At 38.1% G+C, this 144,179-nt stretch overlaps 4 protein-coding genes across 14 annotated transcripts in view; 1 reads left to right on the forward strand and 3 right to left on the reverse strand.

The window, feature by feature from the left end:
* Positions 1 to 8,986: 8,986 nt before the first annotated feature.
* Positions 8,987 to 49,480, forward strand: FAM83A (family with sequence similarity 83 member A). The gene is made up of 4 exons (XM_074201575.1): positions 8,987 to 10,468; positions 22,535 to 22,702; positions 25,174 to 25,298; positions 35,531 to 49,480. Exons 1-4 carry the CDS (start codon positions 9,992 to 9,994, stop codon positions 36,090 to 36,092), a joined length of 1,332 nt encoding a protein of 443 aa, XP_074057676.1. The 5' UTR covers positions 8,987 to 9,991; the 3' UTR covers positions 36,093 to 49,480.
* CXH8orf76 (chromosome X C8orf76 homolog) lies at positions 41,473 to 66,568 on the reverse strand. 2 transcript variants are annotated; one of them, XM_074201577.1, is made up of 6 exons: positions 66,404 to 66,568; positions 64,676 to 64,771; positions 60,759 to 60,902; positions 55,404 to 55,681; positions 53,995 to 54,127; positions 41,473 to 48,290 (listed from the first exon to the last, which is right to left on the reverse strand). In XM_074201577.1, the coding sequence occupies exons 1-6, from the start codon at positions 66,527 to 66,529 to the stop codon at positions 48,093 to 48,095; spliced, it is 975 nt and encodes a 324-aa protein (XP_074057678.1). In that variant the 5' UTR covers positions 66,530 to 66,568; the 3' UTR covers positions 41,473 to 48,092. The 2 variants fall into 2 exon arrangements, with proteins under 2 accessions (XP_074057678.1, XP_074057677.1); XM_074201576.1 differs by having other exon boundaries at positions 43,393 to 48,290; positions 55,404 to 55,891; positions 66,404 to 66,567.
* Positions 66,569 to 77,931: 11,363 nt separating this feature from the next.
* Positions 77,932 to 104,950, reverse strand: ZHX1 (zinc fingers and homeoboxes 1). Of its 8 annotated transcripts, none has more exons than XR_012471631.1 (5): positions 104,605 to 104,950; positions 99,567 to 99,683; positions 82,245 to 85,148; positions 81,745 to 81,813; positions 77,932 to 79,529 (listed from the first exon to the last, which is right to left on the reverse strand). XR_012471631.1 is itself a non-coding variant. In XM_074201571.1 (5 exons), exon 4 carries the CDS (start codon positions 84,942 to 84,944, stop codon positions 82,248 to 82,250), a length of 2,697 nt encoding a protein of 898 aa, XP_074057672.1. In that variant the 5' UTR covers positions 84,945 to 85,148; positions 88,526 to 88,612; positions 99,567 to 99,683; positions 104,605 to 104,949; the 3' UTR covers positions 77,932 to 79,550; positions 82,245 to 82,247. The 8 variants fall into 8 exon arrangements, 6 of the variants coding, with proteins under 6 accessions (XP_074057672.1, XP_074057675.1, XP_074057671.1 ...); XR_012471630.1 differs by having other exon boundaries at positions 77,932 to 79,550; XM_074201571.1 differs by lacking the exon at positions 81,745 to 81,813 and adding an exon at positions 88,526 to 88,612 and having other exon boundaries at positions 77,932 to 79,550; positions 104,605 to 104,949.
* Positions 104,951 to 130,261: 25,311 nt separating this feature from the next.
* The window catches only part of ATAD2 (ATPase family AAA domain containing 2), an 83,697-nt gene continuing 69,779 nt past the window's right edge, over positions 130,262 to 144,179 (reverse strand). For all 3 annotated transcript variants that reach the window (XM_074201582.1, XM_074201581.1, XM_074201583.1), the window contains exons 25-28: positions 141,223 to 141,630; positions 137,101 to 137,234; positions 134,074 to 134,202; positions 130,262 to 131,734 (exon numbers count right to left, since the gene is read on the reverse strand). In XM_074201582.1, the coding sequence (XP_074057683.1) occupies positions 131,690 to 131,734; positions 134,074 to 134,202; positions 137,101 to 137,234; positions 141,223 to 141,630 (716 nt within the window). In that variant the 3' untranslated portion in view covers positions 130,262 to 131,689. The remainder of the gene's footprint in view (positions 131,735 to 134,073; positions 134,203 to 137,100; positions 137,235 to 141,222; positions 141,631 to 144,179) is intronic.

Raw genomic sequence — 144,179 nt, forward strand, 5'->3', positions numbered from 1 at the left:
GGACAATTATACTGCATTGACTTCTTCATAAAGCTTTTATTAGAATTGTGAAATTACATAAATCAACATTAGATAGAAGGATGAGGCAGCTAAGTGGTGCAGTGGCTAGAGTCAGGGAGATTCATCTTCATTCTTATGTTTGCCTCAGTTTTCTCATCTGTAAAATGAACCGAAGAGGAAAATGACAAGTCATTCTAATATCTTTGCCAAGAAAACCCCAAATGGAATCATAAAGAGTCAGACATGACTGAACAACAACATGAAGGATGGGGACTTAACTTGTGATTTTACTGACAAAGAAATCTCCCTCTACAAATGTGGGTTGACAGCTTCTCAGCAATTCATCTTCTTAGAATGTTACCTAGAATGCTGAGAGATATACCTAGGATCACATTGCTAGTATGTGTCTGAGGTTGGATTTGAATTAAGGTTGTCCTGGCTTTGGGGCCAGCTTTCTTCTCTGTCTCAACTATAGTATGCCATCTCTCCTTTAATGTAGGTAGAATACTATATAAACTATAATAATAATAATATATAAATATTAAAAAACCATACATTATCATAGATAGGAATTTGACTTCAAAGTCAGGAAGATGAATTCAAATCTCACACCTACCACATACTAGCCATGAATCTCTGGGCACAGTGCACCTGATAAGTCTGTAAGATTTTAAGTTTCAGAGAGAGGGTCAAACTATTTTAGTTAAAGATGTTTCACTTTTGGAGTTTCTTACACAGATGAAATCACAGATTGGGTAAAGCGTGCATAGTGTGTATGTGTGTGTGAATGTCATCTACTCTGAAAGGAAGGCTTTAGATATATGGAAAGGAATTGAATCCAAAGGGATGTAAGTGGGCACAGAAAATTACTTGAACAAAATCATTAAGGCAAGAGTAATTAGGGTATGTTGGGGGGGACAGTTAGGAGTGTGGGGTGGGGAATAATAGAGGAGAATGTTGGAGGTTGCCTCCCACAGGCCTAGGGGGAACACTCCTCTCCCATATTAGCTCCTGACATTCCATCCTCTCTCCTGACACTTTGCCCTGAAGACTTCCCCACCCTACAGTTCCTGAATCTGTGGGAACTTGCACAGAATACTAAATGATGGCACTGTTTTTTTTTTTTCAGACTTAACGTTCTGCAATACTTTCAAAAGGGTCTCTCAAGGGATTGTGAAACCCTAAATTTCAGGTAATTCGTCTCACAGTTCAGGGAGATTAAACTATGAGATGAAAGAAAAGACTTAGTGTAATTAATGTAACACCATAGCAGAGTCAACAGACAACTCCACATATATAGTCCTGAGTGCCAAATTTGGGAGTGGGGGAGACCCTTCTGTCTTCGCTGCTTTTATTTCCTCCCTGACCTATGGAGTAGCCAGCATTACCACAATCAGGATGGCAGAACAGTTGATTAGTGGAGTAAGAAGACTGTGGCTGCCAATATTGCTAATGAAGGCATCAACCTTTTATCTTCCTCATCTGTGCTTCTAAAAATCCATGTTTTCCATCAATGTATAGCTTAAATCCCACTTCCTATAGGAGGGTTTTTCTGTCTCCTTAGTTATTATTGTAATGTGGTAAAAACTAGTGAGCTGTTCCCCATCTGATTTCAGTCCAAGCATTCATGTGGAAACTTTCAGGGAGCCAGTTTTCGTCCATTATGAGTTGGGGTGGTTCCTATATGATAATGAAAAGGCTTCTAATTGGTTGTGGAGCTGTGGTCAGAAACTATTAAAGACACAAAAGAGGCAATTTACTCATCTCTCATTGTCCTTTGAAGAACTGACAGAGCAGGACTATGAAGATGAACAGGTCATATGGAGGGTACCCTTCCTCCTATATCGTCACTTGAGGACATGACTACTCCTATTTCTTCTTTCTTCCTCCTCCTCTTCTTTCATCATCATCATCATCTTCTTCTTTCTCCTCCTCCTCCTCCTCCTCCTCCTCCTATCTTCCGTTTTCTAGTACAGGTGTAAATTATTGAGTTCAGAAGATATAGAGATGCCTTACAGGGTTAGACTAGTGGCCAGGTGTGATAGAAATAGCCACAAATTTCAGGAGGTGAATGAGCAGCCATTTTAAAATGGACGTGCCTGGGCAGTGATCTAATGAACACAATAAAGTCCAGAAAAATGTCAGTCTTCAGCTAAGTGGCCTACTATAGGAGCAACTAACCTGGTGTCAATGTGGCAGTCAAGTAACCACCCTGACCTAGTCCCACAACAGACTAACTCATCTGGCTGAGATACTAAACCCTACAAAGAGCAAACCCAGTTGAGTCTCCTATCCAGTGGAGAGGCTGTACCCTGTGGAGTCAGCCCGGCTGAGCAGTAGAGCATTATCTATCATGAAAGCCATTCTCCATATGGAATTTCACGAAGACTACATAAAGGAAGAAAAGGACCTATGGGGTCAGAAGTCAGGAAGTAACCCTTTGCCTATGTATTCTCTATATATATTCCTCACTATTATATTTTGAATTTTAATCCAATCTCCCCAGGGACACAATACATCACCACCATCACATCTGGAGGAATATTTTGTATCAATCATTCTTACTATACCTTCTCAATAAATCTCTTTTCTAAAAGTTATTACAGTCTAGTTGACTAATTGGTAATAAGGAACACACCAATGGGGGTTCATGAATACATATACATACATACATGCAAACATATACATATAAATTACTACCAATGAGAGTTGGGAATAATGAGGGGAGTTGAACCCAGGAGTATCATTACATTTGTGTTCTTTGTTTCTTGAAATCACTTCGTCTACATAATGGAGTTGATCTGAGAACCCTCTGATTTTTTTTGGAACTAGTGGACCACTTATGAAGCTGGACATATACTTTGTGCTCCTTGATGAGATGACACAACTCTTCAATCAGTGGTTCCTGTGATTGGGGTATGTACATGAATGACCACTGAGATTAGAAGAGTTTGCCCTCTGTTGTTTTTAAGAATTTCTAAGGAGAAATAGTTCTCTTCTTTTTCTCTTCATTGGACTCTATGATCTCCCCCAAGTACACTACATGTAGATGACAGCAGGAAGATGCACTAGCCTTTTCTGTTTCTTCCTTGAGTATAGTTCTGTGACCAGAGATCATCAACTCTGTAAACTATATTTTACCCTTAACAATGAGTCTCAATTGACCATTAGGAGATTTCTGTAACAGGACTGCTCTTCATGGGAGGAAGAAATACTACCAGTGATTCACGGTAGTGTTTCACAGAGTCATAGAATTGGGAGGGATTTTAGCTACTCTCTAATCTAACAATCCATCTCTAATAAAAAGGAATCTTCATTACCTCTGCCTCAAGAATAGACATCCTGTATTTACTTGAAGACCTCTAAGGAAAGGGAACCTGTTGCCTCTTCAATAACTCCTTCCACTTTTGGACAGTTCTAATTGAGAGAAAATTTTTCTGATATCAAGCCTATATTTGACTCTTAGTGACTTCCACCCATTGCTCATCCTTTTGTTCACTGGGACCAAACAAAACAAGTATAATCTCTTATGACATCCCTTCAAATACTTGAGCACAATTATCCTACTTCTCCTCCTCCCCCCTCACTGAATCTTCTCTTTTCTAGGCTAAGCATTATCTTCATATGTTATAGACTCAAAGCCCTGCACCATCCTAGTTTTCCTCCTATGGGCAGTTTGCAAATTATTAAGGAGCCTTTTTTAAAAATTCCTTTTTATAAATTTTGAGTTCCCTTTCTCCTCTCCAACCTTTCCCTATTCCATATCCATGACTATTTTATACATATATGTGTGTGTGTGTGTGTGTGTGTGTGTGTGTGTGTGTAAAACATGTTTCCATATTTGAAATGCTGCCAAAAAAAGGCAAAAAAAATAAAGTGTAAAAATATTCCTTAAACTTCAGAGTTCATCAGTTCTCTCTCTGGAGGTGGATAGCATGTTTTTTTTCCATAAATCCTCTGGAATAGTCTTAGATTATTGTATTGATAAGAGTAGCTGTCTTTAACAGTTGATTAAATTACAATGTTGCTGTTACTGTGTACAGTGTTCTGCTTTTGCTCATTTTACTTTGCATCAATTCATATGTCTCCCCAGATTTTTCTGAAATGTCCTCTTCATAATTTCTTGCAAACACAGTAGTATTTGATCACAATGATATACCACAGCTTTTTCAGCATTTTCCAATTGATGAACATCCCCTCAATTTCTAATTCTTTGTATTAATGTCTTCCTTAATTCATGGTGCTCTAAACTAAGTATCATATTCTAGGTGAGGTCTGTTGAGGGGAAAGTGCTATGGGAGTGTATTATTACCTCCCTATTTCCAGGAGCTTTGATTCTATTAATGCAGCCCAAGATTGCATTAGTTTTTTTTGGTTGCCACATCACTTTGTTGACTCATATTGAATTGACAGTGCACAAAAATTAAAAGTTGTTTTTCATATAACTTGCTTTCTATCCGCACCTCTCCCATCTTATATTTGTGAAAATTTTTTTTATACCGAAGTACAAGATTTTTTTTTTTAGGTTTTTGCAAGGCAAACGGGGTTAAGTGGCTTGCCCAAGGCCACACAGCTAGGTAATTATTGTCTGAGACCGGATTTGAACCCAGGTACTCCTGACTCCAGGGCTGGTGCTCTATCCAATGCACCACCTAGCCGCCCCCCAAAGTACAAGATTTTACATTTATTCCTCTTGGATTCCTCTTGAATTCCTATTAGATTCAATGCAGTACTCTAGTCTGTCAAGATTCTTTTGGATCCTTAATAATCTTCCACAATGTCACTTTAATATAAAAATATTAAACAACATAAAGCCACAAACCATGCCTTGACTAACCAGGAAATTTGAACCTTATGACTTTCTTGGCAGGTTCACCAAAGTGAAAGCAAAATATTTTGGCAGTCTCACAAAGGACCTTTATTTTTTGAAGATAGGATTTTATATATATATATATATATATATATATATATATATATATGTATATATGTATATATGTATATATGTATGTATATATATACACACACACACACAAAACTATGAGAATTTTTATGTTTATATTTTTCATGAACACCTTTGAGTTCTTTGGTATTCTAAATGTTTCCTGTGGCAGAAGAAATTGTTGGCTGTACAATTATTGATATTTATAATGTACATTACGTTTGTAGGTATAGATAATACATTTTATTAGGGTGTGTACCCAAGAAATTTTTTTTAAGGTTTAGCTTTTATTGAATAATCAGAAACAATGTTATTTTTATTCATCAAACTAAAGAAATAGAAAGCTAAGGGTTGTTTTTTTTGGCAAGGCAATGGAGTTAAGTGACTTGCCCAAGGTCACACAGTTGGGTAATTATTAAGTGTCTGAGCTTTGATTTGAACTCAGGGCCTTCTGACTCCAGGGCTGCTGCTCTATTCATTGTGCCACCTAACTTCCCTCAAAAGTTAAGTTTTAAAAAAATTTTAACACCTAAAAATACTAACAAAAAATAAGACATAAAATATCAAATATTTTGACACACTATGGTTTTCCTAGGTGCCCCTGGCATTCCCTGTAAAACATACTTAAGATTTGATACCTTTTTCTACAAGGGACCAGATATAGTTCACTTTTGTATTAGATCTTGTCTTGGCATGAGCCATCATTAAGCTTTTTTGGAGTTCCCACTCTGAAGTGGGGGCAATGATCCACTTCCTTTGGTGGATCTGGTACAAAACTAGTCCTCTTGGAGTTCCTTGTGGGAGTTTCTTGGTCTATGAGTGACATTTGTGTTTTGTTTTTGTGTACATGTTGACTTGAAGTAGAGTGTAAATTCCTAGAGGGCAGAGATTGTTTCACTGGTTTTTGTTTATGTTTTTGTTTTTGCATTCCTAGTACCTAGCATAATATCAAGTATACATCAGCTGATAAACTTTTATTAAATGTCTACTATGTGCCTGTTACTATGCTAGGTGCTCAGGCTAAGAAGAGAAAATAAATGTGTCCTTGCCCTCAAAGAGCTTACCTTCTATTGTGGGAAACATGTACACAAATATGTATAACATATATATTAGAGAGTAGAATACTAGAACCCACATTTATCTTTGATATTTAATGTCTTTCCTTTGGTAGTTTCATTCACTTCCATGCATGCTTTACCTTTAAGGAAAAATACCAAATCTATTAACTCCACCAACAGCCTTTCCCAAATTTCTAACAGCTTACTGAATATTCCCATGTTAGCATTTCAATTTCAACATATCCAATCCAAAACAGAATTCCTTAGCTATTCTCCAAAATCTTCCCTTTTCCCAATTTATGTTTTATGTGTTGACAGTGTCACAATTCTCTCAAGCTACTTGGGCTCATGATTCAAGAAATCTTTGAGTTTTTCACTCATCTTTCATAACTATCTAAGCAGTCCTATTGACTCTTTCAGGTGATGCATCTTGCATCTGTTCCTTCCTCTTGATCAGGTCTTCCTGTGGTCATTGACTCCAAAGTAGATCTTGCAATCTATCCCCTTTCCAATACATTCTTCCCACCCATAGACTCATCCTAATGCACCACATTGATCTCATTACTTCTCTACTCAAAGAACTTTAGTGACTCCTGATTGCATATAAAATATAAACTCCTGTTTAAAGATATCTACAATCTGTTTCCATCTACTCTTCTAACCTGATCTCATAGTGCTGTTCCTCATATACACTATGTTCTGGTCAAAACAGATTCTTTCCCCCTCGATCTTATTCTGCCTTCTTGTCATTCAGTCATGTATGACTGATTCCATTTTGCGTTTTCTTGGCCAAAGATATTGAAGTGGTTTGCCATTTCCTTCAACTCATTTTACAGGTGAGGAAATTGAGGCAAACAGAACTAAGTGACTGCCCAGGGTCACACAACTAATGTTTTAGGCCTGATTTGTATTCATGAACATGTCTCCCTGACTTCAAGCCCAGCACTCTAGCCATCATACCATCTAGCATCCCCATTTTGCCATCTACCATTACTTTGTTAATGTGGTTCTCCTATGCCTAGATATATTTTTATGGTCATCTCACTGTCCTTTGTATTGATATTACTCTTTCCTATTATGCTATTTGTGCATATAGTTTTCCTCTCTAGTAGAATGTAAGCTACAGGAGGGTAGGGTTTGTATTGACTCAACAAATGAATTTCTAAGTTGGCTGATATTATAAACCTAGCACATTATAGTTGACTGGGAATGAGGGAGAGGTTAGATTTCTGTACGGTAGAACCCAGGTGATTTTCCCTTTCTCTCTGCATCCTGTGTTGTGTTATTGAGGGAATATGATATTCTAGGCTATGCTGAGAACTTTCAGAGGTATTTGGCACATTGAATATAAAAAGGTTGAGTGATGATTTTATATTACAAGATCAACAAATGCATCTGACACCTTCTGAGCTTTTCCTTTTCCCTTAGTCATTCTTATGTCACAGGTCATTGGGAAATGTGACATTTCTATGGGGCACTTAACCTCACAACAGGCACCAAGCTGTTGAATCCTCTGTGCCTGAACTATTTCCAAGATGCTTAGGGGTGTGTACATATTGTGGGGGGAGATTTCCCTCCAGAGTCAGCTCTAGGCTGTTCTGCTTCTCCCTACTTTAATGTATTGGACAGCATCAGTTGTATCATGTTTGTGTTTTCTTCCATAGTGATGTGTTTTGCAGAGAATTTATATTTTATACAAGCATACTTCATCTAATGTAATTCTTTGTTTTGACAGAAACATGGTAATATCTGAAACAACATTAAAGGGGGGCAATTATAAGAATGCTAAAAATGAGAGGTTTATTTAGAGGCAGCTAGGTGGTACCCTGGCAGGGAAGCTAGGTGGTGCAGTGGATAGAGCACTCACTGGTCTTGGGAGTCAGGATGGGAATTTGAATTCAGCCTCAGACACTTGCCACTTACACTTATTAGTTGTGTGGTCTTGGACAAATCCCTTAACCCTGACTGCCCCACATCCAGGGCAATTTCCAGTCATCTTGATCCATATCTGGCCACTGGACCCAGATGAGTCTGGAGAAGAAAGTGAGGCTGGTGACTTAGCACAGCTCCCCTCACTCAAATCTACTTCATGAGCTTGTCATGGCATCACCTTCCTTGATGGCGCAGTCTTCAAGAATGAAGGACAAACATCAGATGGAACCCTCCCACAGAGTGCTGGAGTCATAAAGACCCAAGTTCAAATCTGGACTTAGACACTGACTCTTGGCAAGTCACTTCATCCCTTTTCAGTTTCCTCATCTGTAAAATGGGCTGGAGAAGGAAATAGCAAAACACTCCAGTATCTTTGCCTAAAAAAAAAAAAAATCACCAAAACCCCCCAAAAAACCAAATAGAGTCAACAAATAATCAGACATGGCTGAAAACTTAACAAAACATATCAATGTCAGTTATAAACTATAATAGGGGATTGATGGGAAATAGACCAAGCTAGCCAATCTTCTCCAGCAAAACTAAGCCAATTGGAACAGGAAAGGCTATAGCTCCAGAAATTTTGTCTAGTCCAATTCCAATATGGAGAATGAGGATATTTTATTCCCCTCCCTTCTCTTCTTTGGTCTAGATATCCTGGCCTTCTGTTTTTGACACATGATACTGTTTCCCACTTCTGTACCTTTGGATCAGCTGTCCCCATCCTTGCTCTTACCTCTGTCTCAAAGAATTCCTTACTTTCTTCAAGATGCAATTGAGTAGCCCCTTTCTTCTAAAGTCTTCCCTGATCCCCCAGCTGCTTGCATTCACCGTAACTACCTTGTGATTATCATATATTTGTTCTGTACTGATTTATTCTGAATATATTTATTTACAGAGGTGGGTGTCCCAAAACTCCTGGTTCAGTTTTAAGCTTTAACAAGGTTTACTGGCTTAAGTCTGCACCAAGACTTTTGGGATACCCTGTGTATACAAGTTTTCTTCCTCTCTTCCTTCCCCCTTTAAAAATATACACATATACAAACACACACATATGTATACATACATACATACATACATATATATATATATATATATATATATATATTCCTTAAGAGTAGGGATTGTTTTTTATTATTTTTATCTTTGTTTCAATGACACTGATCCCAGTCCTTGGCACCGGATCCCAGTCCTTGGCACATAATGGATGCTTAAGGCTTGTTGATCGATTTGTCTATGAGTCTGATTTCCTTATTAGGGTGTAAGCAAGAGCAAGGATGAAGCTTTAACATTATACCTTCCCCTGAACATTAGAATCTGGGAAGCAGAAAGCCTCTTAGAGATGAGCCAGTCCAAACCCAGGTGAGAAAACAGAGACTTTATCCAAGGCCACACCTAGTAAACTGGCAAAGTTAGGATTTGAACCATGGATTCCAACTACAAATCCAGTGTCCTTTCCATTCTGTGGGTTGCCTCCCAGGGCTCTCAACATAAGGGGCACTTAATAACATCTACTGACTGTCTAGTGAATCAGGGTCATTCAGGGGTCCATTAAAACTTTGACAGTTGGTCTCTGGCCTTAGAGATCTTCAGGTATATTGTTCAACAGAGTTTGAAAATAGGACTTTCAGCAACTTTGGAGGAATGATGGGAAGAGAGGAAATCATTTCATTACCAAGTCAGGGAAATTTAGATTCACCCATTTTGCCCGTTGGGTAGGGTGTATGCCCTTTTTTGCTGATAAGTCCCTTGGCTCTGGAGCTCTGTTTGAATCTATTGCTAAATTCACTTCCTGGAGCTGTGGGTGAGCGGTTTGGGTGTCAGTACACTCACCTCCAAGCCTGGGTGCTTGTTTGCTCCAAAGCGCGTGTGCGTGCGCACACACACACACACACACAAACACTCTCTTTTTCAGCCCCTCCTTTTCTTCCTTTTCTCCTGCCTGGTCCTGCCTGGTCCCCTGAGGGAGCTCCAGAACTCTTTGCATGGCACCAGGTTGGAGAGCTTCAGTCTTCTTTATCAAATCTACAGCCTTTTCCAGAAAAGTCTCCTCTGGGTTAGAAGAATGCACAGGTCAAGACCTCTGGGCAAGATCAAAAAACGCCTTCAAGAGGTCAAGAACCAATGGAGCCGACTGCCCAAAGCTGATTTCAGTCACAATGAAAGTGCCAGGCTGGCCATGGATGCCCTTCTGGATGGGGGCCCGGAGGCTTACCAGGATACTTTGAGCAAAGAAGGGGAAGTGGACTTCCTGTCCTCTGGGGAAGCTCAATATGTTCAGGAAAATGCCAAGGAGCCCTATTATGTCAAGGAACCCCCTCTGGAGGGAGAACTGGTTAAGGGCAATGACACGGGCTCTCTCCAGTCTGGTACCTATTTTCCAATGTTGTCCGAGGGCAGTGAGCCAGCCCTGCTGCAGAGCTGGAGGGAGAACGAGAAACCTTACCTGAAGGACAAGTCCACCGCCACCGTGTACTTCCAGACAGACAAGCACAACAACATCAGGGATCTCATCCGCCGCTGCATCAGCAAGACCAGTCAGGTAGAGGGGTGAGGTCTGGGTCTCCTTGGCCCAAGAAGGGCAGACCATTGTTTGTTCTGGAATATGTGTCTGGATGGGAAGGGGGGGATGCAGGGACAGGTAAGGAGTTGGGGCTTAGAACAGGGGTCTGGGGACACACCACAATGAACCTTGCTGATCCCTGTGGTCTCAGCTTGGTCTCTTGAATGTGGCTTCTCATGATAGGGAGCTCCTTGAGGGCAGGATCTGTTTCATTTTCATTTTATTTTTTTAACCTCCTGGGCCAGTCACATTTGTTTAACTGATCTTGATTATCCCAGGGGCCTCCTTTTGCTTAGTGGAGCAGCAGGAAAAGAATCTCTCTACAAACATCAACTCAAGTCCATGTGGTACTTTTGATGCTGATAAACTACATACTTTATAACATTTGGACCTTCACCATAGCCCTGTGAGCATACTCCACTAAAGACTGGAAGGGACTTTGGAAGTAAAGTAGCCCAGGTGGCCCTAAGTGCTGGGGGAAGTGACTTGCCCAAGGTCATGCAGAGAGTGACAGAGGCAGGAGGTTAACCCAGTTTCTCTGATCCCAAATCCAATGTTCTTTTCATTGTACACCAGGAAGCCAAGGCTCTCTGATTTATACTTCATGGAATTTGAAACTGGGGAGGACCTTAGAGATCATTATCACAAATCCCCCATTTTACAGATGAGGAAACTAAGTCCCAGAGAAGTTAAAGTCATATACCTAGCAAGTTGCAGAACCTGCACTTAAACCCAGGACAACACTCTAGAGACTCAGATTAGAAAAATTATCAACAATTATATCACCTTCAACTGAGCCAGCCCACAGCCTGCTGGGCTATGGTAAACAGAAAGCGGGTTCAAATCTCGACTCTGTCACAGACTGGCTGGGTGACCCTGAGCAATTCACTTAACTTCCCTGGTCCTGAGTTTCCCTATCTGTAGACTGGAGAGATTAATGATAGCACCTGCTTCCCAGCCCTGTTGTGAGAATCAACTGAGATAATATTAAAGTGTCTTGCAAATCCTAAAGTGCTATATAAAACCTGTTATTATTCAAATTTGAACAAGTCACTTTACTTTCCTAGTCTCAGTTTCCTTCAAAATAAGGATAATAATATTTGTAATATTTCTAATATCTTAAAGGGTCCTTATGAGGATGAAGAGACAATTAAAAGTCCTTTGTTCAACTTACAGAAACATTAGCTCTTATTTTCATATATAGGTGAGCAAGTGTGCAATCACATATACACATACAAATAAACACATATGTACTATACATATACATATGCAGGGCCCTTTGAAGACCAAAAAGACTACTACTCTGATGACTGAATTTCAGGCATCACGTCACGGGGTGGGGGAAATGACTGGAGAAAATAGTCATCACTCTCAAATCGCAGGACACTGGCTGGGGCCAGTTGGGCACCTTTCCCAGTGTCCCAGCCCTACCCATGGAGACAGTGAAGTCAAAGACTATAAGCTCCTTGAGGGCAGAGACCATCTTTTGTCTCTTTTTATATCCCCAGAGTAAGCTTAGCACAGGGTCTGACAGATACATGGTAGGAGTTTAATAAAGGTTTACTGATGGTTGTCCTACCACATAAATCTATATTGAATATGATTCTGGAGAGAGTGCAAAGAACAATCGTTTCCCTGTGCATGTCCATTCATGAAATATATTTGTCCTCAGGGAAGATGGGTCAGTCTGCATCTCTTCTTTGCCTTTCCCTCTTCTCTTTGTCCTTTATCTCAGCTAAAATTGGTATGCAAATTGATTTTAGAGCTGGAAGGAGCCTTAGAAATCATCTGGTCTGACACCCCCCCCCCCCATTTTAAATGATTGAATGCAGGAAAAGGACATGCTACTTTTATCTTAGACCTTAATTTTTTAAATTTTTTTATTTTTTAATTTTTCTCTTCAATTACATGCATCAGTATTCATCTTTTAGCAAATCTTAGAGTTCCACATTTTTCTATCACTCTCTCTTCTGCCCCCCATTCCCCAGTGGCAGCAACCAATCTGATATAGGTTTACACAGCTTGTTGCAAATTGGTTTCATTGCTGAGGTCAGTCTCAGATCTGAGCTCTCAGGGCAAATATTTGAAATGCTAAGATCCTTCAGTTTCCTCATCTGTAAAATAGGGTTAATACTGATAATAGCTGAGTCGGATGGTTGCTGCAAGCTTAAATGAGATCAAGACAGGCTTTGCAAACCTTGAAGTGCTATGTAAAAGTCAAGTTATTGGAAAAGTTGGCTTAGTGGATCTGGGTGGGACAGGGTAATGGAGGGTGGCTCTTTGGCTTGTCAAGTCATCACCATTTATCCTGACTGTGTTTTCTGTTTCTGTGACCACTTTATTTAGTACTGACAGATGAGCACATAAAGAATGATGCCCTTGGGAGAATTGGATCTGGGAGGCAAGAGTCTGACTCGAGCTTTGACCTCTGACTCCATCACTAACTTTCTTGTATGACCTCAACCTAGTGCTTTAATCCTTCTGGGACTCAGTTTCCTCATCTGTAAAATGTGGACTAAAACTCTTGTGGCATTGTGGGTGGTGATGAGAGATGTACCTTTGGGAGATCCAGGCTCAGTAAGAGGATTTAGCCAGCGGGATTTGGAGGCCGAGAACTTGGCTTAGAATACTGACTCTGCTAATTAATAATCTCACTTGAAGGCTTGCCGGTCATTTTACAGAGACACAATTTGATGGCAACCCCTGTCAAAATTCCAGGCAAGGCCATCTTTTCAGGGAGCTTTCCTACAAGCCCCCAACCTTCAAATCCTAATCTCTTCCTCCATCTACTGTACTCAGCCTGTATCTTGTTTGTGCCTATCTATATAAATGTATTAAGCCTCTATGGTAGGGATGATTTTTGTTCTAATCTCCAGCTTTTTGTTTAGTCATTTTCAGTCATGCCCAGCTCTTCATGACCCTATTGGGGTTTTCTTGACAAAGGCACTGGAGTGATTTGGAACCCATTTTACATATAAGGAAACCAAGGCAAACCCAGTTAAACAACTTGCCCAGGGTCTAAGGTTTGATTTGAATTCTGTAAGATGTGCCAGGCCTGGCAATCTATTTACCATGGTGTCACTTAACTACCTCATCCCCAGCTCTTAGTTTTTGATAAGTGCTTATTGATCCATTATTACAGTATTATTATCCCCATTTTACAGATGAGAAAACAGGTTCCTAGAAATTAAATAGCTTGCCTGCAGAGGGTGCACAGCTAATATCTCAGAATTTGAACCCATGCTTTCCTTACTCTACTACACTACCCTAGACAAGTCTCTTTAAATTATCTAGGTGTTAGTCTCTTGGTCTGTAGGATGAAAAGATTAGAGTAGAAGAGTTTCTGTTCTGGCCTATCACTGGTTGACTTCCGTTCTGTGAATCAGGGGCAGACAAGAAGGGCTAGGAACAAGGTGACTTTATCAATGCAAGGAACTTCCAGGGGAGGAAATTCCCTTTACCAATATACCTTCTCTGTAACTCACAACCTTAGAGAACTGCCTAGATCACCTGCTCTGAAGTTCACAGTCTAAGGGAAGCAGTGGGGTGACAGGTAAACAAGAGACATGAAAATAAATTGGGGATAATCTTGGAGGGAAAGTGCTAGCATTAAAGATGATCAGAAAAGGCTTCTCTTAGAAGAGAAGATGTTAGCTGGGATGTGAAGGAAGACAGGGAAACCAAAAGGAAGAAGGGGATCAGCCCATAAAATGCCAGAGCAAGGAGATAGAGTGGCTCTTGCCCCAGATCACAGCATCAGAGGCCAGATTTGATCCCAGGTCTTCCTGACTCCCAAGATGACTACACTCTACTATGGCCCCAATTATAAAATGGTTTAGAAATGCATCATCCTTGTAGTTCGTGTTCTTCTCCATGTGCTGGCATCATGGTATCAGCACCAATCACTCATAAATCCCTTAATCCAGATCTTAAAACAGCCCTTCCTCTCTAACCCCCTTCCAATTTTCTGCCATCTGGGAAGACCTCTGAAGAGGCCTCTGTGGAAAGCAGGGCCTCTTCCCCACATTAGGGCCTTTCTCTGACCCAAGGTCTGGTGGCAATTGCTTCTGTGATTTTTCCCTAGTCCATGATAATGTTACCCCCCAGCACGGACCCTTCCTGTTTTTCCAGTCTTCTTATACATTCCCCCATCTCCTGGCCTACACTTACTCTGGAACACAAGAGACACTGGTTGGCCTCCTTCCTATTCTTCCATAGTTGTGCCCTCCTCATTCTTAGATCTTGGCTTCCCTGGCTCTCTGCCAGCCTCAGTTAAAGCCCCTCCTTCCATAGTTAGCCTTTCTCAGTCTGCCTTCATCTTAATGCCTTCCCTTTGAGATTACCCCCAATTCATCCTATAGGTTTCTTACTTCTACAAACTAGTACAAGTTAAGTTCTTAGACCAGGAGCTCCTAGACAACTGGATTATGTCTAGTCATCTTCTTTATATCCCTAGCTATTAGCAGAATGCTGGCTCACATTAGGTGCTTAATAAATGTTTGTTGACTAGACAGGAAACAAGACCTCTAGTAACAGGGAGGATAGAATCACAGGGCACAGTTATGAGCAGAAAAATGTCCTGAAACCAGCCTTTTCCTCTCATAGTCACTAGAATTATTGAAGTGGCACTAGTCAGTGCCAGCTGCCCGAAGGCAGCTCAGCCAGCAGGGTTTCAAAATGCTTCAAAGTAAATTAATGGATTCCTAGGAAAAATCTGTTAAGCCTCTAAGGAAGGACTGAAACTTTGCCATCCACACTGATGACCACCCCAATGCCTTCATAGGGGCTGGTTCCCAGACTGCTCCTGAGGCAAAGCCCGTGGGGAAATTCCTGGGAAGTAAAAAGAATACACACACACACACACACACACACACACACACACACACACACACACACACACACACACCCTGAACCTCCTCCCTGGTCTGAATTCCGGCTGATTCAAGGGTCAAGGGATATGACCCTCACCCCTATTCTATAGATGAGAAAACTGAGGCATAGGAAGATGAAACAATTCATTGCACTGCCAATTAAATATACAGATCTAGGTTAGGCCTTCATCACCTTGCATGGGTGGCCAAAAACTTCCATTTGGCCTCCTGGGTCTCTCCCTTCTCTGTTTTATCCTTTATGAAACCGGCAAAATGTGCCTTTGACCATACCCTTCCCTTATTTAGTAGATTCCAAGGTTCCCTATTATCGATAGAATCAAAAATTCCTCTGTGTAACTTTTCCCCTTAAAAATATTTGTATTTATTTTATTAAAATATTTCACATTCACATGTAAAAATTAACATTCATTTTTTAAAAATTTGAGTTCCAAATTTTTTCCTCCCTCTACACTCCCTCACCACCACCACCACCACCACTTCAGTCAAGTAATATATCGATTATACACATGAAATCATACTATTTATATTTCCTTATTCTCCAAGTTGCTGCTAGGTAATGCAGTGGATAAGAGTACCAGGGATGGAATCAGGAAGATTCAAGTTCAAATCCAACCTCAGACACTTACTTAGGAACTATATGACCCTGGGCAAGTCACTTTAACTCAACCAGAATTGTTTCTTTTCCAAGAAAACCACAATAGGGTCACGAAGAGCTGAATATTTCTGAATAACAAAAGAAAACACATGCTATGGTAGTTTTTCATTTCCTTCACAATTTGCCCCCCCCTTACTCTTTTCAATTTTATTTTACAGGATGTTCCAAAAGTCTTGATACTGTTTTAATTTTTAATGACTAAGTTTTAATTTTTTAATTTTTTTAATTTTTTAATTTTTAAGATTTTTAGGACACCCAGAACCACAGAGTTGAAAAGGATTTGACAACATCTAGTCTGACCTATTCCAGAAGAAAAATTTCCCCTTCAACACCCCCAACAAGTGGTCATTCAGTCTTCCCTTGAATAGTTCTATCACTTCTGGATAGCACCATAAGTTAGGAAGCTTTTTTCCCCTCCCGAACATCAAGCCTAAATTCATCTCTTCTCAACTTCAGCCTATCACTCTTACTTCTTGTTTATAGGATCAAACAGAACAAGGCTAGTTATTTTGTTTTCTAAAAAGTGACATTGAAAAGTCCCTTTTCTATCATCATGTATTTCTTGAATACCTACTAGGGGCCAAGTGCTAGAAATACAAATACAGAAACAAACAAAAAAGGTCTCAAGGACCTATTTTAATAGAACACAAAAAGGAAGTTAAATAGGGGAAGGGGACAAGAGGAAAAAGTACAAAGAGCTGTGTAAGGTGGCCAAGTACCAAGAATGAAGGATGCTATCATGGGCTCTTCCTCACAATGGAGTTCCTGGAATAACTCACCAATGGGAAAATGGGACCATAGGGATGGAGGAAGAAGGCAAGTCGTAGTGGTGATTTCTCTGAGTCCTGATATCGCATTTCTGTCCCATCTTTCGGTGCCCCTTATATTCATCCATAGACTGTTTCTTGGTGTCAGTCTACCAATGTATTCTTGCCTGTGACTGGTTGTCATTTCCCACAAAGTGAGTTCTTCACCTTTGCCCCTCCCTCCCTGTACATACAGTCTGTCCTCTACTGTAGGTCCCCATCCTCTGACATTTTTTCCCACTTTTGATACTGACATCTACAGAAACATCAGAGTAGTTCCAGTAAAAATGATGCCCCAGGCTTGGCTAGGTGGCGCAGTGGATAGAGCACCAGCCCTGGAGTCAAGAGGACCTGAGTTCAAATCTGACCTCAGACACTTAATAATTACCTAGCTGTGAGGCCTTGGGTAAGCCAATTAACCCCATTGCCTAGCAAAAACCTAAAAAAATAAAAAAAACGATGCCCAAAACAATAAGAAATTTGAAGGGTAAGCAAGAGAAAAGGGGAAAATGAGAAAGGGAAGGAGTAAAAGAAGAGCTGCAGGAGGGACTGGAGAAGGTAAGGAATGGTAGAGAGGTATCAGCAACTGCCCCAAGAGATATTTGAGAAATGTCTTTCAGACTTAAACCAAGCTGACTACTTCTGGTCCCTCCAAAAGCAGTCAATGAATCCATTTCCAACATAAAGAAATCAAATTCAGTCATGAGGAGCTTTCAGTTTGGGGTCCACTATGTCCCATAATGGTGGTTTTGTGGTTCGTTAACTGGCAATAAACTGTCACCCAGTCTTCTCCAGTTATGTCAACCCTTCATTGTAGAATTTTCCACAATAGCAAGTATAATGTTAAGGTTTTGAAAAATTGCTTTTTACAAATCTTATCTCATTTGATCCTTACATAACTTTGAGAAATATGTGCTATTGTATAAAATCATTTTTTCCAATTTACTGATAAAGCAACTCAAGTTAAATGACCAGAGACACAGGTTGTGTCTGAGGCTCAGTTTAAACTTGAGTCTTCTAGACTCCAGGCTCTATGCTCTCTCCATGCAGCACTGTAGTGTGATCTCTTTTCCTGTACAGAATTAAAACTTCTTTCTCCTCCATTCATTAGTTATATCACTAACTTGTTTAATTTTGAATTAGCCGGTCTTCCACTAGGTGTCTTCTGTATTTGTTCCTGGGATTATTGGTGTTTCCAATAACCTCTGTGCCATCACTGGGGGATTATTCACACTTATCCTTGAGTAATATTTAAATCACCATTATTTCAATTGAATGGAATCAATAAGCATATGTAAAACATATAATTTTTTGAAAAATGCTTTTATATACATCAACAGAAAGCACAGCATAGTGATCCTTGAAGTCAAAAGACTAGAATTTGATTAAGAGCATTTTTAAATCTCTCAGGTTCACAAAGCTCTTATACATATATTATCTCATTTGATCCTCACCAACTCTAGGAAAAAATAGTTTAACCTCTTATTTTGCAAATGAGGAAACTCAGGTAGCCCAGAGTCAAGTTAAATATCTGAGCTAGGAGTATTTGAGCTCAGGTCTGATTGGAACCCAACTCCCTCCCAAGCTACCTCAGATATTACCTGGTAATTGGGGCAGCTAGGTGGTACCAAGGATAGTGCACCAACCCTAGATTCAGGATGAACCCCAAGTTCAAATTTAACCTCAGACATTTGACACTTACTAGGTGTGTGACCTGGGGCATTGCCTTGCATCCAAAGCCATCCAAGACCAAGTTATTCTGCTCCATATCTGGCTACTGGAGTCAGATGGCTCTGGAGAAGAAAGTGAAGAGGGTGACAGCACAGCCCCCCCCCCCCCCCCCATCCAGTTCATGTGCTTGTCCCGGCATCACCTCCCTGATGTCATGGTCCTCTTTGAGAACAAGGACAATCATCATCATCAACTTTAGCCAATTCATTTCTTCATTTCCTTTCAACAAAAGAGAAATAATAGAACTTGTATACCCTACTTCCCCAGACTGCTGTGAAACATTTAATGGAAACTAAGAAGCACTCTAAATAAGAGTACCATTTTTAGGTGGCTAGGGTATGTGCTGGACCTGGAGTCAAGCAGACCCAAGTTCATCTACTGTGATATTAGATGTGTTACCTTATCTCAGCCTCAGTTTCCTCATCTGTAAAATAGGGATAAATCATAGCCCCTCCCTCCAGGGTTGTTGTGAGGATCACATGAGAGGATATTCGCACAGAGCTTTGCAAATCTTAGAGCAATATAAAAGCTAACTATGTAGTTTTCCAGTAATCCTCCCATGGATCCAGGGAAAGCAGATTATCCCTTTTTATAGATAGAGAAGTTAGAAGAACCACCCAACATCATACAATTAATAGCAGAGCTAAGACCAGAATTCAATTTGGTTCAATTCAACAGGCTTTTAAGGCCCTATGTTGTCAGACTGATGCCCCCCACGCACCCATACAGACCCCCACCTGCCTCAGCCTAACCTTAACGGGAAGCACCCACACAGTAGGTAAATACAGAGGTCAGTCAATCCATCAAAAGAGCTCACAATCTGAGCCTTTCCCCATCTCAATACCTTTAGCCCCCCCCCCCAAAGTCATTTTTCTGAAGCCTGGGTCTAGCCAGGTCAGTCTGTCATTCAATACACTCCCCACCCTGGTCACTGAACAGTGGCTCCCTTCCTAGCGCCTCCAGAATCAAGTATGACAATCGTCTGGCACTCAAAGTCCTTCACCACCTAGCCTAGCCGCCTCCTCCCTTTCCAGACTTCCTCCACCTTCCCTCCCCATACTTATTCTTTCCCATCCAGTGACACAGACCTCCAAGGCTTTTCCATGTACAAGACCCTCCCCATCTGAAGACTTAGGATATCTTCTCTGGCTGTCCTCCATGATTGGACCACTCTCCTTCCTTCTGACTGCTAGACCCCCCACCACCACCACTACCACCCCCCAACTTCCTTCAAGTCCCGACTAAATCCCACCTTCCTCAGGAAGCTTTCCCCAACTCCCCTGAATTCCAGTGCCTTCCCTGTTAATTATTTCCAAGTTATTCTGCATAGCTTAGTGTGTGTATGTATGCATATATATGTGTGTGTGTACATATGTATATGTCTGCATGTTGTCTCCTCCATTAGATTATAAGCCACTTGTGGGCAGGGGCCATCTTTTTGTATCCCTAGCCTTAGCACAGTGCTTCCTGACTGATGGTCTGGCTCTGAACAACAGAGAGGCAGGGGGTTGTTACAGGAAAAGTAGAGCTCTTGGGAGTTATGTACCCATTGTGTGACCCTAGGCAAGTGACTTAGTTTTTCTGGGCTTCAGTTTCCCCATCTGTAAAACAGAAATAGTTAATAATGTTAAGAATAATAATAATGGGGTGGCTAGGTGGCGCAGTAGATAAAGCACTGGCCCTGGAGTCAGGAGTACCTGGGTTCAAATCTGGTCTCAGACACTTAATAATGACCTAGCTGTGTGGTCTTGGGCAGGCCACTTAACCCCATTGCCTTGCAAAAACCTTAAAAAAAAAAAGAATAATAATAATAACTGCTCTATCTCCCAGAATTGTGTGAGAATGATTCATATGCACACGTTTACATTTTGGTAAACTTTGTTGCATCCATTGAAGAGCAAAGCCTTGGAGGGCCTCCCAAGAGGCTCAGAGAACTGAAGCACCTGCCTACAGCCACCCAGCCAGTTCCTAGCAAAGTTAAGACCAAGAGGTACCCAAGGCTTCCAACTCCCCTTTCTAGGCTCTCCCTTCACTTAAGGCTCCTGTTTCTGTCTTGACCTTTAGAGGCTTGCAGCTCTCCCTCCCTCTGTACCAGGAGGTACAGATTAGAGCTGGAAAGACCTCTAGTCTGGCCTCCTCATTTTACAGATGGGTAAATTGAAATCAAGTGACTTCAAAGAATCACACACTTCCTAGGTAACTAAAGCAGAATGAGAACCCAGATCTTTTTTGACTCCAAGTCAAGTACTCCATCCATCTACTTCTCTACACATTTTAGGGCCTAAACCCCTTAGAAAAGAGTCAGGTCCAAGAAGAGGAGGATTAGAGGAGTCACTGGAAATAGGACGCTCAATTTCCATCACCAAGTTAGGACTATTCCATCTCTATCATCTCACTGACCACAAGTCCAAAGGCCTTAAAGGGGTTAGGGATTCAAACAACCCCTTTGTATTCTCAGCTCTGCGGGCTAATAGAACTGGGTCAGGAAATATTTTTTTACAGACCAAAACAATCCTGTCTGGTTCCAATTTGGGACCATTTTTGTCTCTGGGCTCTTTTCTTCATTCATTCCTTCCCTCCCTTCATATCATAACCAAGACCCACATGGTCATCCAGTCCAGCTCCCCTCCAGTTGAGAAAAATGGATTGCCCAAACAGGCAGTTCCTCATCAGGAATGTGGCTGTGGCTGGGGATGAGGAATGGTCTAGGGAAGGCAAGGAGGCTCTCTGGGCTTTGTAAGCCTTCAGACGCGTTGTAAATGTGAGCTACCATTAGTTCTTTATTTCTCACCTTGAAATCTACCTTGAGTTATACTTAATTGGGACCAATGGAGGAAAATCCTAATAACCTGGAACCACAATCTGGATGGGCCCATGGCAGGTGGTGGTTCTGTGGCTCCATTCTCTGGGACACTCCACCTGTTTGTCATGATTCTATCAGGACCCTAACAGGTCTAGAGTCCTGATTGATTCAGATACTGGTCCTGCTACAGCCATTATTTCAGCCTGCTGTTCTCTGAGCAAAGCCCAGCTTGATTTAGAAGGCCCTACTATTTTTCCAAGAGAAAGTCACTTTCTTCATCCAGTATTCTCCTGGAAGCCCCTCCCCTCCTCCTTCTTCCCTCACTTTCCCATTCTGCCCTCCCTCTTTCCCTTTCCTTCCTCCCTTCCCTTCTTCCCCTTCCCTTCCTTCCTTCCTCCTTTTCCCTTCCTTTGCTCTTCCTTCCCTCCTTCCCTTTCTCCCTTTTCCTTCCTTCTTCCCTCTTTTGCCCTTTTTCCCTTTTCCTTCCTTCTTCCCTCTTTTGCCCTTTCTCCCTCCTTTCTTCCTTCCTTCTTTCCTCCCCTCATTTGTTTTCTGTCAATTATACGATTGTCATCCATAAAATGAAAGGTCCCTGCTAGTTCTATATTTACAGTCCTCTTATCCTATCTATCCCCTAGGTATATGGGCAGCTAGATAGCTAAGTGGGTAGAGTACCAACTCTGAAGTCAAGACGACCTGAATTCAGATTTGACCTCAGACTTCCTAGCTGTGTGACCTTGGGCAAATCACTTTAACCTGACTGCCTCAAATCTAACTGTCCTGTTCCACATCTGGCCACTGAACCCAAATGACTCCAGAGGAGAAAGCTGAGGCTGGTAACTTAGCACAGCCCCCCCCACTCAAACCCAATTCATGTGCATGGCATAACCTCCCTGATGGCATGGCCTTGAGAGGGAAGGACAAATATTTCCCCAGATATTGTTAGCTTGGGTAGTTTGCACATAAGAGCTGCTTAATAATTGACTGCAGAATTAAATTAAGTTGAATGTTGCTGTTGGGGAGAGGAATCTCTTCTGTCCTCCCTGCCTTGGGACCCCCAACTAGACTAGGCCTAGCCAGAACCAGCTCAGAAGTATATTAAGACAACCGATCTACCCCAAGATCTCTAGTGAGTGGTTTTTGTCTGCCCTGGCCCAGGTCCTGGTCATCCTGATGGATGTGTTCACAGATACAGAGATCTTCTGTGATGTACTGGAGGCTGCTAACAAGCGGGACGTGCTTGTCTATGTGATCCTTGATCATTGTGGTGTGAAGTTCTTTCGGGAGATGTGTGACAAGGCCGAAATCTTGGACAGTCACATGAAGGTAGGAATAGCCTCAAAGTGGGATATGCTTCTCTATGTGATCCTTGATCACTGTGGTGTGGAGCTCTTTTGGGACATGTGTGACAAGGCCGAAATCTTGGATAGTCACATAAAGGTAACAATGGCCTCGAAGGAGGCTTGTTGGCTCTGAACCTTCAAACCTCTGTCCCCTGTAAGGGAAGATTCCAGGGTCAGACATAGGTTCCCCCAAAAAACTTAAGGAAAAAACAGGACAAGTAGCCCCCACCCAGATAGTCATGCATTGAAGGTTCCCCTCCCTGAATAAAACAGGTCCTCTCTTGTTGAAGATTGATTTTTTTCAGGAGCACTGACCCTGAAGTCAGGAGGATATCTGAGTTCAAATTTGATAATAAGACACTTCTTAAATGGGCAAGTCAATTAACCCTGGTTGCCTTTCAAAGAAAAAAGATTTTTTTTTCCTAGGTTTTTGCAAGGCAAATGGGGTTAAGTGGCTTGCCCAAGGCCACACAGCTAGGTAATTATTAAGTGTCTGAGGTCGGATTTGAACTCAGGTCCTCCTGACTCCAGGGCTGGTGCTCTATCCACTGCTCCACCTAGTCACCCCCCCCAAAAAAAAAAAAAGTTTTTTGCAGTCAAAAGGGAACCCTTCTACATTTTTTTCTTAAAGGTTTCTAATTCAAATTTACACTTTTGTTAGAAACAGCCTGCACACAGGTGAATAACAAATATATTTCTTGACTGGCCACAAATGCTGTCAGTGAAAATACATTTTGAATATTTAGAGGAGTCCTTAAAAGGGGAATAAACAAAAATACCCCCTCTTCTTCAAGGGAACCTGTTTGGTAAAATGTCTCAAAGGTCAAGTGAGTTCTGGTATACCAATTTTCTTGATAAGGAAATGGTTATCCAGCCAGCCAACCAATCATTCATTCACCAAGCTTTTATAAAGGTATAAAGGAATCATGATCCCTACACCCAACATATAGGCAATGGAATTGGAACAATTTCCTCAAAATGTCTCTTCCCTATACCCCAAACTCTTGATTTAATATCAGTTATTTAGAAGCCATGAAGAGCATTAGAGGAATGTTATTATACATACAATGTTATATTTGGAAGAACTTGGACATAAACTGAGGTCTCCTGACTCCTCCAGTAGGGCTCTTTCTATCACACCAAGTTTCTTTGAAACCTTAATTCTATTAATTGCATAAAAGGACTTTTGAAAACAAAATAAAAACATCCCAGCAGGGTCTTTAGTAATAATTTAGTCCAACTCCCCCTACTTTGAGGTCTAAAGCCATGTAATTTCTTGCTTGAGGTCACATTATTTGTTATTATTTAGAGGTAGCTACTTCCTTAATCTTTCTAGTATTTCAGTGACAATGCAAGGAAATAGCAAGTGATTACAGATGGACAGTGGTCACATTCAAGACCTGGAATTGTCTGCATTTTTAAAACATTCTTTCTGGAGGCACAGCTAAAAGCAGAGTCCTAGATTATATCCAGGCCATTCTTCCCCACTACACATGGAACAGTTTGGTTCTTAGGTTCAGGACACAGCCTTTTCAATGTTAACACTAGTCCTAGACTAGTCACAGGAATAATAGATAGTATTTTTAAGCACTTTAGGGATTGCAAAAGTACTTTTCAACTATTATTTCATTTGATCCTTGCAACATCCTTGGGAGGTAGGTTATATGTGACCTGTCCAGAATAATACAGCTAATAAGTATCTAAAGCAGTATTTGAACTCAGCTCTATGCTGACTCCAAGACTGGTGTTCTATTCACATGATCCCTGATGCATTTTAAGTTCATTCCTGTTCATTTAAAATTTGAATTTTTATTAAAGTTAGAAGGGATATTTGAAAATGTCCAGTCCAACCTCCTTGGAAAAGTCCCAGAACCTCCAAGTTGGAAGCCACCACTCCCTACACATCCTCCCCTCAAGCGATCTACTAAATATCTTCTGGGGATGGTGGACTCACCATCTTAGGAGACAACCTAATTTACCTTTGGATAGCTTTGACATAGAACCTAAATCGAATTCTATCCATTGTTCAGTTCAAATTTAATTCCTTTGCCTATATTTAAATTCTTGAAAATAGCTGTCATGTGCTTCCCATGTCTCCTTGGGCTAAAATTTATCCTGAAACTTCTTCTCCATGCTAAATATCTCCAATTCCTTCATTCAAACCTTACTGGGGGCCCTTCCTGGTTGTTCTCTGGACATTCTCCAGCTGACTAATGTTCTTTCTAAGATGTCATAACTAAAGTTGAACACTAAAAGAAACTGAGGCCTCAGGAAGTGAAGCTATTTGCCAAAATTCAAATAAGCAATGAAAAGGAGAGCTTGTATTCAGACCCATTCCCTCTAATTTCATATCTAGTGTGCTTTCCACTACATCATTTGATTGCTTTAAGATTTTGAGTTTTCCGTTAAGAATGAAGGGATTATTCAATTATATCCTGAAATTGCTTCTAACAGAACATTTCGGTACGAAGCGTAGAAGGAGAAACCTACTGTGCCAAATCAGGCAAGAAGTTCTCAGGTCAAATCCAGGAAAAGTTCATCATCTCCGATTGGAGATATGTCCTCACTGGATCCTACAGGTGAGACCTATTACACCTAGCATTCTCATCTTCTGTTGGGGGGGGGGGGCAGTTCAGTGGAGCCAATTACAGGCCCATTCACACACTGAGCCAGGGGACCAGAGGCAGAAGTGAAGGGAAAGTTGTGGACAGGGAACAGAAAGTAAGGCAGCTTGACTGGGACAGGCAGTACATGAAGGAGAGCTTATCTGGAACCAGATCGTAAATGCCAAATAGAAGAATCCATATTTGATCATAGGGGCAATATAGGGAGTCACTGGAGCTCCTAGAGCAGGGAGTGTCATGGAAAGACCATGGCTTTAGGAATATCAATTTGGCAACTTCATAGAGGTTGGATGAAAGTACCATTAGGGGACTATTGCAATAGTCCAGGTGAGGGACTGAAATAGGGTGGAAGCATGCCTCTCTCCTTCTAGTTTTCAAAAATCTCCTTATTTATAGTTTTCTACAAATATGCCCAGATTTTCCCCTTTACTTGATTCTCCTCAAACTCCTGGACAAAAGACTCAGTCAAACTCTTGGACAAAACTTTCTATACTCTGGGAAGGACTGTCTCACTTTCTACTCTTTTCTATCAAATCCTTACAATATCAGCTTTCCAACTCCACCATCCAACTAAAACATCCCCACTTAAGGGTTCTCTAGTATGTTTTGTTTATTAGTCCTCCTCCTTTTTGATCTCCCTGCAATACTTGTCTCTGTTGGCAACCTCATTCTTCATTCTCATTTCATGCTTTGAGTGAAAGAGAAAATAAATCTGAGTCATGGTCACTTCTGAAGGTCAACTCCACCCCTTGGCCAGTTGCTCATAATTATAACTGATTCATCCAAAGTGAAGTATATAGTAAGCATTCACTATGGCCCGTTTTATGGAAATAAAAAAACAACCATAAGACCTAAGTGCTTGCCTTCAAGGAAGTATCTATCTAGTGACCCATCATGGCACATTCAGGACATAACTAAAGAGAAAAATGTTACAAAGAAATCCAGCATCAGATTGAAAGATTCAGACTGGAATTTTAGTGAACTATCATTATGGATGCTGAAAAGGATTTGAAGAAATGAGAGACCAACTGAGATCTCCCGGCCTGTAACAACTTGGCTTGATTAGAGATGTTCCACCTTTCCTCTTAAATCCTTTTATTTGCCCCACCTGTAAACCATCTTGAGATGGGATTAGTGATAAGGAGATCCCACAGGGAACAGACACATCAGGGCTTTACAGTAGATGCCAGTGCTCAGTTTCTCTGAACTAGACCCATGCATTAGACTGTACTAGGATCAAGATGGTGGGAGGAAGGCCTCAAACAGCCCTGAGGGTAGTGCAGCTTAGACCAGATGGGCTGCCAAGTCCCTAAATATGCCAGGGAGATGAAGAAACAACATCGCAAGCAGGGCCAGCCTCTACAAGTAGTGTCTGTTGTTAGAAATCAAATGACAATCTTTTTCATGTGTTTTGCATAGAAAAGATGGAAATATGCCACATCCCATGTTGAAAAAAACACAAACCTAGTCAGGAAGCTGGTCAACCAGTATTTCCTGGGCACCATCTATGAGGCCAGATCTATGGTGGGCTTGGTAGGGGGATAGAGCAGTTACATAAAAATAGATACTCCCAGGCTATAATCTGGCTGGACAAAGAAATTTCTCACAAATGAAACATGCAAATGACATACAGTGTATAAAAGTACTAAACTGGGTGGGTGGACTGGGAAATGTGGAAGGAGTGCTTGTCTGTTGTTCAGCTGTGTAACTCTTGGTGACACTATTTGAGATTTTCTTGGCAGAGCAGTGAGTGCCATTTCCTTCTCCAGCTCATTTGACAGATGAAGAAACTATGGCAAACAGACTTAGGTGACTTGCCCAGGATCACATAGCTACTGAGTGTCTGAAACTGAACTTGAACTCAAGATGAGTCCTCCTAACTCCAGGCCCAATTATTCTCTCCACTGCCCCACCTAACTGCCCCCTACAACCCTGGGGAAGGGGGAAGGGAGAGGGAAGTATTATTATTCCCTTTTTGCAGATGAGGAAACTGAGCTGCAGTGACTGTTTAGTCATCCTGCTGGTACTGCTAAGTAGTATCTGAGGGCACATCTGAACTTGGGAGCCACCTAAGTGCCACCTAGCTAACTAAGGCCACCATTTTGCTCAAGGTTAGCCCTGAATTAAAGAAATAAAACCACAGAAAATTGAAAAGGTGAAGTGGAGACATCAAGAAATACCAGGAGACTGAGGAACGAAGAACAGCTTCTGCTCATCAGTCCTCTACCCCACCCCCAGACACCTTATTCCAACTGCCATACAAACAGTTGGAATTGGAATTTGAAATTCTGTTAGCTGGAATTCTCTGGTTTGAAGCCGCTACTTGTGAGCCTGGGCCAGAGTCCTTGCTGCTCAGTGACCAGAGGGAACCCATTTTGCCATTTCAAGCATTTTAGCTCACAGAAATCTAAAAGGCATTTTTGCCCTGGCTTTATCTTCCCTTTATTCACATCATCTCTAGTACACTTTAAGGGGAAATAGAATCCACATGTTTCCTAATTTATAGGCACTTCATTCATTCCAAGTGCAGGTTGGGAAGCACTCTTACCAAAGGGCCCTCCTGTGGTGACCTAGCTGCCTTTTTTCTGCCTATTGTTCATTTAGAGGATATCAAGAAATATGTAACAAGTAAATGAAGCATCATCTTCAAGGGTGGCAGCTTCAGATTGTCTGCAAACCAGGAGCTTTGCACTCCACCCACACTTGATCCAAGTATTTCATGGGCCTATATTTCTCAAAAAGATTGAAGGGAATGGGCCTGCCTCTTGATATTGTGAGATTGTACCCAGGCAGCTCTAAATAGCAAGTTTTGAAACGAGCTTAAGAGCCGAAAGAAACGTGGGACAAATAAAACTTTTCTCTCAGCAGATTCCCTTTCCAAATCCTTATTTCTATACAAATGTTTTCCTCTTAGGACTCCAAGCTTCCCTCTTGGCTAAAGAGGAGAGAGGGAGTCTGGGTCTAGCTGGAAAAATTTGACATTTATTGTGACTTAGGAAAGAAATAATCAAGTGATCCTTCCCTCTCTCCTCTCCTCCTCCCATCCTTAGGAATTCTCACATCCCCAAAACTTGACATGAGGATCACATTTAGAATTCTTTTTCCTTCACTAGACCAAAGTTGCTGAATTCTTTTTTTAAATTTTTCTTTCCCTGTCCAATATTTCTTAATACCAGAGCTTTGCCTCAAAGTTAGCAATTAGGCAAATGCTTTCAAGCAACTTTTGTAAGTCCCCAAGACATAATGGCTATTGCACGAAAGTCTAGGATGAAGTGATTCTAATGGAAAGAAATAGAAATTCCCAAACCCAGTCCACCAAGATGGGGCCAGAGGTTCCCCCTGAGGCCTGGGAACACTAAGATTTGGAAAGACACTAATGAACTGATTGTGGAGATAAAAGACTAACAAATTCCCACTATCATCAGGCATAATGAAAGGCAGTGATCTGAGGTGATTTCAGCTTGAAGGAGCCAAGCTGAGCCCAGCTGCAAACCCAGTTTCATATGAATTTATGATTTTTCTCCTCTTCATTGCCTTTGGGCCTCCCTCTCCTCCCCTCCCCTTTCTTTCCCTCCCACTGAGAGCTGTTTATAAAAGACTTAGGGCCAAGGGATTGTTTCATGGAAATTCAAGTTGGGTCCACTCTGAGATGTGCAAGGGGCTGCCAGATCTGCTTCTCACACAGTGGAGTCTTTTTAGGCTTTGCTTTTGTGTGGGCTCCACTCAAGTGGAAACACATTTCAGGCTGATTTCTGCCACCTCCTCACATCCAACACTTTGTAAGTGACAGATCTCAAACCTGTGGATGAGTTGGGGGAATGTCCAGCCCAAGCTTGTGAAGACATCCCCAGGAGGAATGGATGGATAAGCAAGCAACAGTCTGTCCCAATGGTGAGGAAGGTCGTTAAGTAGAGTTTAGAGTTTGCTCAGGCATGAAACACTCCAAGGTCACCCACTGCACCCAGGGCCATCACCAGTTGTCCTGACTTTTGTCTTACCAATATGCTTCAATGACTCTGGAAGAAAGAATGGTTGAAAGAGGGTAAGGTTGACAACTTTGTGCAACTTTACCTCATTTAAATCCAATTCACTCTCAAGTCAAGGTGCTGCTTCTGGGAAGGAGAATCTTGGATTCTCTTAATATTAAACAGCAAAATGTCCATTTTCCTCCCTCCCCACAAGGACTTTTCCTTTGAGCCCGCAAATGACCTTTGTTCCAAAGAGACAACAAAGAAGAATCTTTGTTTTTGTTGATTTGCTCTTGAAACTCACCATAGAAAGATCCAGGAAGATCTTTGGAAGAGTAAGCCCAGGTTTGAAAAGGAGAAGCATGTTTGATTCTGTTAGTCTGCTGATTATCATCAAGTATCATTGCTAGGTTACAATCCTTAACAGCAATAATAACAATAGCTACTTGGAATAAGACAATTTAACTGGCAAACATTATTAGCCACAAAATAGTCCACTGGCTTCACGCATTAGGGGGAAACCAGAGTTGTTCCAGTAGCAATTTTATTTTAGATTCATAAACCACTACTATTTCAAGAGATTTGATTCCAGTCTAGCCATGGGCAAATAATTTTTCATTAACAGGAGCCTTCCCTATCTTTAGCTTTAGGATGATCTTCACAAAATCTGTTACATCTTAAAACATCTAAACTGAGTCAGTAGCTAATGGAAAGACTTAGGAGTTGGAAAGACCTGAATTCAAATCTCACTTGTTACTTCTTAGCAGAGTGACACTGGCCAAAGCAGCTGATTTCTGTTTTCTTCTTTGTAAAATGAGGATTATAATAGTCCTACACATATGTTGTGAGAATCAAATGAGATCATATGTGTAAAATTCCTTTAAGTAATCCATATATGCCACCTCATATTAGTGTTATTAGATAGCAGATGGTGAAGTAAATACAGAATTTAGAATTAGGAAGACTCAAGTTCAGGTCTGAGACTGTTTCTTCCTTTGTAAAATGGGTATAATATTTTTTTGAAGGTAAAATGAGATATTTCTAGAGTCTTTTGCAAACCTTTAAAGCCCTATATAAATATTAGCAATTATTATTAGAAAATGCCTATAATGAAGCATTTACTTAAAAAGTAAAAATCACAGACATGATCATTTAGCAAGTCAAGTCAATCCCAATATCCACTCTCTGTTCTCCTTTCCCATCCCCCCCACAATTAAAAATGCTTAGATTCTGATTTAGTACACCCACCCTACAGACCCATGAAGTTGCAAATAAAAGACTAGACTTCAAGATTTTGGCAAGAATAATTTCTTTTTAGCTAGACAAAGGAGAATGGGATAAAAGCATCTTTGCCTAAGGAGGGATGAAGATGATAGGGATTTTTTGGAAGTGGAATGAAAGCCACTTGAAATCTAATTTTTAAATCATGATTAAGGACTCTTTCAATAAGTTAACTCCTTTCAATAGATTCCTAAAGAACTTAGGCACATAATTAATATCACAGATATTATTATCCATTAGTCTATCTCTGACAGTGGCAGCCAAAGATGATTCCTTTCTAAACCAGGTAGGAGCTTCAAAGGTTGGAGATGACCCCTGTCCACACACAAGTTTTATTAAAAGGTCTTAGAATTAACTTCAAATGAACTATGGAGATGTGCCATAATCTTCCTTGTAGCATAGGGATTGTGTCATCTTCCTTGCATATTGTAGGGATTGAATATTTGCTTTTGGCAAGATACTAGCTGTCTAAGCTGTAGTGTTTCCTCAATTTTTCAAGAGAGAATATTTAGGACATTCTCCCAAGCTACACACACACACACACACACACACACACACACACACACACACACACACACACACACTTATATATACATATATACACACATGGAATGGTTTGATAGATCAGACATCAGAGGCATCTGTCCTGACTTGTTACATGGAATAACCTAATCTACTCTGGCAAGCTTTAGACACACCTTCAATAATATAGTGTGGGTCAAGAGTTGAATGTTCCAAATGGCCTAGGAAGACTAAATTTAAAATACAGGAAAGAATATTAGAATTCTAGTGTTGTTTCATTTTGTATAACTTTCTATTATAGACAACCTTCATATTCCTTTTCACATATTTAGAATTAACATTAAAGGTCAATCTCTTCATTTTATTTTTTTTATATATTTTAAATTTAACAAAAACAACCAAACTGTCCTGCTTGCCTTGTCCCCCCTCTAAACTTTATTCTGTCATTTTCTGGGAATCTTTTTTGGCAAGGCAATGGAGTTAAGTGACTTGTCCAAAGTCACACAGCTAAGTAAGTATTAAGTGTGTGAGACCAAATTTGAACTCAGGTCCTTCCCATTCCAGGGCTGGTGCTCTATCCACTGTGTTGTTTGTTGTTGTTTTTTTTTTTTTTGCAAGGCAAACGGGGTTAAGTGGCTTGCCCAAGGCCACACAGCTAGGTAATCATTAAGTGTCTGAGGCCAGATTTGAACTCAGGTACTCCTGACTCCAGGGCTGGTGCTCTATCTACTGCACCACTTAGCCACCTAGCCCAGTATTTTCTTAAAGTTTGATTCATATTCTTAATTTTCTTCTTGGAGTGGGGGAGGAGAAGGAGGGAGTATCTTTATCACTACCCACAAATCCCTGCCATCCAAGCAGAAGACTGTGACAATTAGGCAAAATAAATAGACACAGAGGCTGTATCTGAAAACCTGTCTTATTCTCTAGTCTCTCCCCTTTCTGCCAAGCTGGGAAACATGCTGCCTCATTAGCCTCCTGAAGCCTTAACTAGTCCTCACCTTGATCAGAGTTCTGAAGTATTGTGCAGTTTTTGCTTCACTATCATAGACATACACTGTTCTGCTTCTACTGACTTTGATCTCCTCTTGTGTTTCTTTGAGAACAGTTCCTTTTATCATTACTTATGCCATAAAACTATTTTATTACATTCCTATGCCAAAATTTGTTCAGCTATTCCAGTCTTTTCACTTTATACATGAGGAAATTGAGGCTTGAATGATTTGTCCATTGTCAGTGGTGAAGATCGTAAGCAGAAATGTAGATGCTCTGCTTCCACAGTGTACCACCCCGGCTCTGCCAGGAAATAGCTAGTCAGTCATCCTCAGGAGCATGCTTTGTGGATTTCTAGGAGATACTAAATAGAAACAGCGAATGATAAGAGAGTGGTTTAAATTTTGCTTTAAAAGTGCTTTACCTATCTTATATGATTTGTACAGAAGTCCTTATGAACTAAGTGGTATTACTACCTGAGAGAGGATATGTGATCTGCCCAGATTGTACAGCAGGATCTGAACTCAGTTCTTCCTGACTGCAAGCCCACATCTCAATAGTAGCTTCAGTCTAAGGATCAGTACTGAACTTGGAGCCTGCTCCCCTCTTTTCTTTCATCTCACCTGACAGAAGAGGAGAGTGGGGTTCAAAACTGTTGTGATAGTGATGGTAACAAACTGTTAATAGTAATAATGTAAGTTTACTTCACTTGACCCAGTAAGAAGGCTCATATCCATCTTTCCCTGGCAAGCAGGCTGAGGGAAAGGAAAGAAAGGAAGGAGAAAGGGAAGAAAGAGCCTTAAGGGTAAGACAGGAAGGAGGGAGGAAGAGAGGAAGAGAAAAAAGGAAGAGGGAAGAAGAGAAATAAGAGAGGAAAGGAAGAAAAGAAGGAAGGAAAGAAGAAAAGGAGGGAGGGATGAAGGAAGCAAGCAAGCTGTTACTTTTGCTAGCCCCTACAGGTTAAGTTCAAGAGGTCAGATAATAAAATCATAAAAAAGTACTCTTGGCTAAGGCACCTCTGTGTGGATTTAAGTACAGACTTTTAAAAAATACTGCCACAGAAGTCTATAGCATTTAAATGACCCAGTAAATGCTTATATTTGTTCCTTTCTTTTGATTATTATTTTATCTTTTTCAATTAAATTCAAGGATAGTTTTCAACATTTATCTTTTTGTTAGCTTTTGAGTTCTACATTTTTCTACCATCCTCCTTTTCCCTCCATCACCTCATGACAGTGAGTATCTGATATAGATTGTACATGTACAATCATGTTTAACATATTTCCATATTAGTCACATTAAATGAAAGAATGAAAATAAAAGGAGAAAAACAGTTAGAAAGAAAAAACAAAAAAAACAAGTTTTAAAAAAGTAAAAATAGTATTCTTTGATCTGCATTTAGACTGCATAATTTTTTCTCTGGATGTAAATGGAAATTTCCATCATGACTTTCAGAACTGCCCTTGATAACTGAAGGAGCTAAGTTCATAATAGTTGACCATGTCCCAGTGTTGTTATTAATATGTACAATGTTCTCCTGGTTCTGCTCACTTCATTCAGCATCAGTTCTTGTAAGTCTTTCCTGGTTTTTCTGAAGTCTGCCTATTCATGAGTTCTTACAGAACCCAATAGTATTTCATCAGATTCATAAACTACAATTTGTTCAGCTATTCTCCAATTGATGGGCATCCCCTCAATTTCCAATTCTTTGCCACTACAAAAAAAGTGCTATATTTTGTACATGTGGGTCTTTCCCCCCCCTTTTTTTTAATGATCTCTTTGGGATACAGGCCTTGTATGTCTGGATCAAAGAGTCTGGACAGTTTTATTGCTGTTTGGGTATAATTCCAATTGCTCTTTAGAATGGTTAGATCAGTTCACAACTAGTGCCCCAATTTTCCCACATTCTCTCCAACATTATTTTCCTTATCATTTTAGCAATCTGATAGGTGTGAGGTGGTACTTCAGAGTTGTTTTAATTTGCATTTCTCTAATCAATGATGATTTGGGGCATTTTCTAATCAAGCATTTTTTCATATGGCTAGAGATCATTTTAATTTCTTCATCAGTAAACTGCCTGTTCATATCCTTTGATTAAATCAAATAAATTATATGCTTAAAATTTGACTCAGTTCTCTATAGAAATGAGTCCTTTATCAGAAACACTGTGAAAATTATTTCCCAGCTTTCTGCATTCCTTCATTAATCTTGGTTGCATTGGTTTTATTTGTGCAAAACCTTTTTAATTTAATGTAATCAAAATGATCTATTTTGCATTTTATAATGTTCTTGATCTCTTATTTGATTATAAACTATTCTCCTAACTGGGTTTGGTATCCCCCCTTATGTCTAAATCATATACCCATTTTAACTTTATCTTGGTATAGGGTAAGATAGGCCTAGCTTTTGCCATACTATTTTGCAGTTTTCCCAGAAGTTTTTGTTAGTGAATTCTTATCCAAGAAGTTGGAGCCTCTATCAAACAGAGCTTACTATAATCATTTCCTGCTGTCTCTTTTGTACCTACTCTATTCCACTGATCCACCATTCTATTTCTTAGCCAGTATCAAATAGGTTTAATGACTGCTGCTTTAAAACAGAGTTTTAGATTTGGTATAGCCAGGTTACCTTTGCATTGTTTTTTTCCCCCATTATTTCCCTTGATATTAAGTGGCTTGCCCAAGACCACATGGCTAGGTAATTATTAAGCATCTGAGGCTGGATTTGAACACAGGTACTCCTGACTCCAGGGCCAGTGCAATCCACTGTGCCACCTAGCTGCCTCTTTCCTTGCTATTCTTGATCCTGTTCCCTTAAGCGTAAGCACAAATATGCCAACTTCTAATTGAGATCCTTCCTTTTTTTCCCTACAAGTCTAGGGATGTTATAACTCTTTTCACTTTGGAGGTCAAGAACCTTTCTTCCATAGACATTTTCCAACCTCCCATGGAGAATGAAGAACTGCATTATGGACACCCTTTCTTCCTCTCTCCCAGTCCTGTACTTTAAGCATTTTTATTGTCTCTTTTTTAAATCTTGAACTGCCCCTGCCAGGTGACAAGGCTATGACTGGTATTTTACAAATCAGAGGGGTAAAAACATTAAGTATCTCTAGGGGGTAAAAAGACTGAGTCCAGAACCCCACTTGACTCTTCTTGCCCAAGGCTGCAGTCAAGGTGCACAAGCGTGGGTAGTCTTGGGCTGAAGACCAAGAAACCAGAGAAGATGTGGCCAACATTTTTCTCTGATACCATAAGTGCTACAATTAGAATGATTGTCGGGGGCTACTAGCTCTTGTGTATGGTGGGAAGGGTACTTCAGAGAAGGGGTGATTCCCAATACCCAAGTGTGCAAGTGTCCTACCACTCTGGGCTCCCAGGTTATCTCACTTGCTCTTTTTGGTCTCTCTTGCTTACCTTCTAGTTTCTCATGGCTCTGTGGCCAAGTCCACCGAAACTTCCTCTCCAAGTTCACAGGCCAGGCTGTAGAACTGTTTGAGGAGGAATTCCGCCACCTGTACTACTCCTCTACACCTGTGATGGGCCAGAGATCTCCTGGGCTGGTTAGGCCCCTCCAGCTGAAGGGAGGGTCCAAGTTCCCTCAGGACAGCTTCACTGGCGGCAGCAGCCCATCTAGTGACCACACAGCCTCAGACCCCTTCAGCAATCCATCTTCTGGTAGTAATCCTCACCACCCCTTGTCCCATGCTGTGCATTCAGGGCCAAGTAGCCCCTCTACTCCAACTGCCCCACTTACCAGAGTCCATTCCTTCAACAATGGAAGGAATTACATCCCCTGGGCACCTCTATCACCCCAGGCCAGCTACCAGATGAGGCATTATACTACCGACTACCCTGTGGGCCTCTACAGCAAGCTCAATGTCTACAATGGGCCTGGGAGGTTTCGGTTGGAGGAGATGGGTCTAGGGGCCAGGCTGGCTCCTGGGTGGAGGCCCTTTTCCAAGCTTCACCTGGTGTCTGAATAGTTCCTTGAATACTACCCAGGGTAGGGATTGAGTCTTCTGTACTTTTGATAGGACATACTTTTGGCCCTAAAATCCCAGGAACTGGACCCCGCCTAAAAGGCTAATGGCCTTCAGTGGAGAGATTAACTTAGGAAAAAAAATTCCTGAAGACATTTAATGACACTCGGACAAACTCACCTCCAATCCCTTATACTGGCTTGGCCTCTGGTCCCTGGTTTCACTTGATATCCCAACTCAGGTTTACTAAGCATATTCTAGGCTTCAGTTTGATTGAACAAACACTTATTGAACACCTTAGAACTGAACTCACCACAAAGGTTGCAAAAAACAGTGAAAAACCACCTCTGACCTCCAGGGCTTATGTTTCCTGGGAGATTTTTTTGTGATTTGTGGATGGGAGGTTCTGATAATGTTTATCCTTCATTACTGAAGACCATGACATCAGGGAGGGGATGCCATGACAAGTATGTGAATTGGATTTGAGCGAGGGGATGCCATGCTTAGTCACCAGCCTCACTTTTTCCCTCAAAAGTTGAATTTGAGTGATGGGTGGTGTACTAAGTCACCGGTCACACATTCTCCACTGGCGCCATCTGTGTCCAGTGGCCAGATACAAATGGGGATGACTGAATGTGGCCCTGGATGTGAGACAATCAGTGTTCAGTGACTTGCCCAAGATCACACAGTTAGTGTCAGGTGTCTGAGGCCAGATTTGAACTCCTATCCTCCTGACTCCAATGTCTCAATCTCATCCAATGACTCAATGTCTTGATAATGGTGATATTATTCTCCTGTCCCCAGCTGCCCTAAGATTGACCAATCCAGAGCAGTCAGAAAAAAAAATTCATCCCTGGAAATCAAAGCAGCATGCCCACCTACTGCTATCACGAAATGGGAATTCAAGAGCATGATTCTGGAGTACCCCTGAGAAACTAGGTCACAGACAAGATAATTTAGGGACCAGGTACTGGAAATTGTATTCCTAAATTATCTTCTCCAGCAATCCTTGGATAATTTCAGGTATTAACCCTGGCAAAGCAACATGTGATCTAGGTTTCCCTAGAGGTCAGGAGAGTGCAAAGTTGATTTGGCTCAAAAGATACAACAGCTTTGGAGGGATTAATTCAGGGATAGAATGGTACTGGGGATCTGAGGTATCCGGGACCCTATTATACTACTACGATTCTATATAGATAATTCTAAAATGAGAACTATGAGGTGGAGGGATAGGGGGATATCGCTACATGTGAACAGCTGTAGAAGTGAGCATATATCCACATCCTTCAGCAATGGCTGGTGAACTGACCATGTAGAAACATCACTTCTGGATGCTCAGAAGCAACTCCTTGGAAATGACTTCCTTGCTTGCCAACCCTGCTCCAAGCTCCAATTACCTCAACCCAATTTGTCTTGATCAGATTCCTCTAAGCCAGATCCCACAACTCAGAGCCTTTCACCAAAGTGAAAAGGCCTTTCATTAGAGAAACTTGGGACATGATTCTCTTGAGCCATAACTTATCAATGTTCCTGTCTCCATTTCAGTGAAGGCTGATGAATATCCTGACTCTTTTATTTTTGCCCTTTCTTCTCTTTTCTAACAATAAGTCATCCAAATGCTTCAGAAGTGGTTATTCTGTCAGTCAGGACTCCTTAACAGTTTTCCTTCATTAAGGAAGATTCAATGGCTAAGGTTATAGGTATAGCAGGAATTACTGGGGTACAAAAAACCAAAAGCATGAATATAACTTGAATATAAAAATAGATGTTCAATACAATCAACTTTACTGAGTTTAGCTCCTTTCTTACTGTTTGCCTTCTACCTCCCTTAGGCCCTAAACATTCACTTTAATTCCCCAATCTTGGTTCTAGGTTATTTTTACCTTATGAAAATCTAGTATCCATCTGCTATTGACTCAGGCTTCCGGCTTCCCCTCCAGGCACCCACAGACTATCTCAATATTACTGAACTTAGTAGGGCTAAATTCCTGAGGACTACATAAACTTAGGACCTTAACCCGGTGGTAATTATTGATGGACAGTAGAAAGTCTTATGTTACCAAGCCCACATACAGCTTCCTTATTCTTAATTTGCTTGTGTTAGGACTGTCACATATAGAGCAGACATGAGTCACATACAGAGGCTCTCTCTATTTTCCCTTGATATCCTAGAAGCTGTTTGACACTGACACAGAGAAGCTGTCACTCACTTTCACAGCTTCCTTTTGAAAAACATGTGTCAGAAAAACTGCAAGGAATAGCTGTAAATAATTCAGACATGCAAATTTAGGCATCGATATGAATTTGTCTATCTACAAGACATGCTTAAGAAGACTTTCTAAGAATGCCTTTCTCAGGTGAGAATATGCAACAGAACAATGGTAAACCATGGCCTATATCTTGAAGGGAAATGGGGAGAAAAATTCTCCATAGTCCCTTTCTTAATTAGGAGGGGAAGGAATCTATGGGCTTCTATACAGAACATAGAAGTAGTCACCAGAGTTAAAAGAGCTCATGACTTTTTTTTAGACTGCCTAATGAATGAATGCTCAAAACATTTAAGTTATTATGGGATGTTTTAACTCACACAAAGGAAGGTTTGGCTAATGGTGATACCCAGAGGCAGAAACACAGGGCCAGGTGCTACAAGGAAAGGATATAATTAGGAAAGCCTTCGGCAGCTCCAAATTGGAGTCGTGACTAACAACACCCCTAAAATATGCCAATATCCAGTACCTATAAAGTAGGGCATAGAAGGGATATCACCAAGATGTTTGGGTTTTCCAGGGAGTGGAAATAATCCCTTGGGTGCATTTAATTGGTCTTCCCTTTTTCTACTGTAATGAGAAAAGTGCTGCTGGGCACTGAATAGTATGGAGCCACTGAATGGTTCTGTTTCCAGAATGTGTTTGCATGCTTTCATTTCAATTTTAAATTATAATAAAACAGGCCAGGAAGTGAATTGCTGAGTCTGGGTCTCACTCCATAAACATTGCTTCGCCGCTTCTTGGGTTGTGTTGACATGGCAGAGGGAATGGAAAAAAAAATTAGGTTCATAAAGGTTCTTCAACATACTTATCTAGCCCTGGCATCCCTTTCCCATGCATCTGCACTATCAGAGACATGTTCATGAAAGGATCTCTTAATTTTAATTTATAATCCAGCTTCACACATACCTGACCCTCATCTTTGGTCAGTAATATCTTTCATCATTCCCTTGGCTTTAAGTGACTTGTTATTATCTGCCTCTGCCTCTGTGATTGAAGATAAACTCTAGATATTACAGAGTTTTTTGGACCTTGTTTCATTTTATCCTGCTTTGATATTGTAAATTCATGCAATATGTCTTTGTAGTATTCAAAGAGCACTGTAAAAAATCCTGTGGTCAACCAGGTAGGGGATGAGGAAGGAAAACTAGTAGATCAACATGAAAGTCATTACTACCTGGTGCCCACTGTCTTTCTCCCCCAGTTGAAACCATATTTGATAATAGACCTCTGAGTAGCCTCCAAGGAATTTAACAGACCCTAGTCCCTCATGATAAAGATGGAGGAGCAGAGTCACCAGACATTCCACTATTTTGTGAGTGGTTTTGCATAAATTCTTGGAATTTCCCAGGACTGAAATCACCTTGGGGTGTAGTGTCAGCAATCTTAACTCCACAGTTGTGTAGTAGGTTTGACTGGTCACTACTGAACAGAAAAAGGAAATTATTTTAGCAATCCTTAAAGAGGGTCAAAGAAAGTCTATGGAATTGGAAAAGTATGAAAAGTATGCACTTCAAATTTTTTAGGTTCCTGAGTCTACCTGTCACCCTTTGGCTATGAAAAAGGCTCCCTGCTAATTGCAGTTGCAATTTAAAAATGGAGTGAGCTTTTTTGAAGGAAGTGGGTTCCCCTTAATGGAAGTCTTCAAGCAAAGGCTGGATGTTCACTTGTCAAAGTTATAGAAAAGATTCTTTGAGGGTATGGATTAGGCCAGATAGCCTGTGAGAACCCTAACTCTGAAATTCTATGTCAAACATAACTATGCATAAGCCCAATTTGTGAGCTACATTATGTAGATGAATGAAAGAGGGTCGGAGTCTCAATTCAATCTTTGTGGTCTGTGACTTGGGCCTGGAAGCCTCATCTTTCCTCCCTGGATTTCCAATTGAGCTGTTCTTATTTAAGGAAAATCAGGGAATCCACTCTAATTCTTTGTGAAATTCACTAGGCTTCTGGTATAAAAAGTTTGTCCTGGTGCATTGGAGTTGGGGAGATTTAAAGGATTAAAAAAAAAAGAGGTTGGCATTTTGTGTCTGCTTAAAGCACCATATTTTTGTTCAACTAAGAAAAGGCTAGGTCTAAGGAGATGCCAGAGGACAAAAAATCAGGGATGGAGCAACAAGAGATAAATACAAAGGTAGACAAAACCTCCAACCTGGGGACAGGAAAGGGAGACTAGGACATTCCAGTGGTGCAGCTTGATGATGCAGGCTGTTCAATGACATAACTGGGTGCCAGGCATTTTATATATCTCACTCTAGGAGATCTGATTGATTTCCCATCTCTGATGTCACAGGCAGAGAGGTAGTAGGTATTGTGAAGGAACACATGCTTCCAGAGTGGGATTTTCTAGGCATAGAAGATTCCAAAAAAGGTTAGAGATGTTTCCAGTGATAGGTAGTAGGAAGGTAGTGATAGTGTCTACAGCAGCTAGAGCTTGCTACAAGGCAGGTTACACTGCTCAAAAGAAATAGTTTTACAGGAGCTACCAAACCAGAATGGCAGAGCTTCACACATCAAGGAAACTGCTTGCTGACTATACTCTGGTCAGCCTGTTCACATTCTGAACAAGCTTTCTGAAAACCCTATACTTTTTCCAATACAAATGAGGCACTAGACTAGACATATGTCTTGTATATCTACTGAAAAACCTCCTAATGAGTCTTCTGAGTTGGCAGGATGCCAACAAGAGTACATTTCTGATGGCTATTCCTCAAGAATGGGATCTATAAAAAAGTGAGTTTCAGAGGCTTTTTTCTCACCATTTTAAATGCCAATGTCTTCTTAAGAGGGCTAGAGAGTATACAAAGAATATGTTGAATGGGAAGGCAAATAGTAAAAGGGACACCTAATTGGGAGCATAACACATAGGAATAATTCACAACCTAATCCTTTTCTTCATTCAATCCCTACCTTTCCATAACTAAGGATATAAATGAAAAATATGGAGAGGGTTCAGAGGGCTTCAGGAAAAGAATGGGTACAGTTGACAGCTGCTATGCACCTCAATTATCTGAGAGTGGAATAGTGGAGAGAGTGGGGTGGGAGGGCACTATGATAGCAATATCATCAAATGCACTTACAAGGGCACCTGGACCAAACTTAAAATGCCTCTCCCTGTCAATCCTCCTATTTATAGAGGCTGCTGTAAGTATACAGTAGTCTGTTAAAGAGCAGTTAAAGAGCCCTGGCAGATCACCCCATAGGACTGTCTGGGCACTGCACTTTAAGGCTTCCACTGAAAAGAGGCAACCAAAAGAGTTAAGGTGAAGTCTCGAAACCACACCATACAAGACTCAATGAAAAGAATGGGAGATATTTAAGCAAAAACTTAGAAGCCATCTGAGCTTTCCTTTGGAAAAGAGACTAGATTTATTCTGCTCGTTCCCAGATAACAGAAGTGGGACAGTGGGTAGAAGCTGCAAGGAAACAAATTTGGGTTAAAAATTAAAGAAATCCTAACAATGGTGGCTTGTCCAAACATTAATAGGCATCTTGGGCAGACAGGATGAGACTAGAGGTCTTCAGGGAGAGAAGCTGAATAATTGCTTGTCAGAGATATTGGAGAAGTTAGTTATGCTTCGGGTGGCATTGAAGTGGCTCTCTTTTGATGCTATGAAGCAAACAGAGCTGGAGTGACTGTCTTCCTTCTAGGAAATGTTTTAGGGAGCAGTCCTGGGTAAATTGAGTAAAACTTGTCCAGAGAAAGTTTCAGTGGACCTGAGAGTCCACTCTTCCCAGTCTCTAGACCATTGGAGTGAACCCTAGTACCAAGGGAAAAAGGGTACATTCTATCAGGACTATTAGGAGCCAACATGAAATTAGGGAGAGGGATCTGCTTTGAAGGTGGTTTCTTTAACTCCTGTGTATGAACCTGGGGGTTAGAAAACCACATCATATGTAGGTTTCAGAAAAAGAGGCCCTCTTGTCTGGAGCTTCTTTCATGCCGTCGAACACCCTAAGACACAGACTTGAGAGAGAGCTTTCCAGTGGGCAAAGAGGTGGATAATTTGTTCCCTCAGGAAGCAAGTGCCATCATCTCAAGGGAGCATCTAAATGAGCCTAGGCAAGAGAAGGGAAAGGGGGACCAGCATCAAGGACCTTCTGGGAACTAAATAGAGCTGTACTAAGCTGACCTTCAATGAGGATAAGCCAACAGCAGCATCTCCAAAAGCAGCCAGTGTTGCAATGACTAAGCAACCTGACTCAGAGCAAAACTGAGGGCAGGTTTCTGGGGAAAGGGTTGCTCATTGGTGAGTATTGGTATTTTCTGTGGGCTTTCACAAGATAGGTTTCTCTATTAACCTCTAAATGTGTTACTATTTGAAGTCTTATGAACCTAGGTACTTGTAAGAAAAGTCAGCAACTCTACTTCAGAGGGAGTAACTGAGAAGTCTTCAAAGTTTACTCAGGTCTTTCAGATAGGGAAGAGAGCCTCTGACCCATGACTAAGACCTGGTTGGAAGGAAAAAAATCAGGGACTGTTTGCCTAAAGGTGAAAGTTATGAAAAAAGACCTCATGACACTAGTTTTTCACCTAAAGGACAGGACCACCACTTGTTCAATTCTGCAGAACAGGAAAATGTTTAAACTAACATATGAGCTTTAATTTAGATATAAGAATTTTCAAAAGTGAGGAATACTGAACACTAATATTTGTTATTCAAGTTTGATAATCTCCTTTTTTGGAAGTCTTTCAAAAGATAATCAGTTCTCTTCTGCTTGAGAAAGCTTAACATAGCTCTTAACACAGGAGAGGGTCTAGATGACTTAATATTTCTTTTGGTCTTATGGTCCTCTTCCTCAGGTCAAAACTTCCCTTAGGTTTATTAGGTTTATTCAGGTGCTCAGAATGAGCCCGGAAAGAAAGTATTGACTTGGGTGTTCAAATAACAGTCTGAGCCTTTTTCCTTACAAATGGTTTTAAGCTACTAGCTGAGGAAATTAGTCAGTGGTCTAGTACACTGAATTTATACTGCTTTAAAGGCAAAATAGATAAATTTAGTATGTAGCCTGAAATAAACCCCTACCACCCTACCCTCTCAAGTTCCCTCAGCAGTATATCACATTCAAAATCACTGAAGAATCATTTCATTGGAGCACTAATGTCAACCCAAGAGGGAAAAAATGTGGCTCATAGACAGTAGAGGAACATTCCCTTTTCCTCCCAACCCAAGAGACATGGGCTTACATGTCTTCAACTGGTGGTTATGAAGATTTCCATACTCCTCAGATCACAGGTGGAATCCAGAAGGGGAAGCATCCTGATCATAGTGGGTATCTAATATTTATTACTAATATCCTATTTTATTGATTGGTTCAAGGGACAGAAATATGGCTGGGTCTTACAGAGAAGATCTTGGACCATCATAAAAGTTGAACTGGAGTTTGGTTCAAGAGGAATGGGTGGGGAACTAAAGGCAAATGGTTTTTATTTCTTGGCATGCATGCCTACCAAAGTTTTCAGGTCTACAAATAAGGTTGCAAATTCAAGCTGGCCTAAATTCGGGTCCTGTTAAAAGAAAACCTCCACTTGAACATGTCTTCTCTTTTTTCTCTTATTATTACTCTTCTTTCCTGGACTCATATTTCATTATCATCCTTGACTCTTATCTGATGCATCACAAAGATTACCAGATTTTAGAGAATTTAGTTTGAATCCTAGCTTAGCCTCTTATTACCTGTGTGACCTCAGCCAAGTCACTTCCTGCTCTTGGCTGGTTTCCTCATCTGGAATATGAGGGGGATAGTTAGATAAGATGCCTTCTTTAAGGTCCCTTACAACTCTAAATCTATAATCCTATGGTCTTATTCCCCTACCCCATGTCCAATCAATTATCAAGTCTTGACCGCTCTACCTCTTATATCGACCCTCTTCTTTCCATCCTACCATTATCCTAGACAATTCATTTGTTTCTTTTAGATACTTCAATATCCTCTGAACTGGTCTCTTTGTGGCCTTTTCCATGGCAAATTGTATTTAATACATCTGTAGAACTATTGTGGATACAAACTTCATCTGTAATCCTTGTTTGTGTTCCTCCAGAATTCCTCCCTTAAGGCTCAAATCAGTATACTGGAGGTCTGGGCCCTGAATCAATTGTAGGTAACAGTGGTAAAGTTAAAATTGCTGCTTAATGACAAATTTAATAGTCTTGTCTCAATCCTCGTTCTTCTAAACATTTCTACAGCCTCTGACACTGCTTGGCTTTTCTCCTATCTGTTTGATTGTTTCTTATCAGTCTCTTTTACTAGATCTTCATCCAGGTCATGCCCACATGCACTAATGCTCTGTCCTTGGCTCTTTACTCCCTCTATACTATTTTGGCTTGGTGATTTTGTCATTTCCTGGGGACTCAATCAACTCTAAGGACATAATTCTCACATCTTTTTCTCTGGTCCTGATCTCCAATCTCTTACCTCCAGTTGACAACTGGACATCTTGAAATGGGTGTCTCACAGATATCCTAAATTCAGTATGTTTAAAGTTGAACTATCTTCCCCAAACACTCTTCACAACTTCCCTACTGTTGTTGAAGGCCTCACCCATTCATCCTCTCAGTCATCAACCTGGGTGTCAACACTTCACTCACTTTCCTCATCCAATCATTGCCCAGACCTGTCAATTTTACCTTAGTAATTTCTCCTATATATGTTCCCTTCTCTCCTCTGAGTGTCACAGGCCCTTATCATTTCATGCCTGGACTATAGCAATGGCTTGGTCTTCCTGCCTCATCCTTCCCCATTCCAGTCCATTTGGTTGTCAAAATGATCTTCCTAAAGCATAGGTCTACATCTCTATCCAAATAATTTCCAATGGCTTCCTATTGCCTTCAAGATCAAACATAAAGTCATGTGTTTGGTTTTGGAAGCTCTTCAAAATCTGATGTTCTACCTTTTGAGTCTTACACCTTACTCCACTAACTCTCACCTCTTTACTCCATCCCAATTCTGTCTTCACAGGTTGCCCTCCAGTCCTAGAATGTTTCTTCTTCCTCATCTTTTTTTTTTTCCAAATCTCAACTAACATCCCACCTTCTTTGAGAATTCCTTTCCAGTTCCCCTTTTATCTGTCTTCCTTTGAGCTTTTCTCCAGTTAATCTGTACATAGCTGTCTCCCCTATTTTTGCCTTTCTTTGCATCCCCTAATGCTCAATACAGAGGCTGGCACTTAGAAAATGCTTAATAAATGCTTGCTCACTTAATTTTTAATCTTTTTTTTTTGTTGGTTTACAATAATTGGTTCAAATTCTTTGGTTTGACATGATTCCAAAATCTCCACAAGGAAGACTTCAGCTACCTTTCTAGTCTTATTTCATGCCCCTTCTTCCTAGTCAAACAAGGCTATCTGATGTTCCTAGAATACTAGTCTACTTCACAATACTCTCACTTAGAATAGCCCATTTTTCTGCTGAAATTCCACTGATCCTTCCAAGACTAAATTTAAGCATCACTTTCATTAGGAATCCATCCCTCTATAATTATGTCAGAGTGCTTTGAGAAATAATGGTAATCAATAGGTACTAGAATGGGTTCACTATATATAAAACATACTTAGATCGAGCTTATCAGATTTTCTTGGCAAAGGAAATGCCAAAGACAATACACTTGCATAAGACAACTTCTCATACTATACTGAAAATATGGAGATTTGATGATATAATTAAGATGAATTCAGAAGAAATTGAACAAACACTGATAAAGGGATTGACAGTTACTTAGAGAGTGGCCTTAGGCAGAAGTCCTCAAGATTGGTGTCTAGTCCTAATCTATTCACCATTTTTATTGACTTGAATGAACGTAGAATTTTTCTGAAGCACAACAGCCTTGGTAGCATCTGGTTGGGGGAACCACATAATTTGTTTCTCTTCCCCCAACACCCATGTCATCTCTGGAATTTTCTCATTGCCTTGCAAGAACAGTTCTTAAAATTCAACTCTTTATCCTCAATCAAGTTCCACCAACATCCACTAGTCCATTGTGGCATGATTCTACCCTCATGTGCTTTCCTTCTATATTCCTCACCCTCTAGGCAGCAGCACATCTACTCTTTTCTATTATCTGACCTCTGGATAAGCTGTCATAAAATACAGAGGCTTATGCACATTCATTTGGCTAGTTCCCCAGTGATAATGTCAAGTGGTAACAGATGAAAGTATCCAAATGAATATCATAACACCATAAGATTCCACCCATTAGGAGTGAAGCATAATACTTAATCACAAAGGCTGTTCCTGTAACTTTTTCAAATTCACTATCACAAATAAAATCACTAAAGACATTGGAATGTGGTTCAGACTTTCAAGTAGAGGTATGAAAAATATTATTAAAAACAAAAATGGCATCAAATATGCTAGAAATAGAAGCTTGTTCTTTGGCTCCAGATGCTATATACAGCTAGAAGAGGCAACCTTACTTGAGGATCTATGGGAGAGTAGGGTGGGTTCTAATCATGGTTCTTCTAGCCCCAGAATTTCCCAGAAATAAATTTCTTGCAGCTACCTCCCATCTCCATAAATCTTCCTCCTTCCCCTTCATCCTAACCCTACCCACTCATCCTTTAGAACAAAGAGAATAGGGCTTCTAAACCTTTTATTTCATAGACCTTTTGGCTGGCTGGAGAAGTCTATGGAATGTTTTCCAAATGCATAAAATAAAATACATGATTGCAAAGAAAAACAATTATATTGAAATAGTTATCAAAATGTTTTTAAAATTCCCATACTCCAGAGGGCAGGAAGTCCTACCTTAAAAGGATCAAATCAGATTTTCTGGACCAACTTTAAGGGCAGGCCTAAAAGAATTTTAGATAACTTCCCCATATCCTGCAAATATTTATTAACTAGACTGAAATTTAGTAAGACAAACCAATTATTAGATGTATAGCTTAAACTGTAAAAAAAAAATCCAAACTTCATTCACATTAGACATTCCCTATTCTTATGGGGGGGGGGGGGGTCTGAAAGTTGAGCAAAAATGTCTAAAACAAGGAGCAAAGGATGAAGACAAACTTGGATTTCCTTCCTGCCCTGTTAATCTTCAATTGCCTAGAAATAGGAGCAATGCAAAAAGGTATTTTATCTGCTTTTTATGATTTATAGGATTTTTTTTTGGTCTAACACAATTCTGCCATAAAAAGTGCTCTGGTCCTGTGTGTGTGACTGAAAGGCTCATAAAGATAATCTTCTTAGAAAGGTTTTCAATGTCGTGTTTCCTTTTCTCCCACTCAAATGTTTCCTGGTTTGTAACTTGAGGATCTTAAGCAATGCAGACCACCAAACTTCTGACGAGACACAAGAACAGTTTTGAAAGAGCATGCTGTCCAGAGGTCTCTACTGAGTACAGTAATGAAGATTAAAGATGGTTCACAAAAACAAGTGGGGACATTTGTGGTAGAAAATTAAGACTGTCATGAGCCTTCAAGACTTGGGCAGTATTCAGCAATGTCAGTTAACTCACTGGTGCTAAATAACATGAATTTTCTCAGGGTTTTCAAAAAAGGGTTTACAGTTCAATCCTTAATAGAAGTGAATATACTGAAAGTTCTAAAAGAAACAAAAAAAGGACATGAAACACAATGGAAATAATCTTGGGGATGGGAAGTGGGAAGAGCTATTTAACAAAAAAAGAATAAAAAAGCCCAATTTGATGTTTCATTTTGTGCCACAGCCATAAATGAAATAAAACAAGATAATCCAGAACAAGATTGTTTGGTGTGTTTTGTTTTAATGGGCTGCTAAGATGAGATGCGTATCTCTGTGTGAAACAAATTTTCAAAGGGACATAAATGGTCTTTGATCTTTCTGAACCATTTGTCTTCAAATTCTTTGGAAGATGCAATTACCAGGGCAGTCAAGGCTTCAGAGCCTACACATTTCACCTCTGCATGAACTTCGTCTTTTATTTTTTCTGGAATGAGATCTTCTCTCATGACCTGCAGCAGGAAAAAAAAAAAAAACCCACACACTTCCAATAAAATAGGCAGCAGACAGACAAAAGAGAGAAAAGAATATGAACTACTGCTTTTAAATACTTCCAAATGAGAGCAGTAATGGAGACATTTCCAACCTGGAGAGGAGATGCTCATCCTCTTGTGCTGATGGAACGTTCTTTTTTAGCTCCACAGTGTTGTTGTTGTTTACATCTCAATCTCACCTCCCATTAAAGTCCCATAAAAATGGATGGAACCAATGGTCGGATTCAGTTCTCACAGAATAATGGTCTAACCTTTTTGTATCAAGCACATTCTGCTAGTGGAGGTACAACTCAAGGTCCTCCTCACTCCTTGTCAAACCATGAGAGGCCTAGTCAAGAAGCATTTCCTTGCCTTTTGGGATTAAAATTTATTCTAAGCATTGTTCTGTTAGAAGTGCAAAACATGCAATCGCTATGGAGACAGAAGGCTCTCTAAGTAACTGCTGAGACCAGTCAAAGTGAGAAATGAGGGGCATTAGGGAATAATGTATATAATGAAGGAAAACAAACTGAACAACTGCTATGTAGAGCATAAAAAGGACACTCTACTGCTCCCTACTGGAGAGGAGTAGGTCTATGAAAATTATATTTGGTCATATCTTCAAAACTCTGGGTTGAATTTGGGACCATCTGAATAGGAATTTGGACCACCTTTTCTGTGAAGCTTTTCCAAAGGTAGTTGATAGGGAAAAAAAATAGCTTTAAAGTGGCTATCAATTCATAGCTGATGACCAATATTTGTGATTAAATTGGCTACAATGTGCAAAGAGAAATCTTAAACTATTTCATATTCTAGGGATTAAATCAAGCCAAGCAACATCAAGTAAAATGAAAACTAAAACAAAAACCTTAATATATTCAATAAGTAGTTGTAAAACAAATGAAAATTCTACAATAACAGTTGCACAAGCAACTCCTTAAGAAAAATGCTTCAAATGGCCTTAAACTGTTATTTGAAGCAAAAGCAAGTAAATTACAAATTGATCAGGTGACTGTTTTATGAGTGTCTAAATCTAGTGTTAAATGATAATTTTTCCCCCCTTCTAAAGAATGGGAGATGAAGCATCACTTCTTAAGGGATCTTTAAAAGAACTACAAAAAGCATTTAAGGTTTCTGACTTCGAAATTTAGAATCTAGTTTGGAAAAAAGAGAAGCCAGCTCTTTTAACCTTCCAGCTAGCTGATCCCTTACATATACTTTTTTTTTTTTTTAAGGTTTTTGGGAAGGCAAATGGGGTTAAGTGGCTTGCCCAAGGCCACACAGCTAGGTAATTAAGTGTCTGGGACCAGATTTGAACCCAGGTACTCCTGACTCCAAGGCTGGTGCTTTATCCACTGCACCACCTAGCTGCCCCCCTTACATATACTTCCAAATAAACCCTTCCCATCCACTGCCACTGCCCCAAACACACCCCAACCTCCATAAATCCCTAAAGATTCCCATGACCTTACAGTTTCAAGACATGCTCACATCCCTAAGCCTTCCCCTCTCTACATCTCCCTCCCCAACAGACATACCATGGGAGAGGCATTGTCAGGTTTCTGACAACTAAGGAAGGAGATTCATACATGGAGCAAGAAGTTGGATGAGCCTGAGGCCCCTGACTTCTTTAAATTGGAAAATTTAAAATCTTTAAAACAAAAATGAGTGGTGTGAACATTTAGTGCTAGAAACTCCAGAAGAAGCAGGAATGACTGTGGGCTAGCACTGTCAAGGAAAGTTTGATGAACTCTGAAGGCCAAGTAGTCTTCAGAAAGGTCGAGAGGAAGCAGGAAAGCTTTCAGCTGAGTTAAGGGACTGGTACCAGCCAAGGACCACAGAGAAGACAAAAGGCACACCTGGAAACTCTGAGTAGGAAAGAGTAGAATTTAATAGGCCTTGGGGGGTAGGGGAAGTTTGTTCCTGTAGGTTATGAGAAGTTAATATTTTAAGTTTTTCTGAGGGAAAGTAACTTGACTAAAGGGGTATTTTAAATCATTTTTAAGATATTCATTTGGAACAGTTTTCTGAAAGATTGCCTGAATGCAGAGAGACTGCATATTATATTTAAGTATATATATGTAAATATAAATACATATATATATATACACACACATAATAAAGGATTATTATAATAATCTAAGGGATATGAGAATCCAGATTAGGGAAGAGTAACCATGAAAATGGAAAAAGTGTGAGGAAGACAACATTGAAAAGCACTCATAATACTCTTTCATAAGAAGGAAAGCTCTGGGGTGGCTAGGTGGTGCAGTGGATAAAGCACCAGCCTTGGAGTCAGGAGTACCTGGGTTCAAATCCAGTGTCAGACACTTAATAATTACCTAGCAGTGGGACCTTGGGCAAGCCACTTAACCCCATTTGCCTTGCAAAAATCTAAAAAAACAACACCCCCCCCCCCCCAAGAAGGAAAGCTCTAAAATGACTGCCCAGATACAGAGGAATTCAAGAGGGCTCTGTAGGGCGAAGCTTACATGGCAGGAGGTACAAAACCAAAGGACACAAAGGAAACCAAGAAGAAAATTCTGTTGTCCTTCCATTCATTCAATAATGTGCATGATACTGTCAGGGATTAAAAAAAAAAAAAAGGTTAGCACCCATTCCAGGGACACCAGTTTTATAATTTTTTACATGTTAGGTAATGGTGAGACATCTAAAAGAGGATGTCAACAGACATCTGAGGAATGACAGCTGAAGATGTTCCAGCCTGAGCTTTTGAAGTAATATGTAAAAGGAAGAACTTTGGGGACAGGAATCTTCTGAGACTATAGGGAAGAAGAGGGAGTCTAGGAATATGTCTTTTTGTGATAAAAATGCCAATAAAATAACTGAATTCTAGACAGTGCTTTGATGTTTGGAAGATGACTTACTTATTACATGAGTCGCACAACAGTCTTTTACTTATCACTGGGGCTCCAAGAGATGATGACAGAACTAGTAAGCATGTGAAGGCAGGATTTGAACCCAGGTCAAGCTAACTCCAAGTCTACCACTCTATCCATTATGCCATACTTCCTTTTCCTATTTGTAATCAAGACTCAATTAACCATGCTAATAGAAACTGAAATAGCAAAAATAAAAGCTACCAAATAAAAGCTACTATTTTACTCCTTAAAAGATAACTCTGGAGAACAGCCATGTCTTTACAGGGATATAGTCATTCAGAGAAAAGGGAGTTCCAGGAACCCAGGCAAATACAGGAAGAGAGAAACTTGGTTCAATCAGAACATGTCATGCCAAATTATCCTTTTTTCAAAGCATCAAGAGACTGGTGGATGAGGGAAATGCTGCAGTCTATTATATGGATTCAAAGTGCATGACAAAGTTTCTCAAGATATCTTTGTACAGGGGCAGCTAGGTGTCACAGTGGATAAAGCACTGGCCCTGGAATCAGGAGTGCCTGAGTTCAAATCCAGCCTCAGACACTTAATAATTACTAGCTGTATGGCCTTGGGCAAGCCACTTAACCCCATTTGCCTTACAAAACCCTTTTTAAAAAAAGGAAAAAATATATATCTTTGTATACAGATGGAAAGATGTGGAAAAGATATCGTTCATTAAATTGAATTTTTAACTGGTAGCACAATCGTATTCAAAAATTATCGATTAAAGAACTAAGATCAATTAGGAGAGAGGTGCTGTAATGTTTCAATTTTTTTTTAACATTTAGAATCTAAATTTTACATAAAGACATTGATGGAAGCATTATCAAATGGCCAGGTAACAAAAAAGCTGAAGACAGCTAGTTAATACAGTGAATTCAAGAATCTCAAAAGATTTTTTTTTTTAAAAATTGGAATGATAGACCAAATCTAAGAATAAATGATTTAATCTCATTTTTTTAAAGTCTAAGTATAGGGATAATAGTCATCTGAACAAGAAATTTTAGCTGATTACAAGCTCAATACAAACTATCACGTGGTCCCATAAAAAGCTGTGATCATAAATTGAATTAATAGAAATATACAAAAGGAAGGTGATATTAATCAGGAAAAACAATGCAACTCTCCCAAAACTTGTCATTCCTCTTCATATCTCCCAGCTGTGAGAACTTTTCCTCATATTTCACTGAAAAGATTGAGATCATTTGCTGAGAGATTCCTTTTGTCCCCTCCTCTTCGTCTCATATCCCTTACATGCATTATACCACCATCTCCTCCACTCCAATTTCAAATGAAGAGATAGTTCTTCCGACAAAGAAAAACCCTTTTCGCCTGAACAAGTGATCCCCTCCATCCAGAAACTGCCCCCTGGGTCATCTTCTTCCCTTACTTCAATCTCTCCCTGTCTAGCATCTGCTTTCCACCTGCCTACAAACATGCCCATGTCTCTCTCCCCTATCCTCAGAAAACCCTCTTTTGAACAACTCACCCCAGATAGCCATCACCACATTTCCCCTTCCTTTCCTTATTTTCTTAACTCACCACAGTCTAACACCATCATGTAAACAAAACTGCTAAAATCACCAATGATTTCTTAACTGCTAAAGCTTTTTTTCAATCCTCACCTCTCTGCAGCCTCTGACACTGTTGATCATCCTTTTTGCTATGATTTGCCCTTCTCTATAGATTTTCATGACACTGCTCTCTCCTACCTGTCTGATCACTCTCTTTTTAAATCTCCTTTGCTGGATCTTCAACATGTTGCTTCAGTCCTGCCCTACTGAAAGTCTGCTGATTCTCTGTCTCAAGTCTCTCCCCACTCCAGTCCATCTTCCACTTAGCCAGCTGTCAAATTTATCTTCCTAAAGCTCAGGTCTGGTCATGCCATCTCTCTGTTGAATAAAGTCCAGGAGCTCCCTATCTCCTCCAGGATTAACTATAAAAATCCTCCTTTACAACCTGACCCTGACCCAGCTTTCTAGTTGTCCTGCATTCTTTGTGACCTTGTGATCCTAGCTACTCCAAAGATGTTATCTTGAGACTCCACTTTTGCCAGCTTTCCTCCACACCCTCGATGCTCTCCCTTCTTCACCTCTGATCCCCCTTAATGTCAGTGCCTTCCCCCACAGGTGATTTACAATTGATCCTGCCTCTCCCATTAGTCTGTGATCCTTCCTGCAGTACAGTCCAGGCACATAGCAGAGGTTTAACAGAGGCTGACTTGCTGACTGACCAAAAGCACCATGGCTCTTTAACCTGGAATAGAGAATACTCAGGATATGACTGAAGCTTTCCTTCATTTGATGGAGGGGATGCAGACCTGCACACTCTTCAAACCTGTTTAGCAGACGTGGAAGCATTTGGAGGAGACTTGAGCTCCCAGAAGCAACTTCATATTTCAGTGCCAGTAAGAAGGACAGAGCATTTGTCTCATAAGGAAAAAGCAATGTTGCTCCCAGTGGACAACGCAGTGCCAGAGAGGAAGGGCAGTAATAACAGGAGGCAGAGCTCCCTTCACTCTAAGAAAGATGTTTTCCACAAGGTCTGCCCAGATGCCCTCCCAGTTCCTGCAGTGAGCTGGCAGTTTACAAAGCCCCCAAACTGTACATCAATCAATGCCCAGGCTTTTTCTGGAGCTACTGCAGGATGGTTGGGATTAGAGTCGTAGAGAGAAACTGACAACAAAAGGCTCCTCCCTGGCGTGGAAATGAGGGTGAGCCCATGTGCGCTGTCCCTCCCAATAGGAGGCAGAGCAGCTGCCCCCATCTCAGGGGAACACTCACCTTGGAAATCAGCAATAATGTATCTTCTTCAAAACCAAATCCTTTCAATTTAGCTTCAATTTCTTCCTGAGCCTTGAAGTTCTTCTCCAAAGCAAAAGATGTTTGCTGAGACTGAGTGAGCTGAAGCAAAAGCCTGAAAACCATAATGGGAGGACAGTCAGGTTACAGGTTATCTGAGTGAAGCATCACAAAGGGCTCAAATATAGTCACTTAGGAAATACTGTTAGTTATGATTACTTAGGAATCATTACCATGAGGTCAGAGCTGAGGGATTTCCTAGCACTGCATTTTTTATTTTGTTGACTCACTGCCCATAAAATGAACACAGTACCATTTATCAGTAATATTATTTAAGGGGAAAAAATACCCTTACTGTTCACCACTATTTGGAAATAACATGAATTAATACCTATGAATTTAAGTAGCATCTTTAGGAGATAGGAAAGAGTCAAATCCTAAGAAATTTTGAATGTTTTCAGCCTGCTCCTGTGGAAGTAATATAGAATTTGCTAAGCAGATATATAGTTATAAAGTTCTTCAGACTGGTTTTTTATTAAAGTATTTAAAAGTATTCTTTTGGGTTTAAAATAGGTTGGGGGGGGCACAGGGCACAGCTAGGTGGCGCAGTGGATAGAGCACCAGCCGTGGAGTCAGGAGCACCTGGGTTTAGATGCAGCCTCAGATACTTAATTACCTAGCTGTGTGACCTTGGGCAAGCCACTTAACCCCATTGCCTTGAAAAAAAAAAAAGAAAAGAAAATCTAAAAAACAACAACCAAGAAAAAAATAGGTTCTTGGATAAAAATATACAACAAGGCAGTTCTATTTTTTGCTCATAAAATGTACAAGTACCTAATTTCCTTTTTTTCTTCTGAATTTGTATGGTTAAAGAAACCAGAGGGGCTTGAATTTCCAATGAGTGGAGATCTGAACTCCTCTGTAGAATGAGTTAAAGGAGATCTATTCCCATTCTTCAGTATACAAATGACAAAAGAATTGAGCATGTAATTTTCTTAAAGAGTACACACTAAAAAGAATTTGTCACCTTAAAAACAATCCATCAGATTTTTCTGAATCACTCTCAGTTGTATAATGGAATAAATATGACATTCAATTTTCTTTTCTCAATTCTCAGATTTATTTCAGAGAGCAAGACAAGCTATATTCTATAGGAAGCATATAGCCTTTCATTCTTAGCTATCAAAACAACAAAATAACTGGTGAGCTGTATAACAGAGAGGCATCTTACTGTCCCCCTTTCTCTCAAAACAAAACTGAAAATCCTTTTGAAACCCTGTACTGATTAGAGCTAAAGCAAAAGCCAGAAAATTACAATGTATTGATCGACAGAACAGAAAAGTCCTTCTCTGACAGTGTTTTCCTGCCTTTTCCATTTATTCTTAGCTTACCTGGCTCTGACAAAGGAGGCACAAGCCTTCATTTGAGTTCCTGCCCATAATGCAGGTGCCCAGGACTGAAATGCCAGCTTCAAGGGGGCCTCTGGTTCCACAGGCTGAACATCACTGATGGAGTTTTCACTTTTCTGGATATAGCTGCTACTACTTGTTCCCATAGAAAATCCAGAGTCTCCATTTAAGGTTTTGGAAAATTGTAGAGAAGGATCTTTTTTTGCTGATGGGAGGGGGGCTTTGAATTCCTGGTCATCTGAAGTAAAGCTCTTTTCTTTCTGTGATGAAATAAATGAAGATGAGAGAGCTATTCCAAGATTCAGGTAAGCTTCTGCAAGCTTGGTCCAATGCCAAGGATTAAAATGATGCAAAGAAATCAGTTTTTGTAGGCACAATATTGTTTTCTCTAAGTTTTTCAGACTTGAATAAATAGTGAGCTGGAGGTAGAGTACAGTAGTTAAATGGTCACTGTTAGTGGCTCCATTCCCCTGAAAAACAAAATATTAAAATACTGAATTGAAGGCTTGCAGCTTTAATAGAGGCACATTTTTCCTTGTAATACAAATTCAAAAATGAGCTGTATTTTTCAAAATTTATGGAAAATTGTTACACATATTTTGACATCCTATAGTATTTTCAAAAATCTACAAGTTTAGACAAATATGTGCTAGTCAATCAAATATTCAACTGCTTCCCACATGTCCTAATGTCAAGAGGAGCCAAGAAATGATGAGCATTGGTAACTTGAATAAATTTTTTTTAATAGAAAATTTATCTTATTTTTCCAATTACATGCTATGGTAGTTTTTCAATATTCATCCATTTGCAAATTTATTAGTTATTATTTGTTTTTCTACCACTCCCCCCTCCCTTCCCCCTCCCCATGGTGGAGAATAGCCTGGTAAAAGTTGTACATGTACATTTGTGCTTGACATATTTACATACTAGTAATTTTCTATAAGAGGAATTAGAACTAAGGGGAAAGAAAGAAAGAAAAAAAACCACTGAGATAGAAAGAAAAACCTAAGAGAAATTTTTAAAAAGTGAATATAGGATGCATTCAGATTCCGTGGTTTTTCCCTCTGGCTGTGAATGGCATTGTCCTTAGAGGTCTCTCAGAATTGTCCTTGATCTCTGAATTGCTGAGAGGAATTGTGTCCATCATAGTTGATCATTCTCTTGGTTCTGCTCACTTCAATTAGTATCAGTTTATGTAATTCTTTCCATGCTTCTCTAAAGTTTGACCACTCGTGATTTCTTAAGAGAATAATAGTACTCCATCACAAATTCATGTACCATAACTTGTTTAGCCATTCTCCAATTGATGGGCATCCCCCATTTCCAATTCTGTGCCACTACAAAGAGAGCTGTTATAAATATTTTGAGACTTTCTGTTTTTTCTTAAGATTTCTTTTTGATAAAGGTCTAGTACTGCTGGGTCAAAGGGTATGTGATCCATTTACTGCTGTTTGGAATTAGTTCCAGATTACTCTCCAGAATGGCTGGATCAGGTCACAACTTCCGTAACAGTGCAATAATGTCCCAATTTTCACATCTCCAACATTGGCTAAAATGACTAAAAAGGAAAATGATCAATCTGAAAGGTTTGAGGTAGTACCTCATAGTTGTTTTGTTTCTCTAAAGCTCGAAGAAATTTAGTACTAGAAACTGATTACAATTGTAGCTGACATTTTCAAATTCTTCCATAATTCTTATTGATCAAAGTCTGATTTCTTTTAGGCTTGATCTAATTTAAGGCCCGGGACACTGGTTACTCTGCATGGCCGTTTTAAAACATAGTTAATTCCTTGATGATTTGTGTATATTTTAGTTCAAATTCTACTTGGCTTACACTTCTTAAGCAGGATAGCCCTGAAGCTCTCAGTGCTTCTCGTGCTTCCCAAAGCATGATAATTGAATCCAAATGCCTTCCTCAGGAACTGTTATTGAGGTCAATTATTCTTGGCCAGAGATAGGCCAATATTCTTGGCCTCCTCCAAAACAAAACACTCTCCCAAGTTAACTAAAAGTCTTAACAAATTGGGACCACTGTTTCATACCAGAGCAAGTCCCATCTCTGCCTATGGGAGGAAAATATAAACCTGCTTCCTCTCAATTAAAGAAAAATAAAGTACATAGGCAAAGATACCTGACTGCAAGTAACTTTAGGCTTTAAAGGTCCCCAAGTCATACTTTCACTCCTAAAAAAAAAAATCTGTGGTCCAGGAAAGTGGTATATGTAAGTAAAAGATTGAAGGGGTCTAAACTAGCTCCCTTTGCGAAAGCATCTGTCATCCACTATCTTAAATCAAATCCTCTTCATATACAGCACGTATACAGGGAAGGAAGGCACTGACATCCTGTACCCAGACACCAACACAAGGAGTCAGACACTCAATATACCAGAAACCGAGCTCCACCTGGTTCTGAGCCTCAAGGAGCTTGCTTTTGAAATGGAAGACTATATATAAATAACAGTGCCCATACAAGATATACACAAATCAACAGGAGATCATCCCTGAAGCTGGGAGCAGCTCAGGGGTTTGAACTTAGAACTGCAGTCCCAAAGCAGAGGGGAGAAGGTAGAACATTTGAGGGATGGCAGTTTGCCAGTACAAAGACATGGAGTTGGCAATGGAGTATTGTGTGCAAGAAACAGCAATAGAATAAGTCAGTGCAGACATATCAGTCCAGAGTGAAGTAAAGTTTAAGATTGGAAAGGTACAAAAGGACCAGAGCATGAAGGGCTTTAAGTGTCGGAGAAGCTTGTATTGAGTGGAGGTCAAAGGGAAACTGGAGATGACAAGGTCAAAGACAGCCTTGAAAAGCTGAGAGGAACTAGGTCTGGAGTGGAGAAGACAATGGGATCGGTGAGACCAATTATAAGGTTGTTGCAATAGACCAAGGAACAGCCATGAGAGTTTCAAAGAGGATGGGGGATAAGTGATGGAGAAGAGGATATTATATAAAACTGTTGTGAGTCAGGAGTACCTGGGTCCAAATCCGGTCTCAGACACTTAATAATTACCTAGCTGTGTGGCCTTGGGCAAGCCACTTAACCCCATTGCCTTGCAAAAACCTAAAAAACAAAAAACAAACCCTGTTGTGAAGGTCAAAATGACAAAAAGACAGATATGGGTGAGTACAGTTAAGGAAACAAGGATAACAAGGGGTGAGCCTGGATGACTTTGGGGAGGGGGATGCTTGCAATGATGATAGGGGATAGAGATGATAGAGAGAATGGGTATATACGTTTCAATAACACTTCTGTGTGCATCATGTCATTTGCTTTCTGTGTGCAAAATAATGACTAGTTCTTCTAGGTAAACTATCTGCTGAAAAGTTATATATTCTACTAGATGATATGGGCATACTTCACAGCTCTAAGCATTCTTATAAATTCTTGCAAAAATATTTGTATTTATAGGAAAATATAACATTTTCCAATAGTAACTTACTTATACCACCTCATTAATTAAAATTTTGAAAAGTCCACTTGCACTAAGCACTGTAGGAAAACATATGTTGTAAAGCAGAAAGTTTATTGTAAATTTTACCTAGAAATAAAAGTTTTGGAAAAAGAAAATAAACAGGAGAGAGAATGTCAAAATTTTACAAGCAGATAGCCTTTATTGAGACAAGCACTGAACTGCTTTTACAGAATGTTAAAAAGTTCAGGAATTAAGGAGTGGCTTGCAGCCATTACAAAAAATAATTGAACAAGAAACAGCAAGTGGGAACAGTAATTAGGAAAGATAAAAGTGAAAGAGTACCAGAAAAGGACCTGGTTGGAAGGAGTCCTGTAAAGGACTCCTGAGGCCCTGCAATTGGACTGAGGACACTTTAATGAGGATCCATTAGAGGAATCAAGTCTAGTGGCAGCAGTCAAGGTAATTCCAGCTCCAATAGCTGCAGTTAAAAAGCTAGTAGTTGGATCTTGGGATCAAGCTGGTGGTCTGCTGCCTGTCCCAGCCTCCACCCCCCCCCCCTTGGCATGCTCTGAGCTGAGGGATCCTTGGGGTGTGTCCAAAATTAAGAGTGTTCAAAGCAAGTCTGAGTCTCCTGGAATAATGGAATATGACCCTTGTTTTATTTCAGAACTGGGGTTTTGATTCAGAGGGAGAGCCATGGGTCTTTGCTGTGCCACTTAAGGTGAAATTCTTGGACTGGTGCAAGACAGACTAGAGCAGAAGCATTTGCCAAGAATGTTTTTCTTAAGAATGAAAGTCAGAGGTTTGAAAATGACCAGACACCACTGTAGTTTCAACCATAACTGATGGTGACTAGTGATTTGGCAGTGATATTCCCATGACCCTCCAAGTAGCTTCTGGGAAACCAAGTCTTTGGGCTCTGGAGAGAGAGCTGACTAGCACAGACTGTTGAGTGACAGGCTAGCTTTGCCTGACTGTCATGGTCTAGTGGTCAAATATTACCATATTGATGATTTAGTCCATTGTGTAACAAGTTATTCATGACCATAAAAATACTGCATTGATGATGAGACCATTAAGAGACTGTTAAGCTTAACCCTACTATCAAAGGATTCTTAACCACAGAAATCGCCTTACTAATGATTTAGACTATTAAGAGATGGGTTAACTTTACTGCAATGTTGCAAACTTGTCACCAAAAATACCAACTGTCGCTCTGCCCAGCATTCCTGCAAAGCTGTAATGCCTCAATTAAATATGGGAGGGACCCCATCTAAATGACCAAGGCCTCCCACTGTATCCAGATTATCACTAGCAATCCAGTTTCCTATATTAAACAGGCCACACATATGGTCTACTTGGTAGGTATGTTTGCCTCTAAGGAGGGAAGTAGTTCTGAAAATATAAGGTTTTTTCAGAGGAATTGGGGATGTTTCAACATTATTCAGGAAAAAAAAATGATACAGGGCAACAATGAAATTTTTAGGCTCAAACTTTAATGTAAAGTTGTACTGTGCTGAAGATTAGACCATTTTAGAGACAAGTTAGCTACACCGTATTGTCACAAAATTGTCACCCAAAAAAACTATGCTGGTGTTCTGCCTAGCATTGTTGAAAGACTGAGGTGTTTCACTGATACGGGAAAAACCCATATCTTAAAAATAGGGCTCCCACAGGATCCAGGCCATCACCAGAAATCTTGTTTCATACTAGATCATATAGATCAGATACCAAAGGGATGATAGTTCTGGAAAAGGCACAACATTCATGTCATGCCATGCAAGTCATGTCATCATTCATTTGATGACACAGCCTTCTTTGATTACAAAGAACAACAGTTCAAAATCTGTACATTTCATTAGTAAGAGGCATTTTCAAAAACAAACTGGAGAATAGAACCAAATTGACCAAATATCATACTCACCAATTTTTCAGCTATCTCCAGAGCTTCCATGTGTCTTCCCAGGTGAGTTAAACACCTAGCCTGCCCTTCTTGGACATCTCTTCTCATGGCAAAGTTAGTAGATGACAATAGTTCAAAGCAGCTGGAATACTCCTGAAGAGCTTTCTATGTAGGCATTTATTTAAATTTTTTTTAAAGACATAGAAAAATAAAAAAAGACACAGAAAAGTAAAAGACATAGTAAAAGTTGGTTGGTTTTATGTTTAATTTTTTCATTGGGAGCAAAGAGAAAGGTACAATTCTTATATGTGACCCTCTCTTTCCCCCACCCCAATTTAAAAAACTAGAGTCTGAGGTTTAAAACACACAGGATGGGGCGGAGCCAAGGTGTCGACATGAAGGGATCGAGTCTTAGGAGCTCTCTGATAAAAACTCATAAACTAAGGACTCTAACTAAACTTTCGAGAGACAGAACCCACAGAGGGACCCAGTGAGGCAGTTCTCCTACTCAAGATAAACTGGAGAAGAGCAGAGTTCTCCTACTCAAGATAAACTGGAGAAGAGCAGAAGGGCTCTGCTCCCCGGGATCAGAGAGCTGGCCCGCCAGAGCCAAAGAACTTCAGCCTCCTGGGGGCAGCCCCAGGGAGCTGGGAGCCGCGGCTCACAGCAGCGGGGGAGTCTCCTGAGCTGCTCCCCGGGGAGCACCGGCACAAAGTGGGGGAACAGCAGGGGACCTCTGCCAGAATGAGCACGTAGAGCCCAGCCCTCGGGGCACACAGGGAGCAGCTTGGTCTTTCGGCAGCCTAGACCAGGAAACAGAAGCAGGTGGAGCCCATAGGGCATGAGCCCATTTAGCTGAGGGAGGGGGAGTGAAGAGAGAGAGACTGTTGAGCTCTGTCCTCTGCCTCTGGAACAGGACTCTGGGGCTCTGACCACATTCAGATCCTGATCCCAGTCTAGGCCCCTCCAAAGAACAGCAGGGCCACCCCCCACCTCAGCCCCGTGGCAGAGGGGGGCGCTTATGGTCATTCACAGACCAGGAGGGAGGACAGAACCTCACACAATGAGGCCCTTGTGGGAGTGTCCCAAAAGCTCAGGAAGCACCCCAAAAAACAGGCTTAGGCTGGGAAAATGAACAAGCAAAGAAACAAGAGGAAGACCATTGAGAAATATTTTGCAAATGAGTGCAAGAAGGATCAAAATAGTCTGAAGATGAGGAAGCAAAAGCTCCTGCATCTAAAGACTCCAAGAAAAAACAGAAATTGGGCTCAGGCTATGATAGAGCTCAAAAGACTTTGAAAATCAAATGAGGGAGTTGGAAGAAAAACTGGGAAAAGAGAGATGCAGGAAAAATGTGAAAATGAAGTCAGCAGCTTAGTCAAGGAAATCCAAGAAAATGCTGAAGAAAATAGCATGCTAAAAAACAGCTTAGGTCAAATGGATAAAACAGTTCAAAAAGTTATGGAGGAGAAGAATGCTTTAAAAAGCAAAATTGGCCAGATGGAAAAAGAGATAAGAAAATTCTCTGAGAAGAACAAATCCTTCAGACAAAGAATAGAATTCAGGGAAACTGATGAATTTACCAGAAATCAGGAATCAAGACTTCAAAACCAAAAAAATGAAAAATTAGAAGAAAATGTGAAATATCTCATTGAAAAAAACAACTGATATGAAAAACAGACTTAGGAAAGATCATTTAAAAATTACTGGAATGCCTGAAAGTCATGATCAGGAAAAGAGTCTTCACATCATTTTCAAAGAATTACTACAGGAAAATTGCCCTGATATTCTAGAGGCAGAGGGCAAGATAGAAATGGAGAGAATCCACTGATCCCCCCGAGAAAGAGATCCCAAAAAACCAACCCCCAGGAATGTTATAGCCAAGTTCCAGAACTCCCACGTCAAAGAGAAAATATTACAAGCAGCCAGAAGGACACAGTTCAAATATCGTGGAGCTGCAGTCAGGATCACACAGGCCTTAGCAGCAACTACATTGGAAGCTCGTAGGGCTTGGAATATAATATACCGGAAGGCAAAAGAGCTTAGAATGCAGCCAAGAATGAACTACCCAGCAAGGCTGAATGTCCTCTTCCAGGGAAAAAGATGGACTTTCAATGAACCAGGGGAATTTCAAATGTTCCTTTTGGAATGGCCAGAGCTGAACAGAAGGTTTGATCTTCAGATACAGGACTCAGGTGAAGCATGGAGATTGGAGGAGAGGGGGGAAATATGAGGGACTTAATGAGGATGAACTGCATGTATAGAAAAACGATACTGATGATATTCATATGAACCATCTCAGTTGATAGAGCAGGTAGAGGGAGCTTTTGTGGTTGAAGCACAGGAGAAAGCTGAATTCGAAGATAAAATATGGTGTAAAAATGGAGTCAATAGGGAAAAAAAGGGAAATGGAATGGGAGAAAGAAAAGGGAGGGGGGAATAGTCCAAGATATTTCACATAATGGGATTTTTTATTACAATGAGGTATTGCAGTGATATGGAAGGGGGGAGGCAAGGGGGAATGAGGGAACCTTTGCTCTCATCAGAGATGGCTAGGAGAGGAAACAGCATATATACTAAACGAGGTATAGACATCTGGAATAAGAAGGAGGGGGAGCAGGGGGAAGGGGGGATGGGAATAAAGGAGGAGAGGATGGACCATGGGGGGAGAGTGGTCAGATATAACACATTTTCTTTTTTACTTCTTGCAAGGGGCTGGGATTGGAAGGCCTGCCCAGGACCACAGGGCCGGGTGGATTCTGGGCCTAAGTGGTGGTATGGGGGCTCAGGGCTTCTTGGCCCCAGGACCAGGGATCTGGTCTGCTGTGCCACTCAGTGACCCTACAGCAGAGTCAGAGTGAAAGGAGAGAGAAAATATAGTACATAAGAAAGGAGGGAGTTGCGATCAGCAATGGCAACATTGGAAAAATATGGAAGTAACTTTTGTGATGGACTTATCATAAAGAATGTGATCCACTTATGACAGAGTTGATGGTGTTGGAACAAAGACTGAAGCACATTTTTTGTTATTATTATTTGGGGGAGGGTGCAGGGCAAGTGGGGCTGGGTGGCCTGCCTGGGGCCACATAGCAGGGTGATCTTTGGGTGTCTGGGGCCAGATTCGGAGCCAGATGCTCCTGGCTCAAGGGCCATTGCTCTGTCTGCCCCCCAGCCACCCCTACTATTATTACTATTTTATTTTATTTTGGATCTTTTTTTTGCTTCTTTTTGGTTTTTGCAGGGCAGTGGGGATCGATCGGATGGCTTGCATGTCACATGGCTGGGTGATTGTTGGGTCTATGGGGCTGGATGTGGACTCGGGTGCTTGTGGCTCCAGGGCTGGTGCCTCGTCCATTGCGCCACCTGGCCATACCTACAATTATTACTATTATTTTTTTTAATTTTAATTTTTTTCTCTCCCCTTTACTTTTTCGCCCAAGCAAGTCTATCTATATTCATGGGGGGAGGGGTAATTTGTTTACTTGTAAACAAGTATATTTTATTAATGTAAAAAAAAAATTTGTACAAAATGAGAATAAAAAAGTAAATTAAAAAAACACACAGGATGTCAGCTCCAGAACTATTTTTCTAAAGGTTATGGAGAAGGGGGGGGTGGAAAAAACTGGAAATCTCCAAACTGGAAATTAAGGGGGTACCACCATATTTTGTGACTGTGCTTGAGGCATTCCTATACTTCTAAGACAGACAAGAAGGGAGAAACAGAGTCTTAGAGAAGAACCAATTATATAGGAAGTTGGCTGCAGAGAGGACAAAGGTCAACTGGTAACAACCTAAGAAAGAATTTCAGAATTCTTAAGATTCTGATAGGCAAAAATGTGAAATTTGTTGGGGAAGGAGGAGGAAAGGAGAAAAACTTCGTTGAAAATTATCTTTTCAAAAAAAATAATTATCTTTTCACTTGCATGGAAATTGGGTACCTGAAATTCTTGTTGCCGGTAGGCCAAGTCCCCTCTGAATTTCTTGATGGTAAGTATTTCAACTTCATCTCTGCTTTCTGTTTCTTTATAAAACCACTAGAAAACATAAAAAATTCACATTATAGAGTAAAATAATTAATTGTACCAAGAACTTAAAGGAAAATACTTATAAAAGTAAAATACAAATTTTCAGAAGAAGATTCACAAAACCTTACGTAAAGTAATAACTTTAGTGGGATGCTTTTACTTGAAGTCAAAGACAAGACTACAAATAAATTGGTAACTAACTACTGAGCTAAAGGAACTCAGTACAAAACTATATGCTCACCTTGGACCTATAGCATTTTCAGCAAAGAGATGGTCTGTGGCTTTTGAGTGGATAGATAAAGAGGGAAGGTACAGGGTTGGCAGGAATTTGAGGAAGAGAAGGATACAAGAAAGAAATCAGTGTTTTTGTTTTAGACCAGATTTGAGATTAGTACAGGAAAATTGCATACAGGAACTTTCTACAGTGCAGAAAAGCACTGATATAAAGTCTTAGAAAGCTGCCCTGGGGGACTGAGACATCAGCAGCTTGCTCCAGGTCACATGACCACCGTGAGTCAGAGGCAGGACTTGAATTCAAGTCTTCACAATATTGATTCTAGTTTTCGACCCACTACTGCAAGGCCACCTCAAATTCAAAAGAAAAAAACTGCCTACATAAAGGCTTCAAGGTGGCACCCATGGTGCAGAGAGCACAGTCTAGCATCAGGAGGACCTGAGTTCAAATCCAATCATTTCACGTTTGTTTTCCTTGATCTACTGGGGAAAGAAATGAAAAACCACTCCAGTGCCTTTATCAAGAAAGGGAGGACAGTATGGTCCCTGGAGTCTCAAGAAGTTGGACATGACTAACAAAAGGAGCCAAAAAGGAAAGATAAGAATTAGAATAGAATGCTTTTTAAATTCAATCTCATACCAAAGAAGATCCTTAACTAAAAAAATCTGATGAATTGTAGCTTGGAAGCATTTTATTCATTTCCCCCCTGAGTTGAAATTCACTTAAACCCCAGGATATTCCCTTTAAAAAGGTAAGCTTGCTTCACTTTCATGTCTCCTGGGTTCTACAGCTGTGGCGAGCTAGGTCATCAGCATAGGTAGAAATGTTCAATTTGGCTGAGTTAATGCAGCCCCTTCCCCCAAACCGGAAACGGAAGGGGTACCCATTTACTGGAGAATTGCTAAACTGAAAACTGAAAACTGAATTGAAGCTAAACGTAAGATGAATGGGATTCTTTCCCATTACATTGCTATCATACGAGGTTGACCACAGTATAAGGAAGATAACTGGTCGCTATAGGGCAAGTTACAACTCCAGGCCCTTTAGCAGCCTGCTACTCACCTCCTACCAAACACGGATATCGGAGGTAACACGCACCACGAGAAGCACATTTTCGGCCAAGGTCAATGTGAGAATTGTGTCCCGTTGGGGATAGCTCGCTACAGAGCATTCTGCGTACTTCCGGGTTCCGGCTTTACAACTAGTCTGGCAGCCGCCGGCCCCACGTGTGGCAGGACACCGAGCCCCGCCCCCTGCCGGCGGCCCCACGTGCCGCCCCACGTGCCGCCTCGCCCCGGGCCCCGCATCACGTGCCCTTCCGGTCCGGCCCGGAGGCGGCGGCGGCGGCGGCGGCGGCGCCCCCCTCCCCAGCGGCTCCGGGGCCTCGGGGCCCGGCTCCCCCTCACCTGCGGCTCGCAGCGCTTGGCGCGGTAGGCCGGAGGCGGCCCGGGCTCCCGCGGGCGCGGCCGCTCCTCAAACACCGAGTCCTCGAACTCGCCGCCCAGAACCGGAAAGAAGGAGTCGGGCTCCATGGCCAGAGGTCCGCGGAGGAAGGGGGAGGGGCGGGGCGGGAAACGAGAGGCGCGCACGCGCGGGGCCGCCCCGGGGCATGCTGGGGGTTGTAGTCAGAGGCGGGCCGCGCCGGGCCCGGTTTCCTTCTGGGGAGCGGGAAGAACGAACCGGAAACGTCCTGACGCAGGCGGGGCCCTGGCCGGCGCTGCCCCTCAGGCCGCGGGGGCGTTTGGGAGGCGGCGGAGGAGGAGGAGGAGGGCGGCGCCAGCTCAGGAAGACCGCCTCGGAATCCCTTCCCATTAGGCTTCCCAGCCCCGGCCTCTTCAATGGCTCTACTCGATGGAATTCTCATCCCACCGTGTTTTTAATATTTTTGGGTTTTTTCTGCATTTGTTTGTGAGATTTTATGCCCAAAGACAAGGTTATTTTTTTCACAACTCTCTATTCCCTCTTAGGGAATTATCAGAAACCTATAATATTCAACTTTTCTAAAATTCTGCCCAGGTCCAGGTCCTTAACTTCTTGTTTGTTTTTTGTAACGTTTGTCTAGCTCCGAAAGGGGATACATTGAGGTCCCCCCCACTCTTCCAGAGTTTTGCTATCTATTTCTCCCCATAACTCATATTTAACTATTCAGTTAAGGGCTGAAATTCATTTTCTAGAGTACCTTTCAATAAAATGTCGTTTTTAATGTTTCTGTTGCGTGATCTGAGATAATTATTACCTTGGCGTTTTTGAGTTCAGCTGAGGTATATTTTGCTCTAACTCTTTATTTTAAGCATTTATTTTTATGTTTCAAGTGTGTTTCTTGTAAACAAGTAAACATATTGTTAGATTCTGCTTTGGAACACATTCTGGTATCCTCTTCTGAGTTTTTCATATTCACATTCACAATTATGATCATTTATTGTATTGTTTCTTTCATCCTTTTTCTTCTATTTGCTTCTAACATTATTTCCTTTGAATCTTTTTTTTAGGATTATTCTCCTTTTCCACTCTATATTCTTTCTTGTTTCCCCATTGATATGGATGTGTATGAATCTACCTTCTTCAGGAAGATTCAGATTAAAATTATTGTTGTTTGTGCATTTTTGAAGATTATATCAAGAAGGTGATGACATGACATGCACAGAAACTGGATTTGAGTTGAGTGGGGCTGTGCCAAGTCACTAGCCTCACTTTAGAGCCATCTGGGACTGGTGACCAAATATGTATACGGATGACTGGAGGTGGTCCTGGATGTGAGGCACTCAGGGTTAAGTGACTTACCCAAGGTCACACAGATAGTAAGTGTCTGAGGCTGGATTTGAACTCTGGTCCTCCTGATTCCAGGGCTGGTGCTCTAACCACTGTGCCCCTAGCTTCCCCTGAGATTAAAATGAAGTTCAAATGACACTTACTCCCCTCACCCCTTCTCCATTAATGTATTCCGCTAACATACTCAGATTCTGTGAAATCATAAGTTCCTCTATTCTTCCTCCTCGCTTTTCACTCTATTGTTTTTTCCCTCTATCCCTCCTTTTTCCTTTACTCTTTTAGGAACAAAGCATGACAAAACCATTTTTAGACCCTCTCTCTTACCTTGATTCTGAAAGTATACTTGGCACCATTGCTCTTCTCTCAAAATGTAAATGGTTCATCCTTATAAAGTTTTTTTCTAACTTCTCTTTTATTTATCTTTTAATGTTACTCTTGACTCCTGTGTTTGTATTCCAAAGTTTTTACTCAACTCTGGTATTATCAATAATTCTTAGAAATCTTCTATTTCATTAGAGATAATTTTCTTCTGCCTAGGATTATACTCCATTTTGTCAGCTAGGTTATTCTTGGTTATAGACTTTTATCTTTTGGTTTTTATCTTTTAATTCATTTTAATTTAATTCATTTTGGAGTTTCTTTCCAGAGGTGCCCAGAGGAGCATTCTTGGCATCATAATAGTGATCTTTTTTTGTTGGTTTGTTTTGTTTACTCGTTTTTCCAAACCTTTCTTCCCTGCCTGGGACTTTTGAGTACTTGCAGTCAAACTGCCATTTCCTTTTATGGCCCTGGACCATCTTATCTGGTGTCAGGTTTCTGGGTCAGAACTATAGAACTCCAAATTTGTTCTGCCCCAATCATCTAACTCTTAAGACTCTATGCCTCAGAGGGGTTTAAAGTAACAGAAGTATAGTACTCATTCTGCTACTGGAATCTGACTCCAAGATCTCTTCTGGGTTAGAGAGAGGTAGCACCTTTCTTCTCCCAGGGTTAGATGTTTCAAGGATGTGGTTTTGTGATTCTCACTCCCCAGTCAAAGTGACCTGTCCTGCCCTGGGTAACTAAGGTTTGGATTGAACATGACCTCCTTGGCCCTTATCTTTGCTTGGGGGTTGGATTCAAGTTCTCATCTCCAGGGTTAGGAGTGCTGTCTGTAGGAGTGTTCAAGAGCTTGTTGGACTGTTAAATTTTTACTGTGAGCATTTTCACATTAAATTGGGGCTCAATTTGTCATTTTGTTGATTTCTAGAAAGTGATGGAGAAAATGCTAAGAAGGCAGGTTAAAATTAAAAGTGTCACAGGTTTTTTTATTTTTCAGAGATCTGCTTCTTAGACTTTTACCAGTTCTTCACCAGACCATTAACCACTTCTGTAGTGATGGGGCCCTTCACCTCAGGGTTGAGTCCAACATACTAATTCCTTCATATGGAATCCATTACACATTGAAGCTCTATTCTGACCTTGGGTTCTGGCTCTATGATCCAAACCCACCCATCCCACAGTTCCTATTCTGGTCACATGCCTATTGGTCAAATTTGTCATCTTTTGCTTAGATATACTGTGGTTTTTTTCTTAGTTCCTATCTACTCTTCTGAGATCTTTGTTGGAGTCATTGTAAAAGGGTTTATTTATTCATATATCTCTTGAAATCTTTTAACTGTTGGTTAGTGTATGATTTTTTTTTTAATCTGCATCTCATGCCCTTTCCTGGTGCAAAACCAAACTTTTTCAAGAATGGACCTCAACTTTCCCTTTTATCAACATATCTCAAGCATCTTTCATAGTTCTGACACAATGATTATTTTGTATATAGTTCAGTGAGTTAACAAATTACACTATTCTATTTTTAAAATTAAAAAAAAATTTTAAACTTAAATGGTGTTAAATACCTGAACATCAAATAGCCAAAACAAACCAGACTTTTGCCTAATAATGTATTATGTGTAAACTTAAACAACTGAATCTGGTTAACATTTTGGCTTTTTTTTATAGAATAATTCCTCTTTCAATAAAGTAGTAACACAAATTGCTCAAACATGGACTTTCAAAGTGTCAGTGAAAGTCATAGATTTTGTTTTCTACACTGAAATTGTGACAGTTTTTCCTTTTTTTTTTGGTTAGATATAACAGAAAAAAACCTTAATATGCTTCAAGACTTTTAAACTAGTAGACAATCCTGGAAATAAGTTGGGACTTGGAGACTCAGGGAAAACCAGGAGGCAGAGATGAGGGAGAGAATTGCAGGCAAGGGAGGCAGTCAAAGAAAATGCTTGGAGTCAGAAGATGGAGCATCTTACTTTCTTAATAACAAGGAAGCCAGTGTGACTGAATCAAAGAGTATATAGAGGGGATTAAACTGTAAGAAGGTTGGAAAAGTATGAAGGGAACAGGTTATAAAGGGTTTTGGAAGCCAGAGGATTTTATATTTGGTAATGGCCATGATAGGAGTTTATTGGGTGAGAAAGTGACATGGTCAGATCTACACTTTGGAAGATTATTTTGGCAGCTAAGTAGAGGATGGACTAGAATGGGAAGAGACTTTCGGAAGGGAGTCAAACCAAGCTAGCTCGTCCAGTTATAAGATGATGAGCTTGAAGAGGAGGCAAAAATAAAAGATGCTGCAAAGGTAAAAATGATTTGAGAATAATCAGCAGTTATGATGACATGAGCTGGATGAAACTCCAGCAAAGGAGATGGAGGAGTGGTCAGAGAAAGGATAATCGTGAAAACCTAAAAAGAAGAGGGTACCACCTCACACCTCTCAGATCGGTCAATATAACTAGAAAGGATAATGATCAATGTTGGAGGGGATGTGGGAAATCTTGAACACTAATGCATTGTTGATGGAGTTGTCTACTGATCCAACTTTCTGAAGAGCATTTTGCTCAAAGGGCAATAAAAAGGTGCATACTCTTTGATTCACCAATACCACTATTGGGTCTGCATCCTGAAAAGATCATGAAAAAGAGTAAAAATCTGACATGTACAAAAATATTTATTGTATCTCTTTTTGTAGTGGCAAAGAATTGGAAATTGAGGGGATGCCCATCAATTGGGGAATGGCTGAACAAATTGTGATATCTGAATGTGATACAGAACTACTATAAGAAATGAGAGATTGAATTTCAGAAAAGCCTGGAAAGACTTGCATGAATTGATGCTGAGTGAAATGAGCAGAACCAGAAATAACATGATATACACTAATGACATGGGTGATGATCAAACTTGATGGACTTGCTCATTTCAGAAGCACAATAATCAGTCAATTTTAAGGGAGAGTACCATCCATTTCCTGAGAAGGAACTGTGGGGTTTACATGAAGACCAAAGCTTATCTTCAATTTTTAAAAGTTGTCTTTTGCATTAAATAATTTTGCTATCTCTATTGTTTTCTTTCTCCTTTTGGATCTGATTTCTTCTCTCACAACACATTCAATTTCTGTTTGTTTGGGTTTTTTTACATTTTTACAAATGTAAAGCCAATATCAGATTACTTTTGGGGGGTGAGGGGGAAGGGAAAAGAGAGAGAGAGAAACCTTGTCCAAAAAAAAAAAGATTGGTAAAACAATCATTGTATGTAGTTGAAAAAAAACAAAACATTTTTTAAAAAGAGAAGGTATTAAGAAGTTGAGTATGATCAATAGTATCAAAATTGAAAAAGTAGGTATGATAGAGCAATCCGCTGGAGAAGATGGGATAAAATGGGGTCATTTAATGTGCAGGTGAGGGGCGGCTAGGTGGCGCAGTGGATAGAGGCCCTGGAGTCAGGAGTACCTGAGTTCAAATCAGCCCTGAGATAACTTAATAATTACCGAGCTGTGTGGTCTTGCCAAAACAAACAAACAAACAAAAAAAGAATGTGCAGGTGAAAGTGTTTGTCTAAGTATGTAGTTGAAGTTGAATAGGCTGAAGAACTGGGAATTTACAGTATTTGAATAAATATGATTTAAAAAGCAGATTATATTTAGTGCTCAATAGCCATAGTTCTCATTTCTGTAAGAAGTAGAGCAGGTATCGCATATCTCCTCTTTGGGGCTAAGTTGGTCAATATTAATAATTTTATTTTTTCTTTCATGTTTGTAGTTATTATTTTGTACCAGTTTATAAATCACACCCTTATCTGTATTCATCTTAGCATTTCTTACAAAAGGGTAATATACTTTACATAAATGTACCATAATTTGATTATTCTCAAACTGACAAGCATTTATTTCCCATTATTTTCTATTTTGAAAGATGCTGCTGAGTCTTTTCAAGAGGGTCTTTTTAAATTTTCTTTTTTATTAGCAACTGATAAATATCAACAGATATTCCCCTATACAAGGGAAAAAACCCCAAACCACAGAAGAGAACTGCATATAAACTGTGAATCTTCACTAAATTCAGTTTGAATTTTTTTTGTATCTTTATTTCCAATTCAATATGACAATTCCAGAATTCCTCTTTTGTAGTTTAACTTTCTTCTGCTCTTTTCTACTTAATTTTTTAATAGTTCATTGATGATCAGTTTCCTTTCTTCCTTTGATATTACTATCAAATTACTATGATAATATTATCAAATTTCAAATTCCCTTTAATTTCCTCCCCCCCCAAAAAACTGCTTCTCTGAAGAAAATATGTATATTCATGTAAAAGTTTTCACAGTGGTCATGGCTGACAATGTGTTTCATTAGACCTCCAATCTAACATCTTACTTTCAAGAGATGAGAAGAACATCTTTTGGAATCATAATTGATCAATTCTTTTTGGGGGGGAGGGGGAGGCAGTGGGGTTAAATGATGCCCAAGGTCACACAGCTAGTAAGTATCAAGTATCTGAGGTCTAATTTGAATGTAGGGCCTCCTGATTCCAGGGCAGGTGCTCTCTCCACTATACCATCTAGCTGCCCCAATCAAGACTTCTTTAGCTTTTACAGTTGCTTTCCTTTACAATGTCGTAGTTGCATAAATTGTAGTCCTACTTCTACTTACATCACTTTGCATCAGTTCATATAATTCCTCCCAAATTTCTTTGAATCTATCCCCTTTTCCCACTTTTATGAACAACTTTTTAAAAATTATTTTCACATTCTAGTTTATTCACTTATTCCCTTTAGGTTTCCATTTCATTGCTATCAAAAATGTGCTGCTTTAAATATTTTTGTACATATGGTTCTTTCCCCAGGTTCTCATTGGAGTATATGACTGGCACAGTAGTGGTATCACTAGGTCAAGGGATGCAGTTTAGTGATTTTTAATTTACAAATGGATTACAAAATGGATTTCCAGCTCTATCCACAGAACATTGTACTCTAGTACAAAGTCTGCTAGGTGTCATAGTTCATAGAGCAATGGACCTGGAATCATGAAGACCTGAGATCAAATTCCACCTCAGACACTAGTTCTGTGATCCTGGTAAGTCACTTCATTTCTTGTCTGTCTCAGTTTCTATAATTGCAAGACAGTAATAGTACCTATCTCAAAGGTTTGATGTAATGATCAAATGAGGTGAATTTTTAAAACACATAGCACAGAGCCGGGCATATGGGGCTTAATAAATGCTTATTTCTTTCTTCCCTACATTTTTTTTCTTTCTTCCCTACATTAATAGAACCTTCTTTTTATTATTGACTTCCTTGACATAAACTTCTAGCAATACTCCTTGTTTTTTATTAAAACATTTAAAAAAAAATTTTTTACTTTCGTTTTTAAAGCTTTTTGCCTTTTCAAATTGTCTTCTATTTCGTTGTCCATTCATATGTGTACTCCCCATGCCAGAATGCAAGTCCTTTCGTAGCAAGAACTTCTTTTATTTTTATCAAAGTCTATAGCATGGAATTAAATTTATTTTTTGAATTTTATTTATTTAAGGCAATGGGATTGTGGGACTTGCTCAAGGTCATACAGCTAGGTAATCATTAAGTGCTGAGGCAGGATTTGAACTCAGGTCCTGACTCCCAAGGCTGATTTTCTATTCACTGTGCCACCCAGCTGCCCCTAGAACAAAATCTAAAGGGAAAACTCTTTAAGAGGCATTTATTGAAGGGTAGCACTGCCCTTTCATGGAACAAAATAAACAAACATCCTGCTACAATTATGGATCTGATCCTTTTGAAGTTTTGGACTTTTTGTATAATAGATGATAGTAAGCATAGTTCACCTTTATTTGCTTATAATCTTAAATAAAGGTTTTCCAGCTTTGTAGATCTGACAGGCTTTAGTTTATGCTATTTGGAATAATTTTTGAAAAATTAGGGTTACCTTTAAGTCCATCAATAGAGTAGCATGTTAATGTTTTAAAAAAAGAAAAACAAACCTAGACTACCTAACACACTTGGGGTACAACTCAAAAAATTTTATGATACAAAGTCCAAGGCTGAACTCATCCTCTTACCCCCCAAAACCTTCCCCTAGACACCATCACTCTCAAACCCTCACATCTGAAATTTTTTTCATTGCCCACATTCAATTTAATAAACACTTAAGTCATTTTGTACAAAGGTACTGGGGATTCTAATATTAAAAAAAAAAGTTCCCACAGAAGTCTTGTTTGTAATCTAAGGGGGCAGCATGGAAGTTGAAGATATATAGACAGATAAGGATGGTACAGCATGGAGTAATAGAAGGGCAAGGGAGGCCTAACCTGAGTCTTATAATGTGAGAAAGCGACCACTTTTATCTCATGCATATAAAGACAAAAATAAAATCGTTTCTGCTCTTAGGAGCAGGCTGTTGGTGCTTTGCACATCCTTTGGTGAATCTGAGCTCTCAGCAAGTACTTTCAGTACTGCAGGTCATAACCCATCTGTGCATTCTCATCCTGCAAGATCTTGTCCATGTTTTCCTAAGAACTGTGAGACAGTAACAGTATTGAGGAAAGCAGAAATGCTATGGACCATAGTTTTTAAATAAACATGATCTAACTACTGGTACTCAAAATAGGAGATATTTGCCCAGTGACCAGTGAAAAGACATTCAACTAGAAAAACTAAACCATATCTCCCAGAAATCTAGAATACTCCCCTAGATCTCAACAGTTTATGTGAACCAGTGTGTTACCTGGCATGGCCATTTTTTTCTACCACTACATCAACATGACCAGACCACATTTTTTTCTGATCATAGACTTCATGGATGACAATCTTTTGTGCTTTACAAAGTTCTCTCATGCCTCATCATGCTGTCGAGGTGACTGGGTTCTAAATGATCATACTGGTGAAATCCAAGTTTTGGTAAGTTTTGTCATGCCACAAAAAGGCCTTGAGTATAGGTTCCCCAAACAGACTACCTGATTTACAAGAGCCAGCTTAAATATGGAAAGATTATTATAGTAGGGTAGCCCTATGAATAATAAATTCCTTGGTCCTTGGCAATCTGAAAAAAAAATAAAAATCGCCGCCGCTGCGCCCCCCCACCTTCCCCATTCCTTTTGTTGCCCTTGGTTCAACTGTAATGTCAGTTCTTCAGAAATTACTATATGATGTGTCTGGAAGAATACTTTTTTTTTTGTTTTTTTAGGATTTTGCAAGGCAAATGGAGTTAAGTGGCTTGCCCAAGGCCACACAGCTAGGTAATTATTAAGTGTCTGAGGTCAGATTTGAACTCAGGTACTCCTGACTCCAGGGCCACTGCTCTATCCACTGCACCACCTAGCTGCCCCAAGAATACTAATATTTTAAAAATATTGCTTATAGGTAAAATGGAAATGTTTTGCTCGATTTCATATGGATAACAGGTAACTATATTTCTTGCCTTCTCAGTGGATGGGAAAGGGACTGGGAGGATGGAATTTGGAAATCAACATTTTAAAAAAATGAATGCAAAAAATAAAATTGTTATTCTTGTTTTTTGTCCCAGCCAGTATTTTAGAATTATTAATGCTATACAATTTCTCAAATCAAATCCCATCTGCTTTTATCCCCACATTCAACTCTGGTCCTAGGTCATGATTCATCTGCAGCACCTATCCAAGTATATGTACCAATAAACACATTCAATTGTCCACCACTAATTGCATGCTACTCTCTAGAAAAATTAACTCTTTGGGTTTCCCTGTGTGGATTGTTAAAATTTCTCTTTTGGATAGTCATAGAATTTTGTGAGGAAGCTTAAGAGCAGTGATATCAAACTCAAAATGAGAGCCACCAACCATAATGGGTTTTCTGAGAGTCACATGTGAATGAGAAAACCACATATTAATGTTGCCTCTGTATTACTGTTTTCAATAATTGTGCTATTTCTTAATTACATTTTAATCTAGTTCAGGCTGAACTCAGGAATGTTGTAGGCCACCTGGGGCCTGCCAGGGCTATTTGTTTTTTGCTACCTGTGCTCTTGAGTACTGTGAGGCTTGATGCACTCAAATATTCTTATGAGTAGAAGCATCCAAAGGACATCAATATCTGCAAGTTATCTATTTCATCCAATGACTCTGCACTGGATGTCCTCCCTAAGAGTCAATAGCTTTGGCAAGAATATGCCTTCCTGCTTTATGCTGTACTTGATCTGTATAATCATTGACTGTTTGGATCAAAGTTATCTTTTAGGTTGCATTTATCAAGAATTTTTTTATCTTAGCATATGCATGATAAGCATAAGACTTATTAGAGAAAGACTATTTTTTACTCAGACTTTGTTTTAATAACCAACAAGTAAACATGGCAGTATCTTTGCATTCTCTGCATCTTTCATTCAACTGTGACTAAAAATATGATCTGTAAAAAAAAATACTGCCCATTTCCTTGCCATATTTTTATCAAGGATTCCTTAATACACATTTAGACCCTTCTCATAAAATTGCATCTTTATGAGGCTAGTCTTCATGTATGTCCTCTCAAATGTCTTTTGGGAGTAGTGGTAGTAATAATAATATTAGCCATGATTTTTTCCATTCACTATCTTTTCTTCATTCATAGATCTTGAAACTTATTTCTTAAGGCTTTTAAAACTAGTATTTTCAGCACAATATGTTTGGTCTGGTTCAACTTCTCTCCTTGAGTACTCTTTCCACTTCCTAATTCAGTGTATCAGAGAGTGGCATATTAAGAGTCCATGTGTGACAATTCCACTGTTATCAATGATGGGAAAAAAATGAAAAAATGCTGACGATTTATTCCATATTTCACCTGTTTGCTATTCTCTTTCTATTTTAATCTATTAATACTATTTGGATGACAGAGTTTAGCTAGGTGATAGGATAGAGACTGGATATCTATGATGAATTAAAGGGAAATTCCAGATAAACTCCCTTGCTACCAATGTAGGTCAGGCTAAATTGCCTAGAGCTATAGGAAGATTAAGTGATTAACCCAGAGTCGTGGAGTTGGTATATGTTAGAGAATGAACTTGAACCCAGGTCTCCTTGGCTTTGAACCTGGCTCTCTGTTCACTGTGCCAAGATGTTTCTCATATGAATACTTAATGTTACTTGAACTGAATAAATATTTTTAACTTACCAGGAGAGAATAAAAACAAGTAATCTCTGAAATGGATGAGAATCAAGGATCTCAGAGATGGAAGTAAGTTCAGGTGCAACTTACTGAAATCTGTAGTATCTTAAAAACCAAAATTCTCATCAAATAGTCATGTAGCCTTTTCTTTACTTACAAGTTGAAAAAACTTCCCTTTAATAAGGGAGAATTTGTTATCCTTTGAAACAGAGAGTTTTATTTTCTAACATTTTGCTATTCTACTCATTGCCATCCATGGCCCTCTGGAGCCAGTATATTTTCCCTTATCAGGGGAAAAATCATCCCCTAAATTACTTACATACACTTAAAATTAATAAGAATGATCCAAATTTGAGGATACTAAGGGGTTTTTTTTGTTTTTAAATTTTTGGCTTAAGAAAATGGAAAAAAAAATCACTGGAAGAACTAACTACTGACTGCTGAGTTTTATTTTATATATATATGCAGACACATTTCAGCTAGGTGACTTTTCTTTTGCTCTGTCAAATAATTATTTTTAAAAGCTATCGAACATCAGAGCAATATCAAAATGCTGAGTCTATAAAGACACGGGGCTGGAAAAAATAGTAATTACAACTATGTAGAGTTAACATTATTGAAATGGAAACACAACAAATATGTTCAAAGGCTTAATTTTACAATACTTGAAACAACTTATTGCAGCAAATGAAAATATTAAAAAAACCTACTGTCAAACAGAACTCAGACTACATTCAGCAAAGGTTAAAAAAGGAGCAATTTAATTATTACATTTTACAGAGTGCTCTATGAAGTTATTAAAAAGTGAAAAAAAATAGTGCATTAAATTGCTGCAATCTTTACATCGTAAAAATAAAAGTTAACAGTAGTATGAAAAAAGCCATCCACAAAGCCAGATGTCTGTAGTGAATAGATCAGCTAAACTGAAGTGTTTTGGAAATACTTATAAAGCCATATTTAAAAAATAAAAAATAGCCTTTTATAAAAATGAAAGCAGCATGCATATCCAAGGCTTTTTCCACAACTTTCTCTTAGCTGACAAATGTTTAGGTAAAAACTGAAAGCTTAATATTCATCGTTCATTAAATTAAATGAAACAAACTAGCCAAAATCACTAGATCTGGTCACTCAGAAAAGCATTTTAAGAATAAAAAACTCAACTAAACTTTTTTTTCATGAAGACAGCATATTTTTTAAATGGTCCTATAATCGATTACAAACAAAAGTGTCCCCCTAAGGAATGAAAAGCACCAATCTTTACAAATAAGTTAATATGAACTTTCAGTGTTTTGATATGGCAAAATAGTTGTTAATACTACAATAATTTGCAAGCAAAAGCTAGCTTTTTAAAATGGCTAATGATACTTATTAGTTTAGGATTTTTTCCTATAGCCACTGAATTTGTTATAGAAGATAAAACTTGACTGGGAATTCTACAAAATTCTGGACTGATGCATTATCTGTACATTATTTTACATTATTGTTAAAAAACACTCATTAAGCATATAGTTATTACATAATTCTTTTTCACATTTTTGGTACAAAGTTTATTTCAGAGATTCTCTCTGTAAATTCTTATGCCGGCTTTTCCCCTTATTCAGTACATCATTTTCTTCGGTTTAATGAAAAGCAAAAATCAGTATTTTATTTAAGTAGAAACAGAAGTATTACAGATATTAAGAGTAGCATTCAATGATGTATTCAACTTGAAAAAGCCAATGGCATAGGCCCTATGGCTTAGGGTTTCAAAATGTATAAATATGCCGCATTTTCTTTTATGTATAAGTTGTACAAGCACATGCACAACTTTCAACATTAGTGCAGGGCCTGATAAATAAGACACAGAAATAAATCAGTTTGTTTTAACTGTTTCTAAGTACTTTTACTCTGTAAAATGTTTGGTCACTCAAAGCTATAAGCTTAATCACATATCAAAGTACACAGGCAATAAGGCCCATCTTACTAAAACATACAGTATTAAGCTGGACAAAATTATAAGAGCACAAAATCTAGTGGTCACCTAATTCCCTCAAAAAAAAAAACAAACAGAATGTCTCCATCCTGTAACAGAATAAAAATGTACTGTATTAAAATCTGAATTTTTACAAGTTGCCTTTTAATCAGTGTTCTATTTACAGTGCAGAACTTCCGCCAACTGCAGTAGTTTAACTTTGGCACAACAACACTAAGGTCCATTCCTTTTGAGTATCCAATCCTATGTTTTGAGAATGTGTGCATGTCCAAAAATATTCTCAGTTTCATAAAAGATTGGGCCCATTCACAATAAATCAGATGTCTTGATTTCAAGAATTGAGTCCCCTTCACCTCTGTAGATAACTATAAAGGAAAAACATGAGACTGAAAAAGTCAAGAAAAAAGTTAGTCAAAACCATATCAGAATTTCACTTAAAGCACTTTAGACATGATAACTACAGAAAAAATGAACTATATTCTTTATTCTATTGAAATTGCTTGCTACCCAGTTTATAAAATGCATAAGATTTATGTGTATATGGTATACAGTACAAACTGTAAATATGAGTACTGCATCTAATAATTTTTATTTATGAGTAAGACCTAAAATAATTTATCAAAATGATGAGTTTTAAAAGTAGATTCTATATATTTACAAGCTTTGTGACCTCTATGTATGAATATATAAAAGGAGCATTGTGGGGCACAGAGACTGGTATGTTATTTTATCTGCAAGACTGACACCCTCACACATAAGTATGTGTGTATGAATGTTATGTATGTATGTATAAGGGTACTTTCCTTTATGCCTTTTGGTAAAATTAACTGATATTTTTAGTATGCTAACAGCTGATTACTAGAAACAAATTGTGATGGGTTCTTCTGTAAAGTGAAAAATTCTCTTATAATGTATTATTTTGTAAATTAAGATTTATTTTAGAAGGTAGCCTAGCCACATTGCACACAAATGCATATACAATATACATGAGTTTTTTGAAAATTATAGCATTGTCATATGAATTTTCTGAACAAAATAGTACTATTATATTTACCATGCAATATAAATACTGGCCATGCAAACTTGCTAAAGTAATATTACACTTCAGGATAGTAAAAAGAGTTTCATTTTTTCAGTAGATTTCAATCCCTTCCCAAAAAGTACATCAGGGTCTTCAGATAAAGAAATCAACACAACAGCAATTCTATTGATTTTAGCTGCATTACATATTTTGTCATTTTTTTATAAATAATAGGGGAAAAATCTGTTAAAAGCATTTTATGCATCCAGGTCAGGAGGATAGCTTAAATATTTTTGCAACTACAAAAGGCAATGGGAAATTTAGGATTAATATAACCAAAATGTTTAAATTATAATTTATAGTAGTTATATGTTGCTTTATAATCAGAAATGGAATTTATATGATTTAATAGTTTTATTTTAGTTTTATCTGTTTTCACAGTTACAAATATGTTAAATTTTAAAAACTTGAAAAGGGATTGTTCAGTAATTATAGACAGAATGCAAGTGAATCTGGAGATATCATGAAAGGCAAGAGTGTATAGACTAAGAAAAGAAAATTATAGGTTCAGGAAAGGGGGAGATTGGGCTAAGGAATGAGACAACATGCATGAATATGCACAATAGTGAGAAAAGAATCTTTTCCCTCCTTCCTCCCCCCCCCCTTTATTTTAAGAACATTATAATATTATCAGATAGCATAATGCTACTTTATGTGAATGTTGAACTGTAGTCCTTGATACTGATACAATAACATTTTATGATAGCTGTCTCATTTTTAAACTGCATTTCTATCTTTGAAATAAAAGTTTCAAAATATTAAGAAAATAAAAACAGAAGAATACCTATTAATCTAAGAACAATGTGAATGAATATCGACAGTGCTCTTTAAGAGTCTACATGTCTGATCTGAAATAAAATTTCCAGTTTAAAACTATAGAAAAGTTTAAAAATAACTGAATTTTGTAAAGGATTTAAAATCTGGGGAAACTGCCAGACGTTTAAAAAAAATGAGTTTTATAAGTCTAGGGGGTATTTCATCCTATGAGGTCCTGAGTTCTTGCAAAGTCTTCAAATAGAGAAGGAAGGTGAAAAAAAGTTCTGGAATCAAAAAACTGTAATCTCCCAGGTGTTCAACATCTGCAAGTCTCAATCTCATCTGCAACATGGGAATGATATTAAGTCCTTTACCTCCCAGTCTTCTCAAAAAAAAATTACTGAAACTGCCATACACTGCAAAAGTGTAAGCTCTTTTTATGGTAAGATATGTGCACTGGAGATCCCATGGCCAAGTGCTTGATTCCCAAGACACCAAGGACATACTATAGATAATAAAAATCAAAAAGCCACCTTATCAAGCAGGAATTCTGATGTTGGTTTTCAGCTGAACAGATAACTATTCTTACTACATGACGTATCTTAAATTCTTAACTTAAAAGCTCATAAGTTTAGCGGGTGGGGAAGCAACAGTTAGAATTCAATAAAACCTGAAACGAAATGAGGAAAAAAATAAACAAATACCCATTTTCACCTAGTTTCCTAAAACTGAGCAATCCTCACCCCTGTAGTTATTCTTTCCTTCGGATATACTTTTCCCCTTCTTTTTAGTTTTCGTTTTTGAATTCTTTCCTTAAATAGGCAAAAAATGAAGCTTTAGTGAAGGGTGGGTGGCAAAATAAAAACACATTTTAGTAATTTCTAGTTCTGATCAAGTCCCCTCCCCCAAAGGAGTGGGTAAAAATCTAAAACAATTAAAATACATTTTATATACTATTTAGTGGGAACAGAGAAAAGTACTTTAAATCATATATTATTGAATGATACTGAGGATCATTATGGAGAGAATAAAAATGCTCAGTCTCTGTATAAGAACAAACATATTCTTTTTAGTTATTTTGGGAACAAATTATTTGTTGGCCATGCTAATAGAATCTGATCCCTTCATTAGATGAAGGCAAAGAAACCCTAGAAGCTGTTACATCTGAAATTCATTTAAACAAAGTAACACTTCCAAAATGCATATAATTGAAATGCACAGATACATGTATTAAAGAACTTACATTTTAGTCATCTGATTTAGAGAGTTTCCTCTTAACATGCCGTGGGGGTTCCCAGGTGTCACTGTCATCTGTTTCTTCATCATCCTCTTCCTGATCATCTATTATCTCATCATCATCTTCATTCTCCTCAAACAGTTCTATTCCTAACTCAGATCTTCTTTGTCTTTCTGCAAACCACTCTCTGACCTGCTCATAACCCATATGTGATTTGGCAACAAGTTCATCAAGGTCTTGCTCATTAAGAAATTTGTGCTTCATGTAATAATCCTTAAGTATTGCAGTTCCAGTTTTAAATTTTATGAGTGATGGTCCACGGTCCCAGTTGTTTATCCTTTTGCTTCCTCTAGGCCGCCCACGAGGTCTTCCCCTTCCTCTTCCCTTTGGTCTTCCTCTCCCCCTTCTCCTAAAGGAAGCCTGTCCATTCATACTATTCGAACTAGCACTCTGATAGTAATAGTACCATTTTAAATTGCCATTTTTCCAAGCATATCGTGTATCGCCAAACCAACTAACAATATCTGTTCTAGCAAGTCCACTTTCCTCAGCCAACTTGTCATATTCTTCTGGTGATGGCCATTGTGTTCTAACAAATGCACTTTTAAGTATATGCAACTGCTCTGGTGATTTTTTACACACTTTATTTGTGGTGGTCACTGACTTAGGTGCTGTGGATTCATCTTGAGGGGAAGCTTCTCCAATTTCTTCTTTGGAACTGCCTGCATTGCTTTCATCTATTTCTGTTTTCTCTTCCTTTGAAGCTTTGGATTTCTTTCTCTCTGTAAACCAGGCATCAATTTCTCTCCTGGTAAGTTTGGTTTGTGCTCTTAACCGGTTCAGTTCTTCATCTGTAAGAACAGGGTTATTGAGGAAACTTGCTTGGAGGACACGCAGCTGCTCTGAAGTTTTCTCTTTAAATTTTTGTGGAGTAAAGTCAGGGAAAGAATTACCTGATTGTTTAGGCTGTGGAGCAACTACTGTTGGGGATTCTGCAGTCTCATCACTAGAATCTATAATGATAGGGGTACAAGCTTCACTGTTGAGATGGATACACTGATTACTTTTGGAATTTCTCTGGTTATACCTTGTATCACTAAACCACTTTTTGATCTCGCCTTTAGTCAGGCCTGTTATTTTCATAAGCCTGATCACCTCTGAATCATGAGGAAACTGATTTTTAAGGTAGCTCACTTTTAATTCTGCCAGTTGTTCTTTTGTCTTTTTTGCCCGAATACCAAATGAATCAGGATTCACCAATGCAGTTTCATGCTTGATTAACTGAGGAGTTGGAGCTGGGGCTGGGACAGGAGCTGAGGCTGGAGCTGGAGGTGGAGCTGGGGCTGAGGCTGGCACTGGGGCTGGAGTTGCAGCTACTGGCTTTGTTTCTGCAACAGACTGAGCACTGTGCACCTGCCCTTTTTGCATATGATTTTGATTTGGAACTCCTGCAACTGTCAAAGCTATAGGGGTCGTTACTGGCAATTGGTTTGTGCCAGCTACTTGTGTAAGGACCAGACCTGGCTGACCAACTATTTGGCAAGTCTGTAAAATGGAAGGTAAACCATTACTAGCTGCTGAAATGTGTGTAGGAATCACAGTTATTGTTTGTGGTACGGTATGTACTGTGCCATTGAATTGTTTTCTCCTTGCCTCCTCTACTTCTTCTGGAGTCCAACTAACACCATGCTTCAGACGTTGGGCTGAAAACCATATCTTTATCTGTTCCTCTGTATATTTTGCTTGAGCAGATAAAACTGTAATTTCAGACATTGTTGGATAAGGGAATTTGTTGTAAGTGTTCAGCAAAAGCGGATTGTTATCCAAAGCAGCATTATAGGTGGGAATGCTGTTAAGAGGGATTAAAACTTTAGGAATCAAATTAGAATTCTGCTGAGCTGATACAGCTGCTGTTATCACTTGTGCTAGCCCAGGTTGAAGAACTGCTGCTGGAGTAACCACTGTGTTGGTGGTATTTGGATGTATACTATTTACAATAGAAGTACTTGTATTAGACTCAGATGCTGATGAAGTTGGATTTTTTACTACTTCTTCATGCCCTGATTTAGTTTCATTCTCTTTCTCTTCTGGAATGTCTTCAGAATTATGGAAAACAGCAATCCGTTTATTCTCTACTTTATTTTTCATCATTTTCATTATAGGAGTTTTGCTGATTGAAATCCCTGATGAGGAAGTTTCCATGGATTCTACCTGATCTGAATTCTCCTCTTTAACAAAACTACCATCAAAAGTCAGATCATTAATTGTTTGCTCAAAGATTGTCTGATTATTTCTTTTCACCATAGTCAGCTTAAAATTCTCTTCTCCAGGATGATATTTCAAATTATGCTCAGAAAGCGCATCATATCTTTTGGTAAGAAAATTGCATTCAATACAAACATAGGATGAATTCAACACTATATTGGGATGTTCTGAATCTACATGAAAGGTAAACATGTTAAGATCTGGTGTCTGAAAAGTACAATATTTACATTCATAGCCACCTTCAACTTTTTTATTTTGTTGATTGTCAGAATCTACAAGTTCTTGAACATCTTCATCACTTGAGATACTTTCTGCTGCTGTATTTTCTATTGGTGTAAGTACAGGGGGACCTTCATCCAAGTCTGATATTAATTCTAGGTCCGGATCCTGTTCACTGGCAAGGACCATGCAAGGTGTTGTTGATTTTCTTTTGCTTGCCATTCTAGTTCTGTGGGGGGATTCTCAACTGTGATTAGAAAGCAATGAAGATCAAACTCCTTCAGTTATCTTCATTTGAAAAAATGGCTTTTGGTTCTATAAGTCCATCCCATTTGCAACTTTTTCATAGTGCAATTAAGAAAAGAGCTTGTAGTTGGTAGTTGCAAAGCTGAATTGCTGAAACTTTTGAAGCAAACATCCAATCGCCTATATGAAAGAACACAAGTTTTACAGTAAATGATTAGGGGTTTTTTTTTGTATTTTTTTAATAGTTGTCCCAAAAAGCTTTTATTTTTTTAAAATGTTTTATTACTAACAGCAAATGTTTTACTATAAGTAGATAACTGCCAAGAATGCCTACTACACAAAACCTACAGGTTAATCATTCTGTCCCCAAATATCTTTAGGCCATGCAAGTAACCAATTCAGCAAACATGGCAAGAGCATTTTTTCATCACTGCTATAACATTCTGGCAAATAATTGAGATGTATTTGAAGAGGCAAAAGGTGTATTGTGGGGTGCAACACCAGGAAGAATTAAGAGCTTATGTTTTGCAAATCAACCTCTCTACCCTTGAGTTTATTTTTCAGTTCCTCAAATGAAAGGTTCCAATAACCTTTATGATGTTGTTTAGTCAAATATCAGTTTTTTTAAAATACCATCAGTAGAATGCTTAGAATGAGAATTCAGAATTGGAGGTCTATAGCAGAAATCAAATAAAGTACAAGCAACATTCTTAATACAGTACACAACCTGTAACACAATTGCAGAAGCATGCACTCATTGACTACTAAAGATGTTATTTTTTCAAATGCAGTTTATCTGTGATTTTTTTGGTTATTCCAGAATACTGGCAATTTAACATGAAGAAGGTATAATCAATTGGCTCTAAAAGTGAGGGTTTTTTTTTTAATGAGTTATAGTAACACTCTATAGACATCAGCTATAAAATAGAAGAAAACCAGAAATTATCAGCAATCATTTTTTATAGTTGACAACTATATAGCACTTTAAGGTGTTCATGTTTATGTGAATATATATTCAAATTTGATTCTGTAAGAAAATTAAGTAGAATGATTATCACAAAGTTTAAACAATAAATGTATTAAAGCTGATGTTCTTTCTTCAGGAAAGAACTCCTCTGGCTCCTTATTTAGAACCCATTTACCAAACTTGTTTAGAATTTTGTAAAAATGAGAGTAAACTGGCTTCCTAGATCAAATAACAGGGTGGAGAATAGGAAGACCCCCCCCAAAAAATAGTAAGGAAATTACACCTGACTGTAAGGAGAGAGCCCAAAAAAAGTAAAACAAAAAACTAGACATAATTTAGAAAGCAGAATCTAAGGCTCTTAAACATATGGATAAATAGTTTAGGACCTTAAAAAGGTCCTAAAATAGATTACAGAAAAATACAAAGATGTTAATCATAAATATGTTGAAAATTGTTAAGAACTTCAGCAGTCTCTTTGGTTTTTTAATTGGAAAAAAAGATCTCCAGATTATGTGCATTCTTTATAAACAAATGACCATCTGGAACTCCAAATAAACAAATATTAAAACACCAACTCTGATATCAGGTGTATACAAAGACAAAAATGAAACAGTCCTTGCCCTCAAAAAGAGTATGCATTCTACTAGAAGGATATTTATCTATTGAAAAATAAAGAGAAGGTAAATTTTTGAGGAATAGGGGCTGTGGCAGCAAGGAAGCATGGGCAGAGAAAGATTTCATGTATAAAATAATGCTTAAGCACAGTGTTGAAGGAAACAGGCATTCTAAGAAACTGAGGTAGAAGGAGAAGCATTCCTGGCTTTCAAAGCAGCCAGTGCAATGGTCAGGTGCCTGTGAGAGGAACAGTAAGAAGGCTGGCCAAGAGGTAGAAAGTATTAAATTAAAAAGCTTTTGCACAGACAAAACCATTGTAACCAAGATCAAAAGAAATTTAGTAAATTGGGAAACAATGTTTACAACTAGTATTTCTGAAAAAAAGACTAATTTCTAAAATATATATAGAGAACTGAGTCAAATTTATAAAAAAAAAAAGCCACTCCCCAATTTGAAAAATGGTCAAAGGATATGCGGAAGCAATTTACAGATGAGGAAACCAAAGAAATCCACAGTCCTATGAAAAATTGCTCTAAATCATTACTTATAAGAAAAAAATGCAAATTACAACATCTCTGAGGAACCACCTCACACCTCGGACCGGTCAATATGACCAGAAAGGAAAATGATCAATGTTGGAAGAGATGTGGGAAATCTGGGATACAAATGCATTGTTGGTGGAGCTGTGAACTCAGCCAATCTTTCTGGAGAGCAATTTGAAATTACACTCAAAGGATAATAAAAATGTGCATACTTTTTGATCCAGCAATACCACTACTGGGTCTATACCCTGAAGAGATCATGAAAAAGGGTAAAAACATCACTTGTACAAAAAATATTCATAGCAAACCTATTTGTGGTAGCAAAGAATTGGAAATCAAGTGAACGACCATCAATTGGGGAGTGGCTGAACAAACTGTGGTATATGTATGTTATGGTTTATATTAGAAACCAGGAGGGTTGGGAATTCAGAGAAGCCTAGAGGAATCTGCATGAATTGATGCTGAGTGAGATGAGCAGAACCAGAAGAACACTGTACACCACAACAGCAACATGGGGTTGATGATCAATCTTAATGGATTTGCTCATTCCATCAATGCAACAATCAGGGACAATTTTGGGGAAAGAATTATGGAGTTTGAACAAAGACTAAAGACAATTACCTTTAATTTAAAAAAAAACATTATCTTATGTAATTTTGCTATCTCTTATATTTTAGTTTTTTTCCCTTACAGATATGATTTCTCTCTCAACACATTCAATTTAGATCAATATATAGCACGGAAACAATGTAAAGACGTAACAGGCTGACTTCTGTGGGGGGTGGGAAGTGAGATTAGGGGAAAAATTGTAAAATTCAAAAGTAAATATATTTTTTTAAAGTGCCAGAGGAAAAATAAAAGAGTAGAAATTAGAGTAAGGTAAAATAACTAAAAGGTAGTTTCATAACAGGCTATGAAAATTCTCTCACCTCTTTATGCCAATTACACTCAGAATTTCCCTCTCCTTCACTATCTAATGCTCCCTTGGACCCCCGTGGCATCACTTCTACTGCTACTCATCCATCTGTTGGTTTCCTCTGGCATTGCCCCTAGACTGACACATATCACATCTTACCTTAACTCCTCCCAAAAAGCCAGGTCCTGCTTCTAATCCTAAAACTTACACTTTAGCACTGGTTCCTGGGTTGAAATATCCAGGACACAGCATCCTGAATAAATCAATCTTATTTTATTAAAACATTCTGTATAGGATATATATGAAAAAGGGGAATCAGATATTTAGAGCATAACCTTGAAGAGAATTTACACCTTTGAAAATTGGTGAGGAAAAAGAATCTGAAAAATTAAAGAGGGTAGCTGGGGAACCAATCCAGGTTAGAGAAGCAGTGCCAGAGTTACACTGGGACGTTTTTACTTTTGTCTCTTGGGACTCCTCTTCCCATCTCTTCAGAATTCTCATTATATGCCTTTACCTCTGACCAAACAGAGGAATCTGAAATTAATAGTTGGGACTTGATGTAAATCCTGGTTGAAGATGAAGTGGAGAAGTCCCTGACTCCCTGAAAAAAATAGATATTGAGTTTTCCTTTAATTTTTTTTTTTTAGAACTCAAAACACCAAAAGAAAAATTCCCTTTAAAGAAAAGAAAAAGATAACTTCCAAATAATTGTTATTCTTTTTTGGTTTTTGCAAGGCACTGGGGTTAAGTGACTTGCCCAAGGTCACATAGCTAGGTAACTATTAAGTGATGCCACATTTGAACTCAGGTCCTCCTGACTCTAGGGTTAGTGCTCTATCCACTGCACCACTTAGCTTCAAATAAAATTTTAAAGCTTATATTACAGTTTGTTTTTTTTCTATGTAAACAAATGGCTATATTTTTAAAAATATATATTTCCATATTCATGTTGTAAGGAAGATTAAAAACATGAAAAATAAGTGAAATAATAAGCTTGTATCTGCATTCAGATTCCATCAGTTCTTTCTCTGGCTATGGTAAGCATTTTTCATTATGAGTCCTCTGTAATTATCTTGGATCATTGTATTGTTGAAAATAGCTAAGTCATTCCCAGATGGGAATGTTATTTTGTATATTATTTCCTTGGTTTTGTTCACTTCACTTTGCATCAGTTCATCTAAGTCTTTCCAGGTTTTTCTGAAATCATCCTGCTCATCATTTCTAATATTACAATAGTATTCAATTTCTATCATATAGGCATCTCATTTCCAACTCTTTGCCACCACAAAAAAGAGCTTATATTTTTTTGTACAGATAGATCCTCTTCCCTTTTATTGATATATATGGAATACAATTAGTATTTATAACTTACTTTAAAAAGAAAAATGTAATAAATTCAACATGTTACTTTCAAGACTATCCTGTATTTTCTTTTGAATGTGCTTGTTTTCTTTTGCATATTTTAAAAAAAAGTTTCAGTGACCCTTTTGAGGGACCATTCTTTCTCTTCCATCCTTCACAATTCTCACCAATTGAAAAATAAAAATAAAATTCTTGTAACAAATAATCATAGTAAGGTAAAAACCAACCCACACAGGCCATGTCTAAAAATGTATTTCTACTTCTGCATCTTGAATCCATCTTCTCTGTCAGAAGGTGAGTAATTTTCTTCATCGTTAATACTCTCAAGTTATAATTGGTCATTGCATTGATCAAAATAAGTTTTTCAAAACTGTTTTTCATTACATGTTTGTTATTGTTGATCTGCTTCTGTTTATTTAAATCTACATCAGACAATATGCTTTTCCAGGTTTTTGTCATATATCTGACTATGAAATAATATTCCATTACTTTTTTTTCTAAATTTTTTTTGCAAGGCAATGGGGTTAAGTGGCTTGCCCAAGGCCACACAGCTAGGTAATTATTAAGTGTCTGAGGCCGGATTTGAACTCAGGTACTCCCGACTCCAGGGCTGGTGCTCTATCCACTGTGCCACCTAGCCGCCCCCATTACTTTTACATGACAATATGTTTAGCTATTCCCCAATTATTAGGCACCCTCTTTTGTTTCTACTTTCTTACTACACTAAAAGGGTACCTTTAAATATTTCTGTACATTTGAGTACAGAAAGAAAATCACTCCAGCAGACTGTTACACTGTCAGATGAGGTCACTGAATTATATTTTTTGTTTAGTGAATTTTCTTTGTTACAAGTGAGGAGTTCAATTAGGAAGTGGTAGGGGGTGGGGGAAGGGGAAGCAAAAGACATCTCTGAGGAAAATTAATGTCACCAAGCTTCTATATACATTAAACACTCAAGAACTTTCTTTAGGGAAGAATTCTTCAGGTCCTCATTCACAGCCCATTTATCAAACTCAGCAAGAGGAAGGAATTCTGTTTCCTTCTCTGTTCTTCAGAACCATTATTGGTTTTTCATTTATGGAAAGTTTGGGTTCTTTAGAATGGTTAATCCAGTACAATTTAGTTTTTAGACATGTTATTCTTCAGGTTCCTTCTGCATCAGTTCAGATAAATCTTACCATGTTTTTCTGAATTCTTCATAATTGTCATTTCTTCCAAACTAACAACATTCCATGTCCTGTTTTTGATTTTGTTTTGTTTTTATATCAATTTACCCACAGATGGATATTTACTGGGTTTCCAGTTCTTTGCTACTACACATGTGCAGTAGATAAGAGTATATTCAAGAGGAAGAGTAAATATTTCCAAAAACGATTGTGATATAACAAAAGGCATCAACAGAGATTTTGGTGAATACGTAGAGAATGGGTCATTTGGATCACTGGGGTAATAAAGTGGTACAGTGATCAGAAGAATGCTACATAGTTACCTAGATTTTATTATGCTATTTATGGGAGAAAATGGAGAATTACAAATTAAACCAAAGTATGGTGAGATGAATTAAAAAAGTCTCCAGAAAATTGCCTCTGAGGAAGGAAGATCTAGATTTATGTTCTGCCTCTGACCAACTGGGACCATTTGACCCTGGGCAAATCACTCAGCCTCTTCATGCTTTAGACCAGAAGTGAAAGAGATGGGTTCCTGTAGGTCACATAATTAACTAAGAAAACCATAAATTAACATCATCTGTGTTGTACTGTCTTTTTTATTTTGTCAAATATTTCCAAATTTAACCTGGTTTATCAGTTGGTTTGACACCTCTGTTCTAAGCAACCATCTAAGACCATCTAATTGCAATCTCCATTGGGAGAGGGACACAGAAAAATTCCCTATGCCCATGAAATTACAGACTCAATTCCTATTTCTATCCTAGGACTTGGATGAATAATTAGATAAATGCATGTCAATTTAGAGTATCCTCAGGGAAATGCCTCAGGGATCTGTGTTTGACTTACATTAATATTTTTATCAATAACTTACATAAGGGCATAGAAAGCATCTTTTTTCAAACTTGCAGATGACATAAGCCTAGGTGGGATAGCTAACACAACACATAAAAGGATCCAAGAAGATCTGGGTAAGCTGCACAATTGGGCTAAATAAAAAAAAATTGAGATTTAATAGAGATAAATGTAAAGTTCTTAAATTTCAGTTTAAGGAACTGATTTCACAAATACAAGGTAAGTGAGATATAGTTAAAGGGCAGTTTATCTAAAAAAACCTAGAGGGTTTAATGGATTATGAATTCAATATGAGTTAACTGTGCAACATGCAGTCCTCCCCACCCCAGTCCTCCCAAAACCCTAATACAATCTTGGGTTGTACTGAGAGACAATGACCAGCTATAAGGAGGTTAGAGTCCTATTCTAGTCGATAATATCTGGAATACTAATGTCAGGACTGGAGTACAAATATATTTTAGAAAGAACAATGATAAGCTTAAAAAATATCCAGAAGGATTTTAAGTCTAGGTTATATAAAGATTGGTTAAGGGAACTGGGGATGTTTAGGGAAAAGAAGACTCAGCAAGGGTATGATGGCATCATAGTAATTGCCAACATCTATAGTATGCTTCTCCCATGTTAGGCATTACGCATATATATTTGCAAACTGATGTGGAAGAGAAATTAGATAGACCTGTTCTGCTTGGCAAGGCCAGCACCAACAGGTAGAAGCTGCAAAAAAGCAAATTTTGGCTTGACATCAGATAAAGCTTCCTAATAATTACAGATGTTCAAAACTAGAATTCTCTGAAAGCAATGGGTACCTCTTTACTGGACATCTTCAAGCAAAATTAAATAAGTATGTCAGAATATTGCTGTAAGAATAAATTTTTGGCCAACACTGTTTCCAACAATGAAATTCTTTGATTCTGTGAAATCTACTTAAGAACCACCCTATTTTCTAGTTAGGGCTCCATACTTCTCAACACTTTTGTTTGTAAATCATTATCTTAGATGGGTGCTGAATATACAAAAAAATTACCATTGAAAGGAAAGGCAATTTAAAGTGTGGGAAAATATGGGGAAATGTTAGTCAAGAGCTTTTATTAAGTGCCTACTATAGGGGCTGGGGATACAAAGAAAGAAAAAATGTCACTGCTCCCAAGGCATTCAGGATAATGGGGAGATAACATGCAGACAAATATTATCAACCTTGTACAGGATAAAAAGGAAATAACAGAAGTAAAACACTATAAGTGGAGTTAGGAAAGACTCCCTGTACAAGGGAATTTCAAGTAAGATTTTAAGGAAACCAGAAGGCCAGAGAAGAGGCAGGAGAGAGTTCCAGACATGGAGACCAGAACTGAAAAATGCAGTATCTTGTTTGAAGAACAACAAGGGGGCAAGTGTCACTGGACTGAAGAGACTATTGGATGAGGGTTGCAGGGTGAGATGGGGAGTCAAGGTATAAGACTGGAAAGGTAGGGAAGGCTAAGCTATGACAGGTCCTGAACACCAAACGATTTTTTTTAATAGAGTAAAACAAGAGAAAAGGCTATGGGGGAAGAATGAGTCCACTAAATTAATTATGTAAGAAATTTAAGTGTTAGAAGATACATAATTATATTCTTATGGGCCATTTACTAACTCATAGAAACTGGAAATACTTTCCTAAGTAAATTTTTATTTATAATGGAATTTGATCTGTAACAATAATTATTATTAAAGTAACTCTAAAGTATGAAACATGAATATGTATTATGGGAGATATTTTACTAAAAGTTGGGCAATAATCAGGGAAATTTCTAATTATTTTGAGTTTCCCTCATCTCCAATCAGTTTGGTGAAACTTTATCAAAAAGACCATCAAAGGAACCAGTAATGTACCTTAACCACTTGCTGAGATATGCTCTCTAAGCCTGTGCTAAAAGGTGACAAGAATGTCCCTGGCTGGTTCCCCAGTGACTGGGGCTGGCTCGGCTCTTTTGATTGGTTGATCAAGGTCCAGGAAGCCAGACTTTTGTTGGAGAACAAGTTTTATGGTCTCTGAGAGAAAGCTGTCTAGCCCTTTCCCCTCCTTGTTTCCCCCTTCCTCCTCTACTCCCTCAAACTTGTATTCTTAGATTTACAGTTTTGGGATACCATCTTCAATCTACCCTCTCTTCTGAGTCCAAGGCAGAAGGACTAATCCTGATAACAGACTTTTCCAGTCTTTGGGCTACCTAATGAGGAAATCTCAGTTAGAAAGTCTTAATCCTAAGAGTTTGAAAGAGGTAATACAGGTTTCCCAGAAAGAGATTTAGATTGGCAATAGTAGAACACTATAAATCAAGAATTAAAATAGGGTCACAGTTAGTGAGAGAACCTGACTCCTCTGGTGTCAGGGTCCCAGGACTGATCCATAATCATTAGTATTTCTTGGGGAAGGCCTTGGAGCCCAAAGTACATTACTATTATTTATTCAGCATGAAAGGTAAAGAAAACTATTTGCTGCTGGGGCCAAAATTAAACAAATTCCTTTAGTTGAGTAAGCCCAGACATCTACCAGATTATATACAGTATTTCTTTTGACTAGTTTGTGGCTATCATGATTGAGATAAAAACCAATTATCTTACAATAATGCCCCTTACTTAGCCAGCTTCTAGAAAAGCCTGCAAATGATACAATTACTAGCAATCATTAAGATTATAAATTCCTTAAGAGCAGGTAACAAGTTTTATTTCTCTTTATGTCTTCCCAGAATTTAACACTTAATTGTACAGACTGTAAGCATTTAAAAATATTTTATTGAATGAATGAATTAAGAACACATGAAAATAGGATGATTTAAGAAGGAAACAAATGTTTATTAAATACCCACTATATGCCAGGTCCTTTATTACTATTACCTCATTTGATGCTTCAGCATGGAGTTATACGCCTAATAAAATGCTTTCCAGGCCTTTATCCAAGCATAATACTCTCCATTTATTGTGCTTCCCTCTAAGGCCAAGGAAAGTATTTCTAAGTATTTCTTCTGTCATATAGTTCTTTCAAATGATCCTTGTGTGGTCCCCAGTTTTCTCCCTATCCTACTCATACTCTTTTGGGTAGGACCTTTAGTTTCCAGATGGATCTTTTCCTTATCTACCTTCAAACCTAAATTCAAATCCTACCTTCTTTGGAAAGGCTTTTCTAGACTACCCACTATTACTGCCTTCCCCTGAGGTCACTTTCTGTCTATTGTTTATATAACCAGTATGTACCGAAATATTTGCATCCTCTGTCTCTGAGTAGAATGGGAATTCAGGCAGGAGTTGTCTTTTGCCTTTCTTTGTATTCCCATTGTTTATCATAATACCTGGCACACATTAATTGTGTAATAAGTACTTGCTAAAAAAAATAAGCTGAACTTTCCAAAGTCAAAGACAGATCCTCTAAGCACCCTATGAAAGACATCCTTCCAGACTCACATTGGTCCTTTAATCACTAACTTTCTGTGTGTCATCACTGAAGCAGTTTAGTATCTGCCCTCCAACTATAATACACTCAAGTACCTTCAATCCACTCCCAAGCCCAATTATCAACTGATCCTGTAGGGCTATTTTTCTCACAAAGAGTTCTGTTTTCTAGATTTATTTTAAATTCAGAATTAGTCTCCTGCAATACCACTGTATTACATTTGGAGAAACTGAGGCCCACAATTTGACTTAGATTCCAAATTCAGCTCTCTTTCCTGCCACATCAGACTGGCTCCTTTTCTTGTACATGTCTCATAGAGTAAAACATGTGATTCTGTTGTGGAATATCAGTTGTTATATGGGAAGAATGTAGAAGAGATTTTTGGGTCTAGGATCATGTAAGTTATTAAAATTAGTTTTGTTCAACTGATATCCTGGCCAATGACTTTTTTGGAATCCTAAAGGAGTACTGTAGTATAATACTATGACCTTAGTCCTCAGTAGTTCCTTCCTTCATTACAAACTAGACACATCCCAGGATCTGAACATGATTATATGGTAATAGTGGCTATTTTGACAAAAATAATCTATTTCCTTTTACTCTACCATATGCTCATTCCTACCTGCCTCCTGGAAGGCAGTACAAAAGTTCCTCTCAGAAAGAGCCTACCCACTTGCCTTATATTTAAATGCAAGTAATTTCCCATTTCTGGTCTGCACTCATCTCCAAATTGCATGCCAAGACCATTTTTTCTCCTGTGTATCATCTCCAGAGGAATGGCCAAATGCAGGAGAACCAGATTTCCATTACAATAGCTTCCATCAGGATGACTGACCTGTCTTAAGAACTGATGAAAAATTCTGCTTCAACAACACCTTTGCTACCTCCATTTAGAATATATCAACTGGGAATTCTATCTTTTCCTCTTATAACCTTTCACATCACTATAGAAGCAGTTTGAAGGGGCGGCTAGGTGGCGCACTGGATAGAGCACTGGCCTTGGAGTCAGGAGTACATGAGTTCAAATCCGGCCTCAGACACTTAATAATTACCTAGCTGTGTGGCCTTGGGCAAGCCACTTAACCCCATTGCCTTGCAAAAAAACAAAAAAAAAACTAAAAAAAAAAAAAAAACCTAAAAACTAGAAGCAGTTTGAAAGAATTAAAAGTTGCTCAGCCAGATAGACAAACTATCCTAGAGGCTGCACTCATCATCAACCATCATCCAATCCCAAGAAAATCTTTGCAAGATGGTAATCAAACTTGACTATTGACCTGGAACTTCTGTGCTTATTAACCATGCCCTAAGAGACAAGCCAGGCACACTTGGTTCTTCAATAAGTGCCTTAACAATGCTTCTCAGGCAGTCAAGCAGGTAGAACAACAAATATTTGTTTCCTATGTGCTAGGAAGCTGGGCTAATTTCAAGGGACACAAAGAAAGGCAAAAGCAAAAACAAATTCCACATATATAATACCTACTCTCAAGAAGCAGATATTCTAATGGAAACAGGCAAATATTTCGGTATATACAAGATATATACAGAGTATATGTAGATAGTTGAAAAGAGAAGACATGAGCAGCAGGAGAGACCAGAAAAGGTCCCCCACAGAAAATGAGATGTGAACTGAGTTGTGAAAGAAAGCATAGAACCTAAGGAGTTCTTAGTGAGGGGGCAGAACATTCCAGGCATAAAGGACAACCAGTGCAAAAACAGAGGGATGTGTATCTACCTAGTTTTCTCTCAGTCCTTGCTTTGGAATTTAAATGTCTAACTATACCCACCTGATGCTATGATCTCCTCTCCAGTAATTATAATGGTTAGGAAAAGACAGGCCTCCCAACACTGATAGGATCATTGCACTGGACATGCACAAGAGGGGAACACCTTGACCAAAAACTGATACATGTCTTCTATTTTCAGTTTCTGCATAAATTACATAATCAGTAGGGAACCATATGATGATGTCCAGGCTTCACTGCTAACATAGCTATGAAGTATTAGTAAAAGCATAAAGGATCAAAAGCCATGCCTGTGCTTAAGAATGGTCTAAAGGTCCCCTGAGTTCTCAGCATGGAAACTTAATGTTATCACCTATAACTCATAGTTCCTGTAATACTGATCTTGCCTTATCTGACCCTGACCATTCTTTGTTGAAATGCAGCAATCACCATCCATGTCTGATGGATTTCAGTCCCCAGTGAAACCACTGCTTCAATGAAATCTGTTGGTGCCTGATATACTGCCCATGTATTGTCCCTAATCCCACAACACTAGAAAGCTAACCTTAATAATTTTATTAAATATGACTGGGAATGTAGAAGAAAGGCAGAACTACTGTTGGTCATTCTGAACCTTTCCTTTAAGGGGGACTATTATCTTACATCTGTAATACAATTTTTCTAACACAGGATAGCATTCACAAATGTATGTGTGTATATAAACATGTTATATTTAGATATATGTGTAGTCAGAAGTTTTTTAGAAACATAGTAAGAAAATATAAAGTGAAATATTAGCCCTAGAGTGAAAATCCTTTATTAAAAACTATGGATAACTGTGAGATGTCTTGAGTGTGACTGCAAAATTTGTGATAAAAATAAAACTTCCCAGGGGCAGCTAGGTGGTGCAGTGGATGAAGCACAGGCCCTGGAGTCAGGAGTACCTGAGTTCAAATCCAGTCTCAGACACTTAATAATTACCTAGCTGTGTGGCCTTGGGCAAGCCATTTAACTCCCATTTGCCTTGCAAAAACCTAAAAAAATAAAAAATAAAACTTCCCTACTTCTTTCAAGAAGGAGTGTTAATATGCCCAAAGGGCAACAAAAATGTGCATATCCTTTGACCCAGCAATACCACTACTGGGTCTATACCCTGAAGAGATGATGAAAAAAGGTAAAAACATCACTTGTACAAAAATATTTATAGCATCCCTGTTTGTAGTGGCAAAGAATTGGAAATCAAGTAAATGTCCTTCAATTGGGGAATGGCTTAGCAAACTGTGGTATATGTATGTCATGGAACACTACTGTTCTATTAGAAACCAGGAGGGACGGGATTTCAGGGAAACCTGGAGGGATTTGCATGAACTGATGCTGAGTGAGATGAGCAGAACCAGAAAAACACTGTATATCCTAACAGCAACATGGGAAGGATGATCAACCTTGAAGGACTCACTCATTCCATCAGTGCAACAATCGGGAACAATTTTGGGCTGTCTGCAAAGGAGAGTGCCACCTGTATCCAGATAAGGAGATGTGGAGTTTGAACAAAGTTCAAGGACTATTCCCTTTAATTTAGGGAAAAACAGATATCTTATTGTCTGATCTTGTTACCTCTTAAGACTTCTTGTCTCTTCTTTAAGGATATGATTTCTCTCTCATCACACCCAATTTGGATCAAGGTACAACATGGAAGAAACAAAGTAAAGACTGACAGATTGCTTTCTGTGGGGGGGGGGAGTAAGATTGTGGGGAAAATGGTAAAACTCAAATAATATCTTTAATAAAAATAAATTTTAAAAAAAGGTGTGTTAAATCCACTACAAAAAAAAATTTTTTTTGATACAAAAGTTCTATTCCAGGTCTGAACCAGATTACCTACAGAAGATCAAATAAACCCCTTGCCTGTAAATTAGTATTTCCTAAATTCCAAAGCATAACATTTACATACTTTACCAGAGGTCATAAAAATTAAAGTTTAATTATTTTCAAGTTAAAAGTTAGCAGTAATGGGGTGGCTAGGTGGCACAGTGGGGCAGCTAGGTGGCATAGTGGATAGAGTACCAGCTCTGGAGTCAGGAGTATCTGAGTTCAAATCTGGCCTCAGACACTTAATAATTACCTAGCTGTGTGGCCTTGGGCAAGTCACTTAACCCCATTGCCTTGCAAAAAGTAAAAAAAAAAGTTATCAGTATTAATAAAAGTCAAACAAGGTGTATATTTTCAGTTTAGAGAGAGGCAAAAGTGGATCTTTTTATATACCATTAAACAAATTCCTGCCTTGCATATTATAGGAACTAAAAAAAGTTTGTTAAATTACTGAAGTTTTAAGTCATTGGATTAAAGCATTTTGCAAATATATTAAGCAACATTGCTTATAATGGTTCATTAATACCTACTAAAGAAGTCAGTGAATAAACAGTTCAAGTCAAATTCTGAAAATATGTAATACAAAACATTATTTCAAAATTGTTGCTTAAAAAACTTACACACTTTATTAAATATTTTGAGTTATGTAACTGTGAGAGAAATAAAACAAAAATAATAAATTTTAGTTTAATCTCTCACTACACACACACACACACACACACACACACACACACACACACACTCTGAAGGACTCTGGGATTTTTTTCTCCAATTGCTCACTTTAAAAATATTCTTGGGGCGGCTCGGTGGTGCAGTGGATAAAGCACCGGCCCTGGAGTCAGGAGTACCTGAGTTCAAATCCGGCCTCAGACACTTAATAATTACCTAGCTATGTGGCCTTGGGCAAGCCACTTAACCCCAGTGCCTTGCAAAAAACTAAAAAAAAAAAAGTTCTTAATATATAAGCACAAACACAATAAAATTTGATTTAAGTCAATTTATATTTGTACCAAAATCTTATGCTATTAAAATTTAAATGTAGTTTTAATTACACATCAGCTTTGTGAACTTTGAAAGATCTCATCACCTACAGTATTAATCTCCTTAAGGTATATATAAATATCTACCAGTCCCATTCCAAGACCAAGAAACACATACTTGCCATATTTTCTCCAGTACTATATCCTTTGAAGAAGTAGGGAATGTCTTCCAGTTAGAGAAGTTTAGCTCAAGCCATTACTAACTACAGAAACCAAATTAGCCATGCGCCTTTTCCTACAAAGAAAATAAAGACAGTTAGGTCTTGATATATTTCAAGTGTACTTTACATTCATGTAAGGTTATATGCAGGATTTAGCAAAACTTTACAGGGAAGGCCTTGGATTTTGTTAAAGAGAAACAGACCTTTAAATTTTCTTTATGAAAAACATTAGAACAATCATCTACAAGGTCAAATCTAATAATGGGTACACAGTTTAACAAATGCATTTATAAAATCATACAACAAATTGGTATAAAGCCAACAAGTAAATTTCCATTATGATGAATTTTCCATAATGTGCATATTCTTGTGGGTAAGCAGTCATTTTCAAAGTTATTTGTTACAAATAATTTGTGTAGTATAATTTTGGAAATTAAGATGCAAAGATTAACTTTTTAAAAACCTGGGCAGAATTTTAAATTTGAATAATCACTGATAAGATGAAAAAAAAAAATGAATCATTAGACCTGAGTTCAAACCCTAAATGCTAAGTCTTCTTACCTGTTTGACCTTAGCTTCTTTGGGTCTATCTTCCCATAAATAAATATCTCCAAAATTCCTAAAAGCTATGATCCTATGAATCTGCTAAAATTGGCTATAATAAATATATTAAAATGATGATTTTGGAAGTATGTGTATATTTAGATTAAACATGCCAATATTTATACCCTTAACATAACAATGTGTATTATTTTAAAGTTGTTGTTGTTGTTATTAGTGTGAAATCACATAAAACCAATAGTCCCAGTTAAACAGTAAACCAGTGGTACTCAATGATATCTAGTACAATGGCAGATGGTGACAGTCTGTTTTAAGGAAACCAACTATTTCTGCTAGAAATCTAGCAGCAAATGGCTTTACAATGATATTTTAAAATGTAGTGTCCAAACATTTGCTGGATGAGCATTAACCTTATTCCATCCAATAAATTGGAAAATTTTTTCTCAGAAAAATAAAAGATTTGTTTCCAGAGTATTTTAGATTTCAAGGGACTATAATGAATATTTCAAATGATTTCTCACCTCACAATAATTGAAAAATCATATTTCTAAAGTGTATATGAAATTTTTTTGTTTTTTGTTTTTTGCAAGGCAATGGGGTTAAGTGGCTTGCCCAAGGCCACACAGCTAGGTAATTATTAAGTGTCTGAGGCCGGATTTGAACTCAGGTACTCCTGACTCCAAGGCTAATGTTTGATCCACTGCACCACCTAGCCGCCCCCTGGATTTGTTTTTCAAATGATATGTCAGAGTTCTATCATATATAGCAAAATAATTTTTCCAAGACAGCTAATTTATACTTGTCAGGGAGCTTCTTCAGATATGGCAAACAAGTCTATGACTTTTTCAAGTGATGTAATGATAATTCTATTCATAGTTCTTAACTATATATCTTTCTAAATAGCATTTAATACTGATATTTAAGAATTGTGTTATACTCAGGAGAAAATAAATAGCATTTCTGGTAGGCCCCATGGATTACAAATTTTGCCTAAAACTGTAATTCTACAGATTCCATTTGGTACCTCCTTGTTGTTACTCTTTAGCCTTCAACTGCATAAGAACTAGAGATATCGATGGAAACAGCTGCCAAATTTTAAATGTGTTCCAAAATGAATAATTGATATTGCAGAAAATCAGCGGCCTATTAGATTGTTTTTCCAAGTGCATAGCATTTGCGAAATGCTTCACAGAACAAGACAATGATTTAAAAGGAGGGGGGTAAGTACCAGGAAAAATCAAATGATTAAGTTTCCATTGACTCAAAGTAAAAGTTTTGTTTTTTTGGTTATTTTTATAAAAACTTTTAATACTCTGGATGATAAAAATGATTAGACCAGATAATACATTGATTCCTAAAACTAGTATTAATGATGCATTTTAGAACATCTCCTTCTTACCAAAGTAAATCTTTTAAAAAGTTGCTTTAAAATTTCTAAAAATTTAGTTATCCTTTTAATATATTTGAGAAAATGTTTTTAATATTCTGAGAAATGGAGAGGTTTTTATGCCAAATAGATGGATTTTCAGTGGGGGAATTAACTGCACCATTCCCATTTACATGCATATTATTTTAGAATTATAATGGATGTTAGAAACCATGTTATTTATAAAATTGAGGTTTCACTAGCTTTGGAAGTCTGAGAATTCCAGAGGATTGATATGAGTCTAAAAGCTCTCTGTATATTCCAAAAGATATTTCTTAAGTTTGCTGAAAATATGAAACGTTCATAAAGGAATCAGTAGTCAAACAAATCTTGTTTTCCATTTCAGGTTATTACCACATAAAAATATTGTTTACATCCAATCAGCTTTAGCAACTAGATACTAATGGATGATGATTTTCTTAGCAAAAGAAAGAAGAGTTATTCTGTACTTCCTTCTTCAGACTTTCTTAAAATGCATATTTTCTGTAGAATTAAGTGACCTCTTATAAAACTAACAAGGAATCTCATATGAATTTCTTAACAATAATGAAAAAATGTTCCAAATTTTTAAAAATTCTTTATTTTTTTTAGGTATGGGTCATATTTTCTGCAAACTTTTAAGAGGATGTGTTGGGTTATAACAAAGAACTTCAAAGGAGTATAATTTGAACTGGTACAAGATAGAGATGAGGGAAGTAGTTAAAAACAATTCCACAATCCCTTGTACCAGTAAACCAAAAAGATGAGGGGGAAAAAAGAGAAAGAACCAAAATGCCACATAGGAAATTTTAACAAACATATTAAAACATTAATGGTTTTCAAGACAAGTGCAAATATGTCACAAAATAAAACAATATACAGCTGTAGTATTTTCCCCAAATAATACTGTTTCCTTGATTTTGAAAGGCTTAGAATTATTTATTTATCATGACATCATTGAATCAATTTGAAATTAAATATATTCAAAATTATGAACACCACTAATTCTATATAACATAATGTTCAATAATATTTGACTTAGGCAGATAAAATTCAGTGTCAACTGTCTTATTTAGTTCTTTTCCAAGTCACATATCACATTAGTTCAGAGGCACTGAATATTTGAATAAGGTAACACTGCTTTTCTTTTAACAGAGCCTAATTTCATATTTTTGAGTTTTATAAAAATGATTTTATTCCATCAATCACAGTATAAAACAGACAAAATATTACTAAGATTACATTTCCTTAAAAAATAATCACATACAAGTTGATACCTATTTAATTTTAAGATAATTAGCTTGTAAAATATGGAGATCTTTAGGAAAAATTCTATTTCTATCCTTTTAAATCAGTTGCTTTAGTTATGCAAACCTAAGTATTTGTGACTGAATAAATAAATATAAGTAAACCAGCCATCACAAGAAAACATTTATTAGTAATCTTACAGAAATATCTTCTCTTATTTGAAGTCTCATGGTATGTTCTTGACAATGAAATGCAATTTACAAAAATTATGACATAAAATTATATATTGGTTTTTATGATTTTAAGGAAAATCAGAAGTTTGACAGTAAATATAAAGTACTCTTCCTATAGAAACAGTGCTGAAGAGGCTATTTCCCAATATTGAATTAAAATTGTGCTAACCATAAACATCTTTTAAAACAGTTTAACCACCTTCAGCCTAAAATTTTTGATACTCTTCAAATGCAAGTAAAGTATTTTATTTCAAATCCTCAAAAATCTCTGAAATATTCATTTGTGGCTTTGACAATATATTAAAGTAACTAATTTACTGATAAGCAGAGAAAAAGAATGTACTTAGCACTACTGTTTGAGAAAAATACTTGTAATCTTTAGCTATAATAAAAATTATTCCTCCTTCTTCCTGCTTTTTATACGAATACAATAAAGTATAAAACTCTATAACTTTCAAGGGAGGAAGCAACCCAATAAAATCCATTATTTATAAACTATTGTTAAAAAACTGAAAACCGCTCTATTTTGAATGCGTATATCTTTTAAAGTGTTCAAAGATTAAATAGGAAATAACTGTTTCGTTATTAATAAATTAGAATAATGACCCCCAAATCTAATGAAATTTAAAGTTCAGCTACCACAGGAAGAAATCTGCTAATGAGTGTTCCCCACCACAATCGCATTTGCATTTTCAGTATTAGCATATTTTCATACCATCTGGCTATGATACTACCCTTGATCTGCCCATTTTAATCCTGTTAGGAAGCAAATATTAAACTAGAGCTATAGGAACCCTTCCAAAACTGAAGAATGGAAAACACAACGTTTTCTAAAACGCTGCAGTTACGAACTGTTCTATAATAATATTTGAAATGGATAAAAGTACTTTTAACGTGAGAGCTTAAAAGCTCTTGCTCGTGGAGAACAGCTTAAGAAATCTGCATGAATCACAGTTGGCATGAGCTGCTGATTCCTCGGCTTCATTCCCTCCTTATTTTCTTTTTTCCTTTTGATTGTATTTAAAGCATTTGGTGAGAGACGGCTTACACAGAAGAGAAGCGTACGAGTGAAATAGCATTTTATATCTGAAGGAGTCTAAGATCGAAGCCCTGTTTTCTGTACGCCTCTGCGGCGCCCCGGAGGGCAGGAAGGCTGGGGAGCGCAGCGGCTTCGCTCGCCCCGAGCTGCCCGTGACAGCCCCCGCCGCGCGGACCGCACGGCCGCACTGACCTCACGCGCCTGGACAGGTGTCTCCCGCCCTCAGAGCCCGCAGCTCGGCGCCTGCGGCCAAGCAGCTCGGGGTCCTTCTCCGCGGGAAAAGCAGGCGGCCGCTCCCGGGAGCCTCCCCGGGCCTCCCCGCCCGCCCCTCCCTCGGCCCGCCGGGCTCCGGCCCCCGCCGGGCGCGCCCCGGCCCCGGGCCTGGCCCGCTATCCCCGAGCACTGCCTCGGGGGGCCCCGCAGCCCCAAGGGGAGGGCGGGCGCGGGACGACGCCCGCCCCAGGGCCGCGCGGCCGGGCGCCCCGCGCCCTCCGCCCCGGCGCCGCTACCTGGAGGGGCCGCGGCCGCCTCGGGACTCCGGTCCCCCGCCGCCGCCGCCGCCGCCGCCGCGGGCTCGGGCTCTCCTCACCGCCCCGCCGCTGCCGCCATCTTGCATTTCAAACCAGCTGCTCTTTTCAGGGAGTCAACTCTGACCTGTGAACTCTAAACCCGGAACCATTCTGCGGGCCAGAGCGGGGCCTCGCATACTCCCGGAGCCGCGCCAGCCCCGGCCGCCCCCCGCGGCCCCCCAGGGAGGGGGCTCGGCCTGGGGAGGGAGGACGGCGTTCGTGGTCCCGAGGCCGGAGGCGCGGCGCGCAGGCGCGCTGGAGGAGGCCGGCGGGCGGCCCCGGAGAGGAGCGGCCCCCGCCCCGCAGCGCGCCGCCCCGCAGCGCCCCGCACACCCCGCCCGGCCCGGGCCCGGCCGCTGCTGCGGGCTGCCACACCGCGGGAGGGGCGCGGCGGGGGCGGGGCGGGGCGCGGCGGGGCGGGCCCGCCCCCTGTCAGCGCAGGCCCCGCCCCCGCGCCCGGCCGCGCCCCCGCCCCACGTGGGCCCGCGGCTTCTCACGGTCACGCGGCCCGGGCCGCCTCGGGGCCCCCCCGGGGGCCCCCCCCCCGCGCCGGCCCCGCGCCGCCCGGGCCGCCAGGCTCCCCGCGCTCCGTGCCTCCCGCGTGTGCGGGCAAGGGATGGGCACGCGTGCCAGGTGCCCGGACACGCACACGCGCGCACACACAGACACACACAGACACACACACACACACACACACACACACAGACACAGGCTCATAGAGACACACACAGAGACACACACAGACAACGACACAGACTCACACACACAGACACAGACACACACACAGACACAGACACAGACACAGACTCACAGAGACACACAGACACACACAGACTCACACACACAAACACAGACACTCACACACACACACACAGACACACAAACAGACAACACACACAGAGACAGACTCACACACACAGAGAGACACACAGACACAGACTCACAGAGACACAGACAACACACAGACACACACAGACTCACAGAGACACACACAGACAACACAGACACACAGAGACAGACACAGACTCACACACACACACACAGAGACACACAGACACACAGACAACACACACACAGAGACAGACACACACACAGACAACACATAGACACACAGAGACAAAGACACACACACACACACACACACACACACACACACACACACACACACCCCCCTACCTTCCATGGACTGCCATTCCGGAGGGATGGAAGCTTGGATTTGGTTTCAAAATGTGCATCCACACTTAGGGCAGGTGCTTTCCGCCCCTGACGTTGGTGGGAGGAGGGGGTCGTTTTTGTTTTTGTTTTATCTCTAGGTTGCTCCTTTTCCTTTAGCTGAGCCCTCTGAAGTCCCCTCAGTACCAGCCTTTAATCTCACCCCTCACACCCCAAATCTCAGCCCTCCAGGAGGGCAGGACTACAGCAGCCTTGTTTACATTTATTTTCCAAGTTAGTTGATGGTTTCCATTTCAGCAGGGTTTTTGATGATCATTTTTTTCTCTCTCTTAAACATTCATTGACTCTTCAGTTAGAAACATATTTTAAACTTTAATCAAGGTTATCCGCTGGGAGGGCATCACTCCTACTAAATTGTGTCTTTGTGACCTTTCTCAGATTTCCAAAATCTGTAAAATGATGTGGGCGGTGAGCTGCTAAGGTCATGAAGCTCTGGAGCTGAAAGGGACCTTCATCACACACTTCGTTACCACTAGAAACAGGTTTGAATCACAGTCCCTGAAGCCAGGTGGTTTCAAAGGCAGGATAGACTCCTTTTCTAATTGGTAAACTGAGGTTGCCATAGAACTAAAGCTAGCTCTTGGTCCCAGGACAAATCACCCCCTTCACATATTTATCCAGGTTCTTTCTTTAGGGCTTTTCTCCTGTGCCCCTTATCTGGTGCCTTTCCTGGTCTCCCCCAGGAGCTAGGGATCTCCCCCCAATATTATTTATTTCATAAATATTTTGCATTTATAGATCTATGTTGCTAGGTTGAGAAAATAGACAACAGTCACAAAGGATAAGCAAACATGACTGGATTGGCAGTTTGCATCACTCAAAGAATTCCTAGTCTATGTGATCATAGATCATATATTTTAATATTAAAAAGTATCCATATTTCCAGTGCTAAGCACCATTCTTAGTCCATCATTAGGTGTTTAATAAATGTTTCTGAACTTAGCTTTCCTCCAATAGATTGTAAACTCCATGAGGGCAGGGACAATTTCATATATATATATATATAGTGCCTAGAATAGCAGCTGGCACATAGCAGACACTTAAATGTTTTTTGAATGAATGAACAAAGGCAGCTTTGAATAGGTAAAGAAATAACAAGTAACCTAAAGGTAGAAGGAAGAGAAGCAAATCTTCCTTAGTAATATACTTAGAATGATGGAATGACTAAGCTTCAGATTTTCTGGGTTTATTTATTTGTTTTTTTAATTTTAGCCTCAGGTAGTGATCTATCTCCTTCTGCAGCCCAGTGGTAGTCTTCCTGAGTGCACTGCCAAAGTCCGCAGACTGAAGTGATAACTCTGGTTCTCCTTTTCTAAGGATTGTTCATGAAAGTCACATTGAGACTAGCATCTCATCCAATTGCCAATTTTTTGGTATGTTGGCATGAATCAACACTGTCATAATCACTACTCAAAAAACTGGCTGTTACAGACCCAAGCAATATGAATATATGTTTAGCATAGCAGATTGTGCCAGCCCACATAAATCTGGTTTCAGATCATGCTTCAGAGTAACTTGTTTTTATTAAAATCAACTCATTTGTAAAAATTGTAAATATGTCTGAATTCAACAGCTGCGTGGCAACAAAAGTAAGGAATTTTAATCAGTAGATTGGCACACTGGAAGAGTCTAGAAATTTTAACATATAATTACTGGTTAAAACAATACCCCCACCTTGGTTGGTTGCTGTCCTTCATGCTGAGAAAGAGAAACCAAAATAACACTGTGATGTCCGGGTTAAGGCACAGTGTCACAGTTCGACTGTGGCTGATCAGACCAATTCAAGTTTGGAAGGTTCTACTACATGTCGGCTCAAATGGCCCATATTTATATAGACTAGCAGCTTTTTACAGATAAAAGAAATGAAGCCCAAAGAAGGAAAAATTACTTACCCAAGATCACAGAAACATTATAGAAGGGATATACGATCAGATGATTTTTGTAAACTTTATTATAGAAAAGTTTTTAGAGACTACAGAGCCAGCACTAAATACTGTGCTTGATGTTAGTGATGAGGTCATTCAATAGGTTTTAAAAGGCATTGTCTTTGCTATTCATAGCCTCTTCTTGGTGAAGATGATTATGAATAAGGAAGGAAATTTGCTTTAATGACACTAGAGACTGTTTGACATCTTAATGGACTAAAGGGAAATAATATGTATGCTGCTTACTGATACAGACACCCATAGTAACCAAATCCTTTATGAGAACCTGCTAAATTTACAAGGCTATTCTAAATTAGTTTTAAGCTACCCTGCTTGTCCTAGTGAGGAGTTAGTTTGAACTTATATTTGCACTGTCCTATATTGAAAGGATCCATTGGGAAAATTCGAGATGCCCTATGGGTTTTGGGGGTCACTTAAAATTTTTTTGTTTGAATCTCCATTCATAATATTTTATCTGTTATACAGATCATTAGTGAAATTTCAGACATTCTTTGTACTTTAGGAACCCAGAGGAATATATACCTTCAGGAATCAACCCAATTTGTGTGCTTAGGTCAAGAGTAAAGGGTTTCCCCATAGTGGTAGAAGGAGAGAGCAAATTATAATAGCCAAATTCCTCCTGAAATGCTCTCCTTTATCAAGGAGATATCTCCCATGCATATGTCAAAATTATGTAAGATTCTTTGAAAAGGGGGGAGGAAAAGGGAAGAAGAAGCATTTTTAAGTGACTATTATGTATTAGGCACTTTGCTAAGCCCTTTTAAAATATATTTGATCTGCACAAGAGGAGATGAAGAGGAGATGAAATTTTTATTATCCACCTATGAAGTAGGTAGGTGGTATTATCTACTTGTGAGGTAGGTTCTATTATTAATCCCATTTTATAGTTGAGGAAACTGGGGCAGAGGTAAAGTGATTTGCCCAGAATCATACAAATAGTAAGTACGTGAGACCAGATCCTGAGTCCAGAATCAGAGACAGAAGCCTTTTAATAAAAATTCATAAGCTTTCCAAAGAGTTTGGCCTAACTATCCATTTTGGAAAAACCAAGCAGATATGGAATGCCAATTTTCCATACCATGAAATGCAGTTGTATGGACAATCTATAGAGTTCCTCAATCAATATATCCATCTTGGACAGAAACTGAAAATAGTGAGCTGGGCCCATTATGAGGAGAGAGGATGGATTGCCTTTGAGAAATTACACAGTTCTTTTAATGTCTCCAAGTTTCTCTCTGCATCAAAGGCTTCTCTTTTTAATACCAGGATCATTCTAATTGTGAGAATGCATAGCTATAAATCATAGAATATCATAACTTTCACAATGATGAAGTTAAGGATCACCCAAAATTGAGGAAGAGGTACATAAGGAGAATGAGAAAACTACAGTACATTACTAATGACATAGGAGTGGTATAATGAATGTCATCACTAAAAGATAGGATCAGCAAAATGACCTAGCCTCAATGGTAAAGCAAAGATACCTATTTACTTCAGATCAACAGAAAGGCAGTAAACTCTTTAGCACATTAGGCAGACCCCAGTGGTTAATTTTATTGGAAAACTTGGATAATAGTTGCACCTGAAGGGCAGACATGGATGGGTCATATTATGCATTATTGATGGGTATATTCACATCAATATGAACACAGGTTCATATTAGTGATCATAGGATTATATTATTACATAGCTCTAGAGCTGAAAGGGACCACTGAGAAACAGTTCTTCAGTAGTAAATTCAACAAATACATGTTGAAAGTCTACCATGTGTAAGGCTTAGTATTCATCACTAAAGATGAGTGTAGAAGATTTGGTCCCTTCCTTCAAGGAGCTAATATTTCAATGGGAAGAAGGGTATGTATACATTAATATCACCAAAATCATTCAAGTTTCAGTTCAAATTCCACATTCTTCTTGAAAACTTCTAACTGAGCATTATGCTAAGTTCTGGAGTTATAAATGCAAGTAGAAAGACAATTCCTACCCTCAAGGAGATGGCATTCTACCTGGGAAAGATAAAAGAAAACCAAAAAACACAATATCTGGCAAATGGAGACTTGTATTTCATTCCTTTTCAGGAGAATTAGGAAGGCTTCATGAAGAAGGTGTCATTTAAAATGGACCTTAAAGAACACATAAAATTTTGATAGATTCAACTTTAGAAGTACAGTAACAGTCCCTGTGTTAGGTACTGAGGATGAAAAGACAAAATCAAAACAGTTCCTAAACACAAGGAACTCACATTAAAAAATTTTTTTCCAATTACATGAATGTTTTCAACATTCTTCCTTTTGCAAGCTTTTGAGTTCCACATTTTCCACCACCACCCTCTTTCCTGTCCCCTCCCCACAGCAGCAAATAGACTGATATAGGTCGAACATGTACAATCACTTTTTCCTTTTTCTTTTTTTTTTTTTCAAGGATTTTTGCAAGGCAAATGGGGTTAAATGGCTTGCCCAAGGCCACACAGCTAGGTAATTATTAAGTGTTTGAGGCAGAATTTGAACTCAGGTACTCCTGACTCCAGGGTTGGTGCTCTATCAACTGCGCCACCTAACTGCCCCCCCCAACAATCACTTTTAACATATTTCCACATTAGTCATGTTGTGAAAGAATTAGAACAAAGGGAAAAACATGAGAAAAAAAAGAAAAAAACATAAAAGAAGTTTTAAAAAGTGAACATATTTTGGTTGTATTCAAACTCTCTGGATATGGATGGCATTTTCCATAACAGGATTGTCCTTGAACACTGAAGTGCTGAGAGACTGCATCTATCATAGCTGACCATCTCACTAATATGTACAATGTTCTCCTGGTTCTTTTTACTTCACCCAGCATCAGTTCATGCAAGTCTTTTCAGGTTTTTCTAAGGTCATGATTTCTTACAGAACAATAGTACTCTTTAACATTCATATGCCATAGCTGTTCAGTCATTCCCCAAGTAATGGGCATCCCTTCAATTTTCAATTCTTTGCCACTATACAAAGAGCTGCTAATAAATATTTTTGTACATATGGATCTTTTTCCATTTTTTTTTTATTTCTTGGGGATATTGACTTGGTAGTAACTATTTTCCCTCTCTCTCCTCAAACTAAATTTGTTTTAATTATTACTTGTATTATTTTCATATCACAAATTACAAATTTGATCTGTGCCCCATATATATATATATATATATGTATATATACTTTCGTTATTTATCCCAGGTGTTTCCTAGCCACTTGTTCCAGGTATCAAAATTTCTAGTTGCAGCTATAGCAGGAGAGAAAACTTAAAAGGTAGCTTATAGACAGAGTTTTAATACATTTGTATATTTGGCTAAGTGGTTTTAAAATTAATTTTTAAAAGATGCCTATAGAAACACTCTCTGGATAAATCACTCTATTTGATTATAAACTTACTTTCCTCATTCTAAATTATGGGAACAAGTTGAATTATATTGACTTCTTAGATTCATATCAGCTCTCAATCTTTTTAAATTTTAATTTATTTTTAAATTATATTTATTTTTCAAATAAAAGTTTTCCAATATTCATTGTTTCAATATTCAAATTTATGAGTTCCACACTTTTCTACCATCCTTCCTTCTCTCCCCACTCCCCTTGTTGGTGAATAATCTGGTAAAAGTACATATACAATCATGTTTAACATATTTCCATATTAGTAATGATGTAGAAGAGGAATTAGAAATAAGGGGAAAAAACATAAATTTATAATAGAGTGAACATAGTATGCTTTGCTCTGCATTTAGACTCCATAGTTTTTCTCTGAATGTGGATGGCATTTTCCATGCAGGTTTCTCCAGATTGTTCTTGATCACTGAACTGCCAAAAAGAGCTTCATCCATTGTATCACCATTAATTTTGGTAGTTTTCTTCCTCCTACCCTTCTTCCCTCCTACCCTAGGTTAGCAAATAATCTGTGACACAATTGTTTTTTCTCTGAATGTGGATGGCATCTGTGTTACACGTATTTCCATATTGTGTTGCATGTATTTCCATAATGGTCTTGCTGTGAAAGAAGAATCAGAGCAAAGGGAGGAAAAACCACAAGAAAGAAAAAGCATGGGATGGCTAGGTGGCACAGTGGATAGAGCACCAGCCCTGGAGTTAGGAGTATCTGAGTTCAAATCCGGCCTCAGACACTTAATAATTACCTAGCTGTGTGGCCTTGGGCAAGCCACTTAACCCTATTGCCTTGCAAAAACCTTAAAAAAAAAAAAAAGCAAAAAACAAATTTAAAAAGGTGAAAATAGTATGCTTTGACCTGCCTTCAGATTCCATGTGAATGTGGATGGCCTTTTCTATCACAGATCTTTTAGAATTGTCTTTGCTGTATTGCAGAGAAAAGTTAAGTCTACCACAGTTAATAATCACACAGTGTGGCTATTAAGGTGTACAATATTCTCATGGTTTTGCTTATTTCACTCAGTATCAATTCATTAAGTCTTTCCAAGTTTTTCTAAAATCTGCCTGCTTATCATTTCTTATAAAGCAATAATATTCCATTATTTTCATATACCACAGCTTGTTCAGCTATTCCCCAAATGATGGGCATTCCTTCAATTTCTAATTCTTTGCCAATATTAAAAAAAAAGCTGCTATATTTTTTCTACATATGGGTCTTTTTCTCTTTTATGTGATCTTTTTTGGGAAATAGATATAGGAATAGTATTTTTGGATCAAAAGCCATGCACAGTTTTATTGTTTTTGGGGGTATAATTTCAAATTGCTCTCCAGAATGGTTGGAGTGGTTCACAACTCCACTGACAATGCATTAATGTCCCAGTTTTCCCACATACTCTCCAACATTGATCATTTTCCATTTTTTTTTGTCATTTTAAGCCAATCTGGAGGTGTGAGTTGGTATTTCACAGTTGTTTTAATTTGTATTTCACTAATTTGTAGTGACTTAGAGTTAGTTCTAAATAAGGCTCCCATCATCCTCCACTAAAGTTCTATTCTAATACTTCATCATGACTTGGAGTTGACCCTTGGGTTGACTTGGAGACCTTGTCAGCATAGGACATGGCCTAACAAGCTGAAAAGCTTCTATGTGCTTAGCCAGAAACTAAAGCCCAGGTCTGACCATGTTGTTCCACTGATCAAATGATATTTTTTTGCTCATCGTCAGCTATAGAACAAAATACAAATTCCTTAGCCTGGCTTTTAAAGCCCTTCATATAGTCCTTGTATATCAAGACAAGTTCCAAAAGGATACATATAAAGGATGACATCATTAACAAATTAGAGGATCAAGGACAAAATTACCTGTCAGATCTAAGGATAGGGGAAGTGGTCATAGTGTTAGAGAGGCTCAAGAGAAGATAAAATGAACAATTTTGATTATATAAAATTAAAAAATTTTTGCACAAGCATAAGCAGCAGCTATAATTAGAAGAGAAGCAGGAAGCTGAGAAAAAAATCCTTGCAGCAAGTTTCTCTAATAAAGATACTATTTCTAAGATATAGAGAGAATTAAGTTAAATTTATAAAGAATACTATTTCTCAATTGATAGATGGTTTAAGGATATGAATAGGCAATTTCAGACAAAGAGATTCAAGTTATCAAAAACCATATTTTCCAAATGCTCTAAGTCACTAATAATTAGAGAGACACATTTTAAAACAACTCTGAGATAATAATTATCAAATTGACTAAGCTGATAAAAAAGGAAAATGATAAATGCTACAGGGACTTTTGGTGGTTCTGTGAACTGGAAAACAATTTGAAATCATGCCCCCAAATCTATTAAACTGTACATACCCTTTGACCCAGTGATACTGTTACTAGGTCTATATCCTAAAGAGATCAAGGAGTAAAAGAACAAATATGTATAAACATATTTATAGCAGCATTTGTGTGTATGTGTGTGTGTGCAAAGAATTGGTGACAAAGGGGATGCTCATTGGACATGACTAAATAACTGAACAACAGAATATGCTAAGCACTGCTTTCAGCTTTAGGGATACAAATACAAAAAAAATCAAAGACACTCTCTTCCCTAAATAATCTTACAATATTTTTTTGGGAGGGGGCATATTTATTTTTTCCTCAATTACATTGAAAACCTATTTTAAAATTCTTTTTTTGGTTGTTTTTGTTTTTTGCTAGGAAAATGAGGTTAAGTGACTTGCCCAAGGCCACACAGCTAGGTAATTAAGTGTCTGAGGTCGGATTTGAACTCAGGTACTCCTGACTCCAGGGCTAGTGCTCTATCCATGATGCCACCTAGCTGCTCCCAAATTCTTTTTTTTAAATTTTGAGTTCTAAAAGTCCTCCCTTTCTTCCCTCTCCCATTCTCTAAGACTGTAAGTGATTTGATATAGGTTATATATGTGCAATCATGCAAAATATATTTCCATTTTAGTCATGTTGTGAAAGAAGAAAGAGACTCAATATCCCTCCCAAAAAAAACAAAGTAAAAAATAGTATGCTTTGATCTGCATTCAGACTCCATCAATTTTTTGATAGCATTTTTCATCTTGAGCCCTTTGGAATTGTCTTGGATCATTGTATTGATTACAGTAGCTAAGTCTTTCACAGGTAGTCATCCTTATAAAACTGCTGTTACTGTTCTCCAGTGATCTGGTTCTGCTCACTTCACTTTGTATAAATTTATATATATATATATATATATATATATATATATATATATATATATATATATATATTTTCCAGCATTTTCAGAAATCATTGGGTTCATCATTTCTTATAACACAATGGTTTTACATTATAAGCATATACCACAACTTATTCAGGCATTCTCCAATTGATAGGCATTCCCTCAATTTCCAATTCCTTACCATCATAAAAAGAGTTGCTATAGTTTTGTACAAATGAGTCCTTCTCCAGACTTTTTTTAAAATTTCTTTGGGATAAAGACCCAGTAGTGGTATTGCTGGATCACAGAGTTTACAGAGTTTTATAGCCCTTTGGACATGATTCTAAATTGTTCTGTAGAATTGTTGGATCACCAATGGTGCATTAGTGTCCCAATTTTCCCACATTCCCTCCAATATTTATCATTTTCCTTTTTTGTCATATTAGTCAATCTATGAGGTACTACCATAAAGTTGTTTTAATTTTCATTTCTCTAGTCATTAGTATTTAAGAGGATTTTTCATATATCTATAGATAGCTTTGATTTCTTCTTTTGAAAAAAAAAAAGCAGCCTGTTCATCTTATTTGACCCTTTACCAGTAGGAAATTCTACTAGTCCTCTATATGTTTGAGAGATAAGGCTTTATTTTCAGAGACACTTGCTTTAAATTTTTTCCCCAGTTTTCTATTTTCTTTCTGATCTTGGTTGCATTGGTTTTGCTTGTGCAAAAACTTTTAAAATATAATCAGAATTATCTATTTTATATCCCATAATGCTATCTCTTGTTTGATCATAAATTCTTATGTTATTCATAGGTATGAGAGGTAAACTATTCCACACTCTGCTAATTTTTTTTTTTTAGGTTTTTGAAAGGCAATGGGGTTAAGTGGCTTGCCCAAGGCCACACAGCTAGGTAATTATTAAGTGTCTGAGACTGGATTTGAACCCAGGTACTCATGACTCCAGGGCCGGTGCTTTATCCACTGCACCACCTAGCCACCCCTCTGCTAATCTTCTTATGGTATCACCCTTTATGTCTAAATTATTTACTTATTTTAACCTTATCTTGGTTTTTGGTGTAAAATGTTAGTGTATGTCTAGTTTTTTGCCATACAATCTTCCATTATTCCCCCTGTAGTTTTTGTCAAATAGTGAGTTCTTGAAGGGATTTGCAATCTAAGGAGAAAAGACATCAGAAAAAGAAAACTGAAAGGGGGAGTGGAGGTAGCTGGCATAATGGAGAAGTTAAAGAAGTACAGAATGAGGGTAGCAGGCTGAGAAATGAGATAGCTGAGAAATCATGGAGGAATGCATAACTACTCTCCAATGTACCAATGAGTAAGAGTGACAAGACTGATGGACCTTGCAAGATGATGAGATTTCCCAATGTTGAGTTTGCTAGAGGATTGGTGTAGAAGCCAAGAAATCCAAAATGAGCATCCTATTATCAGAGGACTGATAGCGATCTATCCACATCCTGACAGAGAAATGATGGATTCAAGATGTAGAATGAGACATACGTTTTTGGCTAACTTGGGAATTTGTTTTGCTTGTTCATGCATATTTGCTACAAGAGGTTTTTTTTTTCCTTTTCTCTTTTAAACAGGGGTAGGTGAGGAAAAAAAATCAGTGCTTATGAATTAAAAAATCAATATTTTAAATAGTTGAAAGAAACCACATTTCTGTGAGCCCCATCTACCTTTTCTCCCTTTATTTTCTTTCTGCAAGGTTACTCTATTTAAAAATGTCCAGGAGGCTTTATATTGGGCAGCCATTTTCATTTAAGCAGTATCTGAGTGATTAGTCTTCATGCAACATCTGTGGGGGTAAAATGAAGAAGGAACTTGAGAATTAGCAAGTAGGATCTAATTTACATCCCCCCCCAATGGGGTGGGAAAATAGGCTTAAGAGAAATAACATTAAAAGGAAGATACCAAGCAGGCAAAACAGGGTTCTCCATCTAAAATATGAAACTAAAATTACAGAGTAATTATAGAATATTTACATAGGGTGGTACTTATTTTCCTTCCTAAATAGCTGGATTGAAAGAGAGAGACTTGTCATTTTTAAACTCCATGATTTTCCTAAATATTCACCACAGTAAACAGCCATAATTAAGATTCATCACCCGTAATCAGATTCCAAATTATTTTGTGAATACATTATCTATGCCAATGAACCTTCCCCCACCCTGCAGTCAGTCTTTAAACCAGTAGAAGTTTCACAATAGGCCTTTAAACAAATACTTGCTCTCTCACAAGGCCCACATGTCCAGGATATCAATTTGGACTTTCTTTGATCCATTAACTGTTTTAATCACGTACATTCAGAACGCTTAAACAAATGTGTGTCTGAAGGTAGAAGTACTCCAAGCACCCTCTTGATGCATGCTAAGTGCTTTTCTCTGAATCGGAGCCAGAGAGCAGTCATTGGCACAGCAACTGTTTTCATGGAGGGATTTCATCTCCCAACCTTTGCTCACTCAAAATGCAAAACCTAAAGAATTCAGCTTTCTCATTTTTCCCTCTTGAAAGTAGAACCAGGAATGAAGAAACAAAAGAGCTTTCACCATGTCAAGAAACCATAAAATGAGTTTGGTGAAAGGGACTAAGATGTCCCATGATGGTATTAAAGAAGAGTGTTGGGTCGGTGTGGGATTACAGCAGAGAAACCTAAAGACAGCCCCCTGCCTTTCCACTTTAGAGGCTTCATTGAGAGAAACCTGTCAAGGTGGAGAGAGGGCTGGCTTTAAGGTAGGAAACCATAGGCAAGTTGTAAGCCCTCGGTGCCCTTAGACAACTCTCTAACACTATTGGTTTTGGAAGGAGACCTATTTCCCAGTCCTATACAAATGAAACAAAACACATTTAGTTTAATAAATGCTTGTTGATTGATGGTTTTGTCCAAATGTAATGAGGGTAACTCATTCGCTTCAAATTTTGCCTTTTTTTTTTTTTTGCAGATTCTCAAAACATGCACTCACCATCTGTCAGGCTAAAGTGAAAACTGTCTACTACACATGGATTAAAATTGGTAAATTGGTAGACTGTATCTGGTTTGTCCCTCCTGTTTTCTAACTAAATGGTTTCAACTCTCTTCATTTGGGGCATTTAACACTGAAAAATACAATTTGTTTCGCTTGTCAAAGTGATAAACTATGCTTGTACTTAATTGTCTCAGGTCTAGTTTTGTGGGCTTTTTGGTTGTTTATGGAAAGCAATTCAACAAGTATATATTAATCTACTTTGTGCCCAGAACTGTGATAAGATACCAACACAAATAATCATAATGTATACTTGATTTGTTTTTATATCTCCATTTCTGTTTTATACCCTTTATGGGTGGGAATTGGAGTCATGATTTAATTGTGTGTAGATTAGCACTGGGGAAAGTCCTTCTAATCAAGTTAGATCAGCAACTGTTGAATTGTAGTCTTTGAGAGTAGGCATATACTCAAGCAATAATGGTCAGAAGGGGAATTTGAACCCTATCTTTCCTATCCAAGGCTTTCTCTCTATGTACTCTACCAACCTGAATTTGATTTAAAATGCACCTAGAGAGTTAGTAAATTGCCTTAATTTTGTATTGAATGTTAGTTCCTTGAGGGTAAGGTCTTTTTTTGTTAACTCTTGCTTTGCATTGACATTGTAAGCACTTAATAATATAAATGCTTGTTGATTCATTGATATACTGAGTAGATTTCTTGATATGATCCAATTAATCCCTTTTGGGTGACCTTAGGCATAAACCAAAGATAAACTTTGTTTAAGAAACTGTCTCCAGAGTTCTACCATATTTGTAGAGCACTGAGTATGAAAACAGCTGAATTCCCTTTTTTCAAGGGCATGTTCCTCAAGACCTGATCCTGCTCAGAATGAATGAGCCCAGAGCTGAGGACCCTTAGTGAGAGAGTTCTTGCTGTCTGAGCCAGGAAATTTTTTGCACCAGATTTTTCTAAACTGTTCAAAAAATCTTCCACACAAAGGGTTTGGAGCTCATTTGTTAAAAATATGAAAATGCAACACCTTCTGAGAAGATGGAAATTCACTGACTGGATTTAGATAAAAACCTTTGAATAATTGATGGATGGGACAAAAAATGAGAGTCATCATTTAGTAAGGATAGCCAGTGCTTCCTTTTAGAATTAGATATCTTTTTAAGGAGTGTTATTTTAATTATTTTTAACCATTAAAACCAAACAAGTATCAAATAAAACTGAATTTCAAATCAGACCTTCAAATTACTATATCATAAAATGTTAAATCAAGACTTTCAAAAATTAATGAACACATTCAATCACATTGCCCTCATTAAAAATAGAATTAATAATAATTTTAGTGAGAGAAAAAGGGGTTTTGTAACATTAATAAGAGAGCTTCTTATCAGAATTCCTGACAGAAATGAAATCACTCATCTAGTATTTATCCCTAATAAATAAAATAACTACTTTAAGTGTTCATTTCATTCTTTTACATGTCTTTTGAATATTTTACATAAAAGATTAGTACAGTATATATGGTATAATTTACATGTGAGGGAAAAAGTATGATCTTCCCCCTGCCCCTCCCCCACCTCCCCAGCTTAATGGAGCTAGTCACACATTATCAAGTTTAAGGAATCAATAATATAGGCTTATACTCAAGTTCCTCTATGAAGTGCAAAATCTTCTCTAATTGAGTCAAGAAGGGTACCGTATGATTGGCCAAGAAAACAAATTAATCATGCCTCTCAAGACTTGAAATTGCTAAAATGTGAAGAGCTCAAGGAAATCAAGGCTCAGCAGACCAGTGAGAACTCTCCCCACAACCTTTCCAGCTTCCTCCTCCCTCCCCCACCATTTGTCCCCCCCCCAACTTCTCTCCCACATTCCCCTCCAAGAATAGGACCTTTCTGCCTCCTCCTTGCCCCCCTCAGTAAGGACACCTAGATAGTGGCAGCAGTGGAGAGGAAGATTACAAATCATGTCAGCCCCACCTGAAGAAGAGACCCCTGCAAAGGAGGTGAGAAGAGGGGATTTCTCTTCTCTTCTGACCCTCCCCACACACACATCATCTATGTAGCTTTTAAGGGGGTCTATTAGATCAGTAGGAGACCTTGGATCCAGTGAAGGGCACAGACACATGGTCCCGACAGGAGGGAGGAAGCAACTTTAAGGATTGTGACCTCTGACAATAGATAAAGACATACCCTGGGGATTAGGCAGAGCACTAAGTGCAATGGAAGGGAGTAGAACACTGGCCTTGGAGTCAGGAGGATCAAGTTCAAATCCAACCTCAGACCCTTGACTCTTACTAGCTGTGTGACCTATGCCTGATTGCCTCCTCTCCAGGGCCATCTCCAGTCTTCCTGATTCATATTTGCCCACTGGACCCAGAGGAGAATGTGAGGCTGTCGACTTAGCACAGCATCGCCCTCCCTCAAATCCAATTCACTTGCTAGTCATGGCACCTTCTCTCTGATGTCATGGTCTTCTTTGAAAAATGAAGGACAAGGGGCGGCTAGGTGGCGTAGTGGATAAAACACCGGCCTTGGAGTACCTGGGTTCAAATCTGACCTTAGACACTTAATAATTACCTAGCTGTGTGGCCTTGGGCAAGCCACTTAACCCCATTTGCCTTACAAAAACCTAAAAAAAAAATGAAGGACAAACATCATCCTCAAGTACTCTGGATAGAAATACTACATGCAATGGAAGTTGTATAAAGATTCCACCAAAGGGGCAGCTAGGTGGCCCAGTGGATAAAGCATTGGCTCTGGAGTCAAATCCGACCTCAGACACTTAATAATTACTTAGCTGTGTGACCTTGGACAAATCACTTAACCCCACTGCCTTATTTAAAAAAAAGATTCCACCAGGGAGCAAGCCCTTCCAAAGTCTGCATTAGGATTTTCCTGGAGTCTTTCTATGTCTTATTTTATGCTTGAGCCAACTCTTCCCATGGATGATACATATTTGTGGGAATGTGTACTGGATTTATGGGAAGAATGTCTTGATGTGCCATTTTAGTAAATAATTTTGCTAAGAACTAATCGATTTTACTGGTTTGACTATTAAATGAGGGGTTTATAGGTGGAAGCTCATGAGCTTTAAGAATAGCTGCATATCCCTACAGAGTCACTCAATAGAAGAGCTGTCCATTTGTAAGTGAATATGTATATATGTATGCATATATTTGTAGCTAGATAGTACATACTCACAATTTTTTACTAATATGAGTGCAAAAGTTGCAAAGTACTCCCGTGGACTTGAGAAGTGTTGTTCAATTATACCCGACTCTTCATGACCCCATTTGGGATTTTTGGGGTTCAGGATATGGGAATAGCTTGTCATTACCTTTTGTAGATCATTTTACAGATGAGGAAATTGCCCAGGCTAACCCAGTTAGTAAGTGTCTGAGGTCAGATTTGAACTCAGGAAGGTGTCTTTGTGACTTCAAGTTCAGTGATCTATCTGTTGCACTCACTAGTGTAGTCCAAGATATAACAATCAACCCACAAAGCCTGAAAAGAAGGGAGATCAGCTCACACTCAAACTCCAGACCCACTTTACCCAGAGTTTTTCTTTTTACAGTCTCTGATAGGCCATTCTTCATAGGTTGGTGACTTAAGGAAAGCTAATTGTCCTTCATTCCAACCTTATGAGGCCACATTGGCAGTAATATTTGCAGTTCTGGACATTCAATTTTAGGAAGGAAATAGAAAAGATGGAACATGTCAGAACAGGGCAACCAGGATGATGAGAATAGAAACCCTATATGAATCAGTTGAAGGAAATGGGAATGTTTGACCTAAAGGGAGCACACAAGAGCCTCCTTATGTGCCAGGTGTTTTACAAATATTCTCATTATTATAACACTGTGAGGCAGATACTATTATAACTCCTGTTTTACAGTTGAGGAAACTGAGGGAAAAGAGGTTTAAGTGATGTGCCCAGGGTCACACAGCTAGCAATTGTCTGAAATTTATTTGCATTGAGGTCTTCCTGACTCACCTAGCGCCTAATCACACAATGAATAACTCCTATTAAATGAAGGTTTGCAGATGATCTAAGAACTGTATGTCTTTTTTGGAGTGAATATATTTTTTCATTCATTATTTTATTTTTTTTATTATTTAAATATTTTATTTTCCAATTACATACAAATTTTGAGTTTTCCAATTTTTTTTCCCTGAGGAACATTTTGCAATTTTATTTCATGGCCAAAGCAAATCATTACTTCATCACTAACCTTCTAGTGAGGAGCTTCTCCATAACTCAGAATATTGGGTTTGGACAGCAAATGAAGTCTGCCATTAGGTTAGTAGTGGAAACCTTTGCATTCTAGGAAAACCATTTTGTGTTTGCATTAAGCTAGCATCTATGCATGATCTTTGAAAACCCAGAGTCACTTCCATGGTAAGATGTAGGAATCTCATGTACTTAGGGAAGACATTCACAGCCTGGAGAGTAGCTAGAGAAAAGATAATGTCTCTCTGTTTTTATTTTAACTTGGAAGAAGGAAGACTCAGGTCAGAGAAAGGGCAAATGATAGTATTTTAATGGCTGTCATATGGAGAAGAGGGATTAGAATTCGTCCTGCTTTGCCTTGGGAGGAGAACTAGGCTAGAAATCAACATTCCTGACAATTGGAGCTACTGAAAATGGAATGGCTTACATGTTGAACTAATGGGTTCCTAGGTTTGGTCTCTAAGGAATTACAATTCTGATGTATATTGCCTCAATTACATCTCATGTGCCAATGTGACAGAGGTGTGCTGCAGCTGGTAATGGTGAGAACCGATTGATTTACTTTTCATTATTGTCTAAACTTAAGAAAGCATGGGGAAATGTAATAATGCAAATTAAAGGTGTGTCATGTGAATATTTTTTCCAGTCATTTGTCTTAAGTTATCAGTATACCCCAGCAAATGACAATGAATTCTAGAAACATTCCTCTCAACTCAGTTCCTGCCTCATACCCAAGTCTATAAGGACTGCTATTCTAGCAGTGTAATCAATGAGTTCTGATTTCTATCCCTGTGCCTGCACACCCTCTAGTGGAGGTGCTAACAAGCAATATAATGGGGGGAGAGAGAGAGAGAGAGAGAGAGAGAGAGAGAGAGAGAGAGAGAGAGAGAGAGAGAGAGGTGTGTGTGTGTGTGTGTGTGTGTGTGTGAGAGAGAGAGAGAGAGAGAGAGCTGAAAGTTGAGTCAAAAGAATGGCAGAACAGAAAGGGACACCAGAGAGCTTTGTTAGATGTTTAAGCAGTTTTAGGAAGGCATAATGGTAACTCCACCCTGAATAATAAATTATTATCTATAGAAATATTGTGATGAAAAATACCTAGAACTTTAAAAGGCAATGTATAAAACACAAAGTATTTATTAAAGCTAGAATTCCAAAGAATTCCCTTTCATCTAAATTCATAAAATCACAGAGCTCTTGAGCACCTAGTATTATTCACTCATTTGATAGATGAGGAAAGTGATATTTGGAGAAAGAAGTCTTGCCTAAGATGACTTAGTTATTAAATAAAAGAGTAAAGATTTAAAATCAGTGACACTTAAGTGGCATAGTGGCTTGCATGTGGAACTTTTGGGTCAGGTATATCTTTATTTTATTTATATAAGGCAATGGGGTTAAGTGACTTGCCCAAGGTCACACAAACAGGGAAATAGGTAATTAAGTCTGAGGTCAAATTTGAACTCAGGTCCTCCTGACTCCAGAGCTGATGCTCTATCCACTGTGCCATCTAGTTGTCCCCAGGTACCTTTTCTCTGAACTCTTAAGAATTTTTTTCTCAAAAAAATATGACTATGCTTTGATTTCCTCATCTTTATCACAGACTCTAGAAGGAAGTGGTCACTTCCCCCCAGGGTTCTCATTTCTTTTTTTCTTTTCACTTAAAGATCAAGTTTTACAATTTTCCCCCTAATCTTACTTCTCTCTCCCACCCCCCACAGAAAGCAATTTTCCAGTCTTTACATTGATCCAAACTGAATTGTGATGAAAAATCATATCCTTGAGGAAAAAACATAAAGTATAAAGAGATAGCAAGATCAGACAGTAAGATTATTTTTTTCTAAATTAAAGGTAATAGTCCTTGGTCTTTGTTCAAACTCCACAGTTTTCTCTGGATATAGATGGTATTCTCCATTGCAGAGAGCCCCAAATTGTGCCTGATTGCTGCACTGATAGAATGAGGAAGTCCATCAAGGTTGACCATCACCCTCATGTTGGTTAGGGTGTACAATCTTCTGGTTCTGCTAAACTCAGACAGCATCAGTTCATGCAAATCCCTCCAGGCTTCCCTGAAATCCCATCCCTCCTGGTTTCTAATAGAACAATAGTGTTCCATGACATACATATACCAGTTTGCTAAGCCATTCCCCAATTGAAGGACATTTACTTGATTTCCAATACTTTGCTACCACAAGCAGGGCTGCTATGAATATTTTTTGTACAAGTGATGTTTTTACCCTTTTTCATCATCTCTTCAGTAGTGGTATTGCTGGATCAAAGGGTATGCACATTTTTGTTGCCCTTTGTTCTCATAATTTCTACTCCAGTAATCAGAACTATCCAAAGTAGAATTGCCCCTTGCTAGTTCCTCTCATTTTTTAAAAAAAGACAATATGATCACTGAGGTAAGTCAAGAAGCTACTCGGCTTTTGGCAGCCAGGGAGCTCAACCCCAGCAGATATCTTGACAGCTAAAGTTCCCCATTGCTCCTACATCGTGCCTCTGTGTCACTTTCTCATCTGTTTCTTATACTCATCCTATTTCCTTTTTTGTTCTAGCCATTCTCCCGTATACTCCATTAAGAAATGTCACTTCTTTTTCTCCTTCCATTAACTTTCACTTCAAATACTCTCAGCAAGCTTCTCCCCTCTGGTTCTGGCCTTGTTAATATTAAGAAACCTTAATACTCAATGCTGCCTTTTTCCCCTTAACAGATGCTGTCATTCACCCCCACCCGCTGCTTTTAAAATATTCCTATCCAGAACTAGTGATAAAGGTCAAATTTGTCTCCTAGTTCTAGTGAAGAGCATCTTTTTGTCTGAACTTTGGGTATATATGTACAGACATTTAAGGCCTCGGTTTTACTACCAGTGTGTTTCATGTATCTTGTTTCCTGTAAACTTCCAAGTGCAATTGCTATTCTTCCTTCACTGTAATCACTCTCTGTTGTGTATAGCTTGAGGAGTATATAGTCTCTCCTTTCCAGTTCTTCCCCCCTCATTTACTTTCTAATTACATAGCTTTCAACACTGATTCTTTTGCAAGTTTTTGAGTTCCACATTTTTCCACCATCCTCCCTTCCTACCCCTTCCCCATGGCAGCAATCTAATAATAGGTTGTATGTGTAAAATCACCTGTAACATATTTCTGTATTAGTCAAGTTGTGAAAAAAGAACTAAAATTACATGGGAGAACATAAGAAAGAATAACATAAAAGAAGTCTTAACAAGTGAATAGTATGCTTTGTTCTACATTCAGAATCCATCGTTTTTTCCTCTGGAAGTTGATAGCATTTTCCATCACAGGTCTCTCAGGATTGTCCTTGAACTACTTCTACCATACTTGATCATCTCAAAAATGTTGCTGTTAAGTGTGTATAATAGTCTCCTGATTCACTTCATTCAGCATCAGTTCATATAAGTCTGCAGGCTTTTCTGAAGTCAGGCTGCTCATGATTTTTTTTTTAGGTTTTTTTGCAAGGCAAATGGAGTTAAGCGGCTTGCCCAAGGCCACACAGCTAGGTAATTAAGTGTGCTCATGATTTCTTACAGAACAGTACCCAGAACATTCATCTACCACAACTTGTTCAGTCATTTCCGAATTGATGGGCATTCACTTGATTTCCAATTCTTTGACACTACAAAAAATTTTATTCATGTGAGTCCTTTTCCTTTTATGATTTCTTTGGCATATTGCTGGATCAAAAAGTAGTATTGTCCTTTGGGCATAGTTCCGAATTTGCTCTCCAGAAAGATTAGATCAGTTCACAACTGCAACAGTGCATTAATGTCCCAGTTTTCTCACATCCACTCTTAACTTTGATCATTTTCCTTTTGTCATTTTAGTCAATCTGATAGGTGTGAAGTGGTACCTCAGAATTGTTTTAATTTGCATTTCTCTAATCAATGATGATTTGGGGCATTTTTTAATGATCATAGTTTTAATTCATCTAAAACTGCCTGATCATATCCTTTGATCATTTCTCAGTTGGAGAATGACATGTATTCTTATAAATTTGACTTGGTTTTCAATGTATTTAGAAATGAGTCCTTTATCAGAAAAACTGGCTGTGAAAATTGTTTCCCATCTTTCCACATTCCTTCCAATCTTGGTTGCATTGGTTTTATTTGTGCAAAAACTTTTTAATTTAAATGTAGTCAAAATTGCCCATTTTGAAAATTGTTGTCTCTTTGATCACATACTTCTCCCCATTCCACTGATCTGAAAGATTCCCTCTTCTCCTAATTGGCTTGTGGTATCACCCCTTATGTCTAAATCCTGTACCTAATTTTGAACATATCTTGGTACAGGGCCTGTAGTCCTTTTTAAAATCATTTTGATAAACTTCTAAGGTATCCAGCAAATACATTCTCACTAGCTTTTGTTTGGTGCACTCCATCTCTGACCAGGAATCTGTCATCTAAATATAGCCTGCCTTGGGGAAGAAAGACTTGAAGGGACCATTCCTTTTTTTCATTTATTTTTTTAGGATTTTTTTTTGCAAGGCAAATGGGGTTAAGTGGCTTGCCCAAGGCCACACAGCTGGGTATTATTAAGTGTCTGAGGCCAGATCTGAATTCCGGTACTCCTGACTTCAGGGCCAGTGCTCTATCCACTGCCACCTAGCTGCCCCATGAAGGGACCATTCTTGATTGATAGGCATGCCCTATCCTTCCTTTGGAAGAAAAAAAAATTGTGGAAGATGATAGTTAAACAGGGAGGTAGGCAGTATGCCAAGAGATAAAAGTTAGGTGTAGGAAAGGGCACTACAATTTCTTTCTTCTGTTTCTTGGCAGGAAACTTTTTAGAGAAGTCTCCTCCAATTTTTTTTTTTAAAGTCTGGCATCGATTTCCTTTCCCAAGTCTTTCTGTGCAAAGCATACCATACACATATATTAAGCAAGCCATGGTCCAAAATCCAAACTCCACTTACTTCCCATATTACTTTTTCTCTTATGCATTCCTTGCTTTTAATGGGCAACAATGAGGAAAATTCAACCAGTGTCCCTTGTTCTTTCATTTTCTTACCCAAGATTTTATAATTATTGGCAATGCTTCTATGTTCCATCTGGCTGTATCATTTGTACACAAGTGAATCACCAAAAGTGGGAGTGAGGTTCTCTGTTATATCTTGGACACATGCCCCCAAAAGACAACTGACCTCTTTATTGTTCAATTTTATTGTAATCAGATTTTTATTATAATCAGATATCAATAAATAACTTTTTTTATCTTTGAGCAAGTAATACTACTGCTACTGTTCAATTCTTTCTCTGACCTTTATTGGATAGATGATCTCTCACATGATAGCTTCTTTACATCAACTATATGATTCTTTGACAATCAATCAATAAGTAAATTTGGCACTAGTTATAATAATCATCAGTCTCTTTGCTAAGTATTAACAATACAACAAAAAAGCAAAAACAGTCCCTGTCTACAAGCTCACATTCTGAGAAAACACACACAAAGTATATAATTTTTAAAAATAATTTTTTTTGTCCTTCATTTTCATGACCAAGATATAATACAAGATACAAACAAGGTAGCTGTAGAGAGAAAGGCACCTCTTTGGAATAGATTACATCTCAGAACAACTGTTTCCTCCTTTTCAGAAAGTGTCAACTACATTTCTGCATTATGGAACATTATATCTCAAACTGCCCACCCCGTTTATAATTGGAGTACAATCTTTTGTGATACTGTGGTCCTTTTGAAACTTAAAATTCTTTCCAGATGCTTGCATTTATTTCCTCTTTAGTTTGGAAGCTCTTTGTCATTGGTTATCATATTCCTTGTTTTCAGTTTGTAGTGAATTCTGAGAGGTGATCTATGGATTTATTTTATCTTTACTTTGCATTCTTGTTCTAACAGAACTGGGCAGTTATAATTTATGATTGCATGATCACATCCAGGTCCATTCGTCCCGCCGCCCACTTTGGTTGAGATATTTATGGAGTCTCATGTTTAAACTATCTCTTCTAAATCTGTTTTCCAAGTCAGATTTTTTAAAAAAGACACTTCATATTCCTTTTGTTTTCAACTGTTTAAATTCAATTGAATATTTCTTATAGTTAATATAGTCAAATCCTCATTGCTTTAGCCTACTTTTTAGAGAATTCATTTTTAGGTAAAGCTTGTCAACTTCTGTCTTAAAGTATTTATTTTTTTCCATTTTTGTCCTAAATAGTTTTAGTTCAACTTCGCTTAATTTTTAAATTTTCATTTCACCTATCCTTTCTTGTAATATTTGAGGCCAGATCTTATTTTCACTGTTGTTCTACTAATATTTGTTGTAGTTTCCTTCAGGGTTTATCTCAAGGTATTTCTTCATTATGTCTGGTTTTTCATCTATGTCAGTTATTCTCTTTGAGGCTCTTAGGCTTCAAATTTTTCTATCAAGGATTGGTTACATTTCTTCAGTTTTACACTTAGTCATTCTTGGGTTTTGATTTCTTTTTGGTTGGAGGTGCTTATTTCTCTACTTCATTAAGTTTTCTTTTTCTTTTATTCTTTGTAAGGGTACCAGAGAACTGTTTTTCTACATTTCTTCTTCTCATCAAATCTGATACTGGGGGCCTAGTAGAGAGGTAGGTAGCTCTTGGATAGTTGGGTCCCACTTCAGTCACTTACTGTGGTGTTTGGGTAAATTACTCAGCCTCTCTCAGTTTCTTTGTAAAATGGTCATGATCCCTTCTAGCACTAAATCTATGATCTCAGAAGATTTGAAACTTAGAAGGTGCTATAGGGGAGTTCTGTAAGAAATTAAATTAGATGAAAAAACGGGAAATAATTGTTGGAAGAGCTATGGGAAAATATGAACACCAAGGTAATTATGGCAAGGCTGTGAATTGGTTCAAATTTTCTGAAAGGCAATCTAGAATCATATCCAAAATGTCACTAACACTAATGGGCCTGTAGTGCAAAAATCCAAAAGAAAAAGGACTAACACCCAAAAATAATTTTAGCAGTTTTTGTTAAAGCAAAAAAATTGGAGACAAAGGCTAAAATGTCTATCAATTGGAGAAATGCTAATTTATAGAAGAATGGAAAACTATGCTGAAAGATATAATGATGAATTATCTTCTGAAAGATATATAGTTAATTATCTTCAGAGAAATCTTGGGAGACTTAATATCTAACTTTTATATAAGAGCATTGTAAGATTTTTTTAAAGTGCTTACAAATAACTCATTTTATCATCACATTCCCCCCTAAGGATTAGGTATTAATCATCTCTTTTACAGATTACAGAACTTAAATAGAGGTTCAGGTGACTTGCTCTAGGTTCCTATAGCTAGTTAAGTGCCTGAGACCATATTTGAACTCGGGTCCTCTAGATCCAAGTCCAATACACTATTCATAGTACTATGTAGCTGCCTAAAGACCTGTACAAACTGATGCCAAGTGAAGTAAGAAATAAAACAATTTAGACAAATAAAAAAATCAATCAGAGAAGGGAAAAGAAGAGTGTTGTATAGTTTAGAAATTAGAAATGAATTTAAGCAGACCTAGTTGGCAGGGTAATATGACTTTTAGGATAAAACACAAAATCTAACCCAGGGATGTTTAAAATGCAGCTGCAGTGCCATTTTATGCTGCCCCCCCCCCCCCCAGGGTTTACCAAATGCGTTAGAGTAAAGTGGAGGCCACTGCAGGGCTCTCCCTAAAAATGACAAATCAAAATATATTTTCCATTGTTTCAATAAAAACTTTTAAAAATAAGGTTGGATCTAACTTACACCAATATTTAAAATTCATGAAATTTACTTTGTCCCTGGGAAGGTGGTTTCCCTTTACTAGGTTCCTCAAAAATCTCACATGTGTGCATTCTCTTCTGGTTGACCTGGCCTCCCACCCATCTCCTCAACACAAAATTCCATTTACTCCTGATATACAGATGCCTAGAATGCACCATTTCTATCTGCCCTTTCAAAATCCTGAGTCCTCCTTTAAAGTTAAAAAATAAAACACCTACCTTTCCTGATTTCTCATACAGTTGGCATGACCCCTACAATTACCCTCTATATATTTTGCATTTACTTTGATGGTTACCTGTGCCTCCCCCACCACTTCATGCAGAATGTAAACTTACTGGAGCACAAGGACTGTTTCATTTTGATCTCCCCAATAATGCTGGCACCTTATACATAGGTGCTTAATAAATATTTTAATCAGAAGTGATCATTTTTGCTCATTTCTTTTTTAAAAATTACTTCATATCATTCATTTTATGACTTGAGAAAAATGTTCATATTGTTTCAGAATATTTCTATTGTTTAGTTTCAATCCATAATTTTTAACTGTTGGCAGAATTGTATTTGTCATTTTTTGGGGAAAGCTTTCCCCCTTCATTTGAGAACTTCTAACTGCAGCATTAAATATTAAGCAGTACTGCTGTGATGCACTCTCTAGTAGTTTGATTTCTTTTTGATATCTCAAAGATAAATTTTAAAAGTATAGTGAGAAGACAGTTTTCTTTGTCATCTTTCACTTAATTCATCTTTCTTTGCAATTGCCCCATGGCCCCAATCAATAATTATCTTTAATATTATGCTTGAAACAAGAAAGGCGCAAAATCAAAATTCACACTGATTTTCAACTTGCAAAATTTATTATGCAAACTATACATAAAAATGAAGTGCTAAAGTTACAAAATATGTACCTGGAAAAATAATTTAAATATAAAATTTCAGTATAAGCAAAATATTTGAAATTCAGGTACATAACACTTTTTTGGAAAACTTTTTCAGGAGTAGTACTGCTTAAAGCTGGTTATATAAATACTTAAGGCAGTAACAACTAATTAAAAAGGTGATAAACTGGTTTTTAGAAGGTTTTAAGAGCCATCAGGTGGTTAAAATATGATATTCAAAGGAATGAAAGGCAGTAGAACATTGACTACTACATAGTGACTAAAAGACCAAATAATTCTCTCCTTATATTATATAGCTTCTTTACTAAAACTTATTTTCCCTATTGCCACAAAAAACCCCATTCTAATCTGAAAAATTTTAAAGCTCCTTATAGAAGCAACTTTGGAGATTACCATTTTCAAAAAGTGAATATGGACTGTAGTAAATATTTTAACCATTTAACGATGCACAAGAAATTTTTTTGGTATAACTAATTTAACATATCAAAATGTATAACATTTGTACAACTCTATACAACAAAGTATCTTTATATGATGATATCTAAACAGAAATTTTGAAGGCCACAAGCTTAGATTTCAAATCTAAATCTTTCATGTTTTTTAAAAACATCAAAAATGGAGTTATCAACACAATAGTTGACAAAGCAAATACATAAGAAAATGTAAACATGAATATTTAGAAAACCTAAATTAGAAATATGAAAATGCATATTTTATAAATATTTTAATTTTAGTGTTCAAGTTTAAAACTGTTGCAAAGCTTTTTGCCTCTTATGTTTAGAACTTTATCACAAATTCTAAGCTTTGACATTAATTCTTGGGTAAAGAGGTAAGGAAAGTTACAGAATGTAAAAGTTGATAAGATAGACAAAAACCAAAACCAAAACCAAACAAAACCCTAAAAAGGGAGGGAACAGAGGTCAAAAAAAGGCCACATTGCAGCATTATATTCATATTTAATTTATACTATTAAGGGGGGAAAAAAAGGACTAAAATTTAACAGTGCCAAATGCAAGTCTGGGGAAATTTTGAATGCTCATAACAGATTGCAATTAATGGCCTCAGACAAAGAAATAAACATACCAAAACAATTTTAATAGACCTGAAATGTATTTTGAGTTTAAATGTTGCAGCATTAAATATTAAACAGTACTGCTGTGACTTAGACTGTTTAATATTTATCAAAATCAACTTTTAAATATCCACCTCACACATACAAAATTAAAAAGCTTAAATACTTTATTTAGCAGTATTTTAATAACTATATCTTAAATATGTGGAAATTCAATTTTCTAATAGCTAAACAGAGATAACAAAAGTGAACAAACCAACATGTCCAATGAAGAAAGTTGAATTTCATAACTTCATGATTTGGAACAACTAAAGTTTTTGATTTCCTGTTCCATTTTCTAGAAAGTTGAGAGGAAAAAAAAATCAGTACATTTTAATGCTATTATTTTATTACCTAAATACTCAAATTGAATAAAAAAGTAATCAGCTGACACCAGAGTCAAAAAGTTTTAAAGAACATTATGCCAAAATTTGTCTATTTACAGGAAATAAAACTTTACATTCAGTAGTGTCCAAATTTTTCAAGGCAATTATTGTTAGGAAAAACCACAACTGAACTACAAAGATGATTTAACTACAGTATCACAAAGACCTTCTCCACTTTAACACAGAAGAGTCTACTTGGAAAATAGTTTCTAAGTGCTCACTGCTTTTTCACATTGAAAAAAAGTCGCTTTTTTAGACTGAAGACTTGTGGCTGATAGATAAATTGCAGTATTCTAAGATAGAAAACTGAGGGATGTGATTTTGAAAGGATTCTATGTATAGGAAGTAGAAGGTGGTTTCCCTTTCCTAGGTTCCTCAAAAACAAAGGTGAGGACTACTCTGTTGCCGTAGAAGGGAATCCTGGTGATTCTGAGACTGAACTAAAATATGTCTGGAGTTCCTTCCCATTCTGAGACTCTGTAACTCAAGAAAATCATCCTGTTCACATTGAAATAAATAAATATGATAATTATTCAATTAAATTATCAAACATGAATATAAAAAATAAGCATTACTCAAAAAAGTTCAAATTAAAAGAAGTTACAGTAAACCTTCTACATAAAACTATGGGGAAGTTAGTAAACATAACAGAACTTGAAGAATAAGGAGTAGAAACATAATCTGTATTTTTCAAGTATCTGCACTTAACTCAAACTATTAAAAAATATTTCCAAGCAGTTTCTCTCAGAAATGCTTATAATGGTGGTAATGCTTATTTAGCAGCTTTATCTGCATGTAACAATAGTGCTAAAGTCCTTAAAACAAATTTTCTCAAGGTAAAAATATTCTTATTAACATGTCTAACAAAATTTTAATTATCAAGAAAAACTGTAGCCCACCTCATGACAAATAATTGCCAATTCTACACTGAATTTTTGATTGCATTTTAAAAACTGCCATTATCCAAAATAGAATTATCCAAAGGTACTTCTGATTGCAGTTTTTATTTTGGTTACGAGTTGATCTAGACACGAGGTATAAACATGTGGCCTACAAAGGTCCTCAACATTGGAATGCAGTCCAAATCATATTAAAATGCAATTGAGAAATACTTAGCAAAATGAAATACAACAAAATATAGATGATATAAATTAATAGGTTTGACACAAATTTAGATGATCTCTGAAGACCCTTTGAATGATAAATCTTATGATAAATGATTTCAACAACATTGAAAGCTGGAGCTTATTTGGAGGAAGGCAATTAGGACTGTGTGGGAATTAAGTTGAAAGAGTAAATAAAAGAAATCTTGGTGATCAATGCACTTGTTTTATATTTGGGGAAATTGAGGATGAGAGATGAAGTGTCTTATAAAAGATCACAGAAATAAGCAGAGTCAAGATTCAAAAACTTGTGTATTCTGATTTCAATTCTTGACCCACTTCAAATAAATTTTGAGATAGAAAGGAATCTGGAGATTATCCAGTTTAAGCCCTTCAGTTTACAAATGAAGTAACAGATTGAGAAAGTTTATGTCTTGCCTAATGCCAGAGTCAAGGGACAGAGAACAATCATAGACATGAGGGCAGTCAGCAAATATCATACAGTTTATAAGGTGAAAGAGAAATTGAATGTTATAATTGAAGGCAACTAGGATCAATGGTGGAGGAAGCTGAAGCCCAGAGAGGCGGCATGGATTTGCCCAAGGTCACACAAGTAGTGAACAGCTAAGATTGAACTCAGGCCCTCTTATTTCCAATTCAGTACTCTTTTCATTGCACCATGCTGCCTTCAAAGAAATATTCTTTGAAAAGGGAGACAGATTCTGGTTTAATATAAGAAAAAAGATTTTGTAACAAAGATCTGTCCAAAAGTGAAATGGGCCACCAAGAAAACAAGCTGCATTTAATGATCACATAAGAGACAAATTTTGTTATGTTAATAATGGGATGTAACAACATTAAAATGATAGTAATACAAATAATTATGAAAAAGTGCATAAGGGATAACATATGCATTGATGATATTAAAAAAAAAAGAAAAACAATTTAAATCCAAAGGCAAAGAACAAAAATTGTATGAGACTAGTTTTGAGTTTATAATTTTAAAGAAGATTTGGTTCCTAATTTTTGTTAATTTAATTGTTGAGGATGGAGTTACACAGAAGAACTTTTGAGGTTCCTTTCCAATTAAGATTATGATGGTATATAGGGTTCAAAATAACAATTATAAAATGAATTTAATAACATACCTGAATTAACTGTGTCTTGTCATAGTCTTTACGATACTGATAAATGCATTGGCTGATTATTGCATATAATTTTTCCAACTGAAATATATTGTACGCCTGACTTTTCTTAATGGTAATCTTCAAAAGATTCTAAAAAGAAAATGTGTTAAATATTTGTCTGTTGCATATGGCAGGAATTTTCATTCAATTCAAAAACTGAATATTTACTAAATGCCTACTAGGCCAGTAAGGATGATAGCAATACAAAGACACAAAACTCTAACAACTCAAAACCCTCAAGGAGCTTACAATCTAATGTAAATGTACATTTTCCTAAATGTAAAGTTTACAGATATTTGCATGAAAATAACTTTTGTGGTAAAAATAGGTATCCTTGGAACTTTGGAATACCATATTATAATCCTCATGATTTCTTATAACTTTAGTAGTCTTGAATGTATGCCTTTTATGCCTCTTTCACTGTAATAGTCCTTGAATTATTTCTGCACCTTTAACCTTGTAGAGAATTCTTATACTTCAATGATGATACTGTCAAATTTCCTATGTATTTTTGAGGATTCAAATTTGGTAACAAGAACCTATTTTACATTCTCCATCGTGTGTTCTAAAATAGCAGACTCCCTTCATTTCTAGTTTTGATTTCTTTTTTCTTTTTTAGGTTTTTTTGCAAGGCAAAAAGGTTAAGTGGCTTGCCCAAGGCCACACAGCTAGCTAATTATTAAGTGTCTGAGACTGGATTTGAACCCAAGTACTCCTGACTCCAGGGCTGGTGCTTTATCCACTGCGCCACCTAGCCGCCCCCGTTTTGATTTCTTTTTAAGAATTTTGTCCTATACTGTCTTCTAATTCTTTCATTCAATCATTATGGACTGAACTGCTCCATAATAATTTCTGACCATCTTGCTCTTCCTTTTATCAGAGGGTACAGTATGGTACAGTATAGTATAGTATTCACTTGGAGGGAAAGCATCCACTTACTATGTGCTACATACTGTGTTTAGCACTTCACAAGATCCAATTAGATAATTCTCTAATTTAATGTAGAAATGTGAAAAATAAACATATAAGTTCAAATTTACATATATCTATATTAAGCAACTGCAGAATACTGTGCTAAGTGACAGAAGAGATACTAGGTTCATATTAAACTTTTTGTTCTTATGGTACAGTCTAATAGAGAGATAAAAAAATGTATAATATATAGTGGTTGTGAGTACATGCTAAATACACTAGAGACCCTCCAGTTCATCTAATGTAACTTCCAGCAAAGATCAACTGACTTGAACAAATTCCAAAGGGAGTAAAGTCACAAAACTAGGAAGCGAGCCCAAGTCCTCTGATTCCCAGTCACAATCTGTGACCTACAAACTAATAAAGAGGTGGGATTTTAAGAACGAATAAGGTATTATAAAGGCACATATCATGGTAAAGGATACTTTAGGAGGGGAACAAGCAAAAACAATGTTGGTAATGCAAGTAATGTGCCTTGCAGCAATGGTGAACAGATAAAATCCTTTTGTATTAGAGGGCTTTTGAAAGGGAGCAGTTGCAGAGAAGGTTGTATCCTAAAGAAGGATTTAAAAGGGAGTGACATAAAAATAAGCATAAATTTTGCAAGATTCAAACTAACAGCAATGTAGAAATACAGGAAGGGGGGGAGAAGAAGACTAGTTAGAACATTTGGAAGGCTATGCTATTAAAGAGTTAAATAAAGTAAATGAGATTATTAAAAAGATAGAGATGCGAAATATAGGATTCATGATCAAAGGCTAGAGTCAAACTATCTCCTATACTGAGCCTTGGGTGACAGAGAAGAGTATCATTCAAATAGGAAAGTTAAGAAGATAGAGGATCAATGATTTAAAGCCGGAACCAATCTTAGGTCACATAGTCTTACCAACACTCTCATTTCACAGGTGAACAAACAGGCTCAGAGAGGTTAAGTCACTAACTTAACTTAACAGTAACAGTAAGAAGTGGCAGAGGTAGTATTCAAATCTAAATCCTCTTGGGGTGGCTAGGTGGCATAGTGGATAAAGCATTGGCCCTGGAGTCAGGAGTACCTGGGTTCAAATCCGGTCTCAGACACTTAATAATTACCTAGCTGTGTGGCCTTGGGCAAGCCACTTAACCCTATTTGCCTTGAAAAAACAAACGAACAAAAACACCTAAAAAAAATCTAAATCCTCTTACTTTAAATCCAGCATTCTTTCTACTGCATCATACTAATTTTTATTCAGTTTTAAATATGCCAAGTTAGATTTTGTTGTTCAGTTATATCTAACTCTTTGTGGTTCCATTTGAGGTTTTCTTTAAAGCTACTAGAATGGTTTGTCATTTTCTTCTCTAGCTCACTGTATAGATAAGGAAACTGGAGCAATCAATGTTAAGTGACTTGCTCAGGGTCATATAGATAGTAAATGTCTGAGACCTGATTTGAACCTAGGCTCCTTTATCCACTTTATCCACTGTGCCACCACAGGGTGATTCTAAAATGGGAACAATTTGAAGAAGTTATAGAATGGGAATTTAGGAAAGGTCAGGGAGATAGATTTGGATGTAATCTAGCTTGTCAATAGTGTGCTAAATGTTAAATTGAAACAAGTCAATAAGGGTCAAGGAAAACTACTGGATTTTGAAACAGGAAGTCCTTCATTAGGTTTCATAGGAGTAGAAAGGATGAAAGTCAAACTAAGGGACTAGAGTAGTTAAAGATGGAACAATTAGCAAGGAAATAGAAGTAGTGAGTATAGAACACATATTTGCAAAGTTTGATGTGAACTAAAGAATAAGAAAAGTTTGATAGAGGGGTAGAAAAAGAAAAGGAGAGACAAACTAAATAAATTTGAAAGAATAGTGGAATACATCAGGAGGAAGATAAAGATTGAAGAAGAGAAAAAATAAATGATAGATTCCATAGAGGAATGAAATTTATACCACACTTCCATGAAATGAAATTAGAATCAAAGTGCTAACATTAAAAAAAAATAATCAAACATCAACATTTAAAAATGCTTATTTACATACTTTTAGCTGTTCATGGTCCACAGTAAGTGGGGGTGTGGGTTCAGAAAGAATTGCCAAAGCCTTCTCAACACTGATGAGCTGCTGTTGCTCAACCTGGGAACGTCTGGCTCGAGTCATCCTAAGAACACAGGTTTCTAGAAAGATCAATTAGATAATTCTCATTTAATGTAGAAATGTGAAAAATAAACATCTAAGTTCAAATTCAAATATATCTATATTAAGTAACTGCAGAATATTGTGCTAAGTGACAAAAGAGATACTAGGTTCATATTAAACTTTGTTTTTGTCCCTATAGTAGTCTAGTAGAGATATAAAAAATGGATAATAGTTGTGAGTACATGTTAAGTATACTAGAAAAATATATATAATAGAAAGAATGTGGGCATTCCAGGCATCAGAAACAGTGTAAACAAGCAAAAGAGAGAATATGTAGAGTACACAGGGTTATTAATCTAGCCTAGCTGAAGAATATGGAAGGAAATAATGTGAGTTAGATATGGCAAGTAAGGCAATGTTTGTTCAGCAGCAGAGTCTATAATGAAGTCAGTCAACATTTTTGAAGATATTATTATCAGTTCTAAAGAGAAGATTATTCTGGCAGCAGTTTAGAAGATTAGGAGGGAGAAGATGGAAGTAGATGGAAGACCTTCACATGGGCAAGAAAGGAAATTTAAATAACTGAATTATTCTGTGTTTAAGAGAAACCACAAGATAGAATGGAATAACCCTTTCCAAAACAAAGAAATTCACATTTAACAAAAAATAAATCTTATAAACATGAATCTAGTTGATTCAACAAAAGAGAAGCACCTCATGGTCAGGAAACTTATCCTGAAAGACTGACTCAACCTTGAGATCCATTCCTAGGTCATCATTTTCCTCTGCTCCTATTGGGGGTGGTGTGTATGCCTGGAGAGAGAAACTCCTTCCTCAATGATCCTGATAAAGAGATGCCCAGCTATCATTTCCCACCTAACTGTACTTCTTTGAATTTCTCCATTATGCCCTTGTGAGAGATACTTCCCTGCTCACCCCTTCTGCTTCTTTTTTGTTCCATCTTCCCCTGTAAAATTTAAAACTCCTTGAAGGCAGGAACTTATTTTTTTAATCACCAGAGCTTAGCATAGTGTCTGGACACACAGTATATGTGTTTAATAAATGTCTTACAAAATTTAAAAAAACAGGTGAACAGATTATTTAACTTGGAGAAACAAATCAATAAATCAATCAATATATCTTTACTAAGCACCTATGGACTGCTAGGTTCTAGAGAGGAAAAAAAAATCCAATTATTTATTCTAATTGGGAAGATGTTAAGTATAAATACAAATACATAAAGCATCAATATAAAGTGAAAAAAGGCAAATACATACAGTAATTACAGAGGGCACTAATAGATAGTGACATTAGGAAAGACTTCATGGAAAAGATGATGCCTGTACTCAACCATTAAGGAAAAGGAGGACTCCAAGGTAAAGGTAAGAAGGAAATACATTCTAAGCCTGGGGGAATGACCAATGCAAAGGCATGGTGATGAGAAATAGGGTACCACATATATAATGAACAGAGAAAAGCCGATCTGAATTGCAAAGCACAGGGGGGGGGGGGGGAACATTCAATGAGGCTGGAAGAAATTGCTGGGGTCAGGTTGTGTACACTTTAAAACTTAAGAGAATTTAGTGTTTTGTTCTGACAAGAAGTACTAGAGGTGAATGTGAAGTATCAGTCAGATTTATGCTTAAGGAAAATTATGGTGGCAGCAATCTAGAGGAAGGGACTAAAAGATCTGGAAGATGTGGCAGGTGACCAATTAGGAGGCTGTTGTTATTTATCGAGGGCAAGTGTGATAAGTGGCAACTATGTGAATGAAGATTTATTTGATGCAGCAAAAATGGAAAGGTTTGGGGGGCAGCTAGGTGGCACAGTGGATAAAGCACCAGCCCTGGAGTCAGGAGTACCTGAGTTCAAGCCCGGCCTCAGACACTTAATAGTAGTTACCTAGCTGTGTGGCCTTGGGCAAGCCACTTAACCCTATTGCCTTGCAAAAAAAAAAAAAACAACAACAAAAAAAACCTAAAAAAAGGGGGAAGGATTTGGCAACTGAATTCATGAGGCAAAGAAAAATAAAAGAACATATAAGAAAGGCTAAAGAAAATCTTTCTTGTTTATAAAATGTTTTTAAAAAATTTACATATAGGATTTAAAAAAGATCTTTTTCTTCACCAAAGAGTAAGGATATAAGAATCTAAAAATTTAAGAGAATTATAGATTAAAGAATTAGGACAAGTGAAGGGGGATCAGCTTTCTTGACTACCTATAAAGTGAATTAATATCTTTTTAAAGACAGAAATACAAAAGTAGATAAGTTATGTATGAGTGAGAAAAGGGGAAATGGAATGGACTTACCCTCCTAACCATTTTCACAAGACAGTTTTTTTACTTTCTAAACAAATGATGAAAGGAAGACTGTATGAATGAGGGGGCTTTTGCCAGAGAAAGAGAACACCAAGTGAACAACATTCCACAGCAAAGTGATGAGGGGGTATTGTACTCCTGTCTCTAAGATTCCTTGAGTCTTTAAATCTATAATTCTAAAAACTACAATTAAATTTACATGGTGTTTTAAAGTTTATAAATCACTTTCCTCATAAAGATACACATGAAAAGATACAAATTATTTTGAGGAAACAGTCATGAGTTGTTCAACAAATATTGCCTTGCCTGAAACTATACTTTGGATTATTTCTGCTTTATTAAAATTTACAAAAACTTCTTTATGATTAAATATATGACATTTTTGTGAGAGTTAGGAGTACTTGGAGAAAAGTTTATCTGATTTTCCCATAGATTCATCATTTCTAGCTTTAAAGAAATGGTACAGATTTATAATTTCTTTCTTGTAAATTTTATCTAAGATCTGACACATTCCAATAAAAAAATCTTAAATTATTTGTATGGAATTGGGAGACTGTAAGCTATTTGATCATTAGATGGATTAGAACTGGCTGATGATCAGACTATGTAGTCACTAATGGTTTAATGAGATATAGAAATAAAGTTATTCAATTAGTAACATGAAAATTATCAACATTAATACAATATTATTTAGAATGAATCTTAAAGTTTTCTGTCATTATAAAAACATCAAACTGTTTTAAAGTTATTCTTGATCTATTAGTACTTAGAAATGCTATAATTAACTTAATGAAAGTACTGAACTATGACACATTAGGTATATCTGATTTATTTAGCATTCTCTTGTTTAATCAAGATTCTGACTGACAAAAAAAAAAAGAGATTAAATTGGGTAAAGTGAGTATGAGTACCAAACAGGAATAATCACAGTAACTTCATAGTTACATTTGTTTTGTGGGGGAAACTGCTCATCCTATTTCTTAATTCTGAGTCATTTTCATTAAATTAGCTATTTAATACTTTAAAATGTTAGTTGGCTTCACAAATAAATTGGTATTTTCACCACAAAAATAAAATCGACAACTCACATCCTTTTTTCCATTTCATTGTCTTACCTAGGCAGTTAAGATTGCTTAGTGAGTGTTTGGGGTAACGATGTTCAAATGTCACCACACACAAAGACACAGACACACACACAATAACCCCCTTTACTCCTGTGTCTCATTTTCCTCATCTGTAAAATGGAGATAAAACTACCTCCCCTCCCAGGGATGTTGTGAGGATTATATGATAAAATAACTGCAAAGTACTTAGCGCAATGCCTGGCATACCATTAAGTGTTGAATCAATATTAGCTACTATTACTAGTAGATAGAACACTGGGCCCGGAGACAGGAAGCCCTGAGTTCAAGTCCAGCCTCATCCACTAATTAGTAATACAGCCCTAATCAAGTCACTTAACCTCTCTTTGGTTTTGGAGAAGGAAATGGTAACTCACTCCAGGATCTTTATCAAGCAAACCCTATGGACAGAGGGCCCAAATAGCCATAAGAGTTGGACACGGTTCAAATGACTTGAACAACAACTTTGAATATTAAAGTTATTAAGCTGGTAGATCTGAGGAATATTTATGTTTTAAAGTCTTTTATCTCATTTGTTATTTTTAACTTTCATGATTTAAAAATGTTTAAATGGAAGATTACTTACCCTTGGCCTCAATGTCTTCAGAATAATCTGTTATTTGACAGTTAGTAATTTCTCCATTGCAAGTTATTCTTTCTTTTCTCAGTTCTGTATTTATTGTAGTCTTCTTAGTTTCCTTTTCAGGTTCATTCACAACAGTATCACCAGCAACACAATTATTTTTATTTTCCATCTCAATTTTGTTTTCAGAACCATTTTGTTGCTTTTCATTTTCTTCCACTGAAGATTCTCCTGTGACTTCAGCCTCATTATGATCTATACTAGTATCATGATTTTCTTGATCTCCATCACTCTCATTTTTATCATCTTCAGTATTTCTGCTATCGTCTTTGGTTTGAGAAATCTTCCTTCTTTTTTTTATGGTGCCAAAGTACCACTTACTTTTTCTTCTAATCTTTTTCTTAGATGGAGCTAACAAAAACAAAAAAAGGTGCTAAAATAAAGCCACTAGCAAATATCAACCATTCTTCTCCAAGTCTAGTGTTTCACCCTCCTCTTCCCATATCAAAACTAGAAGTGCTCAGCCACGTTACAGAATTTTAAAAATGTAATAAAATTTAATTATATGGGGTTCAATTAGAATTTTAAATACTAAATATTTAATGAAAGGCAGCATGATATGGTTGATAAAAAGCTGGTCTTGAATAAGGACATATATTCATAATCCAGTTGTGTGATACTGTGCAAGTTGGTGTCCCGGACAACTCTTAAGAATATAAATGACAGAAAAAGTGCTCATTTACCTTGGTGAGGTTAATTCCTCACTGGAAGCCCCTTACAGAAATAGCATCACAGTTCCTGTCTTAGAATCAAAAGCAAACCAAACTTCCCCTAACCACAACATCTAGAAGTGCAAAATAACTTTAATTTAGAATGTGACATGTTTCCAAATGGAATGGCCTCAAAGCTGACAAATTTCCTTTTCCATCCAACAACCCCACTTCCTCCTCCTGCTCACTATGATCTCCTAGCTCCTCATTTCTACCATATCACTTATCTGACTTCTTCAGGCAAGAATTTCTAACATGTATCCAACTAAATGGTTTAGTCAAGGTACATAATTACACATCATTGTGACTGAGTCTGAAAATTCACCAATGCAATTTGACAAGAGGAAAACATAAGTTTCTTTTTTTTTTTTTTAAAGATTTTTTAAGGCAATGAATGGGGTTAAGTGGCTTGCCCAAGGTCACATAGCTAGGTAATTATTAAGTGTCTGAGGTCGGATTTGAACCCAGGTACTCCTGACTCCAAGGCCTGCTCTATTCACTGTGCCACCTAGACACCCCAAGAATAGCTATTAATAAGCACTCTTCTGGAAAGGAATCAACTTCAATTTCTGGGCTAGTCACGGTGAAAACCTCAGAAATCAAGTAACTTGCAAAGGTTTCAAGTGACTAGGAAAGGCAACTCCCAAGTCAGAGATCTTTTTTCTTTTCCATCAGTTATGCAGGGACTTCAGAATGCATTAACCTATAGTAATATGCTTTCACTTTTCTTAAATACAATAATCTTAATACTAGGTAGAAAGCTACAACCCAGAATATGTAAAATATGAATGTCAATTGGCAATAGCTTATTCACTTTTATGCAACTTTAAGTACTGCGTGTCAATCTAGGACCCATATAACCTAGGCTATTTCTCCAATAGCACAAAGGGCATGGTAAAATCTCTGTGGCTAACTTCTATAATTTTTAATATAGATGCCCTTGGTCATTCTCATCATAGGATTAGAATACAGGTGCAACTGAAGTTGTACATCATCTTAATATAACTCTCTTATTTTAAAGCTAAGAAATGGAGACCAGAGAGATTAAATGCCTTGTCCAAAGAATGGGAAAGCCAGGACTAAAAAGTTTTATTACTCCAAATCAGCATAACCAGCCTCAAACATAAACTCCCTACTGGCCTGGTATTCAAGACTCTCCCTTACTTCCTGTACTGCTCTGCACTATGTTTAGATGAGGGGGTTCTTAATCTAAAGTCCCTGAACTTTGTTTTTAAGCAAGCAATTTGATAATTATATTTCAATATAGTTGGTTTTCTTTATAAATTTTCATTGTATACATTTAAAAACATCGAGTCTCTAGGATTTACTCAATGGACAAAGGGGTTCATGGTACGAAAAAGGTTAAGAATCTCTGCTCAGGACAACTAGGATACTTTTTTTTTTTGCAAGGCAATGGGGTTAAGTGACTTGCCCAACGCCACACAGCTAGGCAATTAAGTGCCTGAGGCCGGATTTGAACTCAGGGCCGCTGCTTTATCCACTGCGCCACCTGGCCACCGAGTATTTCTTGATTCAACTCTGCTCAGTATCTCTGTAGTATCTCTACAAATTTTGTCCCCCTTGTCCAATACTTTTATATTTCAAATCATTGTAATCTCTTATTAGTACCAGTCTGAACATTTCACATTCCTACCCTACTAAGCTCTGGTAAACTCCATCTTGCTTCCTTTTTGGCATTCAAAGCTCTACATTACCCAGTCCCTTCCTTTTTTTCCCATATTATTATACTTAATATATTATACTTTAATCCCTGACACATACTTCAATTCCATGAAACTGGTCTCCCTGTAGTTCCATAAACAAGGCATTTTTGAGCATTTTTTCTAATGGTTACCCCCAAATCAAGAGTACTCGCCTTCCTCAACTCTGCCTCCCAACTTCCTTATGTTTCATCTAACTGTTCACCTTCTCAAAAGTGCTCTTATTTATTTCCTCCCTGGATTTTGCTGACTTGTACACATCTGTTGATTGTCTCTCCTAGGAAGATGTTAAGTTTCTTGAGGGTTTATCTTTTTTTCGTATTCCCAATGCTTATCATATTGCTTGCTATACAGCAAGCGCTTAAGAAATGTTGATCCAATAATTGATGGGGAACCCCTTCCCTTGATCTTCCCACTGGAAGTAATCTTTCTGCCTTGAATCTTTTTTGTTATTCAACATTTTATGTAG

The sequence above is a fragment of the Macrotis lagotis genome, chromosome X, assembly GCF_037893015.1.
Source record: "Macrotis lagotis isolate mMagLag1 chromosome X, bilby.v1.9.chrom.fasta, whole genome shotgun sequence".
Classification (NCBI taxonomy): domain Eukaryota; kingdom Metazoa; phylum Chordata; class Mammalia; order Peramelemorphia; family Peramelidae; genus Macrotis; species Macrotis lagotis.

Coding starts and splice junctions, on each gene's coding strand:
- ZHX1 (XM_074201574.1), bottom strand. CDS start 84,944: ATGGCAAGCAAAAGAAAATCAACAACACCTTGCATGGTCCTTGCCAGT.
- FAM83A (XM_074201575.1), top strand. CDS start 9,992: ATGCACAGGTCAAGACCTCTGGGCAAGATCAAAAAACGCCTTCAAGAG. Junction 10,469..22,534: donor GCATCAGCAAGACCAGTCAG/GTAGAGGGGTGA, acceptor GCCCTGGCCCAG/GTCCTGGTCATCCTGATGGA. Junction 25,299..35,530: donor GTCCTCACTGGATCCTACAG/GTGAGACCTATT, acceptor CTTACCTTCTAG/TTTCTCATGGCTCTGTGGCC.
- CXH8orf76 (XM_074201576.1), bottom strand. CDS start 66,529: ATGGAGCCCGACTCCTTCTTTCCGGTTCTGGGCGGCGAGTTCGAGGAC. Junction 55,892..60,758: donor TGGAGATAGCTGAAAAATTG/GTGAGTATGATA, acceptor TTTGTTTTTCAG/GGGAATGGAGCCACTAACAG. Junction 54,128..55,403: donor GCCTCCTTTGTCAGAGCCAG/GTAAGCTAAGAA, acceptor TATGGTTTTCAG/GCTTTTGCTTCAGCTCACTC.